Genomic DNA, 111,969 nt, shown 5'->3' on the forward strand with positions numbered 1-111,969 from the left:
ACACAAATATTTCTATTATTAAAATAAAACTTTGTTTTAATTATAAAATGTTAAATCGCAAAGTTAGTGCTTCAAATATAAATTATATACAAATATTCCTCTTTTTTTCAATAATTATAAACGTCCACATTTTTCAAATAATACTTTTTTTTACTAAATTTAGACATGGTATGTCACTTAATATTTTTGCACTGGGAGCTACTAAAAAATTTTAAGTTCTATTCTCATAACATTTTGTATTTAAGCTTTTTTTACATCTTCAAACAAAAATCATAACACCATTATTACACGCATAGTAAAGTGATCACTTAAATCAGGCTATGACGGGTCGTGAGTCGTAAGTCTGTCGTACCCAGACTTCGATATTCTTCTTCATCCATGTTGAGATGCCAAAATGTAAAAATAACATAATGTAATTTAAATAAATAAGTGGAGATACCCAAACTTGTGAACATGGATTTGGACACATTAACTAGTTAGTTCACTACACCTATATCGACAAAAATAAAACAATAATTAAACCTACAGTCATCGGTGGGCTCGAGCGAGCCCCTTGTTAAATTTGACTTGGACCGGCGAGCCCCTTGTTAAATGAAGAGAAATCAATATTCTCTAATCAAATCAGTCATCTATGATTAAAAAATGTCATATCTATATTTTGTCGTTTGATGTGTATATTAAGTATTTTTTTATTATTTTTAATTTAATTTTATAAATAAATACTTGTAATAAACCACTTAATGAGTTTAATTTCTTAAACACGACTAGTTTCGGAAAGTAACAGTTGGTTACATCTACAGGTGAAAATTAAAATGAATTATTTTAGTATAATTTTCACCTGTAGATGAAAACATCTGTTAGTTTTCGAAACTAGTCGTGTTCAAGAAATAAAAGTCATTAAGTGGTCTATTACAAATGTTTAATTTAAAAAAAAAAATAACATGTCATTACACAAAGTCAATGCCGAATCAAAAAATAATATTTTTAATTATTATGTATTTTGGATGGTTAAAACACAATTATACACCTCCCCCCTCCCTCCACCCCTGTCTCACACCACCCGCGAGCACCTTTTTAATAAATTGGCAGCCAACCCTGACTAGTGAAACCTTAAATTGTACAGAAAATAATTAAAAGTTGTTTACGAACAAATCAACCCTTCTAGAGACATTTGCGTCGGTTGCAGTAGGTACGCAAGGTATTATTTGTCACACAAATTGCAAACTCCTATTCCTCGCGTCTGCAGTGACGTAAATGCAAATGATGACGTCAATGTAACAAACCGATAACAAAGCAATTTGTTAATGAGTAAATTTGTTAATAGAAAAATAAATTAAATTGAAATTAATTTATTTCTTTTTTCTGTGTATATTATGTTAAAATATATTAAATAGAAAATGTTTAGTTCTTATAAAAAAGGCCACAAAACACGTCAGTGGATTGGTGGATCTCTGCAAAAATGTTTTAATTTAAATAAATAAATAAAAATAAGAATCAGCTACTACCCCCTCTTCAACCTTCAACGTCCCAAGGACCTTACTCTAAAATTTAGAATTAGCTTCACATACGGTGTTTGAAAATGATGCGGAATGCATCGAAACACGTGTCACAGTAGATTTTAAGAAATAGTGGTATTTACTAAGTAAAACATTAATTAAAAATTATAAAATAATGTTTATAAGTATGATACATATTTTTCGAAAGTTTAATGTTTTCCGAATTTGGAAGAAAAAATCCACAAATTAAAATTTCAATACAACGAGGATAATATTATGTTTTCGATCTTTTTTTAAATACAATGTACTATACAAGGGGTTCCCAAAGTGTGTGCCGCGGCGCCCTGGTGTGCCGTAGAAAGTAAAGAGGGTCGCCCTGAGTCGATCCTCTATCATTATCCGAAACCACAAATATTCTCGGGTACCTATAAAGCAACAATTTCTTTTTTGAGAGCTAGCATCTTTTTACCCAACTACTATTATTGTAGGTACCTACCTACCTATTTCTTTCGAATATTATATATGTATATACATATATATTCACATTGTCTTTTCCAAATAGCTTACTAAAGTAGGGCGCCGTGACAAAATACTAAACTTGTAAGTGCGCCGCGGGCTGAAAAAGATTGGGAACAGCTTTACTATACATTATATGTATGTGTAATGAAGCTTTTCATAAATATTTTCATGAATACATTTTAATGAAAGAAAATGCGGCTTGCGATTGAAAATACGAATAACTCATAACAAAATCCAAGGCACTGATCCATTACATCACTCGACCTAGATATTATCATCAACATTTTCAACTATTATTGTTTATTTGGATATACATACTCGTATGTCATACGTAAGTAATTTTATTAATATGTATACGCAAGGGTGGGCTGCCAATTTTATTTAACAAAGGGTCCGCGATAGAAGGGATAGAGGGTGGGGGGGAGGTGTATCACTTTGTATTAACTATCCAAAATCCAAAAAAAAAAAGTAAGTGTTCAACCTAGATAACTAAACATTCGTCCACGCGACGACGCCCTTCTCCGAAAAAGTCAAGTGCACTTACACTCCTGCCACCCGCACCCGCCAGGCTTTGTTTACGGAATAGTGATTTATTGTTAAATGTCTTTTGCATTCATTCCTAATAAACCAAACTTAAAGTAATGTGACCAGTTACTATTTTTAATAAATACTTTTGATAATTTTCACGTTTTCAATTGCGTAGTCCGCCTGACGAACGTTTAGTTACTTTGTATATACAAATATAGTTTAGTTATCTAGGGTTAATATGCATATAACAAAAATAGATGACATATCGCTCACTCCTTTCAAGAACGTCACAAATCAAAAAAACTTGATTTTTCAGGAGAACGTTTTTAAAGTTTAAAAATATAATACAATGTATTAAAAATAAATATCAATACACTTATTGAACATTTTACTGTGCAACAGATTTTTTTAAGTAAAACCTGAAGGTTTTTTCTCCATTTGATAATATTTTGTATTTTTAAAAAAATAATAAAACAATACCTTTTCTTAAAAATGCAAAAACAACACTTTTTGCCCTGTAGCGGGTAAATATTAAGTTAAAAATATGTCTCTTTTGCTGGGATATAGTACATTTTCTTGGCATTCCGAAAACATGCTTAACTCAAAATTGTCGATTTTTGATTTATGACGTTCTTGAAAGGAGTGAGTTTTATCATCGTAGATTACTGATTCAATCAGAGAATAGCAGCCCACCGCTGTGTATAAGGTATTAATAAAAGCATAGCACTGTGTCCAATCATGTATCCTGAATCACGACGAACCACGTCGAGCAAGGGAGTAAGGAGGTTCATGATCTATAACTTAAATACAAGGAGCCATGTTTCCTGAATTAATATGACGCCATATCGATTGCAGAGGTCACGTATGTAATTTTCCATGCGTCCTACTGACCTGCAGTTGAAAGATCTTATGAAGTCTTCTGATTGTAACAATATTTAGTATCGAATAAATATGTAGAGTGGCGCAAAATTAATCACCCTATTAGAAGATGTTAAAATTTTTGCAAATGGTGTTGTACGTCAATCATATTTGACATTTGTGAACTAAACACAGTATACAAACAAATTGATAAAACGGGCACAAATCGCTCACTCCTTTCAAGAACGTCATAAATCAAAAATCGTCAATTTTCAATTGAGCATGTTTTCGGAATGCCCAGAAAATGTACTTTATTCCAGCAAAAGCGGCATATTTTTAACTTAATATTTACCCGCTACAAGGCAGAAAATGTTGTTTTTGCATTTTGAAGAAAAAGTATTGTTTAATATCATTTTAAAATTTTCTAAATATTTTTCAAATTGAGAAAAAACCTTCAGGTTTTATCTAAAAAGATCTCTTGCACAGTAAATAGTTCAATAAGTGGCTTGGTATTTATTTTTAATACATTGTGTTGTATTTTTAAACTTTAAAAACGTTCTCCTGAAAAATCAAGTTTTTTTTATTTATGACGTTCTTGAAAGGAGTGAGCGAAATGTGTATCAACACTGGCGGCAGCCACTTGATGGATATCATATTTTCCACTTAACGGAAAAAAGTGATCTGGTCCATATAAAGGTTTTCATCGCTGAAACATTTATTTTATTTTATATAGTGAAAAAGTTATACAAAAAAATTTGTATAACACCCTGTACTTTGGTCTTTGCCTCCTTGTGAATGTTGAATTTGAGATTCCATGTCATTTATTTAAAAGGCATTTTGTAATTCTTCTTCTTTTCGGTATTGTAATTCTTCACAATTTGCATCTGTAATACCAGTGCCAGTGGTGGGATTCAGCCGGTTCTCACCGGTTCGCTAGAACCGGTGCCTACATTTTTTAAAGTTCGCCGAGCCGGTCCTTTACCCTTTGTTGCCACACAATATTCCGATTGAGATCATGTATCGTAGCATTCTCAGTTGTTCTGTTTATGTGCAAAATAAAAACAAATAAATGAGTAAATGGAAAAACAATTTTTTTATATGAGGGGGGGGTAGGGGTTGTACCTAAGGGGCGAACCGGTTCTTGAAAATTTTGAATCTCATCACTGTCTTAAAATAATATGATATACGTATCTGCAATTTCTTGTAGTACTTTTCTGAAGACGCGATATTGCGATAAATATATTATTTTCCAATGCTTTTTATTCGGAGGTATTCTGAGGCCTATTCTGATTTTCATTTTTCGAGTGTCTCGCTTGATTTCCAATTGGATTTAAGAATTTTTCTATTTGAGTTCACGTGTTAGAGACATCTACCAGAGTTGTTAGACATTTCGGTATATTAGCAAATTTATCTTTCATAAGGTTGATTTCTTTGATAGATCTCAAAGCCTCGTTTCGGATTTTATCAATAGATGTCACTAGTATCTTTGTTTGACAGTAGAGGTTACACATAATATGTATGTATTTGAATATTTTTATATTGTGTTTTTTTTGCGATGTTTTATTCAGTTTCAATAGGTGCAGTTCTATTTTTGAAGACATGATATCCTGCAACATTTCGGACGGATAAGAATCGACAGCATTAAGTGTCAATCCGTTAATCTTTGAAGCCGCAAACCTAGCGATTTTATTTGGCTCCGTATCCTCAAGATTTTTATTTTATTTTCCAATTTTCAGTAAGTATGGGAAAAGATAAAGACAAAAATCAAATCTGCAGCTGAGGAGACCGTAGGTAGAGACGAGCCCCAAGCAAAAAAACAATGGATAATGGAAGAAATTTTGGAGATGAAGTCAACTGAAAAATGATCCAAGAGATGAGGCACAGAAAAAATACAAAGCACTGAGAAACAAGATAAATTGAAAATCACGAAATGCAAAACAAGATTTATACCAAAATCAATGCAGGAAAAGAAATATTAAAAGAGTTTATTCTACAGTGAAAAACTTTTTCAGAATGAAAATTGGAAAGGGCAGAGCAGTGGAAGGAGAGGATAGTTGAATACTATTCGAAGAGAACCAAATAACTGAAAGATGAAAAAGATACCTAGAAAACCCCATGGTATATATCTTCCCATTAGTGTTATAATGAAATCATTTATTCATTCTCATCCACAATATCTTACTACTTTTCATTTGATGTAATATATTTTATTTTTGGAATACAGCCACCCGTTTTGTCAATTATTGGAGAATTGAGAGTTTCCAATCTGACTCCAAGGAAGCAAAAGCTGCACAAAGTGGCGATGAAGACAAAGAAGCTACGGGCTAGAGGGAGACTATGATACATTCAAAAGAAATCAATAACATTTTAACAATGTTACAGGGCTGCTCGTAGATATAGAGGGGAAAGTATTAGTACAATATCTTCCGTGGTGAAATCTGATCCCTTATAGATTTATTAAATGTCAGGTCAAACAATCGCATCGCCTCTCAGACAAATGTGCGGTAAAAGAATGTATGATAGATGTTCGAATGTTTTGATAAGGAAAGAATGCAAAGATGAGATAATTTTTTTAAATAAAATTAAGAAAGATGTGTTGAGGTGGTTTAAACCTGAGGAATGTATAAGTTAAGAAAGAACGGTAAAACAAATTATTGAGGCGGATATAGTTGTTGCGGACGTCTAGCCGCCATTATAATTTACATTTGTTCCGGACATGCTGAACACTGCGGCCCTGAAAAGGAACTTTTGTTGTTCCATAAAATATATTTGATCTTGTTGATAAGGAATATAGATTTGTTTCATGTAACCTCGTGTCGGTACCTTATAAAGATATTATTCACCCATAGTACCAGCCGATGAAGTTATTATTTTGAAATGTGCCTTCTACCCCACTTTTCTGATTTTACTTCTCCACTCCTGTACTTCGACCTGGGTATTGAACTGTTCCTGAGATCTCCGACACGACATTCGCTTGCTCGATGGACTACGACTTGGATTGACTACCCTACCAATTCCAGACAGCTGCGAACGCCACAAGGACTACGTAACAGCTCTTTTAAGAGCTCTAAGATATTGCGACTCAGAGCTTGCTGATTTCTCCTGAGCTTTACGACCCGGGGACCAGAGGTGATTGTGGTGACAGCGCAGTGACCCACCCCGCAACTGATCCAGAGTGAGAGGTTGCCCTCCGAGTAGCGGAAGGCGAGCAGGAATATTGGACAGCAGGAATAATATAGCGGACGTCCCCTTCACTACGCCCTGAAGGGGACGTCCGCTACAGTAGTTGATAAAAAGAGCAGAGGAAAACTTGGCATGATTAGGTATGTCAAATACTTGAAAGCGTCAGGAGTTAAAATAACCGGTGGGTATGTATGAGGAGATGGATGAATATGGAAGAATGTTTGCATGGACCGAGTGGTGTGGCGTTCTATTTTCTCTGCCTACCCCTGCGGTGAAACGGCTTGATGGTAGTAGTAGTATTGCATTCTGTTTTATACTAACTAACTAACCATCACGCCGCTTCCCCACAGGGGTAGGCAGAGAGAATCAAACGTCACACCACTCTGTCTTTGCAAACATTCTTCGCCTCTACTACATTCATGCATCTCCTCATACATACCCGACGATTATTTAATACAATATACATATATGTATAAAAAACAACTTTACCACCAAAATGAATTTTTTAATTTTTCAATTTCGTTGAATAATGTCAAAATCAAAATAGATTCATTAAATTTTTTTATTTTTCAATTTCAGTTTCGTATATTGCCATTTTCCCGCACTGAACAACGGTGGGAAAATTACAAAACACATCTTACCGAGTTTTATGTCAATGACATTTTTAGGTTACTTTTATTTTGACATTTGAGCTTCTTCTTCCTTTTTGTCTTTACAAGGCGGTTGAGTATAATTATCAGCTGATTTTTCTGCGTAGGCTATTTTTTTGTGTGAATATTTATTTTTCTGGATTTTTTAAAACACGGTATTCGTGTTAAAACATGACAGAGATATCGTCAATATGACAGAGATGCCACTAATCTTTGCTAGTACCTATAGTGTTTGCATGTGTGATAGTGCGACTTTTAACGTTGGTAGCACTGATAAACATTTTTATAATAGGCCCCTCGCTTCAATCGTGTGGTATTGCCTGTCCGCGTTCGATGTTCGCTTGTCCAGAACACTCACGGTTAAGTTATGATTTGGAGTAGTGCTACTTTGCTTTAAATTCTGACTTTACAAGTGCAAATAACATTCTTTACCTGGAGTATTTTATAAACTTTACTGTCCATGGTGAAGCCGAGATTCATTCATAGTTTGTAATTCAGACCACGAATCTTCAGTACAGGTGTTTTCTTCAGTCATTTTCTGGTAAGCATCCTCATTTTATTTAACCTTTCTCTCCCGGTGATATTTAGTACAACTCGACTTTAAAAATGAGATTATCAATGTAAAATATAGTAGATACGGGCTCAGAATTTTTGTAATCCTCCGTAATACAATTGCTTATAACACAAAAGTATTAAAATATTAAGTTATTCACTTGCAGCGACGGAAATAAATAAATTGTTTAAAAAATCGGGGTTAGAATCACCAATACACAATCGTTTCTCAGTGTGTCATGCTTTGTGTACACGCGCACGCGGCTTACTGTTTCCGCCGATATCCTTTTTTATTAGTGCGCAGGTCGCCCTTCGGGGTGGTTGTACTACTACGCTAGCCGTGGGGGCCTCTTGCGATCTATTTTTTCTCATTCTTTTCAGATACTTACCAGTTAAAATTACAAAATTGATACATTTCCACTTCAACCATGGTCAATAAAAGCAACATTCACATATTTCCCGCTTTTAAATAATATTTTTATATGGTATACAAAATACATATCATGTTGCACGCGAAATTTTTAGTACAGCAAGGGAAAGGTTAAAATAAACTAGTTTGCAACGATGGTCAATCGTTGTTTATGAAAACATGACACGTGGATGGCAATACGATTCCCAGTTTTCTTATCAATTTGTTTTCCTACTTTCATAAATTCTTGTCCTTTTACAACTAACTTATTAATGGGCCATTGTCACACGGGAGGAATATCTAATTTAACCTTTAAGGTAGTGAGTTTTGGTATGATGATACCTACATATACTCAACCTATAAAGGATTGTATTAGACTCGTGAAGTGTTTATAACAGCCGATATAATCAATATTTTCATTAATCATTTTCTTAGTTCTCTACAGATTTCAATAAGAATGTTACCGATAGTCATGTGATTTTTCATATTAATTTATTAGCCAGTAAACCAACATCGTGACATAAACCTATTGCCCGCTGTTTAGCTGCATATATACGCCAGTAATTGTAGTAGGCTAACTGTTACACTGCCGGTATTTAATGTTTAAGCTTTCTAAAGGTTTCGTGTTCCTCAATATAATTTCGTATGCCGATGTTGCCGTTCTCATTCAACATTAATGAATTTTTCTATTTACTGCTACAAAGAAAGGAATGTAAGGCTGAATGTAAGGGATAATTGAAAAGATTAGGAAGAGTTCGTTAAGGTGGTATGGACATGTGGAGCGAATGGATACCGAGAGAATGACTCAGAAAATATATGTGGCGAATGTGAGCGGGAGAACAGAACGAGGACCGCCGAAAAAGACTTGGCATCAATCAGAACCTAAAATCTGGTGGTGTCAAGAGTCTGCGCAATCGGTGGGCATGTATGACTAGATGTATAGATGTGAAGGAGGGGAGGAGTGTATGTCAAGACAGAAGAGTGTGGCGTTCCAACCTTTCTGCCTACCCCTGCGGGGAAACGGCGTGATGGTAGTAGTAGTAGAAGTATATGTATTCTAAAAAGCAAAAAATATCCAATGTACATTCTTAAAAAAAATCGTGCGTGAACAGACGTTCCCTCAAGACGTACGCGTACGCTGTATCGAATCGATACTGAATTCAATGTAATCATCAATCCCATGATGACAAGGTGGACAGTCTGCGCGTTAGGTGCCAGTCTAGGGTAACGTATTACACTGAAAATCACTTATACGTTTGTCGAACCCAAGACCGCTTGCACATTAGTCAAATGCGCTAACGACTACTCTATATAGACGGACTAGTGAACCAAAATATTTCGCCGTAAATTTGTCTGATTGTGAATGTAATGGTGGTGACTGACCGGAGTCATTTGGTCGTAACGTAACACGTTACGATGCGAGCATTCGTATAGTCAGTACAACGAGATGAGCTCGTACTACACCCGAAGTCGGATGCTCGCCGCGAATGTTACTTTACGACGAAATGTGGAGGTCTGTCCCCCCACCTTAACATTTTAAGGTGGAGACTGACCGGGGCATTTCGTCGTAACATAACGTCGTAACATCGCTCGCGGCGAGCATCCGAAACTATGGATGGAGCGCTCGGCTCGCTGTACTGACTATACGAATGCTCGCATCGTAACGTGTTACGTTACGACGAAATGCTCTGGTCAGTCTCCACCTTTATGTATGCATTATATGTATGTTTATAAAATTCAAATTTGTTTTAAATTTTATTATTATTTATCGCTTTGTGGTAATATCAGTCCATTTTTGTCCGCCTCCGTAGTATAATAGTCAGCACGCTCGGCTATCGTGCTGGAGGTTCCGGGTTCAGCCCTGCGCTTCAGGTACCAGTACCTGAAGCGCAGAGCTGATCACCTTCCCTTCATGTGTCAAGATAACACTGCGTTTATATAATGCAGTGCCCTATGCACCATCGGGTAAAGATGCGTGTTTGAATGAAGAAGAAATGCCACTGTTTCTAAAAGTCTATTGTGGCACGTGTTTCGATGCTTTCCGCGTCATTATCAAACGCCGAATTACCGTGTTTCATAATGATGCTGAATGCATGAACCCGTGTCACAATAGAATTTAAGAAATAGTGGTATTAACCAAGTAAAAATTGCATTAAAAATGTAATTTAAACCTTCCAAAACATAGGGAGAAGTTGCATTCCTCTGACGGTGATATTATACATTAAATCATTCATTTTAATTCATAAGTCGATTGTGTAAAAAATCGCATCCGTATTTTGTCACTTATCTCGATATATCGTCGTAACTTAAATAAGTATTCACAATTTTTTGCATAAGGTACCGCGTGCTTTTAATATTTTAAGCGATGATTAGGACATATTTGTATTTAAATGGAGGGAGGGGAGAATATTTTTGTAACGAATTTTTAAATTTGTCCATATAAAATTAAAAGTCTGATACCTGTAATAATAAAAGAGACGTATTTACATTATTCTAAAATCGATGCTCCTTTAAAAATATAAGATACTAATATTTTAGCATTATTTTAAAATTTATGCTCCTTCAAAAATAAAAGAGACGTATTTTAGCATTATTCTTAAGTCGATGCTCCTTGAAAACTAAAAGAATCAAGCATTTTAGCATTTTTTAAAACGTACCCATTGAAAAAAAATCAAATTCGGATACTTTTTAATGATTTAAGACATTCAAAGGTGTTTGAATTGGCTGATAGATTTATCAGCATTGGAAGTCCGAAGGCCAGCCAATATTACCCGATATATGACTATCGATATTCTGCAAAGGAAAGACAGCTGGGAGTCAACATCCCAAGAGCGACATGCTGAGGCACAAACAGATCCCTAGGATCTACAAAAAGAAGAAGAAGAAGAAGATATTCTGCACATTCATCAGCAAATCAGTTTCCTTGCACACATCATACATCGTTGACACCAGCTTCCACAAGTCTACCCCTATTTCTTATAATCTATTGACATCCATTGTCTACGATCTCATAAAAATATATACACACACACACACACACACATATATATATATATATATATATATATATATATATATATATATATATATATATATATATATATATATATATATATATATATATATATGTAATAAAATAACTAGGTACCTACCTATACATTTTATTAAGTACTTACAAAAAGTACCTACATAAAACAGTTCTACCACCAGATGCCGCATGCGTCGCACAGAATTAAACAAAAGAGATCCGATAGGAAAAATTAACTGTCAGAATCAGATAGATTGATAGATAGATAGATATAAAAATTATTATAAAGATAAATTAAGAATAAACTTTAATTATAAACTTTAATTACAAAGCAACACATTGTTTATTTTATTATTATACACCCACTTTACATATTATTTACACTTAATTTTCAAAAGAAAAATATTACCACGTTATAAAACGACAATAAAATGGATACTGCTCCTCAAACATTAGAAAACTTACTAGAAAAATTAATACAAAATGCTCAGGTAAGCAAACATCAAAATTTAAAAGATATTTCAGAGAAGTTCATCATTGAAAAATTTACAAGCAAAAATCCTAATGCAAACCAGTGGATGGATATTTTTGAAAAAGAATGTACACGTTTTGAGGTGACAACGGATGAGAAAAAAATTGAAATATTAAGATTGTTTATGGATAAAAGTTGTGAAGATTGGTACAGTTCGATGATGATAAAATTTTCCATGAACTCAGAATGGATAGTATGGAAAAACAACTTTTGTAAAACATTTACAAACAAGGGATGGAACCATGTAATGTTTGCATTATCTTTTAAATATAACGACGGTTCCTTGTTAGACTATGCCATAAGGAAGGAAAAACTTTTGTTGGAGATGAGAAGAACGATCGACATGGGTACCTTAGTAGATCTTATTGTGGCTGGTTTACCAGAATTTATAATTAATAAGATTGATAGAGAAAAATTAGAAGATACAGTCGATTTATTCAATGAAGTAAAAAAACACGAACACATTGTAAATAAAAAAAGGTTTTCGGATCAAAGAAGATATGGAAATCTAAGAACTAGTGGTAAAATTAAAGATAAAAGTCCATGTAAGATTTGTGAAAAATTAAATAAGGGAACTCGATATCACCCTGAAGTAACGTGCTGGTTTAGAACAAAGGAGGATGATAAGTTTAATAATAAAAATACTATCAGACATGTAAACAATTCAGTTATAGAAGCTAAGTTAAACGAAACCGATCAAAAAAACGAATAGTAACACCATTAATAAATGTCAAACTATTACTAAATGATCAAATTGAAATATTTGGAATTTACGATTCAGGTTCAAATGTTTCTCTAATAAATTCTAAGTTATTAAAACTAAAAGGAAAATATTACCACGTTATAAAACGACAATTTTGTTAATTGGAAATGGATTATGAAACATTAGATGTATTAAAACAATTACTACAATATGTTCGGAGTGAGAGAGAAAAATTAGAAGATGATCAAAGAAAACGATTAGAAGATAATCAAAGAAGACGTGGAAATCTAAGAACTAGTGATAAAATTAAAGATAAAAGTCCATGTAAGATTTGTGAAAATTTAAATAAGGGAACTCGATATCACTCTGAAGCAACGTGCTGGTTTAAAACAAAGGAGGATGATAAGATTAATAATAAAAATGAAGATTTACAAATTACACAGAAACAGTGCTTGAAGAATGAAAATAAAAATAATGTGGAAAAAAATTCTACAAAATATAAAATAAAATATACTCCAGAAAAGAAGAATTTCGAAGCAGATTGTGTGAGCAGGAATCCAGTATTAGAATCGAAGGAAAATGCAAATGAACAATTAAAAGTTGTAAATTTGGTTAAATTAGAAGATATTTTAAAAGATCAGAATAAAAATGAAGACATACAAATAACACAGAAACAGTGCTTGAAAAATAAAAATAAAAATAAAGTAGAAAAAACTTCTACGAAAGATAAAATAAAATATACTCCAGGAAAGAAGAATTTAGAAGTAGATTGTCTAAGCAGGAATCCAGTATTAAAATCGAATGAAAATGCAGATGAACAATTAAAAGTTATAAATTTGGTTAAATTAGAAGATACTTTAAGAGATCAGAATAAAAATGAAGGAATTCAAAAGAAAAAAACAAATGGATTGAAAAAAAACTGTGTCTACTTTAAAAGGGTCAAGAAGAAGAAAAAAAATACAAAAAAAAGAAAGAAAAAAGAACGGAAAAAAAGAAAGAAAGAAAAAAAAAACAAGAAAGAAAAAAAAAAAAAAAAAAAAGAAGGAAAAAAAAGAAAGAAAGAAAAAAAAAAAAAAAAAACTTTATCATATCACTAAACTTATACCAGTCCCTTCACTACAAGAAGATGATCCGGAGGACGAGTGAAAATTTTACTATGAATTTTCATCCCCAAGGGGGGAGATGTAATAAAATAACTAGGTACCTACCTATACATTTTATTAAGTACTTACAAAAAGTACCTACATAAAACAGTTCTACCACCAGATGCCGCATGCGTCGCACAGAATTAAACAAAAGAGATCCGATAGGAAAAATTAACTGTCAGAATCAGATAGATTGATAGATAGATAGATATAAAAATTATTATAAAGATAAATTAAGAATAAACTTTAATTATAAACTTTAATTACAAAGCAACACATTGTTTATTTTATTATTATACACCCACTTTACATATTATTTACACTTAATTTTCAAAAGAAAAATATTACCACGTTATATATATATATATATATATATATATATATATATATATATATATATTATATATATATATATATATATATATATATATATATATATATATATATATATATATATATATATATATATATATATATATATATATATATATATATATATATGCATAAGGAGAACTGCCGTCTCGATATTGAGAGAATGTCATTCAACCTTTTGCTGCCAGACTCAGATTAGCAACCGTCCCGTCTTTTTGGGCCATTACGATCAACCTACAAAAGTTTTATCAGCAGCGAACGTCGTTCGACACAAAAACGTATCGCCGTTTTTACCCATCGCACGCCAAACGGCTCGGAAATTACTGCTCGGCGTTTTCATTTTACCATCTCGCGTTTTTTTATTACGGTGCTTCTTTTAGTGGGCGATGCGGCTCGCTGGCACACTCGAAAACCGGCCCATAACGAACTTTGTCCCGTACACGTACCACATATCTCGATACGTATATCTGTATGGGATATATTTTTAACTTACACACTTGCAAACCAAACTGACTCCGGTGTCGCATTGCACAACTTTCGGAAAATGTGTAAATTGCCAAACGTCTTTCGCCGCCAAAATTTTGTATAATTTTTAATATTGAAATCATTCATTTTTACATTAATTTGACTAGGGGCGTGTATATAGGCAGAAAAGCAACCAACCTAAAAACGCAACCAGTACCTAACCTACCTTACTAAGTAGTAATTTACCTTACTACATACCTTTACTGCCTACCCTAGTAAGTAGTATCTATCTTACCTTACCATCTACCTCTTCTGGCTACCCTTATTAATTCTCTATGCACGCCACTGAATTTGACATCTCAACACAGATGAAGAAGAATATGGAAGTCTGAGTATTTCCAGAGCTTGTCATAGGCCGATATATATATACATATATATATATATATATATATATATATATATATATATATATATATATATATATATATATATATATATATATATATATACATATATATATATATATATATATATATACATATATGATCTATCTCATGATATTTCGTGATTGAATTAACAACAGCCATCTATGATTGGATTTGGAAAGTGTTTCTTTAGCAGAGAACCTTTTTGCAAAAGGGCAACTGTAAATCTAGAAATAATTGTCACGTAAATCATATCGATTTCAAATTCATTTAGAAAGGATATTTACTACGTGCTAAAAAAATATAATAATAATAATAAAAATATAATAGTAATCTTGATAAAAATCGTTGGTAAATTAAGTTTTAATATGAAAAATCTATTATTAGTGGTTCTTAACCGTGTTGGAGGTACCAAACCCCACCAGTTTTATATGCGCGTTCACCGAACCCTTAATTGGAAGTATAAAATATTATGTTTTCAAATTAAAAACATAGATATATATTTATACATAGTGCACAAAATGAACAGAACCATTAAAAACAAAGAACAAAATCATTAAACATGATTTTCACATAAAAACAAAATAAGGAATATTTACTGCAAATCACTGTGACTTCTGCTGTGTGCCTTTCAGAAACCAGTTCAGATATGCGCGACTTTACCTTGGCAAGTGCCACTCTCATACAATTTTCGCAACAAAGTCTGTTCCTTTTCTTCGTTTTTATATCCAGCATCCTCGAAAAAGATTGCTCGCAAAGATATGTTGCAACAAACAAAATGAAAAGCTCCTGAGCTTTCTTAGCAATAACAGAGTATGTTACCATTTGTTTATATGTAGTTTACACCAAAACGTTGAGGGATCCGAACCCGGGATACTGATTCGCCGAACTACTGGGGTTCGATCGAACCCAGATAAAAATATCACAAATATACAACGAAACAAAGAAAAACGCCATAAAATGTGTATTGAATCGTTTATGAGATTTGTGACGGCACCGCAGCATCATCTGAACGTGAGACAAAAGTCGAACTGTTAGTCAATTTAATGAACACGGTCTCACAAGGATATGGCCTCAATATCAATCTTAGTAATGACAAAAATGTTGTGCGAAAAATTCCCGTCCGTTCGCATCGCAATAATAATTGACTAAATTCTCTTGGAGCAAGATGACACGTTCACTGCGTTCAATATATCGTGAACAATATGATAGTTCAAAAGCGCTGATGATTCAAAAACGCTAAAACTATGAAATTTCTCTTAGTAGATATTTAGTAGGTACACATTGTTCTCTTTGTGTGAAGCACTCACGCGCGCCTCGTGATTACAAGCGAGTATAAACATGAGTCACCGAATGGACTAAAGCTGAGTTTACACCTGCAAATTTTACATTCACATGCTTACTTACTTCAGCCTTGTTCTTGCGTCCAGTATTGAACAAAGGCCTCCCTCTTGGACTTCCACAGTTCTGTGTTGGACGACTCTCTTCCAGTGTAGGCCACTTTCCTAATGTCATCGTACCGTCATGTCTGGGGCCTACCCACGCTTTTGCGTCCTATTCTAGGTATCCAGTCAAGCACGAAAGAGGACGAAAAAGGTGCTTTACTGGACTTACCTTGACATTCATATATGAACAATCAATTATTTATTTTTTATATATATTTTTTCGAAACACTGAGGTAAAATATTGTTTCAAGACTGTAAGGGTATACTTTTAATTGCGCGATTGATACCTTTAAGCAATTTGACTCATTGTTATGTCAGATGTACGCGCCTGGCGCGTATGTCGCACCCAATGTGTTGAACGTTTTAAACTACGGTGAATTTAAGACCAGAATACATAAGATGTATATGCAGGTATTAAGTAAGAAAATGTACTTTTTATTTTAATCGGTAATAAGGTAAATATCACTAATTATTTCATATATTGTGACACGTGTTTCGATGCCCTCAAATCATTATCAAATACCGTTTACGAAAATTCGGTTCGAAATTTAAAATTCAGAACCGATTTTTTTGTTGTTACATGCTTTGTTATAAAATGATGTTAGGCGCATCGAAACATGTGCTACTATATAATATAATAATCATTAAATGATAATATTCAAAATGGATCGATATCACCACAAATTGAGTACTAAATTAATTGATGAATATAAAATAAAACGTCAAGAAAAGATGATTAAAATCTGTGAAAGATAACTAAGAGATAGAGAAAGATTAGAAGCGTTCGAGTTGTGACGCTGGAAAATTATGTAAATAATTACCCGGATATAAAAATTGACAAGCGGAGTGTTCCTAGTTTCTAGATTGTAAAGAAATATCCCGCGTCGCGACGATCTTTTTAATACTATAAAATAGGGTGAAATAGAAGGGAGAAGAGGAAAAGGAAGATCAGAAGAAGCTATGTTTGGTAGTTTAAAGAGTCAAGTGTCGTGTTTTATAAATATCAGACACAAACTAGGCTTCAGAGATGGTGACACTTCATTCTGCACAGACAAGAGCCTTTTTTTAAAAAAAATATTTATTTGGCAGTCACCCAGTGAAAGTATGTTGATCTCAGGAGAAAACGGACTGTCGACTGTAATCTACAGACCTTCCGTTCCACTAGAAGAGGGTTCGGCATTTTGTGTCAAGGACATTGGTACCATAAACCTAGCTAGGTTTATGGTACCAATGTCATTCATTTTTTTTATCATGTATGATACCAAATTCATTTCTAGATATTACATGTATATTTTTTTTGCCCTTTTGACGTATGTATTTATTATATTTACAATTTCAAACCACAAGACTGCAAATAATTACTTTGATACGTAAATAATGATTAAAGAAATCTATTGTACTTCAGTATTTATCAGTATTTATCACGATTCTCTACGATGGTATTATATTATATATATTATATCTTATTTATTTTCAAGACGTTTCTCATTATGTGTTTATGTATTAGTCATTTTACAAACACTATCGAACAAGAATTATCAATTATATATTATGTCGGTCCCTCATAATTGCTTGGCAACATTCAGGGTGTGAAGTGGTCGTGAAACGTAGAAAAATATGACTTGGCCGTTTTTAAAAACATTTTTGATGTCATTGTAAAAGAAAAACACTTGTTTTTTTACCACTTGAGTTTATTTTATTATGACGACTAGTTTCGGTTTAAAGTTTATATTTAGACGGATATAAAGTTTATATTTTGACCTGAAGATGGAAGCATAGCTTCCGAAACTAGTTAGTCGTCATAATAAAATAAACTCAAGTGGTAAAAAACATGTGTTTTTCTTTCACAATTTCATCATGTCTTACCACAAAGTGAATGCCGAAACAATAAATAAAATATGATTTGTCATTTTTATAAATCTTTTTTACAGTAGAATTTAATTTCATTAAATTATTCAGTCACTTTGTGTAGGGTGTTTTTTTTAGGTTTGGCTTTTAATCTGGCAACATTGTTGTTTCTACCGACTGTCAATTTGACAGTTGACAGTTAATTTGTAGTCAGCACGTTTTGCCCATTCACCATTAATAGACTAAATGACCATTATGCGCGTCGTAGGTTCGGTGAATGGGCCGAAAACAATATTCAGCTTGATCCTCTTTTTTAACGCAAAATTTCGACTGCGTTCAGTCTGCTTTCATCCGTTTGCCAACTCCATGATTCACTTCCATACCAGGACTCGCCGCTGCTTATAACTAACTAACTAACCATCACGCCGCTTCCCCGCAGGGATAGGCAGAGAGAACCGAACGCCACACCACTCTGTCTTTGCAAACATTCTTTGCCTCTTCTACATTCATGCATCTCCTCATACATACCCGACGATTATTACGACTCCTGACCCGGCCGCTTTCAAGTATTTGCCATACCTGATTATGCCAAGTTTTCCTCGGTCCTCCTCTGCTTTTTTCCAACTACATTCGCCTCTTAAATTTGTTTAACCGTTCTTTCTTCACTCATACGTTCCACATGTCCAAACCATCTCAACACATCCGCTGCTTATATCCAGGAATAATTATCAAGTGGAATAGATAGCCTTTTTTTGTGATATGAGGTATGATGCCATTGTGATTTTTTCCCGTCGTTTGCCAAAAATGCAAACTCGGCTACCCGCGTGAATTTTGCTTCCAACGCCATGAGAAAAAAACAAAAAAAAACTGTTGAGATTTAGCGGCCCATCTGACTTTCAAATGAAACCAACATGGCGGCGTGCATATTGTGGAATCAAATTTATGTTGTTGCTCGAAGGTTGGATTTGAAAACATCAACAAGTTGAAGGACTTTCGATTTTACGTACTGAGGTGAGCGACCAGCCTAGCATTTGAAGGTGGCATTTCGCGTTTCCAGTGTCAAGTTTGGCCGACTGCATCGCAATTCGTTTCGCAAAGATCGTGTTCAAATATCCGATTTATACTTGTTTTATTTTTTTAATCTTCGCTTTACATATTATACAAATACTAGACACTTTATTATACCGACTAATACACGTATACGCCTCCCAAATTTGACCTTGTTCGTACAAAAACATTTTAGACCGGTTTTCGCCTCCCTACCCCTACCCTTTGTCCGCTCTGAATATTCATATTATCGTAAATTACCGGCGCTCAGCACTCATGCGTCGATAACCGATATTTAAATAGACCTCATCGATAATTTATATTACACCGTACCTACCTGTCCCATATTTCACGAATCCAGTCGGGTGTATTTGGTTTTCTATAGATCCATGTAAGAATCAATACCCATTACAGCTTTTGGACGTTTATTTTATCACACTTTATATTAACTATCAAAATGCAAAGACAAGACGTTCTTAATCGTAAAAAATAGGTTAAAACTTGAGATGAAACGGATATCCGGTAACTATCTTGCAGAGGCGTGCCTTCTATACAGGCACAAAAGCAGTGGCTACCCGAACTTAAAAAAAATATTTGGCAGTCATCCAGTGAAAGGATGTTTCTGCCAGTATCAAGTTCATATTATCCTATCTTAACTTACCCGCGTGACATATAAAAACGCCACCAGTACCTACCTACCCTACGTTACTAAGTAGTACCAACTACCTTACTACCTACCTCTTCTGACTACCCTAGTAAGTGGTACCTAGCTTACCTTACTACCTACCTCTACTGCCTAACCTAGTAAGTAGTAGGTACTTAGCTTACCTTAGCACCTAACTCTACTGCCTACCCTAATTAATTAATCTGCGTACGCCACTGCTATCCGGTATCCGGTATCTTGTTTTACTAACTAGCCGGAAACCGCATAGATCCGGCCGGATACCTTGTAGTTAAAAATATCAAATATTATTTAATTAATGCAATTAATGCTACTCTCCATATAAGATAGGTATGTGATACTTTACGCGGTTGGCATCTAGAGATGATTTGCCGAATAAGGCCCATACGCGGCTCGCACCTATTGGTGACTTTTTTTTTTAATTACCCAACGTTCAAGTGGCTCTGAAATCTAGCTACGGCTTATACAACACCGCTTATTATGGCCCTACATAGGCTTCAACAATACAAGTTTTACAGCCTATGCCTACTCGTAAGTGGATTTATTCTTTGCATACCGTATCGCGTTTTTAAAAATATTTTTTTTATATAATAATAATAAAACCCTTATCCGCACCCCAATGATGCATGGGGCACTGTGTCATATAAACGCAGTGTTATGTTGATCGTTTACACACGAAGGAAAGGTGATCAGGCCTCCGCTTCAGGTACCAGTCCATGGTAGTATTGAATAAATATTACAGTGAATAAATCACTTATATTTATTTTACCCCCCTTGGGAATCGAACCCGGGACCTCCAGAACGGTAGCCGAGCGTGCTGACCATTACACTACGGAGGCGGACTTTAAAAAAAAATTATATACATTACGTAAATTGTGTTTTTATGCTTTGAAAATTTTGTGGCTTGTGATAAAATTTTTCTACTTTTCTGCTTAAAAATAAGCCTAACTGCTAATTTTTGCTGAATTTCAATAAACAACAGCTTTATACAGATTTTACACTTAGCCATATATTTCTTTAGTCGGATGTGCCACGATTTCGCGTACATTTTTTTGTTGTTGATAAAATAAATATGCAAAACATATATGTAACACATATACATTTAAAAAATATTAATCACGTTCCAGTACGTATTTTATGCATAAAAATAATTTTAAAAAATATGTGCAAAAAAATCCGCGCATTGTATATACTAATGGTAAAAAGCTTGTTTTGAGAATTGACTAAACATTGAGATAAATTTATTTTTCTTTTGACAGCGGTACGATTTACGACCCCGGCTTGTAGAAATACTGGTTATTATTTTATTTAATAAAAAAAACTCCCTGCAACGACTTTTAATGAACGATTATAAGAATAATAATTTGCTGATTGGTTAAGCGACATTTTTATGAATTATCACGACGCCCGCTGAATAAAATCAAAAGCTTCAATCTCTTATTCTGGCTCTCGATAATGGATCATTGTCAGACGGGAGGAATATCTAATTTAACATACTCAACCTAAAAAGGATTGTATTAGGCTCGTTTTGTATTTATAACAGCCAATATAATTTATATTTTCATTAATCATTTTCTTTTGGAAAATTCGCCTCCTAAAAAACGTTATTTTCGTATGTTGGCAATGAATGACGTCACAGAAACGATGGACTTATTTTAATGTTGATGTCATTGCTAAATTATTGGCGGCTCTATTTGTTGATGTCTATGGTCACTCAAACAAATCTCAACACTAAAACGGTTGATCTATAAATAAAGATAAACCATTAATTGATTTGGCAGTCACTTTGTGGTAAAATCTACCCATTTTTAATTAACGTTTTACTTAGTAAATACCACTATTTCTTAAAATCTTCTGTGACACGTGTTTCGATGCATTCCGCATCATTTTCAAACACCGTATATTCAACATACGGTGTTTGAAACATACGGTACGTTTCAAACATGCGGTGTTTGAAAATGATGCGGAATGCATCGAAACACGTGTCACAGAAGATTTTAAGAAATAGTGGTATTTACTAAGTAAAACATTAATTAAAAAAGATAAACCAGCCCAAGACAGATCGCGGGGCCTCCACCTACTAGTGTAGTGTGCCGGAATATTTCATCGTTCATTACCGTGGCGGGTATGTCAAAATGTTCCAAGAGATTTGTGAATCTTCCCTCTGACAAGTTGTACGAGCTACGCCTTGTTGCTTCATGCGTATCGTATATAACAGGGATGGCGAACCTTAGGCACGCGAATGAAGAGAAAAAAATAAAAGTGAATATACAATTAAAAAAAAAAAAAATGGACATACAGACGAAAGTAATACTGCTTGTATTCTATGAAAAGCTACCATCTATGAACCCGATGTCAAAATTTTTGACATCTAGCATCCAACAACAAAAAAATCAATAATAATGAAGTTTTAAGGGTTCTACATTTTTTTTATTGAGTCTATTTTTTTGCCATTAATGAGTACTCACAAACGAAGTCACATCCTTGGAGGACCACTACTAGACTCCGAGAAGGTGAAGATCCTACCACCAAGTCAGGTCGTGAGCTACATGACTCATGTAGGTCTTGAGAGTGAGTTATGATACATAGGGAGGTCACAATAGACCTAATATGATCGCAGTGACATAAGGGACGAATGATCCCTTGACCTCATAACAAAAAAAATTACTTAATTATTTTTATCGATGTATTAATGCTTTATTTATATTAAAAATCTGTTACGCAAGTTACACAAACAATTAAACAAGTTAAATAGATGATATAAAAATACTTAAGAAAAAATTAAAGCTCTATACATTTAAATCTTGAAAAATATACAAAAAAAAACTATTATATCTTTTATTATATAACATTAAACCACGAGTGTAAGTCCCTCTCCAAGCACAAGAGCATAGTCTCTTTTATGGAGAGGCACAGCGAATCGAAATATAAAAGTTCTCCATATGTATAAATGATTCAAATGTATTACGTTATGAATAAAAATGTAAATATATAAAATGAATAAAAAAAATACTAATTGATGCATTTTTATTTTCATGGCATGTGGTACGCGGCATTTATTATATTGTGAAAAAAAAAATTGTTGGCACTCTAAAAAAGGTTAGCCATTCCTGGTATATAAGATACATTTAGGCATCGAGTAACACGAACTCGCCGAGGATTTTTGTTCCGCCTGACTTCAAATATTGCTATTCTCTCGTACGTCTGTCTTACGCTAATATGATTTAATCACAACGAAGCGCTTCTCCAGTCAGTACACCCATACCTCGCTTGACGGCCTAGATATGTTCCACGAAACTTGGCCGCAAAGCGAAAAGCCGTAAAAGGAATACAATTATTCTAATATAAATTCTATTGGGTCGGTACCAAATTTGTTAAATATGTAACATGGTTTATCATTCAGATGCATTTTGTCTATTTATTTCACTTAAATAAAAAATACATACATAAAAGTACATAAAAGTACATTTGTACATAAAATAATAATTTAGTTAAAAAACTAACAATAGTCCATAAACAAAAATGAAACAACTTCATGTTATATAAAATATGTGTTTGTATACATACATATATTTTTTAAATGGCTTTTATCTGAAGACGATAAAGAAATGGTAACCTGCAAATCACTGTCGTCATCATTTTTCATGTCATGGGCCTGGCTTAAAAAAAATTGTCCAACGTTGTTTGTCTTGCCTTCTTGTCGATTTCGTTCTTCAGTGATTGGCAACATGTAGAAATATCGATGATTAAAGAAAACACTTGTTTTTTACCACTTGAGTTTTATTATAGACTACATGTTTCAGAAGTTAAACTTCCATCATTCAGGTCTGTATAATAACACAGTTATTATACAGACCTGAATGATGGAAGTTTAACTTCTGAAACATGTAGTCTATAATAAAACTCAAGTGGTAAAAAACAAGTGTTTTCTTTAATCATTGTAACATGTCTTACCACAAAGTTAATGCCGAAACAATAAATAAAATAGATATATCGACATAGAAAAAAAGTTTTCTTGCCGTTATAGCGAAACATTTTAGGCCGAAATAACGTATATAGCGAAATGCCGTATAAAGAGCGGCCGTATAGCGGGGTATGGGTGTACTCTACAAAGTGGTTGGAATAAATAGGTACAAAATTTAGAAACATTAAAGCAAACATGTAAAAAATATATAAATATATTGTAAATGACAAAATCAATCACTGATTTTTTTAGTGTACTGAATTGTATTCTATTGTTAAAAAAACACGTGAAAATAAAATTTACGACAGTTGTTTCGCCTTATCATGACATTTTCAAAATAATGTCTGAAATGTCATTTTCAAACTATGGCATTTTTAAAAAAACATTAGTTTAAAAATGCCATAACAAGAAACAATTGTCACAAATTTCCTATATGTCTTATAATGTCGACGGGTCTCGTGGCAAATAGCTTCGTGCTCAATAGTTCTCAATACTTACATGTATCTACATATTTACAATTAATGCGAATTATAATTGATATTTAAAGCACTTTGTATTTTTCCATTTTATAACTTTAAAAAATAACTCGGTTATTAAATCACTTTATGTGTATCTTATAATGACGACGGGTGTCTTAGGAAACTGCTTCTTCCTCAAGTCTAATTAATAGTCATACTCGTACGTATATAAATACAATTTATGCGAATTAGAATTTATAATTGATATTTAAAGCACTTACATTGTGTTTTTCCATTTTATAACCTAGTATAATTAATTCTCAACCTAATGTAATATGGTATTTCCAGGGCTCACGGTCTCTTATTGGCTGGTTAGAGTCACTTTACAGATTACATATACATATGTATACAATTCTTCATCTATGCTGATATATCAATTAAATCTTGAATATTATACTCAATATTAAAGATTTTTACAGTTAAATCCATTAAATCTTGAATATTGCACTCGATAATAAAGATTTTTACGGTTAAATCAATTAAATCTAGAATATTCTACTCAATATTAAAGATTTTTACGGTTAAATCAATTAAATCTTGAATATTCTACGCAATATTAAAGATTTTTACGGTTAAATTTAGTAAGTGTGTACAACAGTTACACTCAAAATATTGTCAGAATTATTTTTATATTAAACCACAAACTGTCTCCAGGCTTTTCTGTGGGCTGCCAGTTTGCATCCTCCCAAGTCAGGTCCGCGTCCTGGAGTTCTGACGAGAACTGCCGACGAATTGTCAGCAGTGGTCGGGAACCTGATGCCTTGTAAAAGAGGCAAGCTTGATGGCGGCTTTCGGGAGGCATAGACAGTACATGGCCAAGCCAACTGAATAGCCTTTTCTTGACGACAGTTGTGACCAAGATTTGCTGCGTCCTTCGCCTTATCTCTTCATTCCTCACAAATTCAAACCACCGCACGCCTAAAATTATTCGCAGACACCTATTCTCAAAGCTAAGTAGTGCTCTGGACCTTGTAAGGTGCCATGAATTATTATTATAAATTTAGTTGAACGAGGAATAATTGAAAAGATTAGGAAGAGTTCTTTACGGTGGTATGGACATTTGGAGCGAATGGATACCGAGAGAATGACTAAGAAAACATATGTGGCGAATGAGAGAGGGAAAACAGAACGAGGACGACCGAAAAAGACTTGGCTCGATCAGATCAATCAGAACCTAAAATCTGGCAGTGTCAAAAGTCTGCGTAATCGGAGGGCATGTATGACTAGACTGTATGGATGTAAAGGAGGCGAGAAGTGTATGTCAGGACAGAAGAGTGTGGCGTTCCATCCTCTCTGTCTACCCCTGCGGAGAAACGGTGTGATGGTAGTAGTAGTAGTAGTAGTAGTAGTTGTTGTTGTTGTTTCACTCCCGTTGTTCGTTATGAATGGCGTCACCGGGGAATACTGACAGCAGATTTGGCTGGGTGAATAACGCCTCCATAGCAACCGCGGTGGTTGCTAGGATGCCGTTGCTAGGCCAGGCCGTAGTCAGTGGCGAGCACAGAGTGTTCAATCAGGGTAGGGAGTAGAGTAGGGTTGTAAGATAGGGTAGCCAATCCTTAAATTATGTAGTTTATTTAGAAAGAATGGATATTTAAAAAAAACTAACTAACTAACCATCACGCTTCCCCGCAGTGGTAGGCAGAGAGAATCGAACGCCACACCACTCTGTCTTTGCAAACATTCTTCGCCTCTTCTACATTCATGCGTCTCCTCATACATACCCGCCGATTATTACGACTCCTAACCAGACCACTTTCAAGTATTTGGCATACCTGATCGTGCCAAGTTTTCCTCGGTCGTCCTCTGCTTCTTTTTCCAACTACATTCGCCTCATAATTTTGTTTAACGAATTATGCTCGTTATGAGATTTAAAAAAATAATCACACCTATCACACCGCACCAATCTGAATGTATTTATTTGATACACAAAATAAATTAAAGTGTTTTTAGCTAGAAGTAACCAAAATCCACTAATTGATAGAAAATCTGTGTATTCGGTGTGACATTATCCAAAGGTGGTAACTTGTAGGCTTGTCCCGCATGCCGCCTGGTATGCAGATGAGTTCCTTCCGGTAACGAACGTTCTGCCCTTGTTCCAGCCTGAACCATGGCAGAAGCGATAATAAAGAGAAACAAATCTGTGTATTCGGTGTGACATTATCCAAAGGTGGTAACTTGTAGGCTTGTCCCGCATGCCGCCTGGTATGCAGACGAGTTCCTTCCGGTAACGAACGTTCTGTCCTTGTTCCAGCCTGAACCATGGCAGAAGCGCACTCCGCCGTCGCCTTCTCCTTCGCCATCACCCACGAGGGATGGGACGTGAACTTCGACCGGGAAGTGCTCTCGCTCGTCTGGGAGTCTGGAGTCCGCTCGTGGAAGAAGAGGCTCGCCAGATTCAGGGTATGTACCAATTCATTTATACTGTTATTCTCCATTATTTTTTGACATTGTCTTCAAGGTCTGAGGTCTAGGCATTTGCGGGGTTACGACCGTCATAGGCTGGTTTTAACACTCATCTTAAAATAAAAAAAATCGACATTTAATTGTTCCTGATGGGACACAAGTTTACACTTTGGAGTAACTGCGCTATGCGCATCGACTCCTTTTAGAAAATTGAAGTTACTTTCACTCTCTCTATATTAAGGAAAAGTCAAAGCATACACTTTTGTAGGGAAAGTGGCAAATTAAAAACCCTACGCGAATGTAACATTCATCAATTCTACCCATGATTGACAACCACACTACTCAAAATCAATTCTCAATATGTATATGATCCAATTTCGAAACGTTGTACTTGAATTACTAGAATTTCCACTAGAGACATCTATTGGTGAGATGAAGAAGCTTTTTTATTGATCAGAAACTTTTATATTTGTATGTACAACACAAGTATTTGGACACACTCAAAATGTTGTACTCGTTTTTTCCATAATTTTTTGACATCTCAACATAGATGAAGAAGTATTTTGAAGTCTGGGCATATACGGGGATTACGGCATCATAGGCTGGTTTAGGTGACCATTTTACACACGTGTTACAGTCATAAATTTTACCAATGATTGACAACCGTACTACTGATATTTTTGGAACTTAAAAATATATTGATCAATCTCGTGGCACAGTACGTGTGAAATTAATACAGCTATCTATGTTGGAATGAGGAAAGGTTGTCAATCATGGGTAGAATTGGTGAATGTTACACGTGTGTAAAGTGATCACATAATCAAGCCCATGACAGGTCGTAAGCCCCGTAAATGCCCAGACTTCCATATTCTTATTCATCTTTGTTGTGATTTCAATTTGTTTTTATTTTTAATGTATTTATTTTGTGTGAAATTTTTTGTCACATTTTTTATGTCGCTAAATTTTATTATTTTGCGATACGATTTCGAAACACCCTGTTCGGATTTTAGCGCTAGATTTGGCCGTATCTAATTAGGGGCAATCCCACTCCAATTGGACGCCTGTGTCTCCCGACTGCAACCATATTGACATTCACAATGACAATCGAATCAAACGCGAATATCAGATACATCCCAGTTGTGCTTTTAATGATTGTGACCTACGGAATTACAAAACAATTGTACGGCGGGTACAGTCCCCGTCGCATGGGGATTGTCTCGCCATAGGGTGCCAGAGATAATAGGCCCCATACACGCTTCCTGTCGGGATACATACAAACTAGTGCAAACTCATACAAACTAGTGCAAACACATACAAACTAGTGCAAACACATACAAACTAGTGCAAACACATACAAACTAGTGCAAACACATACAAACTAGCGCAAACACACACAAACTAGTGCAAAAACATACAAACTAGTGCACACACATACAAACTACTGCAAACACATACACATTAGTGCACAAGCACTATTTTACCGGACCCGATACGGGTTATTTCTGCTAGTTCGATGAGCCGTTTGGTTTTATTCACAACATTTTGAGTGTGATCATTTACAGTGGAACCTCTCATAACGAGTAATTCGCATAGCGTGCATAAACAAAAATAAAAGTTACTCTCTGAACGAGCGTCATTTCGCATAACGAGTTACATAGAAGGACAAGTCCCCTTTCCACGACATACACTTGTGAGCCAGGACTTCCGCGCTAGTGCATTAGTTTATATTTCGCTTAACGAGTAATATTCCGGAACGAATCGTACTCGTTATGAGAGGTTCCACTATACTTGTTAACAAATCTTTGTGAACAAGTATTCGGACACACTCTAAATGTTGTGAATAAAATAATTATATGCTGCTACTACTACTAGTACTGCTACCATCACGCCGTTTCTCCGCAGGGGTAGGCAGAAAGGATGGAACACCACACTCTTCTCTCCTGACATGCACTCCTCGCTTCCTTCGCATCCGCACATCTAGTCATACATGCCCTCCGATTACGTGGACACCACCAGATTTTAGGTTCTGATTGATCTGTTCGTGCCAACTCTTTTTCGGCCGTCCTCGTTCTGTTCTCCCATATATTCGCCACATACATTTTTTAGTCATTCTATCGTTTTTGTTACTATTATTATTTACGTCATTATACTTTGATAATGATGTCGAATGAATCGAAACACGTTTTTATTATTTTTATTTTTATTTTAAAGAAAAAAAATTGTGTTTTTATTATTTACAAAAATACTTCAATTTCATACTAAGCGGCTCATTATTAGAAATAGGTATCAAATTGTGGTAGAGTGGGTTCGAACCGAGAAACTCTTACTTAAGAGTTCGCGACACTAACCACGGGACCACAGCCCGACGCAATAGATTTTAATCAGTAGCAGTATTCACAAATTAAAAGTTTTATTAATTACAAATGGTAATGGATTTTGTATGTGCGGACAGAGCGTACGTGAAAAAGTAGTTTAGTTTGAACGTTTGTTAACCGCTGTCCAGATGAGTTTATTCGAATTGTTACATTGTACACGTCTGTTTACTGCATGCGATAAATTAGTGAAAACATGTGTTAATGGGCGTGGACGCCTCGTGACCACCTGTGGCTAGAACGGAGGGTAAGCGTGTGACCCAAACTTACAATGTATGTAGATTGTTTGGCTATCGCGGGCTCTCGAATGGTGCATTTCCTCTAAAGCAGTGTCCCGCAAAGTGTGAGCCTCGGCACACTGGTGTACCGTGGTGATTAGCTGGTGTGCCGCGGAAAAAGTCACCGATAACGATAATTCACGGAGCTAAAAACTGATCGGACATTAAAGCTGAAATTTTCCGAAACAGATCTAGCACATTTTGGGCTGCATATAACATATGAATGTCCACTGCTTTCAAAGCGTGCCATTCCAATTCTTCTACCATTTGCCAAGACGTTCTTGTGCGAATTGGTATTTTCGACTCTAACTACAACCCTTTACACTCTGACCATTTTTCTAATAACTGATCAGATACGCTGATCAATAAAATGCGACGTTTTTCTACCATTAAAATAAATATTTTGGTTCCCTAATTTTGGGACACTCTGTCTGGCAATTCGTATGACATGTTAAATAAGATTAACTGTATTTATCTGAAATATTTTTTAGTAGAATATACTTGGGTGATAGAGAAATCAGTGATTACAGTTATATCTGCGCCGGGCCAGACATTGTGGCCCACGGAGCTGCCTACTAGAATCTTACGGGCCATAATGTCTGGCCTACAGAGTGGTAAGAGTTAAAAAAAGAAAGAACGTCTGTGGACGATCAACGAAAAGACGAGGGCAACTTTATCAACAATTGCTCAAAATTTTGATCGGCTGTGCTCAGTTAAGCAGGCTTAGATATTGCATTAAACAAAGTATGTAATATATATTTTCGCGTTGTATTAATTTTAATAATCAATCAATATTAAATAACCTTTGTTTTTATCTTTGGTGTACTTCTAAAATTTCTTGATTTGGCAGGTGTGTACCTTGAATAGAAAAAGTTTGATGAACACTGGTCTAAAGCAGTGTATCCCAACGTGGGACGTGCGCCCCATCGGGGGGCAATTTGAATGTCTTGGGGGGGCAATGCGCAAATCGTTGATACTTGTTACATTGTTGTCGAAAAACGCATTTAAAAAAAATATATTGCAACTCTGACTTTTGGAGAACATGATGGCAGAACTTGAATATTTGTTTTGTTTGCACTTTTATATATTATATTTCCATCTGTCACTATTATATCTTTAGTGACAGATGGAAATACTAGCCCAACTAAAAATGATGATATTATTTTTTGACATCTCATCAAAGATGAAGAAGAATGTGGAAGTCTGGGCATTTACGGGGCTGACGACCGTCATAGGCTAGTTTAAGTGATCACTTTACACACGTGTTACATTCACCAATTCTACCCATTATTAACAACCACACTACTCAAATTCTTGGAAGTTTTATATATATGTATGAACCAATTTAGAAACTTTGTTCTTGAATCACTAGAAATTCACTAGAGACATCTATTGGTGAGATGTAAAGAAGCTTTTTACTAAGCAGAAACTCTTTTATTAGTATGTGAGGTCCGAATCCTGGATTATAATCACACAATATAGATCACAGAAAATATTTTCTGTCAAAAAATAATAAGAAAATAACTCCTGTAATTGGAGAAAATCCAGATTTTGTGAACAAGTATTTGGACACACTCAAAATGTAAAAATGTTGAGATTACATTCAGATACTTCGCACGTGTGTGATTGACTTGTTCGTTCGTTTACGTTTTGTAAAGTTTATAAACTCATTTTAATTATATGTAATTCCTAACCTCATGGAAAAATGAATAGTAAGAATGTGAAAAAAAGTTCGTTAGTATTCAGAAGATGGCTTAAAGATTTTAATAATTTTTTTAATAATTTTTTAAAATATTTTATTATTTAATTTTTCTCTTGTTAATTATCTACAAGGGTTTATAACTTTTAACAATACAATAAAAATGTACTTATTATACAATAATAATAGAGAATGTTTTCGCCGTGTTAGGGCGTGTATGAGGTCATGAAAGAGGCAAACAATGCTCTCAAAGAGTGGCGTTCTATTCTCTCCACCTACTTTTGTGGATATTCGGCTCGATGGTTAGTCATTAAATGTTAATTTTTTAAAACCATATTATTAATTGAATCGGCATTAACTTTGTGGTAATCGGCGGTAACATGTTAATTATTTAAAAAAAAATTAAGCACTTGTTTAATTTCATCACATTCGACTATTTTCGAAAACTACTGATGTTCTCATCTACATGTGAAAATTAAAATTAAAGTTTTACTTTTCACCTGTAGATGAAAACATCTGTGGTGTACGAAACTATTCGTATGTAATGAAATAAAACTCATTATGTGACTTTTTTCGAAAACTACAGATGTTTTCGTCTACATGTGAAAATTAAAATTTATGTTTTACTTTTCACCTGTAGATAAAAAATCTGTAGTTTACGAAAATTCATTCATTCAAATCCTTATCCACAACCCAATGGTGCATAGGACACTGCATCATACAAACGCAGTGTTATCCTGATCATTAACACATGAAGGGAAGGTGATCAGCCCTCCGCTTCAGGTACCAGTCCAGGGTAATATTGAATAAATATTAGAGTGAAAAAATCACTCATATTTATTTGACCCTCCCTGGGAATCGAACCCGGGACCTCCAGTACGGTAGCCGAGCGTGCTGACCATTACACTACGGAGGCGGACAAAGTTTACGAAAATAGTCGTGCGTAATAAAACTCATTAAGTGGTATTGTTTAATTAATATATATATATATATATATATATATATATATATATATATATATATATATATATATATATATATATATATATATATATATATATATATATATATATATATATATATATATATATATATATATATATATATATATATATATATATATATATATATATATATATATATATATATATATATATATATATATATATATATATATATATATATATATATATATATATATATATATATATATATATATATATATATATATATATATATATATATATATATATATATATATATATATATATATATATATATATATATATATATATATATATATATATATATATATATATATATATATATATATATATATATATATATATATATATATATATATATATATATATATATATATATATATATATATATATATATATATATATATATATATATATATATATATATATATATATATATATATATATATATATATATATAAACCAAATGGTATCATGATAGGTAAATAAAATATAAGATTATAGTCTTTACCTATATGTACAGTACATCGTAATAGTTTGCAAGGGCAATATATGGATGTCTATAATATTCTGTAGCAAGGTAAATTCGCTATATTGACTACCGCTATTCGCTATATTGACTACCGTCAATGTTATATTAGTATTCAATGGCAGAAATAATGATCAATGACAATAAACGCCTTTTAAAAAAACTAAATAAATAAATATACTGGCGGGATTTTTTTGGAAGATTCAGTTATTACACTAAATAAAATTTGATTAACCATCACGCGCTTCCCTGCTGAGGTAGGCAGAGATAATAGAACGCCACACCAATCTGTCTTTGCCAACGATCGTCTCATTCACGGAATCGCTTCATACCACATTCATGGATCTCCTCATACATACACTTTGTGATTTAGGTCAAGTATTTGAAATACTTGATAATGTCAAGTTTTTCTCGATCTTCTTCTGCTTCCATTACTAACCACATTCGACTCATAAATTTGTTTTACTATCCTTTATTCACTCATTCGATTCACGTGCTCAAACCATCTCAACACACCTTTTTCGATTTTATCGATGATGCTTATCTCAGCCTTGTATTCCTTCTTTATATCATCATTTGAACATCTATCATACAGCTAACTAGCTAACTATCCATCACGCCGCTGCCTCGCAGGGGTAGGCAGATACAATAGAATGCCACACCACTCTGTATTTTCAAACATTCTTCGCCTCCTCCACATTAATGCATCTCCTCACACATCCCCCGACGGTTATTTCGACTTTCCTAAACTGACCGCTTTCAAGTATTTGACATACCTGATCGTGCTAGTTTTAACGTACATCGTATAAAGTTGATCGTACAACGTTTTCAGTCTTTATAATGCAATAATTTATAATGCCGTAGTGATCATGTCTTTAAGAACAGTGTCCGTCGATGGTTGCTTGTCGTTGGAAGGGACAAGGTAGAAAGTGAATTAATAAAGTCCAGGTGTAATTATTTTATTATTAAACCTTTATACTGTAAATTGTAATTGTTAGTGTAATGTATATAATCTAATAATAATAATAAAAAAAACAAATAATAATAAATAAAAAAAAATTGTATTTTAACATGTAAGAGCCTGAAGAGATTAAATGCCTAAAGATCCGTAATACATATAGTAAAAAATGTATCTATGAAATACTTAAATAAAATTTAAAATTTAAAAGAAAAAAAAGAAAATATAACCTGAAAGTGCCATTACGATATTCCGCGGAGAGCGGGTCGTCAGAATCACGCCAAACCACAAGGCCATCGGCTTTATATCCCGGTGTGTAAATAACCTCAGAAAGTATTAAACGTAATAACCTTTCATTGTTTCATTACATAAAAATGTATAGGGGCAAAGTCTATTGATTACGATTGTACAACATGACGATTGAATTTGAGACACAACGATAATCCAACACTCGCACCTAAGCAAATTAATATTATGAAAACACACAAAAGGCTGTCACGTGTGGAACAGATAAATCTGGGAGATGATCTCTTGCGAATGAAGCACGTTGTGCTAACATTGACTAATACGGTATTATCACTCGGGAGGAATATCTTATTAACTCAACCCATAAAGTATTGTGTAAGACTTGTTTTGTATTTACAGCAGCCGATATAATCAATATTTTCATTCATCATTTTCTTTTGCAAAATTCACCTCCGTTAAAACGTTGTTTTCGTAAGTTGATAACGAATGACGTCACATAAACGAATCTAGACTACTACTGTTACAACTCTATAAAGCAGATACCAAAACATCATTTGAAACACAGATTATAATGTTTATTTACTTTATTGCCCCGGACTGGCACCTGAAGCGAAAGAATATCATCTTGCCTTCACATAATTAACAATCAACTTTACATTGCTTCAGTTTGATGCGGTACTGTATGCCTCAATTATGCCGTTGAGAGTGTATTTATATATATATATATATATATATATATATATATATATATATATATATATATATATATATATATATATATATATATATATATATATATAAATACACTCTCAACGGCATAATTGATATATATATATATATATATATATATATATATATATATATATATATATATATATATATATATATATATATATATATATATATATATATATATATTTGAAGCGCCAACTTTTCATCTAACTGCTTTGTTTCAAATCACATTATGTTTTAATTGTCAACGTTCATATCATATTAAGACCGAGGAAAATTTGGCATGATCAAGTGTGTAAAATACTACAACTCGAAATAATCGGCGCGTACCTACGTATGAGGAGATGCTTGAATGTGGAAGTGGCGATGAAAGATTGCAAAGACAGAGTGATGCGGTAATTCATTTATCCTCTTTGCCTACCCCTGCGGGGAAGCGACGTGATGGTTAGTTACATAGTTAGTTAATTCTTGATATTTCATAATTTGCACTGCGTCGACCCACTGCGACGCGTTTGAGGCGCTAAAAATAACTACTTAATGTTATGAATTGTGTAACTGAGTGTTCGTTTAAGAATAATTTTGAAGAAGTGGTTTTGATTCAAACTAAAAATACCACTTTAAAACGTGGTACGATATTGCTGCTATAGGCACTTCAACCACGTTTCTTGCTTATCCGTTTGAATACGCTGAAAACCTTGAAGTCCCCTCCGTATATAAAACGTTTTCGAAACTCTTTTCAATTAAACTTTCTATGGCGTCTTCGCAAATACATATTTGTGTCGCCTACTTTCAAAATCCGCCAGATCCAATTTTATAAGATTTAAAAATAAATACTCTATCGGAATGCCAATTGTGGGTTTCATTGTTTAAAATACAAACATACTTGAAAACCGTGCTAAAAAATACTTAAAAACAGCGTTGTATTTCAAATTTCGCTATATTTATGGAACTTGCCTTCTGACCCATATCGGCCACTATTAAATAAACATTACAGTGTAAAATCACTAATATTTATTTTCACCCCCCCTGGGAATCGAACCCTGGACCTCCAGCACGGTAGCTAAACACGCTGACCATTACACCACGGAGGCGGACAAAAATGACATCTAGAAATCCTAAAATGAAATGCGTCCTCCTCTCTATCTCTGTCGGGCTATCAGCAGACCAATTATCCTCTCCACGGGCATCACTAATGGCAAATTGGGTCTGCACTCAATTATTCGATTATTGACAAAACAAATGATGGGATATCTAATCTACTGTCATGGACAACATACTTATACTAGAGAGAGATAAAGATTGATATATTATATTGCTTTCAATCGTGTACTTGACAATATACACGCTAACTTACTAGCTATGTAACTAGCTAACCACCATGCCGCTTCACCGGAGGGGTAGGCAGAGAGAATCGAACGCCACACCACTCTGTATTTGCAAACATTCTTCGCCTCTTCTACATTCATGCATCTCCTCATACATACCCGACGATTATAACGACTCCTGACCCGGCCGCTTTCAAGTATTTGACATACCTGATTGTGCCTGAAGTTTTCCTCGGTTTTCTTCGGCTTCTTTTTCCAACTACATTCGCCTCATAAATTTGTTTAACCGTTCTTTCCTCACTCATACGTTCCACATGTCCAAACCATCTTAACGTACCTTTCTTTTTTTTTATCGATAATGCTTATCTCAGCCTTGCATTCTTTCCGTATTTCATCATTCTACATCTATCAAACATCGAAATAAATTGAATAAATTAAAAATGAATTCTAATTGTATTAATTTAAGCGGTGTATTATTTATTATTATTTGTTCGTTTGTTTTTTTAATTATTAGATTATATACATTACATACAAGAGATAAATTATTATTGCGTCTCTTGTATGTAATGTATATAATCTAATAATTAAAAAAAAAAAAAACAAGTAATAATAAATAAATAATTAAATAAAAATTGTATTAACATGTAAGTATTTCGGCTCAACACAGGCCATGCCTAAAGAGCCGTAATACATATCGCTCACTCCTTTCAAGAACGTCATAAATCAAAAATCGTCATTTTTCAGTTGTGCATGTTTTCGGAATGCCCTGATAATGCACTATATCCCAGCAAAAGAGGCATATTTTTAACTTAATATTTACTCGCTACAGGGCCGAAAGTGTTGTTTTTGCATTGAGAAGAAAAGGTACTGTTTAATTATTTAAAAAAAAATACTAAATATTTTTCAAATGGAGAAAAAACCATCATGTTTTACTTAAAAAGATCTGTCGCACAGTAAAAAGTTAAGTAAGTGGCTTGATATTTATTTTTAATACATTGTATCATATTTTTATACTTTAAAAACGTTCTCCAGAAAAATCAAGTTTTTTGATTTATGACGTTCTTGAAAGGAGTGAGCGATATAGTAAATGTATCTATGAAATAAATATGTATCTATGATGTATCTATGAAATAAATAAATAAATAAAATAAAATAAATACAAAAATTATAATAATAATTGCACATAAGATATTGTTAGGGTTTTAAGTGGGATTTAATATAAATTTTAATGCAGACATGGGATTTTGCAGGTGTATTTGAACAATGTATGGGTAAATCGTTATCTATTCACTGTAATCAATTACCGGTAGCGACAAACCGCTTCTGTTTCCACACCACTCCACATATAGCCTGACTTTCTTCGGCCCATTTCGGATGAAAACGTGTTTATGAGACATAAACGACTGATATTCTAGATTCCAGCTTTAGTTTTGCTAGAATCATCTAATAATTTACTTTTAATTAATTAATTAATTGATTTCATTTATTTATTTAAATATATTACATACATAAGTTACATATATGTATAATATTCCCGATGAGTGATTTCCATTACTCATTTTGGGACATGGGATTAAGGTTTTTAAGAAAGTAGACTGAATGCAGTCGAAAAACTCTCAGAAGAATGTGTAACAAAACGATGTATGATAGATGTGCGAATAGTGAAATAAGGAAGGAATGCAAAGCTGAGATAAGCATTATCGATAAAATCAAGAAAGGTGTGTTGAGATGGTTTGGACTTGTAGAACGAATGAGTGAGGAAAGAACGGTAAAACAAATTTATGAGGCGAATGTTAGCGGGAAAAGAAGCAGAGGAAGACCGAGAAAAACATGGCACGATCAGGTATGCCAAATACTTGAAAGTGGTCAGGTTAGGAGTCGTAACAATCGGCGGGTATGTATGAGGAGATGCATGAACGTGGAAGAGGCGAAGAATGTTTGCAAGGACAGAGTGGTGTGGCGCTCTATTCTCTCTGCCTACCCCTGCGGGGAAGCGGCGTGATGGTTAGTTAGTTAGTTAGTTTGGATTAAGGTTTTTTTTTTCCCTCTCACATTTTTTTGCACCCTGCTTATATATGCAAGGTCATGTTACGGGTACGGGATTCTTGCACTTTTGCTTTAGTGCTTTCGGGTATGCATTATCTGGGAGAGAAAAAGAGGTTAGAGCAGCGTTCAGCCGCTTCACTCCACTGCATTGAGCTCCGTAAGTATTATCCGGCTCCGACGTTTATCCTCCTTCATTGTAGTTTTTCATCTCCAAAACTAAACTTTCCAGGTAGTCCATGTATAATTTTGAGACGACTCCGCTTTTTTGCATCTCCTGCGGGTTCAGGGAGTCGATGTTGTGAGCATCACACTCCATTAAGATTAAGGTATTAAGGTTAGCTAGACTGAAAATCAAATAGGAAAACACAGGGCAGAATGTAAAATATAAAGCATTTAATAAACGGGTATAGTGAAAAGGCATATAAAAAACATAAGGTAAGAAGCATGTTTAAAGGAAAAAATGAGAAAATATAACTAATCACTTCCACAAATTTCTTTCCATAAAATATTTTTTCATTCCATTCATTTCAGATCCCTGACTGGGTTCTATTTTACTCGTATAATATATATGTCAGGTCTCTGGTTAATTTGGGCATAGGCGAAATATTGCAAGAGCTTTTCTCCAAATTTTTTTTTTTTTTCCACATCTATTTTATTATATAAATAAATACATAAAAAATAAGATAATAAGACGGCATTATTTTGTACTTTCATATTTTTTTATAATTTTTCATATTTTTAAATGTTAGTAATATTAGTATAGAGCCACTCACCGTTGTCTATCGGTTTCGAGACGTACCCGTCCCTTCGTCAGGACAATCTTTACACCAGCATGCAAACAATACTACACGTCCTTTCCATAGCACTGTTGGCACATTAATAACTGTATGAAATGTTTATCACACGCGATTTTGGTCGTTTATGATTTTTTCGAGCGCCTAATTGACGCCAAGGCAGCGTGGGGCGCAAGACAAAGGGTGAAATTAACGAAATAATGATCACAAAATAAAACGTCAGAGCTGATTAGCACTGTTGATTGGTTCCCTGCAAAGCGGAGTAACAAGTTTCATATATACGTATATTGAAAGCTCTCCCAACCTCATTACCGGACCCGATACAGAAGCGTCTAGGCTTTCTGACAGACCCCTCTTGCAAAGCAATTTCACGTAATGAACTAAGTTGCGAACATTATTAGTAAACGTTTTACATTTAAACGAATTTACAATTAGTAGCTTTCAATGTCCCTGCCACTGCCAATCCAAATAAATAATACATACATGTACAAGACTAATGTTTTAATTAAAATCATATGCGCTGATGTATTTGATATTTGAATACATCTTCTTCCTGGCTCCATCCCAACTTATCATCTTTGTAGGCTGTTGGGGACAGCTTTTCTCGTCCTCAGGTTGTAGGTCCTTCTATCATATACAACGTCACCTAGATCATGCCTTAGAACCATGTTATCTTTCCGCAGCATCCATGATTTTTTCGGCCTTCCTTCAGATTTATTTCGAGGAAGATCCATGGCGATCGCCTGGTCTACAATATGTTCAGGTTCTCTGCGTCCTATGTGCGTAATTGCCTCTTCTATACCTTTCTATTGGTATCAGTTACACCCAGGCTTGTACGAATGCGTGAACTCTTTATTTTGTCTCTAAGGGACTGTTCCGTGTCTGTCTGCTATGCTGGTCGGGGTTGTGGGCATCTGTGTACCGGCCAACGTCGAGTCGGAATCGGATCTATCTGACTAATTGAACTAAACACTAATCCCTTTCACTGCCTACACTGGGGTACTTCTAGAAAATTTGGTGATGGACTTACAATCTTGTATTTATTTAGATTGGCAGTGACAGGTGTATTGAAAGCTTTTAAATGTAAATTCACAGTAAAATCGGGATACAATTTTATATTGTTTCGCATTTTCAATAAATTTCGCAACTTAGTTCAAACAACAAAAAAATGCTTAGCAAGAGCAGATCTGTCAGGAAGCCTAGGTGCTTCTGTATCAGATCTGGGCATGCGGCGGGACAGCTTTCAATGTCTTTAAGGGACATTCCAGCTTTTCAGCAGTTTCTAGTTGCCTAGAGTAGATGTTATACATCGTCCAGCATTCAATGATATTAGAATATTATATGTAAATAAATCTTTCGAAACAACCACCTATGGTTTGAATTGTTATTGTAACTTTTCGAGGTGCTGAATATATTTAAATTTTGAATTCCACCAAGCGCTGTCCACGATCAGCGAGGCACACGCTTTGCATTATTTAATTGGATTCGTTCATACCGAGCCTTGAGGTGTCAGCATAAATTTACGAGATTGATTGTCTGATCTGCTCGCTGTTTATTTAGCATAACGCTTCGGATCCGCGAGATGAGCCACCCTTGCTAAACGTGTGATTTGTCGAAGAAATATTTGAATACCTTTACATTTAATTTACTCTTTAAACTCTTAATGCACGTACGTTGATAGTTAGCCCCACGTTTGAAGCGTAATGATTATTTTAAATTGACTTTATTGATTGTGCGCGGTGGCTTTGTTTAAAATGTTGATATTCAATCTAAAATTTAAAAAAATACTCACAATCTTTTCATTAATTGACTCGGCAGTCATTTTGTAGAAATTAATGACTATCCATTTTAAATTTAAGTTTTCTCTGTTTAACCCTTGTTACTCTAATAATCCTTGTTAACCCGCACCCAATGGTGCATAGGGCACTGCATCGTATTGAGGCAGAGTTATTTTGATTGTTACTTTCATGAACGCAAGGTGACCCTACGCTTCAGTGACCAGACCAGGTTGATAATAATATTTATCTTCTCCCACCCCGTTGGGAATTGAATCCGGGATCTCCAGCATGGTAGTTAAAAACACGCTAACCATTACACCACGGAGGCGGGTACTTTTAGTTTTACTATTTCTTATCATCTATTGTGATACGTACTTCGATGCATTCCGCATCATTTTCATGTATCGTAGTCGTACAGGAGAAAGTGACCAACTACCAAAACGTAAAATGTTCAGGAGGGCTATTCAAATCACTATTGCTTGGCAAGAAAATAAACACCAATGCAGTTAGTCATTTTTATCTAGTCAGTATATTATACTTCCAAGTTTAAAATCCTTTGGGATTTTTTCAGGGCAATATTAAGCTAGTAAGATATCAAATAGTCAATGGTCACGTTTTTGTAAAACAATGCATTTGGTCACTTTCTCCTGTATGACTACGGTATAATCGTACTGTGTTTTTAAAATCATGCGGAATGCATCGAAACATAGATTGAAAGCTGTCCCATCGCATTCCCAGATCAGATACAGAAGCATCTAGGCTTCCTGACAGATCTGCTCTTGCAAAGCAATGAAAAAAAAATTGCGAAATTTATTGAAAATATGAAACGAAATTGTATCTCGTTTTTACTGTGAATTTACATTTAAAAGCTTTCAATATCACTGTCACTGCCAATCTAAATAAATACAAGTTTATAAATCCACCACCAAATTTTCTAGAAGTACCCCGGTGAAGGCAGTGAAAAGCATTAGTATTTACACAAATGTTTAGTATTTATACAAAATTCAGTGTCAAAATAGATTTTAATAAAATAGTGGTATATACCAAGTAAAACAAATTAAAAACACAACTTTTTCTTGAATGTTTTTCGCAGATACTTTGTGGCACATTTTATAAACTTTGTTTTAACCACTATTTTGTTATTAGTACACTTTGACCTACCGGTTTCGACAAGAACCTTGTCATCGTCAGGGTTTATTTAATCCTTGTCGAAACCGGTAGGTTAAAGTCTACTATCAATAAAAAAGTGGTCAAAACAAAGTTGTTTAATTTTATAAAGTTTAAAAACACAACCTTTTCATCAATATCTTACTACTCGAATCCTTACGCCGGCAATGGTCCCAAGCGCTTGTTGCATCAGGAGAATTTACTAGCACCGAGATTGATGGTTTCCTCTTCATATGTACACATTTTTACATCGGACATGCGACATAGGATTTGATTTGCAATTTGGTCGTCTATTTTGATTCGTTGCAGCTGGTCCCTACGCAATCTATTGACGACTCATATGACGGGAAATATGATCCCGGGATCCCGAAGGACTTTCAGTCCCGCGGAATCTGGGATTACAACATGGAAATTTCAAATTGGAAGTGGATATTCGTAATCAGAAGTTTGAAATTTAAATTGGAGTTTCGATAGCGGAAGGGAATTTCTCACATACTATGCATTTCATCCGAGCACTCGATAGTACACGAACACACAACGTTAATTAAAAATTTATTGAATTTTTTATTGATCGATATGTAAAACTCCATTTCAATTTGTGTATTAATTTTAAATCAAACACAGATTTTTTGCGTCTACTAAGTTATATTTTATTAACAAAAACACATAAAAAGTTTATATAGTGACAATTGTTTCGCCTAGTTATGGCATTTTCAAACGACATTCGTTTGAAAATGCCATATCTAGGCGAAACAATTGTCACAATAATTTTTTTAAATGTGTTTTTGTTAATAAAATACAACTTGGAAGACTCAAAAAATCTCTGTGTTTGATTGAAAATTAATATGTAAATTTATTGTATTTGTTAAAATATTGATATTAAAATAGCACTTGTATGTAAATATAATATTGTGAATGAGGACACTTGTTTTTTACCACTCGAGTTATATTTATTTTGACGATTAGTTTCGGAAGCTCCATATGCTTCCATTTTTGGGTCTGAATATAAACTAAATATTATCTGAGAGGGGGGGGGGTGAGTCTGGGGTGTTTGAGAATAATGGGGAAAATGAAAAGCAAAGGTAAAGAATTTTGAAACAATATATTATGTATTCATTCAATTATTATTTTAATTTTTTATATTAGAAGTCATTCATTATTTGGCCTTTGTGTGGTACTGGGTATAATATAATGATTTGAGTTTAATAAACGTATTTTTTTTAATTAAAATTATTGTTATGTGTACTTAACATCAGTACCAACAGCCGCAGCCGTTGTGACGCTTTATACGAAAGAAACCACAGAGAAATATAAAATTTTTCCTTATTTATTTTTTTTTACAAAAATGTTAATAATATTAGTATATAACCACTCACCGAGATTTTTATGTCTACCTGTTTCGAGACGTACCCGTCTCTTCGTCAGGACAATCACTATTACAGCAAAATATTATTAACATCTTTGTAAAAAAATAAATAAGTAAAAATGCCTAACCACAAAGTAAATGCTTTAAATATTCATAATATTGAGAATATCAAAATATTATTTATTTCAAATTTCTCATTATTGTTGGAAAGTTCGTCAAGCGGCTCGCGTTTTATGGGTTTAGGCACATGGTGTTTGGGCCACCGCGCCACATAAATTGTGATTTGATCAGGGGGTCGTTTTGCGGACCCAAGGTCAAATTTCAACAGGATTCGTGAATACGTGCGATGGGTTCTTATTATCACCGGCGATATTATATTGTTCACCTCTATTTATACTTTGGAACGTTGACGTCACGTTTCAATGACAATATAAGGTGTTTTATAAAAGGTAAACAAAAATTCCCATCGTATTTTTAAACACTCAGTCGCTACTGTGTTGTTAGAGTGTGGCAGTATTTATACTTATTTTATATTTAAAAAATAACCATACTTTCAACACGATACTCAGATAATAAGTTATATTTAATGATTCACTTACATTTCTATACTTAAATACTTTTAATTAATAACGACTTTATTATTTTAGTTTCGGTGTGTTATTTTTGCGTGTTAATTAGACTATTTTCGGTTGCATTATTTTTCATATTTCAGTATCCATTTCCATATTGGGTATTTTATTATTTTTTAGTAAATGTACATTTAGAACAAAAATAAAATTTATCACAAGTTTATACGAAAAAAAATCGTCACTAAATTATACTTTCAATACAATACGGTCAGGTTAAATATAGATTTAATGATACACTTCTATGCGTTTCTTAAAATACTTTTGATTATACTAACTAACTAACCATCACGCCGCTTCCCCGCAGGAGTAGGCAGAGAGAATAGAACGCCACACTACTCTGTCTTTGCAAACATTCTTCTCCTCCAACACATACACGCATCTCCTCATACGTACCCGCCAATTATTTTACCTACCTGATAATGCCAAGTTTTTCTCTGTATTCATCTGCTCCTTTTGCTTTGGGGGTTATTTTATACATTTTAGACATCTCACGAGATGTCGAAAATGTATTAAATAACTCTTGAGCGGAGATAATCCAGATTTGTGAACGAGTGTTTGGACACACTCGAAACGATTTCGAGGACCATATCGATATCTGGAATATGTCACTTCCTTACTATGAAAAAACAATATTTCATAAACTTTATAAAATAAAACAACTTTGTTTTAACTACTTTTTATCAATACACTTTATCCAACCGGTTTCGACAAGAACCTTGGGTTTATGTACTAAATTCTAAAACATTGAAATACTCATGATGGCAAGGTTCTTGTCGAAACCGGTTGGATAAAGTGTACCAATAAAAAGTGGTTAAAACAAAGTTGTTTTATTTTATAAAGTTTATAAAATGTGCCACAAAGTATCTGCGAAAAACATTAAAGAAATACAATATTTCAAGCTTATGCATAGTTCCTTGTGTTTTTATATGTGCATCCTTGTTTAGATAAATACCGAACCAATAATATACTTTAAAAGAGAAAACATATTATTTTATCATGTATGCATGTATTATATTATGTAAAAATTAGCTACAGTCGTTAATAAAGGGGGGAAAATGTCGTAAATGTCGAAAAATGGTGAAAAGTTACTACTATTTTTTAAATGAAATGCCCTGCCGACAATTTCGGCCACCTCTGCTTGAATATGTAATGTTTATGTGAAGATGTTGTGTATTTCAGTTCCAAGTACAATATGTAAAATCAGCCCGTTTATCCAAACGAGTACACTTTTATATAGATCTGAGCTCGTATTGAAAAGTAATGTACCTGTATATTATTATTGTACGAGTACTTATCGATTCTTCCTATGTATAACTCGCTCGGTACAGAAAACGTTGTGATTTTTTCTCGGCCGGTCGTGTCATGGATTACCTCCGCCGTTCGTATGCTTACCTGGTATGCTCCCCATTTACTTATCGATTTTAACAATTATAAATACAAGTAGATTTTTACAATTATAAAATCTAGTCGAAATAATCGGCGGGTATGTATGAGGAGATGCGTGAACGTGGAAGAGGCGAAGAATGTTTGCAAATACAAGTGGTGTGGCGTTCTATCCTCTCTACCTACCCCTGCGGAAAGCGGCTTGATGGTTAGTTTGTTAGTTAGTTAAACACGCGTATTGAAAATCATATATTAATTTCATAGTGTCCATTGTCAAGTTTCATATGAGAATGTCTTTTTTAAACTTTTCATTTGTGTTTCAGCCTTGTTTGCCTTAATCCCATGTCCCAAACTGAGTAATAGAAATTAATGATCAGGAATATTATATATATGTGACTTTTGTATGTAATATGTTTTGAAATTAAATAAATATAATCCCGGAAAATGCTTAAACACATTTGTGTATAAATATATATATATTTTTTTTGTACTTCGACCTCTCAGCATAGATGAATAAGAATATTGATATCTGGGTAATTTCATGGCTTATGACTTGTCATAGGCTGATTTACCAGCCTATAGCAGATCACAATTTCTGTAAATATTCAAACTTTCATATTTTTCTTCATGAATGTTGAGATGGTAATGTATAAAAATAACTCCTCGGTGGTCATACCCAAATTTGTGAGCAAGGATTTGAACACACCCGAAAATGTTTTAAATTATTTTTGAAGTTTAAATTGTGATCATCATTGTATGTATTAACGTGATTTTTTTTATTTGAATTTTATTAAAATAAACAAGAGGACTCGATTTTCACATAATATACTGTATTTCCATACGGAAAAATCACAAGTTTTCGTAGGTATCTTTTATGTGCACACAAATAGCATTAACATACTTTTCTGAGCGAATGGTATAATTGTAGTATTTTGGTATTTTGATAAAAATATAATGGTAAAAAAGACCGATTTAAAAGAAAGTATGTATGTGTGTAAAAAAATCACAATGTTTATCTGAAACCACGATATTTAGTAATATTTAGTTTTGACAAAGTTAGTTTATGCGTAAGTAATAAACAGTGTTTTGTCCGCCTCTATAGCGGAGTGGTTAGCGCATTTGGCTACCACGCTGGAGGTCCCGGGTTCGATTTCCAGGCGAGGGACACAGTAAATAAGTGGCTTATTTTCAAGTAAATATTTATTTGACCATTACCCTTGACTGGCACGTGAACCGCGGGACTGATTACCTTGCTAAATACTAAATGATCAAATTAAAATTAAATCAGTTTGATGCAGTGCCCTATGCACCATTAGTTGCTGATAAGAATCCGTAGTAATCAACAGTTCTTTTACATTCTTCCTTTGTTGAAACTGTATGCCTAAAACTTTATTTATTCGATGGCCCGCTATGTTATTTTCATCAAACTCAGGTGACATTTAACTTTATTGATTTTTTTTCTTGAAACACTGTTTTTCTTATAAATAAGTATATGAATTTGAAAAAAAAATGATACCGAAAATTAAGGAGTTAAAAAATCTGGCACGTTTGGCGTCTCGCGCAGTCGCTCGCTCACCGAATTGTGTGCTTGCGAGCGACCCCTCAATCGATTATGCCTAGTTCTATCATTTAAAAAAATGAAAGGTTAATCTGCTTTTTCTTGTACTGACTTTGTTGTTTTTCGCTTTGCAGAATAGCATCCACAATGGCGTTTACCCGGCCCAGCTCAACTCGTTGTGGGCCGTCTGCGCGGTGCTCATCGCAGCCCACTTCGCCGGCCTCCCGCTACCCTTCGACGTTGTCAACAACATACTGGGATACATCGACAGGTGACTTTACCCGCATTCTTACTGTCCACATATATGTACATAATGTTCTTATTTTTCGCCTTGTACTACCGACATATCGCTGGCTAAATGCCAAAGGGCCACAACGCAAAAAAATTAAACTCTTTATTCCTAAAATGGTATCTAAACTAACTAACTAACTAACTAGAGAGACTTTGCAAACATTCTTCGCCCCTTCTACATTCATGCATCTCCTCATCCATACTCGACGATTATTACGACTCCTGACCCGGCCGCTTTCAAGCATTTGACATACCTGATCGTGCCAAGTTTTCCTTGCTCTTCCTCTGCTTCTTTTTCCAACTACATTCACCTCATAATTTTTTAAACCGTTCTTTCCTCACTCATACGTTCCACATGTCCAAACCATCTTAACACACCTTGGTATCTAAATCGTTAACATATTCACATTCGAAAGATAACCATGATTCTAACGTTAGAAATGGACATTTCTAACGCTAGTATAATTGGTGTCTTTTTCGAATATGAAAATGTTGACGATTTAGATACAATTTTTGGAATTAAGAGTTTATTTTTTTGCGTTGTGTCCCTTTTGCATTTAACCAGCGATATCGTCATGTTCTCACTTCTCGCCTTGATACTATCGACATATTCTCATGTTCTCCTTTCTCGCGTTGGTTCGACGACGTTCTATCTGCGAAAAAATTTCTCGTTACCGTTTTTTTCTAAAACGATAATTTTAGTATTTTCGATAGATTTGTTACGTAGGCTCTGTGTAAAACGATCCTTTGACGGATTTTGATTTAATTAGTGATGCAACTGATGGAGCTTTACAGAATGCTGAAAATCACGTACATACCCGCTAGACGAGTTATTCCGATATTTACAAAACCTATTTTTTTGATCCTGCATACAAAGGCTTTAATCGTTACATTGTTCGGAGCTTTTTTCATACAAACGTTTCATTTTTAATTAGATTTCAGTTTTGGACGGAAATTTGTCGGTGGAACTGCATTTTATGCTCGTATCTACGCGTATAATACTATATAAGTACTCTATTTACTGGTTGTTTTTTCCACACATATTTTATTTGACCATTTACCGGGTTTCATCACTGCCGATATCATCATATGGTTCCAAATCGGTCAGCAAGCCAGGTCGCTGATCAAATAAAATATATGTTGAAAAAACTATACAGTTCTTATTTTATTTATTTATTTATTTGGGACAAAGGTCCCGGAACTCACTCCATGTCAAGCTTTTTACTAAAAAAGTTATATTCAAATATCATTTAAATATTCATTACAATACAATATGTTATCATTTTGATGAATTATAGAATTAAAGATTGTAATTTCCCTAAAAAAACTTAATTTCCCTAAAAAGAAGTGCCGAAAAGCCGTTCAAACTTCCCTAAAAAAACAAAATTTCCCTAAAAAAAAGTGCCGAAAAGCCGTTCCACCGTTACATGGGAAAAAAATAGCCCTGCATAAGTCATAAATATATAATATTCCCGATGAGTAATTTCCATTTCTCAATTAATCATATAAAATGCACTTCCACCAAGAAATGTCACCACAAAACTTCAATCTGATATATAATTGAGAATAGTCAAAAATATTCTAGCCGTGTTTAAAACTGCTATTAAAAAAAAACGATATTCGAAATAATTTCCAGATATAGCTTTGTCGAACCAAGATGACGATTTTTGTCCCTCTCTACCCTCTTTTAGCGACGCAATTACTACAGCGAATTGGTTGAAAAAAAAACTACATGAACTAATTTAATCAACCCTTGCAAATTTGCGTCCAGGGATTTAATCAGAAAACTTATTTAGATGCAGTGGAGTTTGTTGAACGAATCCGTATAAACGAATCGAGGGTTGGCTAGTCCAGTGGGAAGGGTTGTATATGCCGTTAATTTAATCAATCTCAAATTATTTTTAGACATCTCAACATAGGTGAAGAAGGATATGGAAGTCTGGCCATTTACGGGGCTTATGACCGTCATTGACTGGTTTAAGTGATCACTTTACACACGTGTAACATTCACCAATCCTACTCAAATTCTTAGAAGTTCTCTATATACGAGTATGATTAAATTTCGAAACATAGTGCTTGAATCACTAGAATTTCACTAGATACATCTATTGGTGAAATGAAATAAGCTTTTTGTTGAGCAGAAACTCTTTCATTTTTATGTTAAGTCCTGGATTATAATGGCATACATGAGAAACGCTAGAAATTATTATTTTCATTTTATTATTTTAGCTTAAAATTTGACGAGTCAATTTATTTACAACATTTTGAGTGTGTCCAAATACTTGTTCACAAATCTGGAATATCTCCAATCACAGGAGTTATTTTTCATATTGTAATAACTAACTAACTAACTAACCATCACGCCGCTTCTCCGCAGGGGTAGGCAAAGAGAATATACTGTATTTGTACTGCTGTCTAGTTCACAAATGTCAAATATTATTGACGTACGACTCCATTTGCAAAAATTAAGATATCTTCTGATGGAGTTATAACATACTCCATAAACCGATGAACGTCGAATTTACAGAGGTTCTAGACGTTTTTGCGGTATATATATTTTTACCTTTGCTTGTTTCGAGTGCACCGCCGGACGATAATGCAACAAATTACTGCGTGCAATACAAAACCTGGTTTCGTTTCACAACACGATTCGAACCATAAGACGTGTAAAACGAGTTCTCGCCACAGTAGCACCGCAATATAATGAACTTATTTATACTCGTATGTGGCCAATGGATGCACCTAAAAGTAATCGTTACTTTTTGGTCACCCGATTTGATGGTATTCCTTATTTTTCTCTATTTATGTGTTTATTTGAAGCTTACGTTTTTGATACAACATTTTAAATTCGTCCAAATACTTGTGCACAAATCTGAATGATCTCAGTTTAGAAGTTATATTTTACATTGTTTTGGACATCTCAACACACATGAAGAAGAATATGGAAATATGGGTAAATAATAATATAAAAAAATAACTTCTAATTGGAGATAATCCAGATTTATGAACAAGTAGGTACTAAGACATACTCAAAATGTTGTAAATAAATGAACTAGTCAAATTAAAAGTTTAAATAAAAATTTTAAATCATTATTTCTAGAGTTTCTCAAGTATGTGAATATAATCCCTGATTCAAACCTCACATACAAATGAAAGAGTTTCTGCTTAACAAAAGCTTTCCTCATTCCACCATAGATGTCTCTAGTGACTGTCGCACGCTGTGTTTCGAGTTTGAGCAATATATCTAGAAGTTTCAAGAATTTAAGTAGTTTGATTGGCAATCGCGTGTAGAATTGGTGAATGTTACAAGTGTGTAAAGTGATTACTTAATCTATCCTATGACGGTCGTTAGCTCTGTCATTCATATTATTCTTCATCTATCAATATAACTTTTCTTTGTGAACGGGTATTTGGACACACTCAAAATGTTGTTTAAAATAATCGTTTTATATGTATGGTGCGAATTCAAGACACTTTAGTATAATACAATTAATTGATCTACGCTTCGATCACGTTCAATTATTGTTGGGTAATATATCCAAAATTAAACACGGTTATTGGATTGAATTTTACTTTTATTTACACAAATATGGTAATATGTGACGCGTTTCGTCTTCTTAAGACATTATCAAATACTCACAGTGTTTGATAATGTCTTAATAAGACGAAACGCGTCACATATTATCAAATATCGCTCACTCCTTTCAACAACGTCATATATAAAAAATAATCAATTTTCAGTTGTGCATGTTTTCGGAATGCCCAGAAAATGAACTATGTATATTCCAGCAAAAGCAGCATATTTTAAATTAATATTTACCCACTACAGGGCAGAATGTGTTGTTTTTGCATTTTGAAGAAAAGGTATTGATTAATTATTTTTTTAAATATACTAAATATTTTTCAAATGGAGATAAAACATTCAGGTTTCACCTAAAAAGATCTGTTGATCAGTAAAAAGTTCAATAAATGGCTTGATTTTTATTTTTAATACATTTTATTATATTTTTGAACTTTAAAAACGATCTCCTTAATAATCAAGTTTTTTGAAATATGACGTTGTTGAAAGGAGTGAGTATGTAAATAAAAGCAGAATTAAATCCAATAATCGTGTTTAGTTTTGGATATATTACCCAACAATTGAATATGGAAATCTGCAGTTACAATAAATACGTTCAATTATACCTGACTTCTAGTAGTTTTGTAGTTTGTTTTTTTAACGCCATCTAATGTGGTATACTACACACGTACTGTTGAAATCTCAGCTGTAATTTATTTCCAACTTATGGTACCAGTGCGATATTCCGCGAATCCTGTCTGGTGTTATCGTCTTTCTATTGGTCGTTTCCAGAATCACGTCATGCTTTTTGGGTATAAATTTTATCAGATTTATGTTAACTGCCAAATTCCAGGAATGACGTGAAAATCGTAAAATAAACTAATTATTGTTTTGATGATAGTGTGACCATATATTTAGGTACTCTCTACTCGACTCGACCAACATTGTATAATTGACACGTCAATTCATATGTGAGTTCTCAGCAGCATCTATGGTTAAGTTGGGTGATTTTTTTTTATTCAGCAGAGACCCTTATTTAAATGTATACAAGATTCTTCTCAATAACACACGTAAAGAAAGCGTTATGAAATTTATGATATACGAGTATGTAGGAATTCTAAAAATTTGTGAAGTTGTGGTTATCAATCACGGGTAGAATCGTGAACCAGCCTAAGACAGATCGTTAGCCCTGTAAATAACCAGACTTCCATATTCTTCTCTTGAGATGTCCTATGATTATTTGAAAGATTCTCTCTGTATTAGTAAAAAACCACGTATTCGATAAAGTATTCGTACGATTGTTGTTTGGTCATCACGTAAGTAATGAGCATATAACAATTCGCACGAGCATGCTATTGAATACATGATGTTTTATAAATACCGAGGGAATCCAAAAAAAAAAAGTTTAATGTGTAGAGTATATACATATATACATATATTCGTGAATGCAAAACGAAATTATTATGGGGGAGAGCAGGCTCAGATTGCTGACCGGAATGTGAGAATCGGCAATTGCCTGGGCATTTTGCAACCTTTTAACCTTGTAACAAGATGTGTTTACCAAGTAAAAATAAAGAATAAGAGAGATTCAATGAGAGACAGACCGAGAGAGAGATAGAGCATCTCATGAGACATACGACAATACAAAATTTGCATATAAAATATTCTGTGTATTCATTATTTACACTTGGTCATACTAATGATTTATGGTTTGTGATGAGTAAAATATAAGATATAAACAGGCTAATGAGTATCGTGAAGGGTGTTTTAAAAGTAAATAAAGTTTATTATTTATTACTTAATGATAGACTTCTAATATTTTTTTTTGGATTTCTCAGAAGTACCTACTCTGAAACTTTGATTTTATTCTAATAGGATGTCTATTTGACGTGCAACGTACATATTTGCGTTCAAGCACATATACCCGTATTCATATTTCCCGTAATATTTTAACTTATAACAAAAAGCACAGAAAAATAAATTTCTTGAAAAATATAGAATACAAGTGATTCAATGTGGGAGCATCTCAAAAGAAATACAACAATATGAAATTTTCATTAAAAATATTCTGTTAGTTCAATATTTACACTGTCGTTGATTAGTGCTCCAATTGGTAATACTAAAATTATTAGTTTATGTTAACTAAAATATGAGATTTTTTCTCTATGTTAAAAATCGACGGATAAACGTGATTCAAGAAGCAAAATATATCCATTTTTATTTTAAATTTTACTTGGAATTTATAATTAATTCCGCAGTCACTTAGTGATATCCATCCGTTTTTATTTTTAATTTTACTCGGAATTCATAATCCTTGGAAATAACCAGGTAAAATTTTAATTACAAAAGCACTAATGCATTAAGGGCCGGTTTTACTAAGCCTTTTAAGCCTTCGTTAGAGGGGGGGGGGGGTACTATTTTTATGTATGCGAGACACAACTACAACTACAACTATAACTTCTATCGTTGTGTATACGTCGCTCTCTTTTGCTTCACTCCCGTGGCGTCGGTTATATCTTTCTTCTCTTTCGTGTAACGAATTGTGCCTAATAAACAGTCAACTACTCGATTCTCGTCTGATTATCGATTATCGAATCGCCTCCTTAGGAGATTAACTTCTTCCAACCCTTGGTGCATAAGGCACTACATCATATCAACACAGTGTTATCTTGACCGTTGCACATGAAGGAAAGGTGATCAGCCCTCCGCTCCAGGTACCAGTCCTGTGTAATATTGAATAAATATTAGAGTGATAAAATAACTTAATATTTATTTGACCTCCACTTCATGGAATCGAACCCGGGACCTCCAGATCGGTAGCCGAGCTAGCTGACCTTACACTACGGAGGCGGACAAATAGTTTTGACTTCAATAATATATATATATATATATATATATATATATATATATATATATATATATATATATATATATATATATATATATATATATATATATATATATATATATATATATATATATATATATATATATAAATATATATATATATATACACACATATATATATCTGCAATAAATGCCACATATGCTTGTACTGTCAAACACATTAATTTATAATTACGTTTTATTGATTGATATACAGCACATGTTATGAGGTAATAACAATTTTATGTTTACGTTTATAGCATGTTTTAGGTTTCAAGCTTTAAGTTTTATGTTTACTTTCATGACAAAACAGTAAACACTGAAAATCAGCTGTTAATAATCAAACCGACACGCGTTTGAGTGCGAACCAAAGGAAAATGCATTATCGTAGAAAATCATAGTCTTGAAGAGAAGTTTACTGGAAGCGTTTAAATGCCGAAGGGTTTCATAAAACACGTGACTGCAAGTTTTTCTTTGTAACATTTTACGAGAGATTTGCTAAGCTACGTAAAATTGGACCTAATATCTGTACGGTTGATCTTTGCTAGGTAACGGTGGACTACAGTTAACCCCTCCTATTACGCTGAGATAGGTACCGCGTTATCGGAGGGAACTTTATATGGGGTTAATGTTTTAAATTGTATTTTAATTTTAAATTTAAGTTTTGCTTAGTAAATACCACTATTTCTTCCAATTTACTGTGACACCAACTCCTGAAGTGTGTGTTTGAAAATGATGCGTAATGAATCGAAACACGTGTCATAGTAGATTTTAAGAAATAGTGGTATTTACTAAGTAAAACTTAAAGTAAAAATGGATTGATTTTACCACATAGTGACTGCCAAATAAATTAATGAAATTAATTTTAAATGACTCATTTCAGTCTTTTTCGCTGGTGGAAATATAAAAATTTAATTTTAAACATTAACCCCATATAAAGTTCCCTCTGATAACGCAGTACCTATCTCAACGTTATAGGGGAGTTTGCTGTATTTTAAGATCAAATTGATTTTCCTTGTTTTGCGTAGTGCATTTGCATACTTTAAAAAAATCTTTTTTCCTTACTAACAATACGTTTTTTAAGCATTAGCTTGGTATTTGAAAAAATTAACTCACGATCACGCCGCTTCCCCGCAGGGGTAGGCAGGCAGAATAGAACGCCCCACCAATCTGCCTTTGCAAACAATATTCGCTTTTTTTTTTTGGAATCTGAGCCCACCATCCACCCGCAGAGTCCTGAGAGACTCTCTGTCAGCTGCACATAGAGGAAAATCTTCAAAATATTTCTGAAGAAATAAATATTGCTCTATTCAATTAATGAGGGGGGAGGAGGATGTACGGACAGAGGCCGACACTTCGTCCCCACCCCTCGGGATCCCCTCATTACCTCTTTTAATTTTAATAAAATAAAAACAATAAGAACACAACAAAAAAAATAACAATGTTTCCAAAAATAAAAAAAAAACAGACTACAATTTAAGACGAACACAAACAATGACTTAAAGAATATTCGCTTAAAACAATATTTGCTTCTTCTACATTCACGCATCCCCTCATACATACCTGTCGATTATTATTGAAAATGACCTGCAGGAGTTGGTGTCAAGGGTGTATAACGCCACACCACTTTGTATTTGTAACATTCTTCACCTCTTCCACATTCACGCATCTTCTTACACTCGTAACATATCCACTCGTGTTGAAGTGTTTGACGTACTGCCAGTATTTCAAGGACTCATGCTAGACTTTTCTCGGTATTCTTCTTGTCTATTTTTTAACAAAATTCGCCTTAAATATTAGTTTTTACCGGTTTTTCCTCATTCGTTCGTTCCACGTCTCCAAACGATCGCTACACGCTTTTCTTCAATTGATAGATAATGCTCATCTCTGCCTTGCATTATTTTCGTTTCACATCTACCGAACGTCGTTTTGCTGCACTTTCGTCCCAGTAATCGCATTTAGTTTATTAATTGATTCGGCAGTCACTTTGTGGTAAAATCTATCCATTTTTAATTAGGTATACACTTCAGAATTTGGAGCATTCTCAGTTGTTATCTGAATGTTCTGCTTATATGCAGAATAAAAAAAATAAAAAAACAAATTAATAAATAAATGTAAAAAAAATATAGAGGGTGGTAGGGGTAGTTAGTACCTAAAGGGCGAACCGGTTCTTAAAATTTTTGAATCCAATCACTGGGTATACCACTTTATTAATTCGCATGCACGCGTTTCGACGTCTTGCTTTCACGCTCGAAGGAGCCGTTCATCATTTTGTAATGTCGAGGTATGCGGCTGCGGGCCGCTCGCATCGGCACTCGAACTGTGTTGTGTCACCCGTGTTTCGTGAAATGACACGCGAATGCTCACCTACTTTTAAAGTACACAAACTGCCTTCGTCCAAGGATACGAGAGTGTGTCTTAATACTTCACGTAAGGCTAAAATAATTTTTCAAGTTTGAATTGCGTTTTTCCGCGACCAATTAGTTGAATTAAAATGTGTGTATTAAAATCATTGTTAACTTTGTGGTATGGTAGTATAACACACTCAATCTACTTTCAAAGCATTATCGATAAAATTAAAGTAGGTGTGTTGAGATGGTTTGGACACGTGGAACGGATGAGCGCGGAAGAACGGTAAAACAAATTTATGAGGCGAATAAAGCCGGAAAAAGGAGCAGAGGAAGACCGAGAAAAACGTGGCACAATCAGGTATACCAAATACTTGAAAGTGGTCACTCGATGAGTCAAAATAATCGGCGGGTATGTATGAGGAGATGGATGAAGAGGCGAATAATGTTTGCAAAAACAGAGTGGTGTGGCGTTCTATTCTCTCCTGCGGGGAAGCGGTGTGATGATTAGTTACTTAGTAAATGTTTACCATAAAAACTACGTAACTACCCAATTGTTGCACTAAACGAGCAATGTTTGAGGGAGTAATTTTTATTTTTAAAATATTAGTTTTATTTATAGTGTCGGGTTGTGGTCCTGTGGTTAGTGTCGCGGACTTTTGAGTCAGAGTTTCTCGGTTCGAACCTACTCTACCACGATTAGATACTATTTCTAATAATAAGCCGCTTAGACTTAGTTAGTTTTCATCTCTTTTAAAAAACCTTTTTCAATCATGGGTAGCTTTCGACTTATGAACATTCATCGACAAATCGCTCTCCTTGGATATATCATATACGAGTATGTATTACTTTTCATGTCTTTGGTTTTTGTCTAAAAGCATTGTGCCGTCAACGTCCAAAAGACAGACGATAGTTTTTTTCATGTTATTTTATAAATATATCTTTCGTTAGTAAATCATTTATGGCAATAGAAATATACATATGAAAATATCACGTTGAGTTTGGTCCGTTTAAAATGTCATGTAGCTCAACTAAAATCTGACTTGATTTTTGGCGTAGAACTGGTTATTTTCTCGCTTCGGTGCATCGCTGATATAATGTGAATTTAAGATAACGTTGTGCAAATTCAAGCAAATTTATTGGTCAATGCAGACATTATCTGTGCTTAAAATACGGACCATAAATAAGAATCGCCCATGGTTTTTTCTGATTAAAAAATAATGTTTATCCCTTTAGCTAAAATTCTCTCTCGAATAAAAATTCCAAGTAAAATTTAATTCGTTCCAACCCTCAAGGCCCGGTATTCGTTAAGTCGCAACACAATTTTCTCTAAATCCATATAACATTTTACATAATTGTTTTTTTTCGTAAAACACTGTTTTTACATTTTCAACGTTAGTTTTACTTTGAAATAATTATGTGGTTTTGGAAAGGATAGAGTCATTGAAAGGGATGAGTTAAAAAAATATATAAAAATATAACTTCTTTATTTTTTTACAAAAATGTTAATAACATTAGTATATAACCACTCACTCCGGTATATTATTAACATTTTTGTAAAAAATAAATAAGTAAAAATGACTAACCACAAAGTAATTGCTTTAAATATTAATAATATTGATAATATATAAAAATATTGTTTCTATGTGTATTCTAAAAAACAAAAAATATCCAATATTACTACTACTACTACTACTACCATCACGCCGTTTCCCCGCAGGGGTAGGCAGAGAGGATGGAACGCCACACTCTTCTGTCCTGACATACACTCCTCGCCTCCTTCACATCCATACATCTAGTCATACATGCCCTCCGATTACGCAGACTTTTGACACCGCGAGATTTTAGGTTCTGATTGATCTGATCGTGCCAAGTCTTTTTCGGTCATCCACGTTCTGTTTTCCCTCTCACATTCGCCACATATATTTTCTTAGTCATTCTCTCGCTATCCATTCGCTCCACAAGTCCATACCACCGCAAAGAACTCTTCCTAATCTTTTCAATTATTCCTCGTTCAGCCTTACATTCCTTTCTTATGTCGTCGTTTTTAATTCTGTCATACAATGATTTTCCACACATTCGTCTGAGGGAGCGCGTTTCCATTTCCATTTCCAATATGAATTGTTTAAAAAAACGGACTTGCACTGACATGTCACCTCTCCGGTGGGATGAATTCTGTGCTTGCGAATATCCCCTTAAGTAAAAATTTAACATTGATTACAATTCATTAAACGTGTTTTGTTCCTCTACATACCCTCGTGCCATTTCAAAGATGAATTTGAAAAATAAAAGAAACTCGACGGGGGCGACTCACGTTTGTGTACAACGTGACTCCTTTTCGAAAAATTATATTTTTCACCCTCGTTAACTTTTCACTCACGTTATTCATTACCTTCCCTTAGTAATCCGTATGAAAAAAATGCGTTTCAATGATTTTCGTCGATTGAACAATGTTTGTGGAGGTCCCCACCAAAAAGTTACATTTCCAATATTGCACAAAAAATCCTTTTATGTGTTCTATCGAAATCTTAAATTCAGGTTGCGAAAAAACGTGACCAATCCAATGCGTGTTGAATCAATATGAAATCATTAAATCGTAACAAAACGTAACAATTTTACAAGCTAGAATTCCTGATTACATAAAATCATTTATAATGGAAATGTAACGTTTTGGTCAGGATTTTCACATTTAATGTATGTATGGGTGTTGGGTTGAAAATGGATAAAAATAAGTCAAAGGTTACCATGGTATTTTAAGAACGAGAGAAGTAATAGAATTCAATACTTGTGTACGCGATGAATGCCTAGAATAAGTATGTTTTCAAGGGATGGAAAAGTAAATATCGCCTATAAATTTCCACAACGCACGGCCAATGTTGTAATCGTTTCGTTTCTCGGTTTATATTTGTATCCACCTTTAGTTTTTTTATGTCAAATTGTCAAATATATGGAAAAAGAAATACGTAACCAAATTTTGGGACTGAATGGCGTGATTAGCTGAGTAATCGAATCCATAACCGAAAAAAGCAACGACCTCTTTTGAAAAAGTATTTTTTTAAAATCGATCGCTCATGAGCTATACAATAATTACCCATACTGAGACTTTAAGCTCGCGTACTTGTATATAAGAGAGCATAAGTATTGTGAATAAAACGTATAATTTAATATCAATTTTAATATATTTTTCATTGGGGCCAAAGTTTAGTCACTGAAGAAAATAAACCACCATTGTAAACGTGTCTAATATGATAAGGGTCGGGGTCGAAATTCCAAGACTTGTCAATAATTGCAAATGTCACCTTTATACGACGTCTGAGACGATATAAAATGTCTACAATTAATTATCACATTTAAGGTAAGTGTCTATAAAACTGACCTAGCCCCTATTGCTGACCTATTTCAAAGAAACAACAGATAATAAGACACTGGTTCAATTATTACTAATTTTTAATATTACCAACACTGCAGCCATGCTTGTGTTATGTGATGACAATGTTTTACAGTCAATATTTTGATTTTTCATATTTGAAATATCAGTTATAGTTTGGACATCTGGCAAGTAGCGCGCGCACACGGAAAATCCTTAACAGACAAGCCTAATCTTTCAAGTTTTATTTTAAAGGTGTATTATTTTTATATGATTGATATTTACTAATATTTTATATGTGTTAGTTAGTTTAGTGTATTGAATTTACAAAAAACAAAGTATTTGTGAAATAACCATATGATTAATACAATACATTTATAAAATAAAAGTTGTCAGTATTACATTCACCCGAAATTTCATTAGTTTCCTTTACTGACCTATAGGTCAGTAATGAGTAAGACGAGAGCATTTTTAAAGTTTACATAAATTTGTGAAAATTCTTAAATACGTAAATTTCTTGCTTGCTTTGGATAGCATACAGTTTTTGGATTATGGGGGCCTAATTCTGACCTATATATTTTTGCTTGGTTTTATAATTATAATAAATAGTTTCAGCGGTCAGTAATAGAAACGAATCTAGATCAGTATTATAAACACATACTATTTCAGAAAAGGAGTTTCGTTCTGAGCCATCTTTTTGTGATTTTTCTTATGTTAAAATACAATTTATTTTTTCTTTTTTAACATAATATCAACAAAAAAACTTTGTTTATTATCAAACATAAACTGATTCCACTATACTCGCATGAGTGATCACCTTGCCTTCATGTAAGTAACTATCGAGATAACACTGCGTCAATACAACATCAGTGCAGATGCAGTGCACCATCGGGTGCGGATAAGGGTTAGTAGAATATAAATATAAATAAATATATATATATATATATATATATATATATATATATATATATATATATATATATATATATATATATATATATATATATATATATATATATATATATATATATATATATATATATATATATATATATATATATATATATATATATATATATATATATATATATATATATATGTATATACATATCAGGCACACTACCATCATGCTCTAATGTTGCACACCCAAATGAGGTTACTCCTTGTAAACCTCCAAATCCCACGATCTTAAATGTTCTAACAGCGTTTAACTGTCCCGTTCCGAAGGGGATATCAATTTCTTTACTAGCGCTGTATCTATCTCCACAGTTTAACCATCGGCGGTAGATCCCCAAATTTGCACGCGTGTGAATCGTGTTCTCGAACGCAAGCGTTATTTGGCAAATACAGAGTGTTTTTTTTCGTTTCTAATAAGAATTATTATTAATTTAAATTATCTACTGAAATTTCTTGGTGCAATTGCATTTTCATATTTATTTTATAAATATCTACCTTTTTACACTAATTAAATTGTCATAATTTTAATATTTACTTTACCCTAACAATGAGTGGAAAATAATTGACAGATGATATGATTGAGCAACTTCTGAGCTATACGGACACTGATGTATGTATATAAGTGATGATGAATTCCATTTAGGGTTAGAAAATAAAGATTATGCTTCCGACGCCGACTCAGATAACTATATAATCCAAGAACTTGATGAATCTGACTCTAACAGCGTCAAGCCCGTACATATGGTAGACAACAGTAGAAATGAAGAAAATTCGTTCACTTCCAAATCAGGCTACAGATGGACAGATATTCCCAAACCCAAGTCCAAACTGTTCATACAACGTAATGTCATTTTTGTATTGTTTCTCGCTATCTGATTTTTTTACCATTCTTTGTTTTTTTTTCACCATAATATACGACAAATTAGAAACCCGCTAGTATGTACCGAGTAGTATGCTTCTCTCTCTCTCTTTCTCTCCTCACCCCCTCTCGCTTGCATCGTTTCCGGCCGAAGCGCCTATTGTCCAGTGATGCTTAAACATTGGGCGAAATTGAATGTCATTTCCGTAGAGAACTTCTTCACAACTATGTTTTTTTGAAAATTATTGTTTATTGCAGAAAATTCAAATTTAAATGGAAAAAATAGAATAACAATAGCATGATAAACATTTTGACATTAGCCGAATTTGTGAAAAACCTGTATTTTTAGCATTTTACTTGGGGTATTGCCAGTACCCCCTTCGGAACCCGCGGATTGTTTTTTTTTTACTCTGGACAGGAAAGGTTAAGCAGTCTCTGTGTGCCAGAAGATAAAGTGGCAGAAAAGAAGAAAAAAAAACTGAAAATCACCAAGGGTCTTCAAAAAATCTTCCTCGTAAAAACTAAAATAAAATGAGTCCTGTATTGTAAAGTAGGAAGGGGAATTTTTTAGGAATTGTAATAAATCCCAAAAAGGATGGTTCCGCTTTGATCAAGGTCGTGGTATGCCTGAACTGGAAGTGCCAGAAAAACAGGATACTATATAGTATACTTCAGAAGGAATCATAAAAACAATTCCAGAACCGGTGTGACTAAATGCTAGAGGAAATTATTCCATTCCAGAATTACTTATTTATAGTGAGCTTAAAAAAATACATTAACAATACATTTTGTTTAACCAATATGTTTTTTTTTAATAAATAATAAATTGTCACATAAGTACTTACTTTTACATTTATTTCCATTACAAATACTTATATCTTACTCCAGTTTACATATGGTAAAATATATTAAAATATGAATTGAGTTGTCTTTTTCACTCATAGTCAGTAATAGGGGCAACAGCAGTCAGTATTATGAAATAATCCATTTCGAATAGGTCAGTATTGAATACAAAGCCTTTAACTGTTTATTGCGTGGATTTTAATATATGCACTTGACTTTTGACTATTATTTTTTTAACTTTGTAAGGATAAAACTATCCCATTAAAAAATAAAAATAAATTTAAAAAATTATCAAGCCGTTTTAATATTAAATAAATATTTAAAAAATATGGACCGGCTTAAGACAAAAACTAGGTCAGTATTATAGCCACTTACCTTATATGCTTTCAAGATTTAAAAATAGTAAATCAACATATTTATAATAAAAAATAAGTCTCGATATTCCACGTTTTATTTCCGACTAGCTGTACCCAGACACGCGTTGCTGTGGCTTAGTCTGGTTTATTGGAAAAGAAAGAATAAAGAAGGCACACATTTCTAATATGTCATAGGCTGGTGATCACTTTACACACGTGCGGCATGCACCATTCTACCCATGTTCTTCTTCATCTATGTTGAGATGTAAAAATGTAAAAATAACTCCTAAGTAGAGAAACACAGATTTGCGAATATAGATTTAGACACACCGAAAAGTGCTGTGGCTAGTTTTACTTTTTTTTAATGTATGATGAATATACTTACACAAATTGAATTCAAGGACCTCCCCAGCTCTAAAGAATATTTACACGCATCCGAACTCACACTATTGAATCGCGAAGATATGACAAATTCAATGAGACGTTAAAATTAACTAGAGAATTCGTAAACGATTCTTAATAACTCCAATGCTCGTATAGCCTATCCGTCAAATGAATAAATATTCAATATGTAACATGCCTGTAATTCGATTATTTATATAAACCTTTTATACGTCGTTACTAAAGGGTGTTATTAGTGTTAAAAGAAGTACTATCGCGTGAATGAAATTCATTGGTGTCCCTCGTATAACAAGGCATGTTGTACATATAAGACAAGGTTTTGATATTACACGGTACAATTTTTTTTAATTATTATAACACGGATTTGATAGAACGCGGTACATAACTTAAATTTAATATTACGTTGTTTCGAAATATTTAATATTTAATATTTGTAAGATTGCATCGGTTGTATATTTCAATTTAATTGAATATGAAAGAAAATGGAAGTCTGAGCATCCCAGGGCCTACAGCCAGGCATTTGGCTGGCTTAAGCGATCACTTTATACACTTGTGTAACGTTCACTTTTCAACCCATTATTGAACATCCATATTCCATTGATTCTTTAAACCTGTATAAGTATATGCAATGGTCAATCCTTCCGCAGATAGGTAAGGTTTAGGTCCTTCTATCATGGGCAACGTCACCTAGCCCATGCCTTCGAATCATGTTATCTTTCTGTAGCATCCATGATTTTTTGGTCTTCCTCTAGATATCTTTCGAGGAAGATCCATTACGATTGCCTGGATAATAATATGATCAGGTTCTCTGCGTCCTATGTGCCCATACCAACTCAGTTGCCTCTAGGACGCCCAGGCTTCCACGAATGCGTAAACTCTTTATTTTTTCTCTATGAGACACTCCAGCTGACCATCTAACCATTCGCATTTCAGTTTCTTGTTACTCAGAGTAGGTGTTATTTATCCTTTAGCATTAATTTTTAATTGAATAAATAATAATTTCAATAATTGAATAAAAAAAGTCTCGTATAATACGGTTTTGATATAGCATTGCACGAATTAACTGTGTTATACGAGGGACACCTTTGTGTGTATACAGTACATATTTTTAATAATCCTTACTTGTCGATAATAAAAAAATGCGGATAGCCGTCGTTAAAATAATGACATGATAAAATAATGAAAATAATGACCTTAATATGAAATTCGTCCTCATTTCCAATTCCAAATTATGCTTGTATTTCATTATCCCAATTCCTACCGCGATTTTGATCGAATTACGAATACAATAGTAACATTATAATATTTTATTAACCTAAATTGATTACCATTATTTTATAAACATCGTACATATTTGTGAACAAAGCCTTGAAATTGGTAATTATTGACCGATATTGGAAAAAAATATACATATCACTGCAATGATGATTACGAATTGTTTTGATAAAGGTGGTATATTACTAGTAAAAGGTACCTACACAACAAAAATGATAAATTCTCTGATTTCAACATTCACATGTGTGGAAACGATATTAATCAAATAAATATAATTCAATATGAAAATTGTACCTCTATCTTTTATCCTACCTAATATCTTTTTCACCTAGTTTTATTATTCTTCTGGCACGAATCTGCGCCTTATTGGTGTATAGGGCACCACTTGAAATAAAAACGAAAGAGATTACAGATTTTTGGGAAGGGGAATGGGAAGAGAAGGTAAAGCTAAATGGGCATACCCGTACTCCAACTAGTTTATTAATTCATTTGCCATTAACTTTGTGGGACAACATGACGATTTATTTAAAAAAAAATATTATTAATGACCTGAATGATGGAAGTTTAACTTCTGAAACATGCAGTCAATAATAAAACTCAAGTGGTAAAAAACAAGTGTTTTCTTTAATCATTGTAACATGTCTTACCACAAAGTTAACACCGAAACAATAAATAAAATATTATTAAAATTAAATTATTTTTAAAACCGCTTTTTTGAGTTTATTAATGTAAATCAGTTTGTATTTTCACCTGTTAATGAGACATCTGTAGTTCTCATAACTAGTTGTGTTCACTTTAATAAACTTAGTGTGTTTTTTTAACACGTTGCCTGCCACGGCAATTTTCAGAATTCTGCTCTAAAAAAACTAATTCCATTTAATCATATTCAATAAAAATATAATTTTACTTCTTGATTTCGAATATTTTTCTGTTATTATATTTTCTGTTAATTTATTAATAAACTTTCTGTTCATGTAAGCCAGCATTGATTTGTTGTTCCCTTCCCACGCGCCATCTATCCATATTAACACTGATATACTACTAACTTTATCGTAGCTGCACGCATATGGAAAGTAAACACAGTACGAGATAACTCGTAGTCTGCGTCCTAGTAAAGAACGCAATCTACAAGTTGTCTCGTAGTTGACAGTCAACGTGTTAATATTTAAATCTTACTAGCTTGTTATGCATATACATATATACACGAGTTTCTCGAGGACATATTCCCTTTATACGCTTACAAATACGACATTTCGCAAATTGTCTCCGCCTAAAAGGAAGACTTATAGAAATGGCGTAAAGCAATTACTCGAACAACGGGTTTCCCGATGTCTCGTTGTGTGCAATTAGTCTATCCCTGGGGTTAATAGAAACAAGGGTAGTACGTGTGAAACTAAGGCTAGCCAGACCCGGTTATGCAACATGTGCTCAGACCACAATTGCCCAAGACTTACAAAGAGATACATATTTCAAAACTCATTAAAAAAACGTGTTTCTTTAGATTTAAACATGTTAACAAAAGGTTTTCGAAAACCCCTTCTTAACATTACTACTTCTTATAAGTACCTACTAACTATTTTCATTATTTCACTTAAATTACGTACCTATATTGTACAAATGTAATTGTATAGCTTTATAAGGACCGTCACTCCATTTAATCTTTACATTCGTTGCTATAACTAGGCGAAACAATTGTCACAATGTTTATGTGTTTTTTTTAAACAATAAATACATAAATTAAAATGGGATTCTACGAATTTAACGCCAAATCAATAAATATAATATTAATATTATTATTTTAAATTTAAGTTTAACTTGGTAAATACCACTTTTTCTTAAAATATATATTTTCTTAAAATATATATTCTTATTTTTTCTTGTTCTTAAAATATATACATTTATAATATTTTCAAACACCGTATACGGTGTTTGAAAATGTACGGAATGCATCGAAACACGTGTCACAGTAGATTTTAAGAAACAGTGGTATTTACTAAGTAAAACTTAAATAAAAATGGATAGATTTTACCACAAAGTGACTGCCTAATCAATTAATGAAATTAATATTATTAATTCCTGTTGCTAAGCCGTACACTTGCCAACAGTGGAATATTGGACCAGGTCAATGGCACACCGCATATCCAACAATTACCTACATAATATCGCTCACTCCTTTCAACAACGTCATATATCAAAAAACTTGATTTTTCAGGAGATCGTTTTTAAAGTTTAAATATATAATGAAAATAAATATCAAACCACTTATTGAACTTTTTACTGTGCAACAGATCTTTTTAGGTAAAACCCGAATTTTTTTTTTCATTTGAAAAATACAAAGTTTATTTAAAAACATTATTACACAATACCTTTTCTTCAAAATGCAAAAACAACACTTTCTGTCCTGTAACGGTTATTAAGTAAATATTAAGTTAAAAATATGCCGCTTTTGATGGGACATAGTACATTTTCTGGGCAGTCCGAAAACATGCACATCTGAAAATTGTCGATTTTTGATATATGACGTTCTTGACAGGAATGAGCGATATATCGCCTCCAAATTATCTCAGTCGCCATCTACCAGATTCTGCCTTGAGACTGACCGGGTTTGCACCTTAGTTAGGTTTGAATAGTAAATGTCAAGGTAGTTTTTTGCCAGCTTTTTTAAGAAAATTCTTGATTATTATTATTTTAATTATTGCCTGTTTTAAATTAATGTAACACAATGGCTTATATTTAAAATAAAACAACCGGCACTTGTCAATACCCTGGATGCAGTAAAAGATACGAAATACGCTGTTTACAACATTTTGAGTGTGCCCAAATACTTGTTCACAAATCTGGATTATCTCCAATTACATGGGAGTTGTAAATATAATGAATATTTGTGTTTTTACTATATACAAAAATACTTCAATTTCATATTATTTCTGTGAGCCCAAGCGGCTCATTATTACAAATAGGTATCAACTTGTGGCAGAGCGGGTTCGAACCGAGAAACTCTGACTCGAGAGTCCGCGACACTAACCACGGGACCACAACCCGACACATTTACAAGTTATTTTTTACATTATTTTTAGACATCAAATGAAAGCTCCTAATTGAAGATAATCCAGATTTGTGAACAAGTATTTGGACACACTCATTATGTTGTTGATAAATTAAGTGGTCACATTATTAGCTTAAATAAAAAATGAAAATTATGTTTTCTAGCGTTTCTCAAGTATACGAATACAATCCAGGATACGGACCTCACATACAAATGAAAGCGTTTCTGCGTAATAAAAGCCTCCCTCATCCCACCATAGATGTATCTAGTAAAGTCTCGCACACTGTGTTTCGAGTTTGATCAATATATCTAGAAGTTTCAAAAATTTGAATAGTGTGGTTGTCAATCATGGGTAGAATTGGTGAATGATACACGTGTGTAAAGTGATCACTTAAACGAGCCTATGACTTCCATATTCTTCTTCATCTATGTTGAGACGTAAAAAAAATGTAAAAAATAAATATCCGCCTTGAAACATCCATTTTTTATTATTAATTAAAACGAAATTATTATTATTAAAAACGGTGAATGATTATACATAATGTATTAAAAAGACATAAAGGAAGAATAGGGTAAAAAGTACTAGTACATACAGTGGAACATCAGAACGAGCACATCTCATGACGAGTGATTCGCATAACGAGCAAAAAAATGTGAAAAAGTTGCTCCCTTTACGAGCGACTTTCTATGACTATTCATTGACTTCATCTATGTTGAGATGTAAAAAAAAATGTAAAAAATACGTTGTTGTTCACTGCGTTCGTCCAGCACGAAACATACGTACATTCCTCGTCTGGTCTCCATTGTGACCTTGCGATGTGACTAGAGTTGATAAAAAGCTAATATATTTTCTTAGATTTATAGATAAGATCAATCTAGAGATAAATAATTAAGCTACGCAAGTACCTACCTGCATTTAGTATCAAAACAAATCAGCATTCGTCAATTTGTAATCGGACAATTAAATAATCGATCACGGACACAGTGCGACGTGTCTGTTTGAGATTTCCGTCACAGATTTCAAAATATACCCAGTGTATAATATGTTATGTAATTCCACGTAGGTAAGGAGCATGACCGTGCTTATTTCATAGATAATTCTAGACTTTTCATTAATTGATTCTGCAGTCACTTTGTGGTAAAATCTATGAAATTTTAATTGAAGTTTTACTCGGTATATACCACTAATTCATAAAATATATTGTGACACGTGCTTCAATGCATTCCTAGATTATGATCATAAATAGATAATGATCATAAATATAACAGCAATAACGCAGAAATCCTGAAAAATGATTAATACTAAAAGTCACAAGCAACATTTTGAAACAGTAGAAATTTATAAAAATGTAATTAATAGTAAACCGAAAATTAACAATATGACAATGAGTAAAGCCTCCCCCTTATTGTCTATGTTCCTACTGATAAAAACGAACTAAGAAAGAGCTTCAGTTTCTTCCTTCAACGTCCCAAGGACATAACTCACATATGGTGTTTGAAAATGCTGCGGAACGCGTCCAAACATTAGATTTCACAATAGATTTTAAGAAATAGTGGTGTCTACCCAGTAAAACTTAAATTATACATATTTTACACTTCTTCGTCTTCTTATGCCATCTCTTAGCGGAGGTTGGAATCGCACTGATGTTTACGACCGCACATAGTTAATCTGTATTTGTACCAGTCTCCCAGGTTGCCTGGCCATGAGACACGGCGTCATCGTGTGCTTCTTCACTTTAATGTGCGTCTAGTCTATATTTTGGACCAGTATGACGGATATATTGTACACTCACATACGAAACACTCGAGCCTTCAGCCGCAGGACTTCATTATTTTTAAGTCTACCCGCCCGTAAAATTTTGCAGATTTTCCCGTGAACCCGTGCCGCATGGCCTCGACTCTAAGACTAGTCTCAATTATAAACGATCGTTTTAAATGACAAGAAAAGATTTATCTTAATGCTATGATTGGTATTTAAAAAAACGAATTTAGTAGCAATGGACTTAGGTGTATAGAAAAAATTGTTATGTTACATAACGACTTTAATAAGTCATTGGCGCGCTTGCATTTCAGTATATAATAATAATACTAAGACGATTTATGTAGCGCCATTTATTTTTACGAAATATCGACTCGAGGTCACATATTTTTTTTTATTAACAATATCTTAAGATATATACTACATACTTATTTATAATCTAAATACTGATCTAAATGTAATTAATAAATAACACTCCACATAAAAAGTAGGAATATTGCTTGTAGGATGAAGAGTTTCAATTAATAGTTTAATTATGTTAAAACTATTACCATCTTCTGTGAAAGGATAACATCGTCATTTGCGTAAAATGAAGTCCAAAAATCCAGCTTTACATTTTTTTCATTCGGATATTAAATTAACTCACTTGTTCACAATCATTTTTGGCAATTTATATTCGAGCTGAGTATGAAGAAAGTTTTAAAAAAAATAAAACCAGAGATGTAATTTTTCTTTTCAAATGATATAGAGAATCATAAAATACATCTAGAATTTGATCGTACTTCTAACGCAGAATAATGGTGCATGCCTAGTACGGAAATAAGCGATTTGTACAAGGATAACAGTTGAATGAATATTCTCCTCTTCTGATGAGTAGCTATATAGCTTGGCTAGGATTCTGGATTATCCATCTATAGGCAGTGCCTACCTTATTTAAGTGGAAAAAATATTGAAAATTATGATAGAAAATAGAGAAAATAGAGTCGTCTGAACTAATTTGTTTTTATTTATTATCACCTACACAATTGAAACTCTTCACTACAATGAAAGAGTTGATGTCTTTTTTATTAGTGCTAGTGTAAATATTATCTTTAAGATTTTTTTGTTTCTGCTTCCGATTACTTAAAAAAATATATAAACCGAAATAACATATCGTTAATTTCGCTTTATTAATTATTTCTGTACGTTACTGTAAACGTTGATATGTAGTATTGTATTTTCTATTACATAACTAATACTATTACAAAGCACTTGAGATTTTTTCCTTCTACTACGGAACACTGTTTTTTTTTTTAAAGTATTATATCACGTATTTAAATTTATTAATTATTATTTAAATCTGTTTTTAATATAATGTCTGCTTAGTTTTTTACACAACTTAACGTATCTATGTATATATTTCTTTCATCTCTACTCTTACACTATGTACTGTGTATTCACTGCAATATTCCATAATTTTTATTTCTCCTTATTTGTTTAGTTTTTTTATACATGCATATTATACTTTAATTGTAAAAATACCTATTTTTAATTTTTATCACTCTTTTGTATTATCTCATGTGTACTTTAGAAAATTGCTTATTGGTTTTGCATTTTTCTTTAAACATGACACCAATAATTATTTTAGTGGGTGTATCTTTTTTTAAATGATGATAATCATAAAATTATTGGTAATTGAGAAAAAATATTCATTTTAAGGTTTAAAAAAGTAACTTTAATGTTTAAAAAAAACGACACAAATTTGTTTCTTGCACTTCAATATTGGACAATCGGTTCGTTTTTTTCGTTCTACTTGCTTTAATACAATATAATATGGTGCTTATTATACGCATTTGTTACTTTTAACTGTAAAACCTTAAACCTACAAAGAGTAACGTTACTCTCTTCTGAGATGCCAGTTGTAAAATAACAGTTAGAGTAATTTAGTTTCAGCGGCAAGTGTAAGTGCATAAATTACACGTACCTACTGTCTTATATTTTGTGTCGTCAACACAATATAATTAGCTTTTAAATATATTTGTTTTATTGGCATAGTTTTAAAAATGCGTGTGCTGCACCGTACACGTGATAGAAGTGTAACTTCATAAAAATAAAGAATTAGAGATTTTATGTGAGGGTCGCAGAGAGAGAGAGAGAGCATCTTAAAAGAAATGACAACAGTAAAAAATATGCTTTATATTTTTCTTGGAAATTCTTGATACAGGCGGACTCAACATTCGCACATGATTGGTTCCTGAAAATGTTTGCGAAAGTTAAATGTTCGCATGTTGAGGGATGTAAAAAATAAAATAAAAAAACAATAAAAATTGTACTTATTTTAAATTAAAATTTGTATTTATTCATTAGGTGAACTATTTCATGTGTGATGGTTTCTGGAGTTTCATCAGCATTTATGAAATCACCCATCATATTTGGCCATAGTTGTTTCCATGGATCATTCATTTTTCACTCTTATTTCAACCCATTCATCTCCAATATTGTTTATTGAGTTCTATATACATATTATAATTCAGTACGAACTTTTCACAGTACGAACCCGGTTCATACGCATTTCATAGTATGAAAGGGGAAACATTTGCACGGAAAAAAACATTGCCAAAAAATACTTATTTTTTAAATGTACGAAATAGCGAATTGTGCGAGAGTCGAATGTGCGAAAGATGAGGTCCGCCTGTATATTGATCAAACTCGAAACATAGTGTTTGACTTAACTAGAACTTACAATGATTAAAGAAAACACTTCGTTTTTTACCACTTGAGTTTTATTATAGACTACATGTTTCAGAAGTTAAACTTCCATCATTCAGGTCTGTATAATAACTAAAATATAAAATTGTTCTATAAATAAGGAGAGGGGAAAGTAAGGGGAAGGGGTTAGTCAAGGGACGGAGTTTGAAAACAAAGGAAAAATGGAAAGCAATGGTGAAGAATTTTGAAACAATATATTATTTAATAAATTATTATTAGAATAATAATTTCTAATAATAATTTATTGAATAATATATTGTTTCAAAATTCTTCACCATTGCTTTCCATTTTTCCTTTGTTTTCAAACTCCGTCCCTTGACTAACCCCTTCCCCTTACTTTCCCCTCTCCTTATTTATAGAACAATTTTATATTTTAGTTATTATACAGACCTGAATGATGGAAGTTTAACTTCTGAAACATGTAGTCTATAATAAAACTCAAGTGGTAAAAAACGAAGTGTTTTCTTTAATCATTGTAACATGTCTTACCACAAAATTAATGCCGAAACAATAAATAAAATAACTAGAACTTCACTAGAGACATCTATCGTGAGAGAAGATTTTTACTAAGCAGAAACAATTTCATTTGTATGTGACGTCTGAATCCTGGATTATGATATATAACTCCCAATTAGAGATAATACAGATTTGTGAACAAGTATTTGGACACACTCAAAATGTTGTAAAGTACACGCCACACTATTCAAAACACCCAGTTTTTTAATCGTCCAAACGAGTTTTCACTCGCGACCGAAAATAGCACTGCCAAGTGGAGACCAGTTTTGTTGCAACTCTGTAGAAGCTACCGAATCGTTGGGCAACCTTTGTTTTTCGCTAAAAACTGACCACAGTACATAGTAGTTTGCAAAATAAGCCATACATTTAGTTATATTCCCTTCTTACATTGCTCGATTCGGCAGTAGCTTTGTGGCAATATCTTCTTCTTCTTCTTCTTCTCCTCACCCGATGGTGCATAGGGCACTGCATCACATAATCGCACTGTTATCTTGATCGTTAAACACACGAAGGAGAGTTCGGCTGTCCAAACTTAAAACACAGCAAGGGACTTTTTTTGTAGTTAGTTTTTTTTGCATTTTTGGACCAAGTAGATTCTACTTAGTAAAAAAAAATCCATTACTGTGTTTTGAGTTTGAACAGCCGAGGTGATCATCCCTCCGCTTCAGGTACACACAAGCCCACCCCTCCAGAGTAATATTGAATTAACTAAGTATTAGTGTCCAATAACCAATATTTATTTTCACCTCCCCTGGGAATCGAACCCGGGACCTCTTGTACGGTAGCCAAGCGTGCTGACCATTACACCACGGAGGCGGACAATATCTATCCATTTTTAATTTAAATTTCACTTTGTAAATAGCAATATTTCTTAAAATCGTTTCGATGCATTCCGCATCATTTTCAAACACCGTTTACTGTAATGCGATGTTTGAAAACGATGCGGGATGCATCGAAACACGTGTCATAGTAGGTTTTAAGAAACAGTGGTATTTACCGAGTAAAATTGAATAAAAACATAGATTTTTTCGTTTGCTTTTGTAATTTGTGTAATCTGAAAGTGTCTGGAAGATAAAATATTGATTAAATTAGGGAATTTTGTGGTATCAGTATTATTTAGCATAAATTTTAATCGTTTTTATCTTATCGCCCACCTCTCCGAAGGGGTAGGCAGACAGATTGACGTAGAAATATTTACGAGTACACACATATATCATTCGCCGCGTCATACATGTGTGACGTGTGACATATGTAAAACATGCAACATCATCATTATTTTTGACGTTGATTGATGTTTTTATAAATTATACAATTTGGACGAACAGTTTAGGTTCATTTAAACATTAAAAATCCTCTACATAATATATGTAAATTGTTCACTTTATTGCTTAAAAGCAATATCTTTCAACCAACCAAAAACAGACAAGTGACACTGGTCAAATTATTAACCTTATACGGTCGTTTGAAATTTAAGGCTAGATAGTGCTTGTAAATAAGTATAAACAAAAACGAAACATAAATTACAATAAATTATTTTTAATTTAAGTTTTACTTGGTAAATACCACTATTTCTTAAAATATATTGTGACACGTGTTTCGATGCTTTCTGCATCATTTTCAAAACGCCGTATGAAATGAAATCCCGTGCTAAGGGCACATTTAAAAAATATATATTTCAAAATTGTAATGTAAGAAAATTATAAATATTGATAAATAGCACATATAAATAAAGAGCAACTTTATATTAAGTTTCTATTTTTAATAAATTTATAGATAATTGAAGCAGGTTGTACAAAGTTTTGTACTGACATTTCTTGGTGTTTTATATAACAACTATGTACTTTTTTTCTCATGAATTTTATTTGACCAGCAACCGGGTTTCGTCGTAACCGACATCACAAGACTGGTCTGATGATGTCGGTTACGACGAAATCCGGTTACTGGTCAAATAAAATGAATGGGGAAAATATTACATAGTTGTTATTAAATAAACAAATTTCTTTAACCGTTCTTTCCTCACTCAAACGTTCCACCTGTCCGTACCATCTCAACACACTTTTCTTAATTTGATCGATTATGCTTATCTCAGCCTTGCATTATTTCCTTATTTCATCATTCGAACATCTATCAAACATCGTTTTGCCATACATTCGTCTGAGGGATCGCATTTCGACTGCATTCTGTCTGTTTTCATCCTTATTTTGCTAATTCCACGCTTCGCTTCCATACATGAGTGTTGGAACCAGATCTCCGTTGTGTACTGCCAGTTTAGCTTTGTTAAAATGTTACCTGGGTTTAGAGAGGGGCCTTAAACTGGGTTTCGCTAGACCGGGAGACGGGATAAGGAGTGTTTTTTTTTCTCTTCTTTGTGCGGAATTCACGATACAAGGTCAGATCTCTAAGGCAATGTGAATACTCGCATTACGGAGCGTAGCGATCGTGTCTACGGTACGGGGTTAGCAACACGAGCTATTTTGCGGACTCGATTCAAGGTTGTGATTAATACGAGGGTTGCCTTTTAAGTTTTTACGATCGAATAGTTGATGGAAAAAGGAGCAGAGGAAGACCGAGAAAAACATGTCACGATCAGGTATGCCAAATACTTGAATGTGGTCAGGTTAGGAGTTGTAACAATCGGCGGGTATGTATGAGGAGATGCATGAACGTGGAAGAGGCGATGAATGTTTGCAAAGACAGAGTGGTGTGGCGTTCTATTCTCTCTGCCTACCCCTGCGGGGAAACGGCTTGATGGTTAGTTAGTTAGAATAGAAGTTGGCGTTTGCGAGTTGTTATATCACTGTATTTGCGAAAATGGGGTTTGTTATTGCGTTGCCAGAGGCAACTTACTAATTGACCAATTAGGTTCTTGACAGTATACGTTTGAAAGAAGTAAGTTTGTGCGAAAATGGAGATCACTCGTGAGGGTTTGCGTTAGATGATTTTTTTTATGGTTCAAAAAAAGGCTTTACTCAACAACTATGCATAGAATCGAAAACATTAAGAATTCCGGTAGTGATCATGTATTTAAGGACAGTGTCCGTCGATGGTTGCTTCTCGTTGGAAGGGACAAGGTAGAAAGTGATTTAATTAGAGTCCAGGTATAATTATTTTTATTGTAAAACCTTTATACTGTAAATTGTTATTGTATCTATTGTATGTAATGTATATAATCTAATAATTATATTTAAAAAAAAAACAAATAATAAAAAATAAAAAAATTATTAACATGTAAGTATTTCGGCTTAACACAGGTCATGCCTAAAGAGCCGTAATACATATAGGAAAAAATGTATTTATCTATGAAATAAATAAAATAAAAATAGAAAAAAATTTAAAATTTAATTACGTCGGTCAACTTTTGGTAATGAAGTACCACCCGAGAAGACTACAATCGGTTTGCAGAATTTCGTCGTGGTCGTGCGTCCATCAGTGATAAATGTCCTGAAGGTCGACCATCATAAATGTTTCCAGAATTGATTTGAATATATGCAAGAGTGTGTAGACTTTAATAAAACACTTTGTTTTTAACAATAAAACATCTTTTAAATTATTGTAAAAACTTAAAAGGCAACCCTCGTATTGTTTTTGCCTAGATAGTGTTAGGGGAAATGAATATCGATGGTAAATATTACAATATAAGTTGTGTATCTACCTGACTAGCTACCACCGCAGGGGTAAGCAGAAAGGATAGAACGCTATAGGATCGATTTTTTTATTATTAATAATCATGTTTTCAAAGCGTCTCCTAGTTTGTAAAATAATTCGGGAAGGTAGGCAGAAAGGATAGAACGTTTGTGTATTGGTGATTCTATCCCCGATTTATTTTACAATTTATTTATTTCCGTCGCTGCAAATGAATAACTTTATATAATAATACTTCAAGTAATACATGATTATAGTACGAAGGAACACAAAAATTGTGAGCCCGTATCTATTACATTTTATATTGATATTTTCATTTTTAAAGTCAAGTTGTAGTAAATACATATCACCAGGAGGGGAAGGTTATTGGATAAATATCACGATGTGTGTTTATTGGCTAATAAATTAATTTGAAAAATCACAAGACTATCGGTGACATTCTTATTGAAATCTGTAGAGAGCTAAGGGAGATATGAAGGTTTAAACTTTAGATATTTGAATAAAATGAAAAACGTGCGTTCGCATACGTCATCAAACTGCCGTCATCGAATGTTTTATGACGTCATATGGTTTATTGTCTATGGTTTATAGAGCTGTGATAGTAGTAGTGTGGATTGTTTGTTTACCACTACACTACCATTTGTGTTATGCAAATATGACGGGAGAGGGGTGGGTGGTAGGGTGGACCATTGACATCAACAACTAGAGCCGCCAATAATTTAGTATTGACACCAACATTAAAATAACGCCACCGTTTTTGTGACGTAATTCATTGCCAACTTACAAAAATAACGTTTTTTCTAAGGCGAATTTTCCAAAAGAAAATGATGAATGAAAATATTAATTATATCAGCTGTTATAAACACAAAACGAGACTTATACAATCCTTATAGGTTGAATATGTTAAATTAGATATTCCCCCCGTCTGACAAAGATCCATTCGTACGCTGTTATTATTGTTTGGATAGTTGGTGATTCCATTCGCGTCAGGGCGTTGCACGTGTTTTATTAGTTGGCTTACTTGCGTAACTCGGCGCAAAGTCCGGCTGACTATAGACTCGGACTCGTCGAGTGCTGTTCGCGATAGGCGTTATTTATTTTGATTGGTCACCCACGGCGAGCTCTGACCATCCAACCGCTGCGCTGCGTACATCTTCGCTCACTACAACACAATGCAATATGTCTGCTCCACTTTTCCCTTCCTCACTCCCAGCCGATAATGACGTTTTTTTTTTAAATATTTTTTTGTGCATCATTATCATTTTCACGTCTGCGTAAGCGCCCCTGAGGTATATTTTACGAAAATGGCGCTATATTAATTATTCTAAATTATTTTTTTTTACAATAATGGCGGTTCTGATCACATATACGATAAATCGTAACATATTTTTCTTTAAACTCAGGTAACATTTAAAGTATTTTTTTGTTGTTGCTCAAAACACCGTCTTTGTAATGAAAAAATAAGTTTTTCTTCGAAATAAACATATGGTTTTGAAAAGAAAAGAGTTATTGAAAGGTAAGGAGTTCAACAAAAGGGATGAATTATTATTTTCGATATATATTGTTAAAAAAATCTATTTTCAATAAATATGCCAAAAAAAATGTTCTAAAAAAATGTGCTAAAAAAATGTGCGCAGACAACACGTCTGGCTTCGCAAACAGTTTCTTCCCCAAGATTAATTATTACTAAGCTCTGTCTAGATTTCGAAGCAAACAGCATCTTCCCCAATACTAATTAATACCAAACACTCAAAAATGTATCATTATTTGATTACAAGCACTCGTTGAGATATCTTTTCCAGTAAAGAGCAATTAATAATTATGGAATCTAGCCCATTGAGTCTGCTCACATCATGACATATAATATGGCATCTTCTTATTACCCCTGTTACCCTATTTCCCCCCTTATATTGAGTTGGTTTCCTCTTTTGAATATGATTTAAACCCTACAGAGAACTTTTCGTTCTTTTACCATGTGGCAGGAGCCTTTGAGGATTATTCTAAAGGCCCGTATTTCAAAGGTTTCGAGGTATATGCATGTAATACCAAACGCTTATACACAACTACGAACATGTGCTAGTACTTTTTACCCTATTCTTCATTTATGTCTTTTTAATACATTATGTATAATCTTTTCCAGTTATTATACCATGTTCTGATGTTGTATGATTTATTATTCGATTTAAGTTTTGTACTGACATTTCTTGATGGAACTCTTGTTTTAACTATGTTGTTTTTTCCACTTAAATTTTTTTCACCAGCAACGTTTCCAGATTCAACTATATATTATTTTAATTCACATAAAATTGTATCAAATCATACTTAAAACCTTTACCATGTAATTATTATTATAATACAATGCTTAAACTCATTAAATTTAAATTCATTTTGTCTGAAAAATATATAAAATCGTGGTTTTTAACCCCTGCCTATATGTATATAACATTGTGTATATTTTGTCTAGCCTCACACCAATCTGATGATGTCGGTCACGACGAAACCCGGTTGCTGGTCATTCTTCTTCTTCTTCTTTTAATAGCTTTTCACCCTTCTGAGTGTTCTATCCAGTGTTGAGTTATTGGGTTGCTGGTCAAATAAAATTCATGTGGATAAAACTACATGGTTGTTATTTTATTCTGATTTATTTTTGTTGAAATTTTGCGTTGAACGACCTCGATGAGAACTGCTCTTTTGATAACCTACATCACATTCGTTCGGTGTAGCGTCGGTAGATGGGAAACAACACATATATATTATGATATTATTGTTACTAATATATTATTGACACACTTTGATTTCTATTGAATTGCATAATTAATAAGTGCATTTATAGAACAGGAGAATAGATGGCTGAAAACAGACGATGAATCTATGTTGGATTGATGAAGCTTTTATTTAGCACAGACCCTTTAATTTGTATGCAATCATTATTATTAATTTGTATTATTATGTATATCTGGGGTGGAATTGTCATTGTATTCTGATATTTTTGGCAAACTATAATACAAATACGCGTTTGATAGTCTGAATATTTCAAAACATCAAAATCGCATTCGTGTAAACCTTTTTATATTGTATTATTATCCGTGCGATCAACGATCAACGATAAAATCAACGATCCTGTGCTTTTAAGGGGATATTCGCAAGTACAAAATTCATTCGCCTACTGAGGGTCACATGCCTATTCATGTCCGTTTTTAAGAAAAAATATGTATTGGATTTTTTGTTTGTTTTTTAGAATATGTATCGAAAATATATATATATATATATATATATATATATATATATATATATATATATATATATATATATATATATATATATATATATATATATATATTTTTTTTTTACTTCTTATCTTTAGATAACTCTCTTTTCAAAACCGTAAAATTATTTCGAAGAAAAACTTATTTTTTCAATGCAAAAAAGGTATATTAAGAAAAAACTACGTAAAATGTTATAAATTAAATTAATTTACGACTTGCGACGAATACTGGGCCTTAAATAATAAGTCATTACAATTTTGAACAATTTATATGGCGCCTTTTTTTTCACATAAAAAACTGTCCCAAGGCTATACAAATAATTTAAATATTGTTTAATATCTCATAGACAAAAAAATGTTCTAATAAATCACCAAAAAATATATATAGACTATTAACATATTCATTTAAGCGTATTATATTTGAGACTCATTAATCGCAAGAAAAAAAGTTGATTAACGATCCATTAATAATTATAACTAGATATTTTCTCATTAATTTATTCCGCGGATAACACTGTAATGATATCGATCCATTAATTTAAGTTGTACTCGGTAAATACCATTATTTATTCAAATATATTGTGACACGTGTTTCGAGGGATACGCGGAATGCGTCGAAACAGGTGTCACAATGGATTTAAAGAAATTATGGTATTTACTAAGTGAAACTTAAATAAAAAATCTGAAATAGTAAATAATATTAATATTGTTGAGAAAAAATTTCTTAAGAATGAAGATTTGAGAAATAGTGGTATATATTAAGTAAAATTTAAATTAAAAATATTATTTTTTTTCTAAATACGCCTCCGTAGTGTAATGGTCAGCACGCTCGGCTACCGTTCTGGAGATCCCGTGTTCGATTCCCATGGGGGGTAAAATAAATATAAGTGATTTTTTCACTGTCATATTTATTCAATATTACCTTGGACTGGGTACCTGAAGCGGAGGGCTGATCACCTTTCCTTCATGTGTAAACCATCAAGATAACACTGCGTTTTTATGACGCAGTGCCCTATGCACCATTGGGGTGCGGATAAGGGTTTTATTATTATTTATTATTATTTATTATTATTCTAAATCATATATACTGCAAAATTGTCGTTCTTCATTCGTTTTTGATTTGTTTTTCTGACTGACTATCATGCCTTTTTAACTGACAATGGTTTGTTATAATATTATGCTGCGAATATATTTTTTTTATATACTATTTCGTTTACCAATGTGCCTATAAATATATATATATATATATATATATATATATATATATATATATATATATATATATATATATATCCTTTATATTACTGAGGATCATGAAAACATTGGATCGATACAATGCCCATGGGGTTAGAAGTATAATAATTTATTATAAACATCAGGTTAATAGCGTATTATGTTTAATTTGCTTTATCAATGGTAATATTATTGATCTGAATATGATTTATTTGTTTTTTATGTTTAAAATCTAAACTGTTTACATAAAGCGGGAAATTTGAAATGTAGTACGATGATTGTTGATAGGAACATCTAGTTTGACTGAACTAGTTAGTGTTGATTTGCTCAATTAATCTAGAAAATTTCAAGTGATATTGTTATTAATAATTACAATAATTATAAAATTAATTATAAATATTACAAGCTAGCGTAACTTGCGATCAATGTACTTTGTACTGTAGTTTTACTGCGTAGCTTGCCATTCCATCTTTGAATTATATTATAAATACAATGTACGATAGATAAATCCCTTGATGTGATATTCCTACCGTGATACCGTATTTCCAACTCGATCCTGCGATGTTTGCACAGGAACCTACCCTGACATTTTATGATTGTTTTCTTTTCCCTCAGGTCTTCAATGTTTTACGAGGTGCTCGCTTGCGTTTCGGCAGCTTTGTTTATGTGGCTGGTGGTGATCTTCGCGATACGCTACACCCTAAAGCTGCTTTTCATGTACAAAGGATGGATGTACGAATCCAGAGGCCCGGGGACGAAGGTCTCTAAGAAAACCAAGTTGTGGATCGGAGCTGTTAAACTGCTGTCGGGGTGGAACCCTCCGAGGCTGTACAGCTTCCAGGGTTCTCTACCTCGCTTACCGTTGCCATCTATTGACGAAACCTTAAAAAGGGTATATACCAACCTTTGTGAAATACAATAATCTTAAGGTCGAGATACACATGCTCATTATTAGCACAAAAAATGTTATTATCGAGTAATTGTTTCTTAGTAGTGTTGTGTACGTACTTTGCTAAAAGTATGCTATTCATGCTGACCATGCTCAAAAATTGACAGTCGTTTGATTTTCGAGCTTGCTACCTACAGCTTAGCTAGAGAGTAGCGTGCTTCAACAAGTTTGTTTATGAGCACGCTACAGTCCAAGTATTTAAACAAGCATGCTTATTTCAAGCAAATGTATACATTTTTAATTGAAATTTTAGTAAGTAAATAGAACTATTTCTTAAAAATCTACTGTGACACGTATTTTGATGCATTCCACATCATTTTCAAACACCGTAGGTGAAGCTAATTCCAAATTTTAGAGTTGGGTCCTTGGGACGTTGAAATTTGGAATTGGCTTCACTTACCGTGTTTGAAAATGATGCGTTATGCATTGATAGACGTGTCACAGTAGATTTTAAGAAATAGTGTTGTTTACTAACTAAGATGTAAATTAAAAATGGATAAATTTTAGCACAAAGTGACTCCCGAATCAATTGAATGAAACAAATGTATACAGCTATAGAGCGTGCTTAATTAGTTACATGTGTCTCTGTACTTTTAATATAAGTGTACAGTGCTACACCAAGTGCAGAAAGAGCATCTGAATTGTAAGCAAATAGAAGAAATCAACCAGGAATTTAATATTAAACTTTTCCTGATATAGTATTCATTTAGTGCTTTCTAATCAGATACGGGTGATCATATTGTATAACGAATTTTTAAAAGAAGTTGTTACTTAATTCGGTGTTGGGATTAGATCATTAAAAGCTAAACTTTAAGCTAAATGTTCAACAAAATATTCTTGAGAATTTTCTTTTTAGGTTGCAGAAGCACTTGATTTAATAATTCATTAAATCAAGTGCTTCTGCAACCTCTTTGCATTTGTTTACCATTTTATTATTTCTGTCACACCTCTATTTTAATCTCTCCAAATTGATTGATTGTATCGCTCACCTAAAGGTCCATTACATGACTTTATTTTGTGTATTCCGTTTGCTTACTTCTGTTATTAAATTTCTCTCGAGTCACAGTGTACTTTATTCTATTTTTATAAATCTTATCAATTCCACGAGATAAATAATAAAAATCCTAATCTTTAACTGACCCACATGGGCGTATCAACATTATCATTTTTTGCTCTACCTTAGAAACATATCAACTGCTATCTTTTGTGAATATTTCAATGATTAAATTAATCATTTTTCATTGTACAGTTGAACACTGCTTGTGTGCTGGTTATCACCAAAATGAAATATGTCATCTAAAACAATTTTTATACTGACTTGGTACCTAACTCTTTTTTTTTAATAGTACTTTACCTAGAATTACACAAAGGCCAGTTTTATATGCGATCTATCAAGCCTTTAATATTTTGAGTAATCAGCTATCCTTCTCAACAATTTTTATTCACATCAATCTTAAATATCTGAGGAGAGGCACTCTTACAAATATAAGTTACTATGAAATATAAAAATTAGTATTTAAAGTTCTATCTAATTTAAAAGTAATCGACTCATTTTATATTAATTTGGAATGCAAGCAACGTCATCACGCTTGCATAATGAAAAACAGATTGTAAACACGATTTAAGGTCATTCAATTTAAAACGTCAGCATAACATAAATAGGTCAGTCGTAGTTTCCTTGATTTATTATACATAACATATATTGTTTAAAAAGCAAATTTAATCAATTATATTGCACAGGTCAAGGATGACCTCAGTGGTTATTTCACAGGCAGTAAATATGTATGTTTTTCATGAATAAAATAATTTTATTTATTGTTTCGGCATTAACTTTGTGGTAAGACATGTTACAATAATTAAAGAAAACACTTCGTTTTTTACCACTTGAGTTTAATTATAGACTACATGTTTCAGAAGCTAAACTTCCATCATTCAGGTCTGTATAATAACTATATGTTATTATACAGACCTGAATGATGGAAGTTTAGCTTCTGAAACATGTAGTCTATAATTAAACTCAAGTGGTAAAAAACGAAGTGTTTTCTTTAATTATTGTAATAAAATAATTGATCAGTAATTATTGATATTTCACACTTTTTCAGTACCTAAGAACCGTGCGACCCTTGCTAGATGATGACAGTTATGGCCGGATGGTGAGCTTGACTCAGACGTTCAAGTCAGGAATTGCTGTGAAGTTGCAGAAATTCCTTGTCCTCAAATCCTGGTATATATATATACTATTTAAATCTTAATATTTAGACTGTAGTCATCTCACGATAAACATAAACATATCTCAGCTCATTTCTTGATTTGGCGTTTAATTTGAAGGAATCCATTTTAATTTATGCATTCATTTTTAAATCAAATACAGATTTTTTGAGTCTACAAGTTGTATTTTATAAAAAAAAAACACATAAAAATTAATATTGTGACAATTGTTTCGCCTAGTTATGGCATTTTCAAACGAATGTCATTTGTTTCAAAATGCCATAACTAGGCGAAACAATTATCACAATATAAATTTTTATGGGTTTTTATTTTTATTTAAATAAAATACAACTTAGTAGGCTTTAAAAAATCTGTGTTTGATTTAAAAATTAATATGTATATCTCAGCTCTTTGGTTCTTCAGATGCCGAGAGCGTTTTTTCGGTGACGCATTCAGTTATGTGTCGTTATAACTACTTCTTGCTAATATTTCTGACCAGATTACAGCATTCATCATCAGGATTGATGTCTAATGATGCCGATGATGATAACCTTTCAATGAAAGAAATTTATGAGGCGAATATATTTGAAATTAGGAGCGCAAGAAAATATGGTATGAACAAGTATTCCATATCACTGCTATGCGGATGACACTCAAATTTATTTTTATTGTAGGCCGGAGGAAAAATATAAACTTGTTGACTCTATTAATAAGTGCATTGAGAGAATAGGAGAATGGATGGCTGAAAACAGATTGACGTTAAACCCGTCCAAAACGGAACATCTCTGGATAGCCACACCTAAACGACAGAATTTGATTGATAACACGACACCACTCAATCCAAAGAGTACAACTACACCGGCCGTCAAACTGCTCGGCGTGTTCTTAGATTCTGATCTCTCCCTTGAGACTCAAATTAGCAAAACAACAAGTACATGTTTTTATCAGCTAAGGCAAATTAAAAGCATTCGCAAGAATCTGCCAGTTGATGCTGCCCGTCAATTAATAAATGCGTTTGTAATATCGAGAGTAGATTATTGTAACGGTATATACACGGGTCTACCAAACAATAAAATGACTCGACTGCAATCAGTATTAAACGCAGCAGCGAGACTAATTTTTGGAATTTCTAAATTCAGTCACATCACCCCACTACTTCACAAACTCCACTGGTTACGCTTTCCCGAAAGGGTTGAGTATAAACTCTGCCTACTCATGTATAAATCAATACACAATATGGCTCCAGAGTATCTTAAGGAGCTGTGTATTCCAGATGAATTGGTTGATAGACGTCTCACGCTTCGATCGGCAACAACATCTGCAATGGGCAAAGTTATCTTACCAGCTCGCAACCAACGCACTAAATTTGGCGAGCGTGCCTTTGCTGTTGCAGGACCGACGGCGTGGAATGCTCTTCCACCAATGGTTAGAAATAGTGAGAGTGAGATGATCTTTAGAAAAAGATTAAAAACACATTTGTTTGCTAAATCATTTCCACCATAATATTTTCCCCAATGAATTCACCGTGAAGCGCCCTTGAGGTATTTTTTTACAAAAATGGCGCTATATAAGTTATCCAAATTTATTATTATTATTATTATATACTTGTCCAGGTCAGGAACCAAAATAATCGGCGGCTATCTATGCATGAATGTGGAAGAAGCGAAGAATGTTACCTTTTTAAACGGTTTTATGGTTATTTGGTTAGTTAGTTGTTTGATTAATATAAAGGACCTGTAGTTACAGAATTCGTTTGTAAATTTGATGACTCTACTTCAGGTGAGTTATTTGAATATATTATTTTGAGAAATAGAAAGGCTTGGTTTTTTGATCCACTCACATTTTTATTAACAACCAACTAGTTTCGGCAACAACCTGTTGCCCTCTTCAGGGACATAAATTAAACCCAGGGCAACAGGTTGTTGCCGAAACTAGTTGGTTGTTAAAAAAAATGTGAGTGGATCAAAAAACTAAGTCTTTTTATTTCTCAAAATAATATATCAATGTGATCCACGAACTTAATGCTTTCAATATTCAAAACGAGTTATTTGAAATTTGTTTTTAAGTGTACTTCTCGAATTTTCCCAGGTGGTCCAGCAACTATGTATCCGATTGGTGGGAAGAATACGTCTACCTGAGAGGAAGGTCTCCCCTGATGATCAACTCTAACTTCTACGGCATCGACGGGCTTCTCATGCAGTTGACCACGGTGCAAGCCGCCCGAGCAGCTAACATCATCTACCTCTGTCTGGTATTCCGGAGACAGATCGATAGGCAGGAATTGGAACCGGTAAGTAATTCAATTCTTATAGAATTGGAAATACTTAAATGGTATTTTATCCCAATATGAGCTCAAATATGTATTTTATTTGAGGTTATAGTATAATGACTCCGTAGCATAATGGTTAGCGCGTTTAGCTACCATGAGCTAGCTCAATTTTCAGGAGGGTTCAATATTAACGATTCTTCACTTTTACACTTGTTTAATATTACCCTGGACTGGTAACTGAAGCGCAGGATTGATCATATTGCCTTCATGTAAGTGACGTTCAAGATAACAGTGTTTGCCACCCAGAAATGGATTACAGAAATATCAAACTAATGTGGCACAATAATCCTTATGAATATATATATATATATATATATATATATATATATATATATATATATATATATATATATATATATATATATATATATATATATATATATATATATCATCTCTATGAGGTAATCAGGGATTTAAAAAAAATTTTTAACATAATAAAATATAATACAGAAATTATATACATAATACGGTAATACTAGTCATAAGGTACGTAGCCGTAAATATATAATGATAGACGTGTCAAAATGTAGTGAGATGCCCTCGACATAGATATCGTTTTAATGAGACAGTGACATCTGTAGATATTGTGTCCAGTAAACAAGTTAGGTATACATAATAGTAATGGACTGATAAAATTTAACTGGTAGTTATGTTGTAATATAGTGCGTTTGGCTGGATACAACGATCAATCGGTCAAAATTAAGTTTTTTTTGCACTGTAATGTCAATATCTAAGACTGGTCACCTTGAAAATATAATTTACAATCAATATATTACTGTGTTATTCTGATGGAGTTTCCTTTGCACCAATAAGTGCAGATAAGGAATGATGCATAATACTTACATCAATCAAAGTTGTAATTTAAATATATCTATTTTTACTTTTTTTTTTTTTTTTTTTCAAAAATGTTAATATTATTAGTATATAACCACTCACTGAGATTTTTATGTCTACCGGTTTCGAGACGTATCCGTCTCTTCGTCAGGACAATCATTACCGCAGCATGCAAACCACTGTTGTAGTGATTGTCCTGACGAAGAGACGGGTACGTCTCGAAACCGGTAGACATAAAAATGTCGGTGAGTGGTTATATACTAATATTATAAACATTTTTGTAAAAAAATAAATAAGTAAAAATGATTAAACACAAAGTAAATGCTTTAAATATTAATAATATTTTTATTTTTTTCATAATTTATCAGACTCTAGATTATTACCCTACGGATGATATATCAATATATTAGTTAAGTGTAATGATGAATTTAGTGTACATTGTTTACTTCTACATATTTAAAAGTGTCCTCCTCCATAGTGTAATAGTCAGCACGCTTGGCTACCGTTCTGGAGGTCCCGGGTTCGATTCCCAGGGTGGTTAGGTTAGGTTAAATAAATATAAGCGATTTTTAATATTTATTCAATATTCAATAAATGGAATTGAGGACTGATCACCTTTCTTTCTTGCGTTAATGATCAAGATAATCCTATGCACCATTGGGGTGCAAATAAGGGTTTGAATGAATGAAAGGTGTCTCAATTTGAGGTGAAGCATCTATCGTTTTAATACGAAAGATAATGTGAGCATAAAAATGATAGATGCTTTGTCTCAAGTAGAGACACCTTTAAAAATATACACTGTGGTTTATACACTGAACTTCTCATTTAAACAGTAGATATGTTCCATGCCATACTGTATTAAAAAAAGTATTATCAAATTTAAAAAAATATATATGGTGGATAGGGTATCCTTAAGTATATATTGTATATCAATTCCGGATGTCAAAAAATCAAATTCATTGTTTCTTATTGTATCTTAATTTTCTTCTTCTTCTTCTTACCCTTATCCGCACCCAATGGTGCATAGGGCACTGCATCGTAGGGACGCAGTGTTATCTTGATCGTAAATTGCACGAAGGCAAGGTGATCAGCCCTGCGCTTCTTGTACCAGTCCAGGGTGATATTAAATAAAAATGAGAATGAAAATCAGCCATATTTATTTCGACCCCTCTGGGAATCGAACCCGGGACCTCCAGCACGGTAGCCAAACGCGCTGACCACTGCGCTACGGAGGTGGAGGTATTTAAGAAATATAAAAAAATCAAAGGTGACGAAAATTCTTCACTGTATAAGACAGTAGAAGAAACCGTTTCCCCACATCACTTGAGATATCCAGGGCTTTTATAATATTCCTGTTAAATGCTTGGGTTTACTGGATTTAAATAGAAATTTGGTATTCTCAATATTATTAATATTTAACCTTTTAAACGCGTTAACTTTGTTCCTAAGAGACGCCCGTGCGCGGCGGTATTTTGCCGTTTTTTAAATGATTACTTTTATCATGTATTTAGTTAAGAAACGATTTATTTTCCTAAACAAAAACGTTCAATGGGATTCATTGTGCCTTTTTGGTACTCTATAATACACGTGTGTCACATTATTCTTGAAATATATCGTAATATAAACAAATTAGATCGTAACATAAATAAATCAAAGCACGCATCGTGTGTCACTCTTACCCACTGGCGATGCGTAGCGTCGAGAGTGAGACAGATATAGGGCATGATTATGGCGCGGGCTAATTACCGACCGCAAGAAAAATCAGGGATCTGTTGTTTTATTTATCCTTGTGATGTTACAAATTATTAGTCAGATATTTCAACAGATGTCATAAGGCCGAGGATTGACGTATTATTTTATCCAAAGTTCCACACCATGAAAAAATCCCTCCAAGTTGAACTGAGGTTCGAAACTTGGAGCAAAGTGAAAACACAAACGCTTATGTCAGCCGCGTATGGGGCATGTCTTGTAAAAACACAAACGGTTATGCGAGCCGCGTGGATCCGGTTAAAGCTTAATTTTAATATTATTAATAATATTTATAATAATATTTAAAGCTTAAATTTTAACATTATGGATATTTAAGAAATTTGGTGATTGATCGCGGTTGGTCGAAATTGTTTGCGATCATTTGTTATAAAATAATTTCCTAGCCAGATGTAGGCCTGAAGGGAATTCCAAATTACTGCCACGCATTGAATGAACATGAATGTTAGATTTATTTGGTGATTGATCGCGGTTGGTCGAAATTGTTTGCGATCATTTGTTATAAAATAATTTCCTAGCCAGATGTAGGCCTGAAGGGAATTCCAAATTACTGCCACGCATTGAATGAACATGAATGTTAGATTTATTTGGTGATTGATCGCGGTTGGTCGAAATTGTTTGCGATCATTTGTTATAAAATAATTTCCTAGCCAGATGTAGGCCTGAAGGGAATTCCAAATTACTGCCACGCATTGAATGAACATGAATGTTAGATTTATTTGGTGATTGATCGCGGTTGGTCGAAATTGTTTGCGATCATTTGTTATAAAATAATTTCCTAGCCAGATGTAGGCCTGAAGGGAATTCCAAATTACTGCCACGCATTGAATGAACATGAATGTTAGATTTATTTGGTGATTGATCGCGGTTGGTCGAAATTGTTTGCGATCATTTGTTATAAAATAATTTCCTAGCCAGATGTAGGCCTGAAGGGAATTCCAAATTACTGCCACGCATTGAATGAACATGAATGTTAGATTTATTTGGTGATTGATCGCGGTTGGTCGAAATTGTTTGCGATCATTTGTTATAAAATAATTTCCTAGCCAGATGTAGGCCTGAAGGGAATTCCAAATTACTGCCACGCATTGAATGAACATGAATGTTAGATTTATTTGGTGATTGATCGCGGTTGGTCGAAATTGTTTGCGATCATTTGTTATAAAATAATTTCCTAGCCAGATGTAGGCCTGAAGGGAATTCCAAATTACTGCCACGCATTGAATGAACATGAATGTTAGATTTATTTGGTGATTGATCGCGGTTGGTCGAAATTGTTTGCGATCATTTGTTATAAAATAATTTCCTAGCCAGATGTAGGCCTGAAGGGAATTCCAAATTACTGCCACGCATTGAATGAACATGAATGTTAGATTTATTTGGTGATTGATCGCGGTTGGTCGAAATTGTTTGCGATCATTTGTTATAAAATAATTTCCTAGCCAGATGTAGGCCTGAAGGGAATTCCAAATTACTGCCACGCATTGAATGAACATGAATGTTAGATTTATTTGGTGATTGATCGCGGTTGGTCGAAATTGTTTGCGATCATTTGTTATAAAATAATTTCCTAGCCAGATGTAGGCCTGAAGGGAATTCCAAATTACTGCCACGCATTGAATGAACATGAATGTTAGATTTATTTGGTGATTGATCGCGGTTGGTCGAAATTGTTTGCGATCATTTGTTATAAAATAATTTCCTAGCCAGATGTAGGCCTGAAGGGAATTCCAAATTACTGCCACGCATTGAATGAACATGAATGTTAGATTTATTTGGTGATTGATCGCGGTTGGTCGAAATTGTTTGCGATCATTTGTTATAAAATAATTTCCTAGCCAGATGTAGGCCTGAAGGGAATTCCAAATTACTGCCACGCATTGAATGAACATGAATGTTAGATTTATTTGGTGATTGATCGCGGTTGGTCGAAATTGTTTGCGATCATTTGTTATAAAATAATTTCCTAGCCAGATGTAGGCCTGAAGGGAATTCCAAATTACTGCCACGCATTGAATGAACATGAATGTTAGATTTATTTGGTGATTGATCGCGGTTGGTCGAAATTGTTTGCGATCATTTGTTATAAAATAATTTCCTAGCCAGATGTAGGCCTGAAGGGAATTCCAAATTACTGCCACGCATTGAATGAACATGAATGTTAGATTTATTTGGTGATTGATCGCGGTTGGTCGAAATTGTTTGCGATCATTTGTTATAAAATAATTTCCTAGCCAGATGTAGGCCTGAAGGGAATTCCAAATTACTGCCACGCATTGAATGAACATGAATGTTAGATTTATTTGGTGATTGATCGCGGTTGGTCGAAATTGTTTGCGATCATTTGTTATAAAATAATTTCCTAGCCAGATGTAGGCCTGAAGGGAATTCCAAATTACTGCCACGCATTGAATGAACATGAATGTTAGATTTATTTGGTGATTGATCGCGGTTGGTCGAAATTGTTTGCGATCATTTGTTATAAAATAATTTCCTAGCCAGATGTAGGCCTGAAGGGAATTCCAAATTACTGCCACGCATTGAATGAACATGAATGTTAGATTTATTTGGTGATTGATCGCGGTTGGTCGAAATTGTTTGCGATCATTTGTTATAAAATAATTTCCTAGCCAGATGTAGGCCTGAAGGGAATTCCAAATTACTGCCACGCATTGAATGAACATGAATGTTAGATTTATTTGGTGATTGATCGCGGTTGGTCGAAATTGTTTGCGATCATTTGTTATAAAATAATTTCCTAGCCAGATGTAGGCCTGAAGGGAATTCCAAATTACTGCCACGCATTGAATGAACATGAATGTTAGATTTATTTGGTGATTGATCGCGGTTGGTCGAAATTGTTTGCGATCATTTGTTATAAAATAATTTCCTAGCCAGATGTAGGCCTGAAGGGAATTCCAAATTACTGCCACGCATTGAATGAACATGAATGTTAGATTTATTTGGTGATTGATCGCGGTTGGTCGAAATTGTTTGCGATCATTTGTTATAAAATAATTTCCTAGCCAGATGTAGGCCTGAAGGGAATTCCAAATTACTGCCACGCATTGAATGAACATGAATGTTAGATTTATTTGGTGATTGATCGCGGTTGGTCGAAATTGTTTGCGATCATTTGTTATAAAATAATTTCCTAGCCAGATGTAGGCCTGAAGGGAATTCCAAATTACTGCCACGCATTGAATGAACATGAATGTTAGATTTATTTGGTGATTGATCGCGGTTGGTCGAAATTGTTTGCGATCATTTGTTATAAAATAATTTCCTAGCCAGATGTAGGCCTGAAGGGAATTCCAAATTACTGCCACGCATTGAATGAACATGAATGTTAGATTTATTTGGTGATTGATCGCGGTTGGTCGAAATTGTTTGCGATCATTTGTTATAAAATAATTTCCTAGCCAGATGTAGGCCTGAAGGGAATTCCAAATTACTGCCACGCATTGAATGAACATGAATGTTAGATTTATTTGGTGATTGATCGCGGTTGGTCGAAATTGTTTGCGATCATTTGTTATAAAATAATTTCCTAGCCAGATGTAGGCCTGAAGGGAATTCCAAATTACTGCCACGCATTGAATGAACATGAATGTTAGATTTATTTGGTGATTGATCGCGGTTGGTCGAAATTGTTTGCGATCATTTGTTATAAAATAATTTCCTAGCCAGATGTAGGCCTGAAGGGAATTCCAAATTACTGCCACGCATTGAATGAACATGAATGTTAGATTTATTTGGTGATTGATCGCGGTTGGTCGAAATTGTTTGCGATCATTTGTTATAAAATAATTTCCTAGCCAGATGTAGGCCTGAAGGGAATTCCAAATTACTGCCACGCATTGAATGAACATGAATGTTAGATTTATTTAGAAATTGTGTGAAAAGGGAGTTCAGCATATAGCCAAGGGCATTTGGGAATATAATAATAATAAATTGTATAAATAAAGTAAAAAGTGGACCGAGTGCATACTTAAATATGATTTTCATTCAAGTACATGATAATGATGTAAGATATAAATAATTGCCATATTTGAATACCTTATCTATAAAATTGTGTATAATGTTATCACTGAAATTATTCCAAAGATCAAAGATTAAGTGTTCATAATTTATTGACGTTTATCAATGTCTATTTTGATTTAATTTTTGATAGATTAGCTTCATTTAATAATAAGTTAATTGGTATGCAGATAATATTATGGATCAAGGGTGCTCAACAGTGTTCACAATGCGACCTACTTTTGTATCTTAAGTTTTCTAGCTAACGACTCCCCACATGATTCTCATGAGATATTTTACATTTCTATAAACTTAAACACACTTTCTTAAAATAAGAAGTATGAAGTAATTTAATTTAAGTATTTTTTGTCTTTTCAAAATATGGCGCAAAAAAATAATAACACCAATAGATGTCTCTAGTGAAGTTCTAATGATTCAAGAACAATGTTTTGAAATTGGTTCATATATATATAGAACTTCCAAGAATTTGAGTAGTGTGGTTGTCAATAATGGGTAGAATTGGTGAATGTTACACGTGTATAGTGAGTTATTTGACTTTGTGTATTATCGGCTATTGCAGATAATTTAGTTAATAACAAAGCGCAAAGAGACATCCGGTAGGCTATCTGCCAAATGGGAGCAGTATTTATTGTCATGTAACTCTTCTTCCGCTTCCTTAGTGTAGTGGTAAGTGCGTTCGGCTCCGGTAAATCCCGGATTCGATTCTCGTGGGGTCAAGATAAATACAGTAGATGCTCTCTTACCGACCGACCGACCCTGGGCCGAATAACGAAAGCCGGATAAAGAGAAGGAAGTGAAAAACACAATCAAAAAACACTTTCGTTAGGAAGAAAAAAAAAAACAATTTTTCAAAACACTAAGAAAAAAGAACCTTTATTCTGTATTTTAGAAACTCACACATTAAAAATTAACATTTTACAAACTGCCACACTTCACTCCAAATATTTCCAAAATGTAGGCAAAGAGGATGGAACACCACACTCTTCTATCCTAACATGCACTCCTAGCTTCTTTCACATTCATACATCTAGTCGTACATTCCTTCCGATTACGCAAGCTTTTGACACTGATCAATTGAGGCTCGTTCTGTTCTCCTAATATACTTTCGTCGAATATGCTTTCGTAGTCATTCTCATTCCTCTAAATGTCCATACCACATACTCACATTCCTTTCCATATATGGTTCATTTAAATTACAACATTATAATGTTTCCAGATCATGGTGCAGGGCATGGTGCCTCTGTGCTCTTGGCAGTACGAGCGGATCTTCAACACCGTTCGCGTTCCCGGAGTGGATGTCGACAAGATCGTCCACTACCAGGATAGCAACCACATCGTCGTGTACCATAAGGGCCGCTACTTCAAAGTCATCATCTACCACAAGGGACGCCTTCTCAAGCCGGTTGAACTCCAAATGTAATTATTGACTCACTCCCATTTTCCAATCGGTGGCTTGTTCACTGTTGACAAATCCGTATGTGCTAGGTAAACAATCAAATCCAAATCTTCAAATGTTCAGGCTAGATGAACAAGTGATTTTTTAGTACTATGTTTAATAATTTTATATTTACTTCCTAAAAATTGGTAGTGAAGAAGAATAATATTTGTCGTTTTTATTTTATGATTGTTTGCTTAGCATCTACAGAAATCATGCAGCGGTGATGGTCCGTACAGTCTAGCTGGAGGTCCCGGGTTCAATTCCCAGTTTATTCAAAACAAAAGCGATTTTTTCACTCTTATATTTATTTAATAGCAATAGTACATGTGGTTTCTTGGGCGTATTGATGTTTTCTTGGGTATTTATTTATTGTTAAATGTTTAGACAAATCCAAGCCATCCTTGATGATCCGACCAAACCCCTGGATGGCGAAGAGCTGCTGGCTTGTCTGACTGGAGGAGATCGTTCCCACTGGGCTCACGTTCGTCAAACCGTGTTCAACAAAGGCTACAATCGCACATCGCTCCACACCATCGAGACGGCCGCATTCACAGTTTCCCTGGGTCAGTATACGTATAACGCAACAATCACCGCTTTTTATTTTCACCATCTTTTTGTCTCCTTTGGTAGCGGCCATAATTTTGTTAAGAGCAATTGTCAGAAAGCGCATTAAACATATTTTATTTTATTAAAAATGAACACGTTGCGTGTAGCAAATATGCCAGGCGCGTACATCTAACATTTCCCCTGGTGTGGAATACGCGCCAGGCGCGTATTATGATACTAAATGATAACAATGATACTTTTGAGTCAAATGACTCAAAAGTATCATTGCGTAATTGAAAATATACTCTTACAGTCTTGATACAACATTTTATGTCGGTGTGTAGTGAAAAAAAAGAAATTAATAATTTTTTATGTATGAATGTATAATTTGCGAGTGTAAACTCTGCTTTAGTCCTCTCGACGACTAATGTTTGTACTCTTTGGTCTCGAATCAAGTATAATCATGAGCTGCATGTGAATGCTACTCACAAAGAGATCAGTACTTACTGTATTCATTCTATATAAATTAATTTTTCATTTATATTATAGTTTAACCTTTTTTGAATTTGGCCATTTTGTCAGCATCTCGTGATTGTTCGAACGTGAACGTGTTAATCAATCAATGCTTTTATTTATTTTAAAAACAAAACTTTGTATTATACTTAGTTCAGTGGTCGAAGTGCATTAAGACTGATATGAATTATCAGAAAAATACTTTATAGCCTTACGCCAGACTTTTACAGTAGACAATAATAACAATTTTATCTGGAGTTATCAGCGTCATGTGCTTTTATTGCAAAAATAGTAATAATAATTGGATAATTTTTGGGGTCAATGTCTTGTCTTTAATCACAAACAGTTTTTTATAACAAAAACATTTTTACAGACTTGGTAAACTAGTTTAATTCTTTCCGCAGTGAAAGAAGAGAAACTTAAACGATAGTTTTTTTTTGCAAAATGGATATGAAATATTTGACATTAACATTAAATCATAGGTTTTGGAAACATGTTGCTTTGATTGATTAACATAATGAAAAATAATAATTTATATGAAATGTGAACAAAACGGAACTAAAGTGTGTTGCTTAAACAATACACAAATTTTACCATTTTTTTAAAGCTTAATGTTTTTTATTGGCGCTTGAGGCTGTGTGACTGAATTTTTTTTTTATGTCTAACTATACTTAGATTAAATTGATGTCAAATGTTGTTTTAAGGTCTGTTGATCATTTGCAGATGGAGTTATTTTTTTACCAATTCATATTTTCTGTTGCGATTTCCTTACCCATGTGGCGAAATTAGTGCATCGAGTAACCCAGATGCTTTCTCTATGCGATATTTTTTCTGTTTAAATATTAAAAGTCAAAAAATATTATTACACATGTAACTAACTGTCTTATTAATTTGTTTTAATGTTTTAATGCGAATGGTGGTAAATTGATATTGTGTTAATTTATTATGTTGAATTTGTAATTTATAATACACTTTCATATAATCTTTGAAATTTACAATAATTCAAGCAATATCGTAATCCTTCTGAGCTACATATTTGAATATCTCTGTTTGACTAAATTTTGTAAGGCTTTCCATCATTTATCCATATCCGCTCCTTATGTGGAGCATGTGGAGTCTATAAACTAACTCCAGGTTCTTCGGACTGCTGCTATCTTGCATCTTCCCAAGCAGTGGAACCTGATGCCTTGTAAAAGTGGCAAGCTTGACTTGTACTCTCGGAAGGCATGCGGAATACACGGCCCAGATAATTAAATTGTCTTTTTTTATGACAGTTGTGACTATGGGTTGCCACGTTCTACGCTGTATTTTCTCATTCCTTACAAAGTCAAACCACTGCACTCCTGAAATATTTGCAGTCGTCTATTCTCATTGCTGGGTATACGGCTACTCTACGTCCTTGTATGGTGCCATGTCTCACAGTAATATAAGAGAATAGGAGCAATGCAGGCATTGTATATATCCTTGATAACAGCGTACCTGGGGTTGATGCGTAATTAAAATAAGTATAGTTTGATATTTTGAGAAGGCTTTAAAAATGTGGTCAAACGGAGAAGTCACGAAATGTCCGATGCTTCCTTTGATGTCTTTATTTACTACAATAAGTGTAATATTGAAAATAGCTGTTGGATTATTTTCCAGATGATATTCCCTATGAGTTCGATGAGGCCACACCTTCTAAACTGGACAGATTTGGACGCATACTTCTGCACGGTAACGGGCACGACAGATGGTTCGACAAATCTTTCACTCTTTGCTTCGGATCTAACGGGCGGGTAGGCATACCAATTATTTATTTGTGACAAGTCGAGATACTATTTTTTCAGCCCAATTGGGTCCAAATTTATGAAATAATTGGCTTTTTTTATTCAAATTTTATTTTATTATTATTTGAGGAATAAGAGTTTTACAATGTATTTTTTAATAACTGTCTAATTGAAATTATCATTTTATGTATTAATTTTTCAAATCAAACATAGATTTTTTAGTCTACTAAGTTGTATTTTATTAAAAAACACAAAATATAGAATTTAGTAGACTCAAAAAATCAGTGTTTGATTTAAAAATTAATACAAAAATTAAAATGGAGTTCTACAAATTAAACGCCAAATCAATAAACAAATTATCATTGTTCACATATTTTTCACATTGAAGTGGACATCAGCACACCAGCCTAATTTTAGGGACTAAATTAATTATCATAAATTCTATCAAGCAATTTGAAGTAATATTTAGATTTACGTTGAAAAAAAAAGACTAATCCGCAGCAAAAAGCTAACTAATTGGCTTTTTGTAACATAATGTTAATGTGTACATAATTTTTTTAAATAAAAAAAAACTTATTAACCTTAAAAGAAAACATTTAATGATTAGGTATTTATTTAACCAGTTTATTAAATTTTTAATTTTTACAGGTGGGTTTTAACGCTGAACATTCCTGGTAAGAATATTTCCATTTTATTTTATTTTCTAGAATTTTAGTCATATATTTTTATATATGTTTTTAAAAAGAATCGTTTGATTATAACCAAATCACATACATTTAGTAACATGTTTGATTTAGTTGGGCAAGCTTTTATTCCTTGTCATAACGTATGAAATGAATTTTATTATTTACGTCTTATTCTATCTACCAAAGTAAATTTAAAAGTTTCGGAAATATGTATGCTACCATTATCTATAGCCATTAAACATAGAAACTTAATATTATAAAGTTGTTCAAAAATGAGTGGGCAGATCTGAATTAGATCGCATCATCGGCCATGTCATATTTGAGGCATAATTTTTTTTTTCATCATGATTTTTTTTTTTAAATATTGGAAAATGTGCCCTCAGCACAAGAAAACTCAGTGAGGGCATATTTCATATCGTAATTTGTAATTATTACATTTGATGAAATCAAAATAAAATAATTATACTAGTAGGCTGTAAATTCCCAAACAGATTTTTCACATTTACAATCAAACCAAATAACGTATTAAATCAAATTAAGATCAAATCAAATCAAATAGCGTATTAAAAACTCTAAAAGCATGCACTAATTTAAATATTAAATTATTTATTTGGAAGAAAAAATTCCCTAACAAGTATGTAACAAGCCGTACCCGCCCAACTTGTAGCTATAAATAATCATGTATAATGCAAGATTTGAGTTATATGTATACTTATCTACGCAAGCACATGTAATATTTTCAAATGATTCTTTTTAAATTGGCATTTACAATGTTCTATCAAAAACGTTTTATATCCCTCGAGGGCACTGTTTCTTAGCAAATGTAATATGTATTATGGAGATACCAGTGCCTTCTGTACCAAATTCAAGTCGATGTCAAATTTCAACAAAATCGGTAAGTCAGTCTCTATGTTTTTTTTTAATATGAGGGGAGCAAAAGATACAGAAGCAAAAGCGCCTTATTGCAATAGTCAATATTTAAATATTTTAGAAGGTTTTGATTTTGAAATATTTTTACTGATGTCATATATAAATATTTTGTTCATAAATATTTTCAATGAAGTCCTGGCTACCAATTCTAATGTTCGGAAGTGGAGTTGGCAAAAGAAGGATGTGAGTAGACTGAATGCAGTCGAAATGCGATCTCTCAGAAGAATGTGCGACAAAACGATGTATGATAGATGTTCGAATAGTGAAATAAGGAAAGATTTCAAAGGAAAGTTTTCAAATGAAAGGTTTTGTGACTACATTTTATTACATCTTCTATTGTATGATTCCGATTCAATTCCATGTGTAAAGCAATTTTAATTTATAAATATGCATCTAACAATCAAAGAAGTATAGTATGTATGAAAGGGTGAAAGGAGCCATGAGGGTAGAGTAACAAATTGTTAAAATATGAATTAAGTAAGCAATAATATTTGGTTGACCAAATGTCACTTGAACTCCCATGGTTTCCCTGCCATATACTATTCATTTCATTCATTAGTTTTATTTCAGTGTTTTATTCAAGTGATACTTGAAGACATTTCTTATTAAGGAGTTTCCAGGCAACCGATGGACAAATTGTCTGATATAATGTTTTGTTGTATTTAATTTAGGGGTGACGCAGGCGTGATGTCACACTTGTGGGAGGTTGTGATTACGGACGAGGCTTCATCTGACCTGTGGGTATTAGCGACTCCAAAGAAAACTTATGCTTATTTACCTACATATGTATTTTATATATATCTTCATAATTATTAATTCTTTCGGTAAATGGATGATAGCACAAATCTCTGTATTTTATATTTCAGCATCTTTTGGAATGCGGTATTTGGAAATATTACTTAGTATAATAATTATTATCAAGCTTGATAATATTATGTATGTTTTTACTATGTACATATTATCTATTTGTGTAACTGTGAAACAGTGCTTGATTATAATATATGTTGCTTTGTATGTACCCGACCCCTGGTTCAATTGCTTGACGAAACATAAACCGATAGTTTTTCTGGGTTCTTACGCTGTTCCAGTTGATGCCAAACAGTATGTGGTGAGAAACATGGAAAGCTATTCAGAGATATTCCTTAAGGTTTTACTTGGTGGAACTTGTTCTCGGACATGCTTACTTTCTTACTTCATATATTGCATTTTAATCTCTTTGTGGCGTTAAGAATATATCTGAATACGGTTTCAGCATATAGTGTGTGTTATTTTTATCAATAAACAACTTCTTTCATTTTTTGCTAGTTTACAAATTCCTCTTTTATAGAATTCTCGAGATATTTCAGAAAAAAAGTTACTTTTGACAGCAATCACATTTGAAAAAATAAGTAATTAATGATCGATTATAACGCCTTTCTGTAATCACTTCTAAATTAGAAAAGTTGTCGGAAATGTTTTATCAAATTCATCATATAATTTGGACTCTACAAGATAGAAAAATACGAATTAAAAAACTTAACAAACTAAAGTCTTTTTAAAAAAAAATTATAATTAATAAATAAAAAAGTAAAAAATTGTAATTGTTACGTCTAAATTTCCGAACAGACTTCATGGCTACCACTGATCCTAACATGCAACGCCAAATATTATTTCTCTGTAATCTCTTTCATCTTATGATTTTGATGGTGAGGCATCATCAACGAGGTCCCGTTAAGTGTTCATTGCCGTAAAGAGCTACATATGAGGAAGTACAGCTCGAGGCAATGCAATGGCGAGGCATGACGTCTGCTTGTGGTTACATATGGATATCACCGTTGGTTTATGTTTGATCAAGCATTTGTATCTTGTATTCCTTATCTGGACTCCCTTCACACCCAATTTTTCTACAGTATTTAGACAACAGTTACTCATTTGAATTGGCCACCAATTGTTATAGGGCCGACGCTCCTGTGATGGGGCATCTTTGGGAATACATCATATGGTCGGAAATGGACTTGGGGTAAACTGACTACTTTTTACTTTCTTATTAATTCAAGTGGCATTTACTTTCTATAATTCCGTATTTAAATAATAAAACAAACATTTTTTATTCTACTGTGGATTTCTCTGCGATGTTAATTTGCCTTGTGAAGGCATTGTCAAGCTGCATATTAAACTTATAAATTGAATATTAAAATCAAACACTGAGTCTTGATTGTAATTTCGACCAGTTTTGAAGCAAACAGCTTCTTCCTAAAGACTAATGAATACTAAACAATATCTAAAAAACAAAAAATTCAAATATTTGGCAATTAGCAGAGATTAAGTAGGAATATATAGTAGCTATTTTATGTGTTGATTGCCAGTTGCAGGCAAAGGAATCTGAGTCGTATGGTGTAACCATAAATACTGAGGTACAACAGTATAGAAAACAGAACGAGGTAATCCTTGAAACCATAGACAAAACTGGATTGACACCTGTTTAAGTCAATGCTAACTTCATAATAAATGCCAAATTAGAAACCAACCGCATTTTACATACTTCTCTACCCTTAAAACATGTAAATCACACGCTTTCACCGTGTTCTAATCAAAAGTTAAGATCAATATTAAGTTTAGAAAAGAACACATAAATATGTGGAAATGTGACGCACAATGGTAACTCCCAATTTTCTTACTGATGTCATAAATGATTTATATTACAGTTTGACAATACCCTTACAATGCTTAACACATTGGCTACGGGTAGTTTATTTTTAAAAATGTGACTTGCGGCGGGGGCGAGATTTGATTGCAATTACACAAGCGAAAGTTAGCAGATTTCAAATTGTAGGGCTCAATCGATAAAACAAAAACGAAAATGGAAAACAAAGTACCATCTTACGTCTTTAAAAAAATTTATAGTTCTTCATCGAAGACTTTCAACCAGGTTTTGCACCAGTGAAGAATAGATAATCATATTTGTACTATAATAACACCTATCCACTACACAGCACAGCAAAAATGACAAAATAAATTAGAAGTCTAAAATTTTTTTTTTGTGTATGCAACACAAGGTTTCTGAAACACCCCGTAGCCAATATGTTAACATCTAGAAGAAATAATTAACAGTTGAATCACAAATGGATGGTTCCTTGATCTATTAATTTATGACTTTCTTTTAACTGTCTTGATGTTGATTTGTACACGTAAGTTTTGTGACGAAGCCTCGTATTAAAAAAAAACTTCATAAAACAAATATCACAAATAGTGGACAAAACAAAATCAGCTAACTTTCCTAACTTAATTATATCCCATAGCTAACATTATGTATACTTAGTAAATCTACATTTAAGGGACCCACAAAGCAATAGTATTTAGATCACCAGCTTTGTGACGGGTTACTTGTATTGTTCGTACGAAATAATTAGCCACTTTTGCAATGCTTTCATATTTTTTATGCTGCATTATGCATCAATTTACATAATGCTTCCTGATATATGTATTGCACAGCACGCTAGGTTACTGAACTAAAATATTTAATTTAAATATATATTTATATTTCATATTTATTAGTAAAAGAACTTATATGATAATATTATTTAAATATTTTTTTCTGTCAAAAAATATTTTTTATTAATTAATTTGGCAGTCACTTCGTGGTAAAAATCTATACATTTTTTATTTGAGTTTTACTTGGTAAATACTGCTATTTTTAAAATATATTTTGAAACGTGTTTCGATGCATTCTGCATCATTTCCATACATTCATTATCATACAGTGTTTGAACATGATACAGAATACATCGAAAAACGTGTCACAATAGATTTTAAGATATAGTGGTATTTACCAAGTTAAACTTGAATTAAAAAAAATCATATTTATTTATTTTTTGTAATATTTAAATCATAATTTGAATCTTTTAACTAAGTTTATGAATTAACTTCTATTATTATAATTCGCACCCCTAGTCTTCACGGTATCATAACTTAAATATCTAGTGTGTAATTGCTGATAATTTTGTAGATTATTTATAATTTATTATCATGGGTTTGGCTAGTACTTACTATTATTAGTACTTAATGTCGATGTTTTGGATTATATAGCAGATTAACAGATCATCACTGTACATTTTATCAGTTTTATCGACCTAGATGATAGATTCTGCAATGCCGTCTATAAAATCTCATGTTACAAAGTATAAAATCCAGTGAAAATATGACATCAGTGATTTTTTTTTGTAAAAACATGTAATTTAAATAAGTAAATATTTTACATTTTATATACGAGTGTATTAAATGTACTTTCTGAGGAAAAAAAACACGATTTATCAAGTTGAATAAATGAATTTTTTATTTGTGCTTTTTTAAAACTAGCGGTGCGATGTATACAATTAACATAACAAAATACATATTAACATTTATTTATTTTATAATGTGGTCCTTGATTTTAAACAGGGAATTATTCATATATACATATTTAAGTAATATTTGTTTTTGCTTCCTTTAAATTTTATGCAGTGCTTTTAAAGATATTATGCCAGCCTAATGACATTTAAAAAAAAACTCATAAATACGAACATTATTAAATTTTCATGTATGTACTTGTTTTTCCATTGTAAACTAGTAAAAAACCGTAAGCCAGTGTAATTCATTTAGCTTATTTTTACCTTACTGCGCTTCCACATCTGTTTTACAAAAATTTTCAAGGGCTTTTTAAATTATCACATTTTCTTTTATTTTAACAAATGAAATAATTTTATGAAATATACAGTTTGTTATTAAAGATCAGATTATTACATTTTTTAATATCTATTTTTCTTTTTTTGACAGCAATATTAAGTTAGGTATTTTAAAAATAACGTAAAAACATATCAACAATGGCATTTTGAATTTGCACATGCAAACTTTTTAATTTTTCAAATTTGACCACTACATGCAAGTTATTAAAAGTTTTTTTTGTTGATAATATCGTGGGTGTACTGGCAAAAAACGTTAACTCCAAAATCTGCAATTTTGACTTAATGATGCATATTATAAAGTTTTCAACCTTCTATAAACTCTAAAAAAAAAAGTAGTTTGAAATGTCATATACATGTGGTTTTCAAATTAAATTCAACTTTAAGTTTAAAAGTGGGTATTTTATTCAGGCTAAAAGCTTTAAATAACAGGGATTATTCAAACAGGGGTTTTAGAGTTGACGTTTTTTGCCAGTATACCATATGTTAGTTATGTTAGTATACAACCACTCTCCGACTTCAATTATATAAGTCTATCAGTTTGGAGACATACCCGTTTCATTACCAGAACAATAACTACGCTACATCACTTCCACGATACACATCGAAGAACCTATAGTGCCAGTATAGGAGTAGGAAAATAGATGTTGAGGAAGGCTAGGGGTGTATCAAGACATGCTGGTAGTAGTATCATTTGTTAATAGTGTTTGTAGTGACATGTGTATGAAAATACTTAGTTCACTTTACTTTAACGCCGACCACAACTTTGTAGTTGGTGACACATTATTATACCAGATTATTGTGATAAATACCAAGTAAAGTATAAATATTGCATTTTTGGTAAGTGCGGGGTAAACAATTGTAAATCTAACCTCAAACGTTTGAGAGAGATAATTGAGTGATTTTTAATAATATTTTGCTAAACATTTTTAGAAAGTAAATATAAAATTATTGAATGTAAGAATTTTATGTTTACTTCCTGAAAAAAATCTAAAAAAATGTACTTTTTTTCTCTCCTGCACATTTAACATCTTTAATTCGCCATTCACCTTATATATACAGGTTTTAAGAACCGTTTGTTATCTGTTTTTTGGATTGTTATTGTAGTCACTGTCTATCAAAAATACAATTTTTAACACATGTGTTATTATTGTATTAACGTAATGATATTTATTCTGATTTTTAAAAGAAATAGCAAGCAAACAAACTTTTTTTTGAGACCGTTTGATTTTTCAATATTCAAAACTCAAAAAAAAGTTGAATCACGCGATGTCACTCTCAAGTTTTCAAATTGTGGAATAAACTGAGTATATTTCAAGGTTTGAAGAAAGCTAGCGGACTTATCAGCTGTCGAAAATGGATTTTCATATAGTTGAAGTTCCTATTCATTATTCTGACCTTCATCCGCACTCAATGGGTACTCCATTAAGTTGATGTGGTGTCATCTTGACTGTTAGTTACATGGAGACAAGGGGATTAGACTTGTGTTTCTTTGGTTCAAATATTTGTTTTTTTTTTAAAATTTGATTTACACTTTGTAAATAATTTTACAGAGTTTCCTAACCATTTTATCGATAACAATCGCACATATAACAACAATAACGTTAAAATCTTAAAGATACAAAAAGTCATAAACTGCAACATTTTGAAGCATTAGAAATTCATTAAAAAAATAATTATAATAAACGTTAATAATAGCGTTTTGCAGAATGTCTGACCAAAAAGTTGTTGTACACTACTTAACTAACATTTTGCAGAAATATCTGACCACAAGGTAGATATGCTTTAAATATTACTAAAACTGTTTTCAATTTTAATAATTGTGTAACTTGGTGTGATTAGATATGATGAAAATGGAAACTCCAAAGGTGTACCAAGCCTAGAGCCTCCCGAGCCCATTAAGCTGCTGTGGACCCTCTCCACCCCGGAATACCGGATGGCAGTCAACCAATCCTACCAGGTGGTCCAAAGATTGATCAACGACTTGGATCTGAGAATTGTCATGTTCAAAGCATATGGCAAAGGTACACACAATATTCCATATTGTTACACTACCTTTTTGGGGGTCTATGTTCTTTGGGGTTTTCTTGACGAGCGATACGTGGAAGTCTGTCTTCTGACATTCTGTTAACGTGCTCATTGCAGTATCGCCTCCATTGCTGTCCCCAACCTCACAATATCTTCCGTCTTACACATGCTCCGGATGCCTGAATTTCTGAGGCATCGGATAATGTAGCAGCCTTATTGATTTCTTTGAGTCTCAAAATAGAAAGCAACATAAGAAACGTTGATTGTTTTAGGATTTATGAAGAAGTGCAGGACATCTCCTGATGCGTTCATCCAGATGGCATTACAACTCGCCTACTACAGGAACGCCGGGCGCTTCAGTCTGACGTACGAGGCATCCATGACGCGATTGTTCCGTGAGGGGCGTACGGAAACCGTCCGACCATGCACCATAGAAAGCGCTGCTTGGGTGAAGGCCATGGAGAATAAGAGTGCCACGGTAATTTGAAATTAGTTTTTTGGAAGATAAAGAGAAATGAAAAGCAGAAGTAGGTAGATTAGTGGAGGACAAATTGTAACTAACTGCAGGCCTGAACAGGAGAAGGGTGGCATGTGACATTATATAAACCGTTTTAGTGCTGAGATTTTTTCTCATATGTATACTGAAATTGCTTAAGCCGTTTTGCAGAAATGGTCCTTTTTATTAGTTGTGTACAAAATCAACAACATTTTTCCCTAATATCTATCGATTTTAACATTTCTTTCTAGTATTGCAAGCAATGCTTTAAAATACAAGCCTTCCAGGTTATTCTTTAATATGGTCACATCATGAATGTGTTTGTTTACAGATAGAAGAAAGGATGAATTTATTCGTTAAAGCAACAGCTCGCCATCAGCTTGGCTACCAAGATGCCATGTGTGGAAAGGGCATAGATCGTCATCTCTTCTGCCTGTATATTGTGTCCAAATACCTGGAGCTGGACTCTCCATTCCTGCAGGAAGTGCTCAGTGAGCCATGGAGGCTGTCCACCAGCCAAACTCCCCACGGTGAGCACTATTTTGTCTATTCTTATAAAATAACAAATAAAAAAACTTAAAAAAAAATAATTAAAAAACTGGGGGCAATGACTGTAACTAGCTAAATATTGCAGATTTCTATCATGTATGATTCTGTTGCATATATGCAAAATCAATTTTAGTATGAAGATAACTTAACGATTATAGTCCAGACCTGCATTACACACATTGAAGATGACATTTATCTACAAACACACCAATATGTCAAATTAAAATTAAATATAAATCGACTGACAGATATATGCCACTCTGGATTGCCATTTTTAAATTTAATAATTACACATAAATGAGAACTCTACGGAGTTTTATGCATAATTTTTTATAGTTAATTTATAAATACTTTTTCATTAAAATTAGTTAAATATGGATTTAAAACTTATGTATGTTTTAAATCCAACATCTAAGAATTTGAGTAGTGTGGTTGTCAATCATCGGTAGAATTGGTGAATGTAAAGTGATCACTTAAACCAGCCTATGACGGTCGTAAGCCCTGTAAATACCCAGACTTCCATATTCTTCTTCATCTATGTTGAGATGTCAAAAAATATTATGTTTGTCCTACTTATATTTATAAAAGCGACCACTGTATATCTATGGATTTCCTTTCTGAAAGTTCATGGTTCGCCACTATCCATTTTGTTCAAAACCACAGATATTTGGTACTAATAAAATTCCATTATGAAATACATAATAATATATGTCAATAAAAAAATACATCTGACCGTTGTATTTAAGCCTAAGCTTAGTTAGTAATTTAGTTTTTTTTTAAAACTATTTTTCTTACTTGATTTTCTGAACTTGATAATAATTGTTTAAGGGCAAACGAGCAAGCTGGATCTGAAAAAGTATCCCAATTGCATCAGTGCCGGAGGTGGATTTGGACCAGTTGCTGACGACGGTTATGGAGTATCTTACATCATCGCTGGAGAAAACCTGGTCTTCTTCCACATCTCTTCCAAGAAGAGTTGTCCGATCACTGTACGTATGCTTTGTCCAATATATAGCAAAAACTCCTTTTTTTTTCAAACAAAAGCAGTAAATAAAACTGTACATTTTATGTAATAAAATAACAAGTATATTATAAAACTGTTTATTTTAATCGATTTAAAAAGATTAGATGTATTTTACTGATTATTGTTTTTTTTTTTTTAAAAAAACATTTTTTTCTGGAATTTTTTCATTGTGTTTTTGTTGTTTTCTTTAACCTGTTAATCGTGCGGTCTGCTGTCCAATTACGCAACTTGTAACGGGCGCGAATACTGATTCACTCCTTGTCTTAAATTCATGTCGAGACATGTATGGATGACTAATACCTTTGTTGTTCGAAAAATATACGTCCTGCCCGTTCCAGGGCGTAACATGTATTTCAAGGACGTATTCATATGTCTTACCCGTACCCGATATTGTTTACGTTTGACGTATTTATGCGTCCCGCCCGGTTAACAGGTTAATTAATTTTTTCTTGAATTTAATACTTTTCTTGATAGACCCGTGTTGCAGATATTTAAAGGAGTGATAATATTTACAGATTTAATTATAATTATTATACTGGTTACTTACAGAACTCTTCGAGGTTTGCCCTGCAGATTGAAGATGCTCTGGTCGATATCCAAACCATGTTTGATCAGTACAAAATTACAAAGGTGGCCAGTGGCGCTAAATAAATCTTCCATCATTTTCATTAATGTGATTTAAACTAAAATACTATTTTGTGATAGTATGTGTATATGATTTAAAAAAAATTAAATCTTGTATTTAAAAAAAAATATTTAAGAAAAATTATCATTGATTTTTTTTTTAAATCTTTACTTTTATTTCATTATACACAACTTAGTTTCGAAAACTACAGATGTTTTCATCTACAGGTGAATAGTAAAACATGATAGCTCCGCCATCCTCTCACTGTCAACAAAACAAAAAAACATTACCTGAAATTGTAAAAGTCTGCTCTGTAATAATAATAAATAATTAATCTTACGGAGAAATAAGCATCAATATTTTTGCTAAGATTTTCTTAGTTCATGCTGAACGCCACTTTGAATTAATAATAAAATGTTTATCGGCTTACGTCAGAGGTATTTGTATTAGGTGACCAAAAGGGTTTGTGCGGTTTTGTAGTGCAAGATTTCCGCCGTGTTATCTTGTTGTGATCATGTTTTCGTGTATTGTATAGGTCAGAAATGCGTTGTGACTTGCTGTGACCATGTTTTCGTACGTGTTGTAAATCAGATGTGCGTTAGTTAGTTGGTACTTTTTACCATTGCATGTCTGTACTTTTATTGTAATTATGAAGCCTTTTAAAATGTCAATTAAATGTAGTGTAATCGCAGAAATTAAATTTTAACTCGCGGTTAAAAAAAGACTGCAAATGCTTGCCTTTATGTAACGTACGTGGATGTAGAAGAACGAGTGTTCAGAACTGTTTCTTTACTCTTATGCAGATGAATTGTTCTAAGATTGACATTGTTCATGATATTGTGTTATCGATGATAAGCAACCGCACAAACTTTCTTCCTTGCCTAATTAAATATATCTAATTTTTGTACAAAATAATTATTTTATCTTGATTTCCAATAAAAGTATAAATACTTGATACTTTCCTTAGTATACTATTGCAACCCACAAATTGTATTTTTTTAAATGTATTTCATTATATCCTTAAATTCTACTATAAAAAAAATTGTGATTAATTATATTTTCATAGATACAAAAGACGATAAACTCAGTACAAATTAAGACAAAATAAATTGAAATCCTCTGGTAAAATTACATTTTGTGGTTTGTGATACTAAACTTTATAGAAGCAGTCGATTTGTACCAAAATCTTTACGATTTACATATTAAAATAAAAGCTATCATTCACATCATGTTTCAATTGCGAGCAGTTGTCTTTACACATTTGGTAATCCAACAATGCATTCTATATAAATATAAACATGTATTTAGTTGACATCTACTTTTTCTTATAAAGTGAAAAATAATTATTAGAGATTACTTTTAAAATATATGATTATGATTATGTTAAAGGTGATTTAGTAAAATAGAACCTTTTTTTGTAGAATAGTTTCCTTAATTCCAGCACATTTGATGGATTTTTAAAATTATTATTATTAAATAATAAAATTGAATTTTATACATTGTACGCTTTTTGTTAAAAACTTATTATATTTTTTGTAACTTCTATGTTCATCATTAATTAGTTTCTGAAGTATCCAAACCCACCGTAGGGACATCTCGCTTTGTATGAGTCATAGATTGGCAGCATTTCTCACTTCTGACACTTCAAGCGTTGAAATAGATCCCGTCGTATTTGCAATAGTACTGTAATGACACTCTGCTTATTCAAATATTATACTTTTTTGTTGCTTTATTTTCTACATATAAAATTAAAATGTCTCATTGCGTGGTTATGGTGATCATTTATATTTTAAGAGTTTATTGGAAAAATAAAAAAAAACAACAGTTGAAATTAAGAGTATATAGCAACATTAAATGATTAATGTAAAAGAATCATATTTTTTAAGGATATTTTAGTTAAGAATATGTTTACGAATGCAACACTCCAATGCATATAGTAATTTTCTTACTCACAAAATGCTACACTGAAGTTAGTTAAAAAACAGGAAATTACACGTTACATAAAAAAGTCGTAAATAGTAAACTTATAAGTAAAAAAAATAGTAGAAAACTTGTCCTTATTTGTATTAAAAGCAATTTATCAAATACTTATATTGTTTTGGATCATCACTGCTTGTATTCTCAAAAAATATAATAAAACTACCTTTTACTCTAATAAAGTAAAGGTTTTTTCATGCGTAAAAAGTGACGGTTATGTTCACTTGGGGGTTTGGACACATGTGTCCTGAGCCAATCTGTTTGACTGATGTGCAAATGTAAAATTTTCTTGGTCACTAAGATTTGGTTGCCGGTATGCCGATGGGTTAATAGTACCTTAAATTTATAGACTTAGATATATTGAGTGATACATTAATTTTTATTGAGGTTATTATTTTCCCTACGATATTAAATCAGTTTGTTGTTTGACTCAAAAATGGGTTTTTTCCCCGTTCACATTTGTAAATAAGACAAGTTAACCAATTCTAATGTATTTCCTGTTTGTAAGTTAACTTCCGTGTGGGCGATAATGAACTGTGTGTATTGAAGTTGCTTGTTTTTCTGTTGATTATATGTTAAGTGTTTTTAAATTTTATTCCTGGCTATGTTTTTCATGTTTCCATAGTGTTTGGGAATTTTAAAAATGTTTCTTATTACTTAAGTTCTGAAATTATCACAAATAAATTGTACCATATGGCAACATTAATCAAGATTGTTAATTCAATTTATTTAGAATTATTTTTTTGTTTATAGTTATTTAAAGTTTACTAAATATTGTTTTATTTTAATTAGTATTGTAGGGCTTCAAACATATAAGAATTAGTAATTTCTCCAATTCCCAAACAAGATTTCATCCGAATGCCATACAAAACTTCTAGGTTAAGTTGAATATCACATTTGTCATGTCGAACAAGCTCAAATTTTCATATCAACATTTAGCACCTATTTGCGCGAATAATTACTGTAATTTTTTTCTTTCTTTTGGAATTGATTCCTTTTACTAAAATGAATATTTTTTGTTAAAATTTTGATAGTGTGAATGTGACTAACTTCTTAATTCAATGTTGTTATTATTATACTCTGTTTTTACAAATATATCTTATTTTAAATCAAAAATTGTTTTTATTTTATTTATAAGTACCATCAGCTGACCTCAAATAGCAACACTCCAAACGTTTCTTCATTAAGATACACATTACATCATTTCGCAGGATCTAAACATTCTGTCAAAATACCGGTATTGAGTAAAAAATAACAACAAATTAATTATTCTCCCAAATTTATTGAATCTCCCTCAAAATAGACTCCTTTTCAAGTCAAATAAAATAACAGCTATATAGTTTTTTACACAAATACTTTATTTGACCAGTGACCGGGTTTTGTTGTTACCGACATCATAAGACTGATAGGATCCAGATTCACCCATATTAATTCAAATCTACATACAAAAATCCATTTCTAAAATGAAATTATAAAAAAAAATCATACTTAAAACCTCTACCATAACATACATGTAATTATTATTATACAACACTACTTTAATTCATTAAATTTAAATTCATTTTGTTAGAAAAAATATATTAATAAAATTGTTGCCTTTTGTGTTTTAAACATAATTTCCTTTTCAATATAATAAAGTCGACATTTTCAATGCGTCTGAATCCGAAATTTGTTCACAACACAAAATTGATAAGGCAAATTCATTACTCAAAATTGAGTGTTGTGATTGTTTTGACTGCTGACAACAAACTAAAAGACAAATCGTATTCAAACTTAGCGTCAATATACAGACGGTTGTGTCAAAAAATCTGAAAATTAATTTATTACATACTAGTTTTAAATTACCTAGTCCCGGTATTTATTTGACAGAATGTATCCAAAAATTCTCTCTCATAACACAAAAAAAGAAAAAGCAATTCTTTTGAACGAAACACAAACCTTGTACATTATAAGAAAGGTAAAAAAATACAACTCCCACATAAAAGAATTAAAGTTGAAACAAACATCGCTAAGAATTACAATTTTATTAAGTGATGTTTGTTTATCAGGTTGTTGCACAAAAATAAGGATTTTCAGTCAGTTGTAAAAGCGCAATTATTTTGAGAACATGTTAAATTGAAGTGATGTACCTTTTTGTACGCATTGACCAAAGTACCCTGACGATGCTGCGCTTCTTGCCATTAGTAGAGAAGACCTGCAGGCGCTGGTGTCAAAGGTGCATAATGTGTGCAAGGAAAGTGATTTGTAAATGAATATTGACATACCAAAGTCATGTTTTTTTTTTAAAGAGATGAATGTAGATCTGGATGTAAAATAGTAGCAAATGGGGAAATTATGGAACAGGTAGATCATTTCCTACATTCATGATGTTTTTTTTAGGGACAGAAAAGAAAGTGAATGCTGGAAACAAAGTAAATGGTGCACTGAAATCAGCTATGGCAAATAAAAATCTCAAAAATCAATGAAAGCTATGTTGGTAGTACATAACGGAATTCTGGTTCCAACAATAATGTATGAAAATGAAGCATGGAGTTGGCCAAAGAAGGATTAAAGTAGACTGAATGCAGTCGAAATA

At 33.0% G+C, this 111,969-nt stretch overlaps 1 protein-coding gene across 2 annotated transcripts; it reads left to right on the forward strand.

Annotated features, from left to right (window-relative positions):
- Positions 1–7,546: 7,546 nt before the first annotated feature.
- On the forward strand, positions 7,547–107,545 carry whd (carnitine O-palmitoyltransferase whd). Of its 2 annotated transcripts, none has more exons than XM_088260970.1 (16): positions 7,547–7,775; positions 26,624–26,772; positions 46,774–46,910; positions 80,607–80,883; positions 83,043–83,164; positions 85,237–85,438; positions 93,336–93,535; positions 93,942–94,120; positions 96,258–96,391; positions 97,031–97,056; positions 98,670–98,735; positions 104,538–104,719; positions 104,996–105,201; positions 105,551–105,749; positions 106,597–106,757; positions 107,342–107,545. In XM_088260970.1, the coding sequence occupies exons 2-16, from the start codon at positions 26,632–26,634 to the stop codon at positions 107,441–107,443; spliced, it is 2,334 nt and encodes a 777-aa protein (XP_088117096.1). In that variant the 5' UTR covers positions 7,547–7,775; positions 26,624–26,631; the 3' UTR covers positions 107,444–107,545. The 2 variants fall into 2 exon arrangements, with proteins under 2 accessions (XP_088117096.1, XP_088117097.1); XM_088260971.1 differs by lacking the exon at positions 98,670–98,735 and adding an exon at positions 99,935–99,997.
- The last annotated feature ends 4,424 nt before the right edge of the window (positions 107,546–111,969 follow it).

This window comes from Brachycentrus maculatus, unplaced genomic scaffold (assembly GCF_059751285.1).
Source record: "Brachycentrus maculatus isolate JH-2025_06_01 unplaced genomic scaffold, ASM5975128v1 h1tg000144l, whole genome shotgun sequence".
NCBI classification, from domain to species: domain Eukaryota; kingdom Metazoa; phylum Arthropoda; class Insecta; order Trichoptera; family Brachycentridae; genus Brachycentrus; species Brachycentrus maculatus.

Bases quoted from the DNA above. Each gene is read 5' to 3' on its own strand.
- whd (XM_088260970.1), top strand. From the start codon at position 26,632: ATGGCAGAAGCGCACTCCGCCGTCGCCTTCTCCTTCGCCATCACCCAC. The intron at 104,720-104,995 runs GTACACACAATA...TGATTGTTTTAG, and splicing joins GTTCAAAGCATATGGCAAAG to GATTTATGAAGAAGTGCAGG. The intron at 106,758-107,341 runs GTACGTATGCTT...GGTTACTTACAG, and splicing joins AGAAGAGTTGTCCGATCACT to AACTCTTCGAGGTTTGCCCT.